We start from the raw sequence: 144,179 nt of genomic DNA, 5'->3' as shown, positions 1-144,179 counted from the left end.
TAAAATGCCCCAAGAATGTCTTGAAGGATTTTACTGAATTACAAAATATCACTGAATTTTAACTAAAGTTAAAAAATTTACTGAGTTCAAAATACCACTATGCTGATTTTGAAGAGGATAGGAAGAGATGGAAAAGAAAGATAACAAGAGAGAAAAGAGAGAAGAGTCTCCATCCCTATAAAATTTACTCTTTAAAGTTAAGGAAAAAAATTTTGTCTGTGAAATCCCTTTGTCTCAACTTTAGGAGAACAGAAATGCTTTGAAGTAAAGTAAAACAAACAAACAAACAAACAAACAAACAAAAAACTGAACTAGTCCTATCCTGCTCTATACCAAGAGATAACACAGCCTGTTCCTCACCTGGGAAGACTCTGAAATTTCAGCTTGGATAAGATCATTTCTGTCCCTTATCATTTCTGCCTCATTCTCTAGCTGTGGCCATTGTATTCCTTGAAACTTCTTTTCTAATCATTGGTAAAGAAAAGGGGTGTGAAGTTGTCAGTAGATGACTTCCGAAATGGAAATGAGAATAAGACATCCACATTCAAATCAGCTTGGTTTCACTAGCAATTTCCTTTCTGCCTCCTCCTAGATGCAAATCAGAGTCTGGAAACTGCTTGCACATTACGGCTCGTATAGAACCAAGCTATAATTTTCAGGCTAATGGAAGACGTATTGGCAAAAGTTGACATTAAGTGGAACTAATTGCACTGTAACTGCTAAATAACTAAGAAATAACTACTATGTAATTTATGGTGCAGTGTGGACTATTCAGTAACTTCAAAGCTGTTCATATTGCAAGGAGCTCAGTGATGTATGAGCTGCCAAACTTTCTACCATTCAGAGGGCCCAGAAGCTGAAGACTGTGTGGTACAAACATGCAAGGTGGCAGTTTATAAAGGTAACCTGGCCTACTTAAAGATAATGGCTTTATTCCAATGCGTAGCCGATGAGAATCATCCCTCTTAGAGTCTTCTTTGCAGGTCCATTGCAAGCTGAATTTCCAAACCTAGTGCACACTGAAAAAGGAATGCCTTTTGAGAAATGATTTTGCTGATGGATGGACATTTCCCCAGAGACAATATAAATTAAAGAAGAAAATAAGGGCAGGTAATGAGGCATAGAGGGCATTACTCTCATCTGGCTGACATAGCCCACATGTCTGATTGGGCTAAGAATTCCACTCCTTTCAAACCATCTTCTAAAACATAGCTCTAGTGAAGACTATTAATTCCCCATTAACTATTCTGTTAACCTTATAACTGGTCCATCGCTACTCATTTTTTATTGCTAATCCACTTGTGTGCCCAGTCCATTCTTGTATGATTAACTTTTTTCTTCTAAAACTAGAAATTGTACTCAGGCAACTACTCTGCTTGTATTCCTTATTGGTTACCCTGCTATCTAAAATAGTAATTTTACGTGAGTAATCAAATGGCTGTCCCTTCTTCAGAACAGATCAGTAGAGTATTATTTAGCAAGGAGATAGGATCTCATGGGCCTCTCTTCCATCACTGATTGACTACTGTTGGCAGATTCGGTCTTGGGCAGGCTCATTTGGATCATGACTATATTGGGCCGATAATGCAGTTTAAACTTAGTGGACCTCAAAAGAAAACAAAAACGTGAATATAGGAAGGAGACTTGCAGGAAGGAGAGAGGATAGAGAGAAGAGTGAGAGGAGTGCCTGAGAAAGGTTATCATAATTAGAATATATTATATTCATGTATGAAGTTGTCAAGGAAAACATTTAATAAAAGTTCATAAAAATAAAGTAAATAATATTATCAAGACTGTGATCCACATAATGTGAGATGTGTATTATGGTTTATCTTAGAAATGATAGTACTATGTCCATCCCTTAGAAATTCATACTTTAAGACTAGGAATTCCATAGTGAGAAAACTTGTCTAATTTTGTTTGTGAGTCTTCACTAAATTAGACTCCCAGGAACCCATCTGTGGATGTGTTCATGAGAGTGCTTTATGATGCTGATCTACTCCCAAACTGTCTTACCCTCTTCTTCTAGTCACTGCACTGGGTAGAACCCTGGATAAATTCCTGCCCTTAATTTATATCCTATCTCTTTAACAATTTTTTTTTCTCTGATGGCTTAATTTGTAGCCATTCTTTCCCTGTAACACATTGCCACTTCCTTCTTTAACAATTCCCTCTTTGGACCATTCAGAGTTGCATGTCCTTTGAGGAGTTCAGAGGAGTTATCTATGAATCTATGCACAATGTTGTTTAATTAATATTTATACTCCTGATTTAAGCCGTGAATTCACAATATTGGCTCTTTTGACACTTTGTTTTTGATACAATGTTATTTTGGATGTCTATACCCTGCATTGTCAGCTATTCAACAGCAACCCTGGCTTTCATTCACTAGATCTAAGCAATAGCATCATCCCTGCCACCAGCATAGTACCCCAAAGAAAATATCTCCAACTCTGACAAATGTATCCCATGAAGGGTAAAAACTCTCAGTGTGGCTGGATTAATTAATTTTGTCCTCCAACCTTATTTCCCAAATCATTTATTTGGAAGGGGTTTATTGGAGGAAATAAAGAGAAAAATAGAGAAGGCTGATTGTTTATATGGTAAGTAGTTGTTTGGGAAGGACATTGTATGATAATATCTGCTATATGTTTAGTGTGATTATCTTTGTAAATTAACTGCCTTAACTTGAAGGCCTTCTCTGGAAAAATAGAAATATTGGTATGGTGCTGGTTGAGCACAAATATATTTTGAGATGAATAAAAGCACATGTTCTAGAACAGCAGTTCTCAACCTGTGAGTCGAGATCCCTTTTGGGGTCACATATTGGATATCCTGCGTATCAGATATTTACATTTTGACTCATAGCAGTATCAATACAATTATGAAGTAGAAACAAAATGACTTTATGGTTGAAGGTCACCACAACATGAGGAACTATATTAAAGGGTTGCAGTGTTAGGAAGATTAAGAATCACTATTCTAGAAAGTCTTCAAAAGTTTTAGAGATCTCAGATGAAGAGCTGATAATTTGCTTTATTCAACATTTCTGAATATTACAATTTATCACTCTAAGTATTTTTTCTAACAAATAATATAACAATCAAAAGCTGAAATTAGACTTTACAGTTTTCATTTAACAATATACTCAAAACCTCCTGAAAGTAATTTTACTGATTTTCTTTCTTTTTATTGATACCACACTTTTATACTAATGGAATCATTTTAAGGTCATAGAATTATCGCGAGCACACCCCTCCTTTCTTACTCTAGTATAAACCTGAGCATTTTGGTTTTACAGTGTTCGTTGCTTCTAGTTGCTTTATTCCTTATTTTCATCATGAGTTTCCCACATTGAGCTGTCCCTCGCACATTTTCATCGTGATTTGCCTAGAACTCCCCTCATCACATTTATCCTTTATTACAATTAAAATAAAACCAACAAACAAACAATCCCCCCCCAAAAAAAATAGAACAGATTCAAAGATACACCCTATGTGCTCAAAGTAAAATGAGAACAAATAAAATCTGGATTTTTTTTTTCTATAAGAGAAAAAAAATAAGGCCATTATTACACTACGCATGTACACTTAATGACTCAGAAATTGTCCCTTACTTTTTTTTCTTTTAAAATTTCAGACTGTATTATCATAAAGACATAACACTGCTTAGGTAGACACCAGACAAAGGAAAGGTGAGTTAATATGCTGTGAATTGACTGAGCTGGAAGACTACTTAGGGTGAGAAATAATGTTAAAGTAGAAAATAAGAGAGATTAGCCGGGCGGTGGTGGCGCACGCCTTTAATCCCAGCACTCGGGAGGCAGAGCCAGGAGGATCGCTGTGAGTTCGAGGCCAGCCTGGGCTACAAAGTGAGCTCCAGGAAAGGCGCAAAACTACGCAGAGAAACCCTGTCTTGAAAAACCAAAAAAGAAAAAAAAAAAGAAAATAAGAGAGACATAAAAACATGTCAGTGGAATGAAAGAGAAGGATTGGGGAGATGGGCCCTCTCCACCCACTGATGTCTTCCTCCTGCTTGGTGACTATGCAGTGGGAAGTGCCTTCTTTATAGGAAGACAGGTCCAGCTTGCGTGTGGACAAGTGCTGCTGTTCTGGCGAAAGCGTTCAATCTTTGGTAAGAACTTTTAGTTTTATTGACATTTGTAACATCAAGTAAGTGTTGTTTTGAAAAACAGAGGATTTCCTTCACATACAAACCAACTGCCTGGGGAGAAGAGCCCAACTTGGAAGGATTATTTTTTCTTTGTTTGCCTATTCGCCTTGGTGGGAAGCAGGTTAGAAGAGTAAACTCACTCATTCAAAGTTAGACTTCTTTTTTTTCTTTCATTTTTCTTTTTTTTTCCTTTTATTTTATTTTACAATACCATTCAGTTCTACATATCAGCCACGGATTCCCTTGTTCTCCCCCTCCTGCCCCCCTTCCCCCAGCCCACTCCCCCATTCCCACCTCCTCCAGGGCAAAGCCTCCCCCGAGGACTGAGATCAACCTGGTAGACTTAGTCCAGGCAGGTCCAGTCCCCTCCTCCCAGACTGAGCCAAGTGTCCCTACATATGGCCCAGGTTTCAAACAGCCAACTCATGCAATGTGCACAGGACCCGGTACCACTGCCTAGATGCCTCCATTTTTTTTTGACAAAGAAGCCAAAAGTGTACAATGGAAAAAAGAAAGCATCTTCAACAAATGGTGCTGGCATAACTGGACATCAATGTGCAGAAGGCTACAAATAGATCCATATCTGTCACCGTGCACAAAACTTAAGTCCAAGTGGATCAAGAACCTCAACATAAATCCAGCTACTCTGAACCTGCTAGAAGAGAAAGTCTAAAGTAGTCTTGAACGCATTAGCATAGGAGATCACTTCCTAACTATAACACCAGTAGCACAGACACTGAGAGAAACAATCATTTTTCTTTATTAAGAAATTTTCTACTCACTCCACATACTATCCACAGATTCTCCCCTCCCCCTCCCCCCCAGACCTCTTTCCCAAGCCACCCCACACCCCCACATCCCCCAAACAGAGGTCTCCCATAGGGAGTAAGCACAGCCCAGCCTACTCAGCCTAGGCAAGTCCAAGCCCCTTCCCACTGCACCAAGGCTGTGCAAGGTGTCACACTAAAGGCACCGGGTTCCAGAAGCATGCCCATAGACCAGGGACAGATCTCGATCCCCCTGCCTGGGTGCCCCACAAACAGTTCAAGCCAAACAACTGTCTTCTGTATCCAGAGAGCCTAGTCCAGTCCCATGGGGGCTTCACAGCCACCAGTCCACAGTTCATGGACTTCCACTGAAGAAATGTCCTCCCATCATAATCTTAATGTCCCTCATTTGCAGTATCTCTCCTTTCTCTCATCAGTTGGATTCCCGGAGCTCAGCTTGGTGACTGGCCGTGGATCTCTGTATCTGCCTCCATCAGTCACTGGACAAAGGCTCTATGATGACAACTAGGTTATTTGCTAAACCGGTCACCAGAGCAGACCATTCCAGGCACCCTCTGGACCACTGCCAGCAGACCAAGGTGGGGTCAGCCTTGTGGATTCCTGAGAGCCTCCCAGGCACCCTGCTTCTTCCTATTCCCATGATGTCCTCATCTATCATGGTATTTTCCTCCCTGCTCTCCCACTCTGTCCCTGTTCCAGCTTGACCCTCCCATTTCCCTATGTTCTCATCTCCCACTCCTCACCCTCTGCCACCCCCCCCACCAGTCCACTCATGTAGATCTCATCCACTGAGAAGAGCCCAACTTGGAAGGAATTATTTTTCTTTGCTTGTTTGCCTTGGTAGGAAGCAGGTTAGAAGAGTCAACTCACTCATTCTAAGTTAGACTTCTGATTAAAAAAAAAATTCTTTTCTTGTAGAGCAAATTTTCTATCTACTGTTAGGATAATCTCATCCATGTTCAAAAACTACCATTTATTTGATAAAAATTAGAAAAAAAAAACATTCACAGACTTGTTTTCTTAGGTTCTAGGTCTATAAAAATAAGGGTAACCTGACATAATTTAGTATCTCTCAAATTTTAATGTTAGTGCAACCTAGGAATTTTGTGAAACTCTAATTCATTGGTTCCAATATGAGACACAAGGTTGCACATTTTTTCCTTCATTTTTCTCAATGAATAGGGTTTGTGCAGCGATGTTATCAAACCAATCAATGTATTCTGTAAATAAAAAGATACAAATAGAAGTGTTTATTTATATAATATATATATATATATATATAATATTTCCATATTTTAAAGTAGAACATTAAGAAAGATTAGAAGAATGTGATAGGATAAAAGTTGAGGGTCTGAAAATTAAGATCCCAGTCTCATAATCATAGGAAAATTTCTTCATTTAAGTCATTATTCAGATTCACAGAAAAGAAATGGCATTCACATCTCAAAAATTAAATAAATATATATAAATGTCTCATTCTTATTTTATTGTAACATTAAAAATAACTGTATGATAAAGATCCTATACTTATTTTATGTTGCTAATGGCATGTGTTGCAGGATGATACTGTATTAAACACAGCCTTTTACATTTTCCTTGTGTCTCTTTCAAAAGACATTTTTTTTTTTTTTTTTTTGGTTTTTCAAGACAGCGTTTCTCTGTGTAGCTTTGCACCATTCTTGGGACTTGCTTTGTAGACCAGGCTGGCCTCGAATTCACAGAGATCCACCTGCCTCTGCCTCCTAAGTGCTGGGATTAAAAGCATACACCACCACAGCCTGGCTTCAAAAGACATTTCTGCCTACCATTGAATGAGAAGCAACTTGAGCATCTGTATCCTCAAATACATCTACTTTCAGGAAAAACAGAATGATGAATATATTTTTGTGTCCGTTAGAATTATATTATGGGGTTACAATCCACTTATATTCCCCTTATCTAGAATGGCTGAACTTAGATTGAGTGAGTTCTCCCTTAGTACTCTTCATGAAGAAGGTGTTTATATTTATGAAAATTAAAAAATGAGGTATACCATGTAGTATAACAGGAGGATAAATATGTACAGAGTAGTTGATTTCTACTCAACATGGTCCCTTATTAAGTCTCTTTTCTGCTAGTATTAGAATTTTTAAATTTAACCTTGTTCTAGGATGCAATATATCAAATAGTGGTAGATTGACTCTATTGGAACACATTTGGTTCTCTGAATACTTTTTGTGAATAAAGTTTTATTGTAGGGCAACTATGTTCATTCACTTGTATATTACCTGTGAAAACTTTTATATGGAGTTGTTCTGCCCTTCTGTATGGGTTACAAAAGGTAACATTTTACTCTTTGGTCCATTGTTTGCTGAATACCACTCTACAGTGATAAATCTAATACAGCCTACTCTTTCGTCACTATATACTTCATCCCTTTAATTTTAAAACTATTCTATAAAAACTTCCTGAATGACCTCTATTAGCCACAAAGTATTGTGCATGCAGCAATCATCATGAGCCTGCTGTGACTACACCTGTATTACAAGGTAGATAAAAACAATGATTCTTATTAATATGAATTTCAGAATGCTGCAGCCTCACACTGGATATATAACTGATGTGGCTTTAATCAAAACAAAAGAAAACAAAACAAAAAACCTCTTGGATATAAATATCATTGTCCTCATTTTATGAACAAAGAAAATGCGAGTCAGAGGAGTTAAGGAAATTATCCATAGCCAGATAGCTAGGAAGAGTCAATGCTGTTTGAAGAGCACCACAAGAGAATTTTAGCTAGAAACTCACATTTATCACCCTGTTGATAGAGTGCTTTCATGCTTTGTTTCAGGGTTTTCCTTCTGGTGTCTCACTTCTTATCTTTCTTCCCTTGTCCCCTTTTCCATCTGTAGAAATGGCTCTATGGTTCTCACTGTCTTTCTGTTAGATTATTATTCTTTGAATTCACTTTGTTTTGCACATTTGGCTACTGGATACTAGTTCCATTGAACTAGACCATCTCACCCGTATCTCATTTATGTGCTGCGTTTAATGTTTCTCATGATCAATCCCTAGCCAGGCTTTGACCGTGTTTTTTCTACTCTTGAATTTTCCACTTGCATTTCTGAGTCAAATAATCTATATCCTCCCATCACCTGATCACCCAGAACTCAGAATATACAGGATGATATCATTCAATCTTCACTGGGACAAAAAACATGACTTTTTATTAAAATCATGATGAAGAACGCCATTGGAAGTGAAACAGGGAAACTTGGTTTTAGGTCCTTTCTGTAACTATGAGTGTTATTTTCTCATTTTTAAAATTTGGATAATTGTAGGTATCTTACAGATTAACTGTGCAATTAAATAGAGCAAAATTTTGTGACAGCACTTTGTGTAAATATAGATAAATGCACATATATGGGGTTGTGATATTAAAGCTAATTTTACTCTTAGGCATTATGTGAATGCATTTAAGTTGTCATATTAATACATTAATTCTGTAATGTGAGAATGAGAAAAATAAGAACAGAGGATTAGAGGATTAGAATAAAAAATAAAATACAAAATAGCACTTTGTTGGGAACTGGAAGGTCAAAATTTGGAGAAGTTAACAATCACAATGCTATAATATATCTACTCTATGGAAAACTCAAGACCTGAGAATGTAGACCACACTTGAGGACCTAGAAGTCCTTTGTCTAATCTAAAGATAAAGAAGCTAACTAGTTTCTCTTTCTTTTTTTTTTTTTTTTTTGGTTTTTCGAGACAGGGTTTCTCTGCGTAGCTTTGCGCCTTTCCTAGAGCTCACTTGGTAGCCCAGGCTGGCCTTGAACTCACAGAGATCCGCCTGGCTCTGCCTCCCGAGTGCTAGGATTAAAGGCATGCGCCACCACCGCCCGGCTAGTTTCTCTTTCTTAATGAATAGTTTGTCTATTATAAAATTCAGTGTGCTGTACACATAATGTTTTTGTTCTCTTTTTATTTATTAAAGTGTTATCAGGTTAAAAATGTAGGGATTGAATAAAATGAATTTCAGGAGTGATGAAATATTCTAAAGTCAATGATGGAGGTAGTTGCCTAAAGACAGTAGCTTTTAGTTTAGGGGAAGGATTAGGCAACTACCTCTATTTAGTAGATACTGCTGTCCTGACACATTGGCTGTACATGTCACCCGAGTGTATGCTGTGGTTCACCTATCTGAGCATGTTGGAAGATGCATTTTTTTTTCCTCTTCTCTGCAATTAAACATGCTATGTGACTCCCTCTGGTCAATGAATTATGGATGGGAATGCTTTGTGTGTCATAAATTTTATGGAATGAGATTTGATGTATGCTTGGGCATTCATGGATAAAAAAGAATAAAAGGAAAATCTATAGTTGTTTCATAAGGCTAGGTTTATTGGACACATAGTAAATCTGAGCTAAACAAGTGTGCAAAACTGTTGGCTTGTTTCTATTAATTATTTGGTACCTGGAATTATCTAGTCAGTACTTACTGATAAGTGCATGAATTTATAAATGAAGATAGAAGTTGTAAACTTTTGTTACAGAAGTGTTTGCAAAGAGGTTTGTAACACATCCTGAAAGGGGCCAATATGTAAGCATCTCTGGTAAGAGTCACAAAAGGGATTAAAAATAAGTAGTCTCCATTTTTTCTCCATGATGTACCAATAAAATAAGCCACTTTCTCCCAAAAGATGCAAGGCGTAGAGAAACATCAAGTCTCTCAAGTAAAGGCTGCAACACAGATACTGGACTCCAGGAGAATCAGTTCCTATTTTTTTTTAAAAAAAAAAAAAAAAAAAAAAAAAAAAAAACTAACTTGTCTATAATTTCTCAAGGACTTGAGTTCCTTTCAGGCATTATGAAAGTTTCCACCCTCTCCTCCCCTCCTTCCACTTCTCCTTTCACTTTCTCTCTTTCTATGTAGGTTTAAGTGGGATGATATATGGAGTTATGTTTAGTAAACTGAGAAGTGTTACATTAATAGTATTAATATTTTTCATTCTTTCAAATTAATCCAACATTTCCTGCCCTGTTCACCTTCCAGAATTGTACTGAATCCCATCTGGAAGATATTGGCAAAATTATTTCATAAATTTTAAATACCCATGCATCTCTAACCCATTCCTACTAGTTTATTATGTGTTCTTATTAATAATGCATGTATTTATTTGTTACTAGATTCTATAGCTTACTATATCTCTAACATTGAACTTGTAATTCCTCTGCTGAGAATTGTCTTCATTTCCTGAATCATGGTATGAAACATGGAGCCTGTATATTGAGGACTAAATGAGAAATAACCTGCAAATTTCTTCATAGGATCTGTAATTTTATCCTTCGTAAATTACTGATATTGATATTTTCTGGAATTTACCATCTTTTTTTTTTTTTTGAGGCAGCATCCTGGAAACATAACTAAACTCATCATTAGATGAAAATTATTTGATTAAGTGAGATACAACAGCACAATTAAATGTGGCAAAGACCACCATGGATGAACTCTCAAGGAACATTTTGTCAAAAGTGTGAAGTGCTGCTTCTTCACATCTGTTGAGTTATGTTTCCACCTATTCATTTGATTTGAAATTCAATGTCAGATCAGGCCTCTGTGTGTAGGATTCTTCTTCCCGCAGTTGTCAGGCATGCAATCAGTAGTAAATAAATGGTTTCTTTGGCCCACTGAAATGTTAGCATTGCTCACTGCTCAACAAAGTGTAAAAATAAGCATATCTATACAAGGAACAAGATGTCTCCATAAGTGGAACACAGGAAAGATGTTTATTGAGCCCCTAAACTCTCAATATAGTAGTTAATAGAGAGGACTAAAATCAGATAGCTTATACTTATGTCTTTTGAATTATTCTGTTTCTTTTTGATGTACAAAATTCTGGTTGGACTTCTTAGGAAATGTAATGATAAACAAAAGAAAAGGAATAACAGTGGACCGAGAAAATAAATTAAGCTGGGAAATTTCAAGGCTGATCTCTACGTGAGGTTGTTTCAGTTATGTGTCTGATATTTGGCAGCCACAGGTAGCATTAACAGAAGCTGGATTTCCTTGCAACAAAGGAAAATAAAACCAACACAATAAAATTGCAGACACCCCTCTTGCCACCAAATAAAAGAAATCAGGCTGACGAATCCAAAGCTCCTTTCGGGTTTAAAATCACTGGTTTGCTTTTTAATTTAAATCTGGACAAGGGTCAGGAAGAATGCTGCATTTTCATCTTCTTCTTTTGAAGTTTTCATGAGAAAACCTTGCAATTTTAAAGAATCAGGGGGAAAAGAACCCTACCACATGAAGAGAATTCATTACTTATAGAAATAAGCAGGGAAGTTTGAATAAAAACAAAAATAAGCTTGAAGCACTAACATTAGACAGGCAATGAAAGAATTCATATGAACATATTTATTAAATACTGTAAGTAATGAAAGTAATGGAATCTTTTATCAATTAAAGTGTTTATATTGAGTGACATGGAAAAAATGGAAGGATGTAGCATTTTTTGTGAGCAGCTGCTATGTGCCTGGAATAGCACTGCATTTCTCTGAGACCCATTTTTTTTAAAATAAACCTTCATTAAATTCTTACTTTTTTATGATTATTTGTTAAAGTTTTTGTAATCAATTTTTCCTTTTAGCTAACTAAACTGTTGATTTTTATATTTTAGTCTTTCTGTGGTATCATTGGCTAACTAAAATTAAACTGTTTAAAGTACATGGTCTTTTGATATGCAGACACATTGTGAGATGGTTACTATAAGGGAAATGACCAACATACCAGTAACCTCACATAGTCAGTATTTTCCTGTGATAACAGGTCTTGGTAGCTATTGTCTTAGAAAACTTCAAGTAAACATTACATTGTAAATAGATATTGCCATCACACTAGGATTAGGTCCTCAGAATATATTCATCTTAAAACATCAAGCTTATGTCTTTTGATCAACAACACCTCCTATGTCCTTCAGTTTTCTGATCTGTGTGTGGTCAGAGGGCAGCTTGGGAGGTTGTTCACTCTTTTCACCCTGCAAGTTTCAGAAATGGAACTCATGCTCCTGGTTTGGCAGCAACAGCATTTACCTGCTGATCCATCCTCCTGCTTTTAAATCCCTTCTGTGGCTAAAAAAAAAAAAAAAAAAAAAAAAAAAAAAAAAAAAAAAAAAAAAAACATGTGCTATTTCTCTTCTCGTATATGGCTTGTTTTACTTACATACTAATAAAGTTCTAACAGAGATAATAAAAACAATCTTAAAATTCAGTGGAACCACTAGAGATCCCAGATACCTAAAATAATCTAGAAAAATAATATTAAAGCCAGAACCATATTTCCTAATTTTGAATTATGTCATAAAGCTAGGCTATATGTCTTATATTTACTTTCTCCATTGCTGAGAAGAAAAACCCCAATAGGGATAACTGAAGAGAGCAAGACTAATTAAACATCGTGGTTCTGGAATAAAAAAAAAAATACATATAAGATAGCTGAACATGGCAGTCCTCAAGTAAATAAAGCATTTATCATCAATTTGTCTTCAATACAGAATATATATGAGGATGTAACCCAGTTCTGATACTTGAGGGTTAATTTGGTGACAAGAGAAAATGAACGAAAACTATACTCCCTCTTTATTTAGAGATTTCATTAGGATCCCTTTCATGTATTTTAGGAAGTTTCCACTGCACTAGATTCCATATCACCTTTCAAATGCCCCTCAATTCTAGATCTCTATTCCCAAATTTCCTTCCTCAACCCCTCTCTGTCCACTCTGCACCTGAATTCCAAAACAACCTAAACTTTTTCCAAGACAATAGGTTGCTCTCTGTAAACTGACAGCAAGACCCCATTGCTGAAGGCAACACCCACAAAACTCATTGAAACAGAGAAGTCGAGCTGGAACCTACATAGAATATTCAGGCTCAGATTCTAGTGCCTTTGGCACAGGAAAGTACTCTACAAGCTACCAAGGAGAAATGTAAATACCAATCCAGCCATAAAACCTTTGATCTACAATGCTCTCCTGTTGCAAACTATGCTAGGGCAATTGTGGCATAAAGTTTGTGGGAGTAACAATCACTGTCTGATTTGACTTAAAGTCCATTTCATAATAAGAAACTCATATGCAACAATGCTGTACTGCTGAGTGATCAAGATCCAGAGTAAATAGCCCAGAGAACTATGGTAAAAATCAAATGCTACTAATCTTAAAATAATAGTGATAAAATGACTGCTAAAGTTATTCTGCTATACTCATAGATCAGTGTCTTATTTAGCCATCATCAGAGATGCTTCCTTCTTCAGCAGATGGCAACAAACACAGATATCCACAGACAGACATTACAGAGAGAGAGAGAGAGAGAGAGAGAGAGAGAGAGAGAGAGAGAGAGAGAGAGAGAGAGAGAGAGAGAGAAAGGGGGCAGGGTGAGGAAAAGGGAGAGGGAGAGGGAGGGAGAGGAAGAGGGAGGGAGAGGGAGAAGGAGAGAGAGAGAGAGAGAGAGAGAGAGAGAGAGAGAGAGAGAGAGAGAGAGAGAGAGAGAGAGAGAGAGAGAGATTGGAACACAAAGCTCTAAATTTGATGTCTCCATTAAATCTCTCCCTCCCTGCAAACCCCAGGGAATCCCATGGAAAAGGAGAAGGAAAATGTGTAAAGGCTAAAGGGAAAGAAGGACTCCAGGAAAACAAAACCCTCTAAATTAACTGAGCAAAACTCATGTGGAGTCAGAGATAGTGAAGCAGCAAGTACAAGGCCTGCAACTGACTGTACCAGGCCCTCTGGGTGTATATTATGGCTTTCTGTTTCTTGTTTTTATGGGGCTTCTGAGTGTGTGAATGAGTGGGTTTCTGATTCTTGTTCCTTTTCTTGGGGCTCTTTTCCTTTAGATGATATGCCCTGTACAAATTCTATGTGGTAGTTTTTGTTTTATTCTATTCTATTGTATTTTGATATGTTGTGTTGTTATCTATTAAAAGCCTGCTCTTCTCTAATGAGAGATATAAAGGGGGTGGATTCTGATGGGAGGGGAAGTGGGGAGGAACTGGGAAGAATAAAGGGAAAAGAAATTTTTATCAGGACATATTGTATTAAAAGATCTATTTTCAATAAAAGGGAAAAAGCCTATACATAAGGGACAGTTTCTTTACTAAGTGGTGTTTGAGAATTTTAAAACACATATACAAAACAGAAAACAAATGAACTGTCTTCTCCCATGTCTTCAACAAAGAGCAAATAAAAATTTTTAAAGACTTGAACTTGAGAATTCAAGAAATTAAGAATTAAAACTGAAAATTTCCTGTACTAAAACAGGAAAAATATCTATAAAATTAGATATAGGGATGGACATGGAATAAAGTCAAAATAAATAAATAAATAGGATCACACCAAACTTTATGTTCTTTGCAGAAGAGGATACAATAGACAAAAAGAAAATCAACTTATATACAAAACCTCTAGTTTTTATACAATTCTAAAAATTATTAAATAAATCACAGTAGATAAAACCTGTTGTCTCAGCACTGGGGAGACTAAGGAAGGAGAATTGCAAGTTTGAGTCCAGCCTGGGCTACATAATGAGGCAGCCTCTCAAATAGACAAATCTAATGTCCTGATTGGACATGTTCCCCCAAGACATAAAAACGGTAAGTATATGCAAATTTTTTGAAGTGCCCTAATCCACTAGCAAAATGAGAATCAAAACTATAACAGAGTACCTTATCACTCCAATTGGGAAGGTTATCAGAGAACAAAGTATTGACAAGAATGTTTCAAACCTCAGAAATTTTAATGGGAATGTAAATTTCTTTAGCCATTATGAAATATATATATATATGCCAGCAAGTAAGCAAAGGTGCTTACTTATCATCAAGCCTGATGACACAAATTTGATTCCCTGAATTTTCAAGGTTGAAAATTCAACTAACTTTGGAAAGTTGTCCTCAATCCTCCACATGCAAGCCATGGCAGTGGTGCCTATAGCATAAACACACACTCATAAACACATATACAAATAAATAAATGCAAAAAATAATTGAAATAGCTGCCATATTACCCATGATTTCCATTAAAGTTATGTATGTAAATGAAATGAAATGGCTATTAAAGGCATACATATATTTTCATGTTTACTACCTCATTTAGAATAACCCAGGTATAGCTTCAACCTGTGTCTACCAATGAATGGATACATCAAGATAAACCCAACACACATACACACACACATGCATGCCCAGTGCAGTAATATTCAGCTTTTTAAACAAGGAAAACATTACCTCATTCAGGCTTAACTATGCCTCTACTTTAAGGAGAGGAAATATGACATTCAGAAAATATAAATGAATGTCATCTGATTTGGAGCTGACAAGATTTGAATCTTACTCAGGTTGCTGTACAAATTCAGGCAAGTTCCACAATTTCCATGCATTTCTAGTCTTATCTAATAGAAGATAAAAATCTCCCATAGGACTTTCTGCTAGCATATTATTAATACCTAGAGAATAAAAGTCATGCAAAACTGAATTTGAAATATTGTTTCCCAGACCTTGGAAGAAAACCATTCTTTTTGCAGCAGTATCCATTGGTGATAATGGAGTCTTTGAGAACCATACAGAAAAATAGTTCTAGATTGGAGACAGAAAATTAGCTGTTGTTCATTCTTCACTAGGTTATTGCCTGACTCCTTTAATCATTAGTTTTATGTTCCTTTAAACATGATGGCTGTAAAGGGACTACTCTGTGTTTTGGGTAGTGAAATGTGCCTATTCAGTACTCAATCATTCCTTGAGTAAAGCATTCAAATTCTGAACTTCCACTGTAAGATTCACAAAGCAAATTCTCTACCACTTAAGACTTCTCTGTTTATAATCATCTGCCTTTCCAAATTGCTAAAGAAATGATACGAGATGCCTTGAAAAAAATGGCATTTTGTTGACACACAGTGGACAGTAAAATGACATAATTATGTTGAACGTACATGAATATTTTAGAGTGATTCCTAGAGAATGTTAAATAAACCTCTTAAAATTCTGCAACTGCAGCAAGCTTCTAGTTCTCCCATTTCACTATGCTTTCTGCTTGGTGACTTTTTAAATTAAGTTTTTCACTAGAATCATGTGGGCCATTCCTTATATTTAGTCATTTATTCCACTTCTATCATTCTCCAAGGAATTCAATGTATTTATCCTCTTTGACACTCATGGATTATTTATTAAACATAAATTTTCAAGTTGTGACTTGTAAAGTTTACAAATTGGATATCCTATTCAGAGAGTTGAAAATTATTGCTTAAAACTGGATAGAAAGACATTGTTTTCTTTTCCAAACATTACTATTGGTATATTTCAAGTGACCACTAATAATACTCCAGAGACTATTCTGTAATTTCATCTCTTCTGTTATATTTCCTTTCATGTAGGAGAAAACTTTCAATAAAAATTAGATGACACAAACCTATGACCAGTCCAATTTGCACAAGAAAATCTTCTTGAATGAAAGATGGAATACATATATAAGCCTTAATTTTCAATGTTTTCCAATTTTGATAAGGCTGGAAGTTGAAGTCTTTCACTAACCCCAACTAAAATTTCAAATTTTGGCAATTGCCAAACCTAACATGAACTTGTCTGTGTCTTCATTCAATACATTCTCTTGTGTACTTCTTCCATTATCACCCTCAAGGGAATTATTAAAACTCCTGGACTTTGCACATGTGAGAGATGTTCTCAGGCAGTTTTTCCTGAAGTTCTTCTTCACTCACAATGTTTAACATCCTCTCCTAAACCCACATTTGTGTCACTTTCCCAGGTCAAAGTAAGAATGCATGGCCTCTCATCCAAAGACCTGGAGAACACCAGAGAAGATGAAGTTCATTTCTAAGTGTATCTGGTGTTTGCAACAGTATGGACAAAGTGTTTGCAACTCAGATGGATAAAGCTGCTTGGGGCATCCCACTTAATGCATAAAGCACATTTGACATGAAAGTCAAGTGCTCTTGTCATTCCTAACACAGTTTAAAACAGCCTTCATGACTCTTAATAGTATGTTTGCATGGTGGTAAATCTACCTCATATATTCTCTGCTGTTTATAAACTTCTTGTTTGCATACCAAAAACATAAGCTCAAGGGTTTAAATTAACTGAAGAAACTAGTTTTTGTAACTGGCCTCAAGTCCAGATCCCTGAAACACCATCAGTTGATTCTTTATTATATAGTACTGATTGGTTCAGAATGCTTAACTGAAATAAATTTTAAAAAGGTATTTTATAAGACAATATACATGCAAGAAACATACACAGGATTTCTGCAATAAACACGTGATAACATTAATGGTGGTTACAAAATTAATGTGCAGCAATACTATAAACAGATATAACAAAGTTGCCTGGATACAGCCCATGATGGTGTGCTGTTTTTATTTTCTGAGTTAGACTTTCGGTCCTTAATTTTTTGTTATTGTTATTTGTGTTTTCTGTAGATCTGTCATCCTAGTCTCTAGAGTTCTTCATTTCCATTAATCTTCCTGATCATATTCAAAATTTGTTTTAAGATAATGCCTTATTCAGGACTGAACGTAGCTCTCTATCTTTTCCTATGTAAGGGTTTTAGATTTCTTGTATTAGCTGTACCTCTGACTCAGTTTCCATTGTCACTGAAGAAAAGCAAAGTGGCCACAAGAAAAGACTGGCTACTTATAAAAGACCACATCTAGGCGACATGCATACTGTTCCCTTCACATTCCATTAACATAGTTTACATCTGTGTCCAACTCCATGTACATGAAAAAACACAGTAATAGGACATTGTTCTCAGAAGAGCCAGACATATTTAGTGAACAGCCTAAGGACCTCACTGCCCTAAGCAGCTGAAGAACACTGTGAAATTTCTTCATCTTGCATTCCCTTTTATTTCTTTTTCCTTTTTTTTTTTCTGGCTCAACATAGCTTGATAGGATACCCAGTTGAGAGGGTCACCAGACCATCCACTAAGTTAGAAAATAGCTTCATGCCTATAGAAGTAAATAATTATGCTGTGATAATACGAGTAGTGATTTAAATATTGGGTAACTGTTGGTGATTGTTCAGGTGAAGTTGAGTGAACCAGCTATGCACAGCTGTTTGTAACTGATAAGCAACAAGGTCATATTGGAGTTAGCTTCATATCCTGAGATGCTGTCTTCATTCTGGGGCAACCTCACACTGTGAGCTACCTTGTCCAGGATGTGATGTTACAAAGGTTGGGTTCTGCTCATGGATGTCACTGTTTATCTGTAGGACGAGTGAGCCAGGATCTTTGGACTTAGGGCAATTACTGGGGAATATATTACATGTAACTGTTGGAGTGCTTTAGTTCTCTTTATGGTCAGCTGACAATGGAGTTTGTCCAGAGGTCTTGGCTCTATTCTAGTGATTCACCTAGAAAAAGGGAGCACTGGGATTTGACAAATAAGAATCAAAGTTATATATTTTGTTATAAGGGCTAATCTAAATAATTAAGTTGATACAGATAGAAAACAATTGTAACCTGAATAAGTTTACAAATGGTGAGCATTGCTACAAGTTTTACAGTCATATGATGTTGGATATATAAAACAAAAATCCTATGAATCAGTGTCCTATTTTTCAGATTATATTATCAATTCCATGTACCTTATAGAGTTATAAATTAAGATAGTTAGGAGATAATAGTTAAATAAACTGTGCTTACACTAGAAACCATGGTTGTTTAAATAGTTACAATGATTTTGTGTTGTTAGCTGTTAAAAACCATGAAAGAAATTGTACGGAATGTATTATAAAATTTAACATGTTTCACATTAGTATATTCCCCCATTAAGAGTCAATAGAAACATGTGATTAGCCTTGAAAAATTCCTCACTCACTTTGGCAGAATTTATCTTGAACATATGGTTTTGTGATGATATCCATTGTTTTTAAATGCTCCAAATTCCATACATGCAACATAAAATTATGTTCTGTCTGATTTTTGGTAATATGAGACAGATTCTAGGAAAAGACATTCTAAGTCAAGATAAAGTTGGTTTTAACAACTGGAAATAGTTTAAATTGAAGCTTTCCTGGAAATATGATGAGTAGTTCATCCACCATATGAACATAGATGAGTTCATCCAAGCTTTTTTGTTTCCAAAGTGACTAGATTCAGTTTGTGAAGGAATCGAGGAAAATTGCAAAGTTTTATGCATAGCAGAGCTGAATTGGTCTAACACCATTTACATTGACAGTCTTGTCATGTGCCTTGGGAATTTAACTGTTGCCTTGGCCTTAGCACACTGAGATCATTATGTTCCTTGCTTCATTCAGTTGATGTAAGCATTCTATTCTACATACACAAAAAAGCTACAAAAATGGCAAAAGCTTAGTGAACTTGGTAACTATTTTTATTGGTGCTTATGTAACATACTTTGTGTGTCTATGTATTCTCATTATTTAGACTGTGAAAGACATGGAAATGAGAAATGTTGGGTCTTGTGCATTTCAGGAAGTGATATATGGTAAGCATCCTGTTGGTTTTGAATAATTGGGCTTATTAGGAAAAAAGCTAGCCAATGTAAAAAAATAAATAGGAAAGTATAGGTAAATAAATAGATTGATAAACATACATAGATGATATAGGTATAGATATAGATAGATAGATAGATGATAGATAGATAGATAGATAGATAGATGATAGATAGATAGATGATAGATAGATAGATAGATAGATAGATAGATAGATAGATAGATAGATACATGATAACTAGCACAATATGAAAGATTCATGTCCTCAATACATCCAAGAGAAAACCAACTGGGGAGGACCTGTTAAGACCTGTTAAGTTCTGACTCAAGTGAGGTTTAGGCAGAACAGAATGTTCCATTTACTGAGATAAAAGAGCAAATAGCAACAAACATGAATAGCATCATGATATTGGATATTCCCAATATCTAGTAGAAACCAATTCATGAAGGGGAAGCAGTCAGCTGGAGTTCTGGATTGTGCTTTCTCTCCTTGAATGAACTTCCCATGGAAGAACCACTAGCTTCTCTTTCCCACTGTGGGCACTTTTGTAACATCAGATAATCAATAGTAACATGTGATGGAGATAGTTTATTTTCTAGCTCGGGAATACCATATTTGTGCTCTTGTGCTGTTCTATATTTGTACCTCCTCCATGTCACAGAGTAGGGCCAGTCCATCCTCAAAGGGGCCTTGGAGGACACCTTCGAGACAAATGTTTCTGGATCTGAAATGAGGTAGGTAATAAACTGAATTGAGCCAGCTTTTCAGTAAACTCAAACAGCATATAATAATATCCCAATATAATGACCTTACAGGGATAATTCAGTACTATTATAAAATAACACCAACAATGAAAGTAACAGTAATGATCATTGTTATTGAGTAAATCCCATCACACTTTTGCCTTGATAAGGCAATATGTTTGTGTGCATATCTTATTAATTTTGTGTACACTATTTTATCTAATAGATATTATTTCAGAATACTTTATTGATAGGAAACCACAGTGCTTGATAGTGAACTTCATTCACAAGAGTTGTAAATTTGAGGCTTTTAAGCAATAAGATAATCATTTAGTGGTATATTGGCTCTGATATGTCAGCCTCCAGGAGAGTAATTCATCTTTACTAAATGTCCAATAAACATGAATTATTTTGGTGAATGGTGAGTGAAATGCTTGGCTAAATTTGTGTTTCTTTAGCTACTTATTTTTCCATTGGTTTTTGTTTGTTTGTTTCTTCATTTATTTTGAGATAGCTCCATGTTATGTAGGAACTATCTAGTCTAGGCTTTATTCAAAGTTGTGGCCAGTTGATATCCAGTTATGCCAGCACCATTTGTTGAAGATGCTTTATTTTTTCTGAAGCTGCTAGAAGAGAAAGTAGGAAGTTGTCTTGAATGCATTGGCATAGGAGATCACTTACTAAATATAACACCAGTAGCACAGACATTGAGAGAAACAATCAATCAATGGGACCTCTTGAAACTGAGAAGCTTTTGTAGAGCAAAGGATACAGCCTACAGAATGGGAAAAGGTCTTCACCAACCTCACATCTGAGAGAGGCCTGATATCCAGAATATATAAGGAACTCAAGAAATTAGACATCAAAACAACCAACAGTCCAATTAAGAAATGGGCTATAGAACTAAACAGAGAATTCTCAACAGAAGAAACTCAAATGGCTGAAAGACATTTAAGGAATTGCTCAACATCTCTAATCATCAAGGAAATGCAAATCAAAACAACTCTGAGATACTACTTTATGCCTGTTAGAATGGCTAAGATCAAAAACACTGAAGATACTTTATGCTGGAGAGGATGTGGAACTAGGGGAACTCTCCTCCACTGCTGGTGGGAATGCAAGCTTGTACAACCACTTTGGAAATCAATATGGCACTTTTTTAGAAAATTGTGAATCAATCTCTCCTAAGATCCAGCTATACCACTCTTGGGCATATACACAAGAAATGCTCAATCATACCATAAGAGCACTTGCTCAGCTATGTTCATTTCAGCATTGTTTGTAATAACCAGAACCTGGAAACAACCTAGATGCCCTTCAACTTAAGAATGGATAAATAAATTGTGGCACATATACACAATGGAATACTACACAGCAGAGAAAAACAATGACATCATGAGGTTTGCAGGCAAATGCATGGGTCTAGAAAAAAATCATCTTGAGTGAGGTAACCCAGACTCAGAGAGACAAAAATGGTATGTACTCACTCATAGGAGGATAGTAGAGGTGGAACAAGGATGACTGGACTGCTACTCACATCACCAGAGAGGCTACCTGAAAAACACGACCCCAAGAAAGACTCGAGTATCACCCAATGACAGAGAAATGACTGAGGTCTACATGAACAACCTGGACATTGATAGGAGTAATGAAGGGCGAGGGTTGAGGGAAAGAGAGCCTGTGGGAGCAGGAGATCCCAGCTGGATCAAGAACAGAGAGGGAGAACAAAGAATAGGAGACCATGGTAAATGAAGACCACATGAGAAAAGGAAGAAATAAAATGCTAGAGAGGCCCACAGAAATCCACAAAGATACCCCCACAATAGACTGCTGGCAATGGTCGAGAGACAGCCAGAACTGACCTACTCTGGTGATGGGATGGCCAAACACCTTAATAGTCATGCCAGAAACCTCATCCAAGGACTGAGAAATCTGGATGCAGAGATTCATGGCTAGGCCTCGGGTGGAGCTCCAGGAGTCTAATTAATGAGAAAGAGGAGGGTTTATGTGAGTGAGAATTGTTGAAACAAAGGTTGGATAAAGCACAGGGACAAATAGCCAAACGAATGGAAACACATGAACAATGAACTAAAGGCTGAGGGGCCCCCAACTGGATCAGGCCCTCTGAATAGGTGAGACAGTTGATTGGCTTGATCCGTTTGGGAGGCATCTAGGCAGTGGGACCGGGTCCTGTGCTCATTGCTTGAGTTGGCTGTTTGAAACCTAGGGCTTATGCAGGGATGCTTGGCTCAATCTGGGAGGAGGGGACTGGACCTGCCTAGACTGAGTCTACCAAGTTGATCTCAGTCCTTGGTGGATGCTGTGCCATGGAGGAGGTGGGGATGTGGGGTTGGCTGGGGGGAAGGGGAGAAGCCAGGATGGGAGAGAACAAGGGAATCCATGGCTGATATGTAGAACTGAATGGTATTGTAAAATAAAATAAAAGGAAAACAAAAACAAAAACAAAAACTGACACCAGGAAAAAAAAATTGTGGCCAGTTGCTGGTGCTAAAGTTATAGGCATACATCATCACATCTGACCACTGGAAACTTTGGAAAAAGATTACTTTAATTTTTTAAATTCTCTCTCTCTCTCTCTCTCTCTCTCTCTCTCTCTCTCTCTCTCTCTCTCTCTCTCTCTCTGTAAGTGTGTGTAGGGCTATTTACATGTTGGTGTAGGAACCTACAGAGGCTAGGGTATGCAATATCCTGAAGCTGGAATTATAGACAATGGGAGTTTCCTGATGGGTGCCGGGAATCAAACTTGGGTCCTCTACATGAGCAGAACACACTCTTAATTGCTCAGCTTTCTCTCCAGCCCCTTTGAATATAATTCAAATATTTATTTTTTACATCTATTTATCTATCTATCTATCTATCTATCTATCTATCTATCTATCTATCTATCTGTAATATGTATAATCATTTCTAATATCTCCTTGAAATTTCCCATGACTCTTTATTATCAAATCTAGCCAATCTTATAGTCTTGAGTGTTAGGATTTTATTGAGCCTGACAACAAAGCTGGTTACACAGTACTTTTCCAATATAACTTAAAGTTAGCCTCAGCTTCCAACTTGTTAAATGGATTTTAATTTAATCTGTACAAACTCAATATCTAAGCAAGAAGCCATAAGCTCACATTTAGTATCATTTGCATTATTTTGGTCATACACATAGAGCAACTGAGATATCAAGGCCTAGATAAACTTGAACAAAAACACATAATTAGTAAATACTGTGGCAGAGATTTAATCCCCTGGAATCTGACTTTAAAGTTCATAAACTGGACATTAGTTGACACTGTTTAGTTTGGGGAGGGAAATTGTACTGATACTGACTCTTACTGTTTAGTCAGGCAAAGTTCCTTGATGAGTTACATTAAAGGAAGAATCAATCATTTTTATCAACTCATTGTTGAAGATCATGAAAAGGCAATTATTTTTTAAGTATAGGAGTATTACTATCTTGCAATAATTTTGGTAGTGACTCTCAGTGGTTAGGGAGGGAAACTCTGAAAATAGGCAGACCAAATAAGAAGCCATGGAAGACATTCTCAAAAAAATCATCAGTAAGATGTGGTGGCCCAGTTAATGGGCAGGGCAGGAAAGTTAATGGACAACTAGGGGTCAGAATGGAATGATACTCACTGGATAGAACTGAAAAACTAGAGACAATGAAAAAAATACCTGAAGTCAAGATAACTGTTTCTTTGAGTTTTCTGAGCAGGTGTTTATTAACATGGGGATAATGTTGTGGTTATAAATGAGTGGTAATGATGTGAGTTAGATGTGGTTTTCTACAAATTGAGTTTATAGAGCTTTGCAAATGACCATATAGAGAAATCTATTAAATATTAGTCCATAATTTTCTCCATATATTAGAACAGGTTTGGGGATAGCATGATGGCTTAGTAGGTAAGATGCTTGGGTCAAAAATGGTGAGATCTGAGTTCAAATCCCTAGCATTTATGTAAAAATAATGGGCATAGAGATGCTTGTAATTACAGGGCTGGGAGACAGAGATAAGAGGATAGCAGGGACTTGCTGGCCAGCCAGTCTAACCAACCAGTTATCTCCAGCTTCAGTGAGAGACTTTGTCTCAAAAAATAAAGTGGAGAATTACTGAATAAGGCACTAAACATCACAATCTGACATCTCCATTTGCATGATTAATGCATGTATAACACACACACACACACAGACACACACACACACACACACACACACACACACAAGCAGATTTTTTTCTCTGTCCATTTCACATATTGGGCACGGTTACAACCAGGTAGAACACACAAGACTCTGAGTTTATTACTCATAAAGGTCCCTTTTATGTCCATTGCATGATTAATATGTATGACCAAACCTTTATGGACTCTGCATTCCACTAGAACTTAGACTGAATGAGCTCTATCAGATATGTCTATGACCACTACTCTAGGAAAGCAAGTATCTCAATCTTGTCTGTTGAAATTTGCACCTGAATATGAAGCAGTATTTCCTTTATAAATGCAGCTCACATTGACTTCCATATTTTGAGATCAGTGATGAAAGAACAAACATTTTTTAAATATTCTGTCTTTGTTTCCTATAACTAATGATAGTATCAATAGCACCTCAGAGTTAGAATCAAGATACATAGAAATATGGATACATTTGCATTACTGTCTAGAGTTCACATGGCCAATCTAGGGTAAAAATGCCTTCCAGATACTTCTAAATCATTATGTCTTTGAAATTCACTTTGCCTACTCTGAATCACCAGCTCTGCCCTAGAGTTAGTTTATCACACCAGAGTTTGTGACTGCTACTCTTACTATGCTTGATCATATGATTTTATATGGACATTTGATATTTGACTGTGTGACCTATGGAAGCAAGATCATTTCTCAGGTGTAAATGTAATACTATAGGATTTTACAATATTTCTAGTAGAAAGATGCTTAGTATCTATCTTTTGAAATTAGTGCTTTTACTCTTCTTAACATTTCTTTTATTGAAATACATGCAAGAAGAAAACACATTTTGTATTAATAATGTTCTCACAATCTCAGCATGTCATCAAAATAGCCTGCTAAATTCACATTGTATGAAGTAAAAACCCACTGTGATAGTTCGCAATGGGGATGGTGGATGCCTTTATATTTGATGAAATGATCTGAGTCTTCTTTGTCTTTATCTTTCTAACAGCCCAGCCTCTATAATCTTCCAGCTGCCACTTCACCTCTTGAACCTCCACGATCTGGCTCCCTTCCTGACATCACTTACATTTATGCTCCACTGAGACAGAAAGACACAAATCCAGTTACAGTAGAAAGCACAGATAGAGAGCCAGAGTGACATTTCAGTTGAATAGATTGTCACATGGCCTAGGACTTTGGTTAAGCATCTGCACAACTGCGCCTTGTGATGAATTCAAATATATTAAAGCTACATCAGCAAAAATGGATAATATTGCTTTCTGCATGACTGGAAAAATTCTATTGGGCAGAACCTTTCATGAAGTAGTGTTTGTTGAACAATTGATATCTTTAGTTTTTTACAGAGGAATATATTTATATCATGTGGAATTACCTAGTATCAATAAATATTGTCAGGTTGATCAGATAAAACTTATTAACTGTAATTATTACCTAGTGATAATGGGCCAGTTATAGGGTTTCTTGCATCAGAAACAGCTAAGATTTCAGTTTACTCTCTGTACTTGAAGTGCCCATTTCCCAAATGCTGTTCTCTTCTCTGGCAACATCCATCCCATCTTGTAATCATCCTCATTCTGTGGCTCTCACTCAAAGAATAAGTAAGTCCTTTACTATTGAGTGTCAGACACTTTTCCTCACTTCTTAATTGTGTAAAGATAGTTTATCACAAGGCAGTACATCTATGGAATTGACTGTCTCCAATTCTCCATTCAGTAGTTGTGAAATACATTCTATTCTGCTTTACACCTTTGTTTACACTTTGAGTGTTCTCCCAGAGGTAAGAGGCATAAGGAAGTATCCAAAATGGAACTAGCAACATTACTTAACCTTAATATACACTAAACCATGATTTAAAACAATTTTCTAAATAATGAGTGTAATGTTTAATTATAAACCATCTTATTTCTGCTCTAATTCTCTAGTGCCAGGCTTAAGATAGAACTGTTCAGGTCATGTGTACCTGTACATTATACAAATACACATATATTATATACCATGTGTCAAAATTATACTACAGTACATACAGCATATACTTAATATGCATGCATGCATATCCATCCTAAACCTAGAGTGGTGTATCAAATTATACACACATACACACACAGAGACCTAGATGAAACATTGGTTATATGATGAATATATATTGTATTCCTTTTCTATCACTATAACAAATTAGATTAACTTGTAAGGGAAAAAGTTTATTTCGGATACTAGTTTGGTTTTGCATGGCAAAGATGTGAAAAGGAAGAGAAAATAGTAAGAAATGATGTCCTAACAATCCTCTCTGGAGAATGACTCCAGTGATCTCACAATAGACCGTATCATTTGAATTTCTGTCATCTCTGAATAGTAACACATCACAGGGACCAGGCCATCAACCTATGGGAAATTCTTATCCAAACTATAGCTTATGCCATTTTCTGGTAGAATAACTATAACTTTAAGAAAATCTTACCATCATTTTACAAATATCACAGCTGCACTGAGGGACCAGAAGTATCTGGTTTAAAATGTTACATCATCTCAGCTAGTATCCAAATGTGTTGTCTAGATTCAAGACCCTAAGAATCACTTCACAGCTTTTGAAAACCTAGTTTAAATGCTTGTGAACATGGGAAATTAGATCTAAATTTCTTGAGCTTGTCTTTCTATGTCATTGTGGTTTGGAAACCCAGAGAACTTGGGCACAAGTTAGTATGGAAAAACTCAAAGACAGAAGTGAATCAATCATCAAGTGAATCAATCTTCATTAGTGAATGTGTGTAAATGTTCACAGAAGAATAAGATTTTATTTCAATAAGTGAGATTTGGAAAGATGAGTATAGAGAAACTCAGAGAAAGTAGCATGATATAAGATTCGAAGCTGAGGCTGCAACTTGAATTTTGTAGAATGAGCTTTAGATATTGGTATTGGGTTTGGTAGCTGCTGGGAACAATAATGATGGAAATTCTACCTACTGAACATCATTTATTAAGAATCCTTAGTGTTTTCTTCTATATACACATTTTCTCTAACATTTAACTATTTATTTATTTACATACTTGCTTTTGATACAGTGTCTTGATATGTAGTCCAGAGTTATATTTGAATGTGAAAGGTCCTGCACACTCACGTGTTTAAGCACTTGTTTACTGGCTCATAGCACTATCTGAGGACCTCTAGGACTTGTAGCTTAGCAAGTGAAGGAAGATTCCTGTAGTGTATCTCTAGTTCTGAGCTCTCTGCTTCCTGATCATGAGTATTCTTTGTCATGCATCCTGTTAAAATATATCCTTCCTACCTTCCACTTCTTCTGTCTTCTGCCCACCCATTTGTCACAATGATGAGAAAGGCATTTATAAACAATATTCATAAAGTAGCCTCAAATCTACCTTTGTATCTCAGGCTGGCCTCAAACTCCAAACCTTCTGCTTCAGCTTCTAGGTTTCACGAATGCACCACCATATTCAACTTCATTATCTCTGTGTTTTAAGTGAGTGATAAAACACAGCTGTAGTTGTTTTCACCTCCTGAGTGGGAAAGCCAATAACCAAGAACATCTTACTTTGAGAAAGTCATGGAAGTTCGTGGAAAGTGAGGTTTTGAAGTCAACCTTGAGCAATCAGAAATATCTGAGCATGAGACTATTAAAAGAGACAAGGCGGCAACCCCAAAGAAAATATGGAAACACAGAAATAATAAGGAACCAGAGTTTGGGGAGAGTGAAAATCTAATATTTAACTCTGAAATCTTGTTGTAAGGTGAACTGAAAGTTGAAAACTTTCTCAAAAATATTCTTCTGTATCTGTATGCATTTCCTTTTCCTTGTCTTGAAGTTTGGGCTCCAAGGAGGAATTTAAACAAGGTTTCCTATTACTGAATTGGATGAACATCTTATAAAACAGCTGTATCTTTATCAAAAGACAACATAATATTAATTTCTCACTGGTCCTGGGAGCTCATGTAAAATGTATGGGCTGGTTTTTAATTTTCTCTAGTGCAGGTGGCATGCTGTGGTGGGGGTAGGCGTGTGGATGGGAAGGAAGTCTCTAGCAGAATCAGTGAAGTCATGCAGACCCATACATGGAATGACCTTGCTTGCGTGCCAAACTTCAGGCGGAACAATAATGAGAAGGTAGCAGAACTAATCAATTTGGAACAGGGCCCATTCCCTCCATCACTGGGGTACTTAGAATGCAGGCAGTGTCCTAAGCTTTTCCTCAAGCTTGCCCTTTGAACACAAACACAATGCTTTCTCTTACATAACTCAACAGAAAAAATGAATATTTGGCAGCTAAAAAGAAACAGAATTAGTGTCCTTGTAAATTATTTTTTGTTTTGTTTTGTCTTCCTTAATCTTTTTCAGTTTTTCACTTCCTCAGGTTCCATGGAAGTTTCACCTCATCTTCCTGTCTCCTCACACCTAGCACCAGACCCTTGACAACCTAACAAATGATAAATATTTTATGTGTCTTCATAAATTTTTGTATGAATAATCTGTATGAGTAGTAAATTTCTCTGAATCTCATTCCTTCTTTTATAAAATGGGGGAAAAACTAGAACTTTTTTAATAGAAGGGAATGGGATCTTTGTCTGTATCTATCTATCTATTTATCATCTATCTGTGCATGTACAAAGACAATGCCTATATGTAATGTATGTATATATACATAAATTATTTATAACTATTCTGTAACTCTTCTTTCTAAGCATATATGCTTTCAGCATATAACTTTAGCATTCCTTTGCTAATCTTAATAAGATTCCCAATCATTCTGAGCCCTGATTTTTGCCTTTTGTAATAAGAAAAATTGTGTCTAACTCTAAAGTTTTGTATAGATTAAATGATGTAATATTGGGGATATAAATATTTAGTCACTTATTATTCATATCTATAATTTCTATAACTATTTAAAAAGTAAATATACTTCATGTGAATTTATCATATTAAACACTGAAAAAAATAATTCAATAATCCTAAATTAAGGCCTGGAGTCTGAAGATTTCTTTTAATTTATGCTTTTTCATTGCTTTTATAAAAGGATATATATTTTTACTCACATGAGTGCTTTTGTCATTGGCTACATGGACAGAAACCCAGGAGAACCTGTCTCTCTGGGATTGCTGGGACAGAAGGCTTAAAGGTTACTAATCTCTCATAGTCAGAGGGCAGCAAGTATCGGTCGATGGCACTGCTCTGTGATGCTCAGACTGCTACTGAGGAGAATACAATAGACCTGCAAAGAATATGAATTATATTTTAAATACAGAAGATTTCTCTGCTTAGGGACTTTTAAACACTGGTATTTCTAGATACAGACAATGTTTTGCATCAAAATAAAAGCACAAAACCTCTATCCATCACAAATATTCCAGTGCTAGCCTACACAGTGTCATACCATTGTATGAACAAAAGAGTGCTACAACAGATTTTTAGAACATAACATGCCCTTTTAAAAAGAAAATTCAGTGTTTGTAAGCTTTCACTAAGTCTTGTTCAGGATAGTCACATCTCAGTCATGCATAACAAATGACCATAATATGAGCTTTATGAATTTATGCTTTTTTATGGATTATTTTGTCCTAACTTTAGGGACAATAATAACATTTAAGTGATAGAAAGGGAGCTGTGAAGAAAGATGAGTTGGAGTATCCTTGCTACGCAAGGGTAAAAATTCAAGTGGAGCTGGAGAGATGATGGCTCAGTGGCTAAGAGCACTTGCTGCTCTCCCAGAGGTCCTGAGTTCAATTCCCAGCACCCACATGGTGGCTTACAAGTACTTATAATGGAATCTGATGTCCTCTTCTGTCATACAGACATACATGCAAGTAGAGTACTCATATACATAAACAAACAAACAAGCAAATCTTAAAAATAACGATTTATCCTATATTTAAAAAAAAAAAAGATTCAAGTTTGCTGTGTAGCATCCATATAAAAAGTATACAATGGTGCTTTACAGCTGTGATCCTAGCACTGAAGAAATGGAGATGGTAGATTCCTGAGCCTGAAAGCCAGCCAGGCAGGCCTAATCTGTGGGTACTGTTCCATTGAAAACAATGTCTCAGAATGAAAAAAAAAAAAAAAAAAAAAAAACCAAGATGGACATCTTCTGAGGAATAACTCATGATGAAGACCTCTTGCCTCTACACAAGCATGTACACCTCACAAGTAGAAAAATGCACACACACATGCACACATATAAGAAATATGCACACATGCATACAGAGAGGGGAAAGGCCCATTTAACTCTAATGGGCTTTTAGAATTATGTATCACCATAAAGAATCAAGCAAACAGAGAATTTCTATGAGGCTATTATATGCTGTATGCCAGAAAGATCATTTTCTTCCTTATTCCATGTGATCCCCAACAGAAGCCAAACTCAGTAAATACGTTTGATGGAGCATCTTGCCATGGTGATTTGGATACTTACAAGGGTTAATGATGATCTGACAGTGTGATATTTGCTGGCCAGACATAAATGCACAATATGCACAGGATGCATTTTCTAAGCAGGGGAGGTTCTGCTAATTAGAGGACTCTTTGTTTAGCTGAACAACTGTGATTATTTTGAATAAGTACTATTGGAAGAAGGAAGCAGTCCACAACTGAAAATTATGGTGTCTAATAGAGGAAATGAGAGTTTGAAATGCATAGAATAAAGCAATTGTAGAGACGAGTATGAAGTAAAAAAAAAAAAAAAAAAAAAAAAGTCTTTCCTCATTTCTCAAATAAGAGAAAATGAGATATTTGGCTGTAACTTTGGCATGCAGAAGTTAAAGGTAGGTAATTTCTTAAATCTGTGACCACCTTGAGATGTGTAACAAATTCCAGACCATCAAAGCCTATATAGCATTATTTCATATTGAAGTAAGTAATGAAATAAACAACTAAAAATATTCAATCAAAAAACAAAAGGAATGTTGTCTAAGTGCTCATTGGAGTTCTCATTTCTTCCTTAGTGAAATAAGATTCTGTAAAGCCCAATTATCTCCAATTCTGTTTTTACATTCATCATTTGTTCAGCTACTCTGGATAGTATTGAAATACTAGCAAGGCCATCCATCTCAGAGTCCAATCCATCATGGCAGTCAAGACACAAGAATCTTCTTATTTTAAAGGTCCTATGTTAGTATTTCTGATAGCCATTCCAATTCTTATCTTGACATATCAGTGTTTTGGTTCCTGAGACTCTTGCCAAAAGGACCTGTTAATACTCTGTGACATTATTTAGAAATGAGCTCTGTTCCCTCACCTTTCTACTGTATTTTTAAGCAATGTTGCCACAGAATAGCAAGCCTCATGAAATAAAATTTGGCATGGGAGATAATACTTAATATTTTGCCTGAAAATAAAGTCAGACAATTTAATCATTTTCATATTTCTTCATCTTAGCAAGCATTTTTTTCTATCTAAAAGAGATAAGTTTCCTGTATTATAAGCAAAGAGTAGAAACATTGCCTCTTTCATTTTGTTTCTTAGGTCTTGCAAGAAAGATAGTCAAGAAATCAAGTAATAGCAATCCACTTTCCAGAAAAATGAAATGTGACAGGGTGGTACAAGACAGTTTAAGACTATGACTTAGTCAGCAATAGAAAAGAGACACATCTAAGCACAGAACTAAGTGTCTAGCAATTTACAGCGAAGACAGTAGCATTGAGTGTTCAGAACATTACAAGCAATTTAGCCTAAATACGTCATAGGTCTGGTAAGAAGTATTGAATGATAAAATGAGAGCAATACTCAGCATCTGGCTCTTAATGTCTCTGGGAATCACTTTAAGATATTGGCCTCTACCTTCTGATCGATTAGCAAGCATTGAAAGGTTTCAACAATAGAAAACATACAATAGTGGGCATTTTCAGTTCACCTTGCCATAGTGAACTTTGGAAAGTATTCTGGATGACAATAAAAATAGAAGTGGTGAGAAAAGGAATGATGATGTATGTGCCCGGGTGATGACTTTGAAAATGTGGAGGCCCAGCAGTTTTGAGGTAAGATATTGTATGGACTTTTAATTTCCCTCAATATGTCCCATGTGTTGAAATGTTGATATCTTGATGACAGAAGTATTGACATGTGATTAGATCATGAAGTAATTGACTTCATCAATTGAGTAGTTCATTCATAAGTTCAATCTTAATGAGCTTTTAGGTCTGGAAGCTAATAGAAGGCAGTAGGATCCTGGGCACATGCCCTTGAAGATTTACATATTATTAGCCCCTTTGTTTTTTTTTTTTTATATCTGATTTATGACTGCTATGAAGTAAGCAGCTTTACTCAACTTGATATTTCACATAAACCCTCTAAAACCTCTGGATGTAAGGACCAAAATAAAGAGTCTCTCCTTTAAGTTTATTTGAACAGGGATTAGAAGATACAACTAGCAAAATGTATATAAAGGAAAAAGTATATTCTATATGTAATTTTGGTTATTTTATTTATTTTCTTCAATATGAGAATAGATTCCTGAATTGATTCTCTATTTATAAAAATGTGCTGCTTAAAATTATGCCATGATACTAGCCATAAAAAGAATATCTGTTGATACTTTAATACCAAGTATTATATATTTTCTTTGTCCTAGTAATCTAGTTACTTTAACCATTTCTTAATTTAAAAAAAAACAAAACATGCTGTTGCTGGAGGGCTTCTCTCCAGGTTCCCCAAGCCCCGCAGTCCCACAATCCACTTATAAAATAATCACTCAGACGCTTATATCACTTATAAACTGTATGGACGTGGCAGGCTTCTTGCTAACTGTTCTTTTATCTTAAATTAACCCATTTCTATAAATCTATACCTTGCCACGTGGCTGGTCGCTTACGAGAGTCTTTACATGCTGCTTCTCCTGGCAGTGGCTGCAGTGTCTCTCTGCCTCGGCCTTCTGCTTTTCAGAATTCTCCTCTCTCCTTGTCCCACCTACTTCCTGCCTGGCCACCGGCCAATCAGTGTTTTATTTATTGACCACTCAGAGCAATTTGACATACAGACCATCCCACAGCACCATGCAATTTTGAGTACCTAATCTGTACTAGGTGCATATCCAGATCTTGAAGATCTAACAGTGAAGTATTAAGGACATTGATCTCATGAGGCCTACAGTTGACTGGTACTAAAAACAAAATAAAGAATAAATAAAAAATATAGTCTTAGGTGGAACTAAGTACCATCATTCAAGAAGATAAGGTAGATAATGTTCACATTAGGAAATTCCATAAGGTTTTTAAGAGAGTTGACATGGAGATGAGACCTATGTTCTGAGAAGATTGCAAAATATCTGGGTGAAAGGTATTTTACCAGAGGGAGCATTGAAAGGAAAATACATTAAGTTTGATATCACCCCAATCATATTTATTTCGCACATAGAACTCTCTGCTACTTAAAACAGACCCCATTGGTGATAGTTTTACTTTATTATTTCATAAAGCAATTGTCAACTTCTGACATTGTCTATACTTCATTTTCATTTCCTTGATTGTTTATCTGTGGTCTGCCGCTGGATATAAGTTACAAAAGATTTCCTTTTTTGGGAGACATATGTCTAACACCTAGGTGAGTCCTTAGCAAACTTGATATTAAAAATGTATTGAAGCCAGGCGTTGGTGGTGCACGCCTTTAATCCCAGCACTTGGGAGGCAGAGCCAGGCGGATCTCTGTGAGTTCGAGGCCAGCCTGGGCAACCAAGTGAGCTCCAGGAAAGGCGCAAAACTACACAGAGAAACCCTGTCTCGAAAAACCAAAAAAAAAAAAAAAAAATGTATTGAGTCAATGCATGAAGGGTGAATAATAAACAATTAGCAAAAAAATCAGACCAGGAACAGAAAGATTGAGATAGAAACTGTGTGAGTGTGGGTACATGTGATTATTTCCATCACTTATCAAAATAACAGACTCTAGAACAATCCTAAAGACAAATTTCTTGTTGTATTTGTGAAAGGGTTTCTTTTTTTTTTTTTTAAAGATTTATTTATTTATTATGTATACAGTGTTCTGTCTGCACACACCCCTGCAGGCCAGAAGAGGGCACCAGATCTCACTACAGATGGTTGTGAGCCACCATGTGGTTGCTGGGAATTGAACTCAGGACTTTTGGAAGAACAAGCAATGCTCTTAACCTCTGAGCCATCTCTCCAGCCCCGTGAAAGGGTTTCTTGATTAGATTAATAAAGGTAGGAAAGCCTATCCTAACTGCCAGATGACATATAAACCGGAAAGCCAGCTGAGTATTAACCTTCAACACTCTCTGCTTCCTGACTCCATACACATTGTGTCCAGCTGGTCCAAACTTCTGCTACCCTGTTCTTGCCTTTGGTGGCTGTATGCTTGAACTGTGAGCCAAAATAAACTCTCCTTCCTTTAGTTGCTCTCAGCACGTGTTTGATCACAGCAACAAGAAAACTAGTACAGAAGTAAGGGATAATGTGAAATGGGAACAGGAACATAGATCCTGATTAGTTGTATAGACTACATTGTGTTCCAGCTCTTATTTTACATGTCTTCAACCTCCACTGGAGGTCTTGCAGAGAGCAGATGAAGATACTGGATTTACAATGTTTTAACAGATTATTGTGGAGATTGAACTGAGTGCATTCAGAGATCATAGGAGAAGAGATCTCTTCTAGGAAGTGAGATGTTCTTTCTCCTTCAAAGAGAGTTTATATTAGCTGTACAATCATGCATTATAGGGGATCTGCCAATTTCCTTTCTGCTGGCATAGCCAAAGGTAACAACAGCCTGGAGCCCAGTACAAAACTAATTTGTGGAAACATCTTTATGCCAAGGAAACATAAACATGCTTCAGAGATGCAGCCTTGATTAAAAATACATGGATACTCGGTGGATCTGAGCTGAAGACATACGGCCTTTTGATTGCTTGGCATTTTCAATTCTTACAGGATCATTATGGAGGCTGCATTATAGATGAGAAGACACATTTCACTCTCTTAAATATAGGGGCTTTATGTGCTTTTCTTTCCCCTCCTTATCTTCCATAATCCATCCCACACTCTGCCCAGAGATTGAACTCTTCAATTAAGTCCTGATCAACTGTACTTCCAATTTTATCATAGAGTTTCCACTGCCTTAGTTACTTTACAGTAGTAAGGGCTTTCTTTTACCCAGTGGTAAAGAAAGGCCCCTGTCACTTGCACTTCTTGTTGGAAAGGTCTCTTCAAAATCCCTTATCCTCGTGGGCCTTGGCTTTTACCCAAAAAAGTAAATTAGCTAAATTTTATGTGAAGCATCCTTACATATAATATGTATGTTTTTACTTAAGCCTTGCCAAAATGTTCTGCTGCCTTCCTAATGGTGGAAGTCGAAACAGCAGCACTGTGGTTGTGAATACTGACACAATCATTATTAAACACATATACTTCTATACATGTACATACATATACAGAGACAGAGATTCAAGTGAGGATCTATAACAAGTTACCTATGAAATACTGAGTCATTGTAGTGCATTTCATTGGTCCTTAATATCTTTTCTATGAGGGGAAAAATTATAGATCCTTCCTGTTGGATGGATATCATAATGTCATTTTACAAGGGTTAGCAGCACAGTAATCTTCTTTGAAGTTCTGGTAACTGTTATTACTTCAGTATTTCTGTATGTCCTTCATAACTATTATGTGGTTTATTTTTTAATTAATTCCTTAGAGAAAGTCATGATCAATTATAGATACATATGCATCAAATCAATTCTCTTTCTCTATGATTGCTCTCTCTATTCCACCTAACATAGCTCTCTGTTCTTGTTGAGCATATGTTTCTGCATTGTTCATTCAAAACTTAGAAATTAATACCAACAGGTTGAAAAAGATTGTATTGACTGAAATTACGGTTAAAAAATACATTGTGGCTCTCTGGTACATTCTGAAAATTTGTGTACTTCCAAAATTTTATACTTGAATCTTATTCTCCAATGCAGGGTTATTAACACATGCCACCTTTCAGATGAGATTAGTTCCTGAAGGTTCCACATTAATGGATTAATAGAATAATACTTGGATAAAGAAACCCAAGGATCTTGTTCTTTCCCTGTGCTGTATGGTCATACATCTAGATGATCTATGCTGTCATCAAGAAAGCAAAAAAGCCCTCACCTAATCCTGAGTTTGCTAACACCTTGAATCTGGACTTTCCAACCTTCACAGCTGTCAGCAATATATTTCTATTGTTTATAAGTTACCCATCTAGATATTTTGTTACAACAACCTTATTGAATTGAGACACTGTGAAACCTTATAGAACTTACATAACTTGCTTGAACTTCAAGTTATTTGTCTAAAAAGTGAGAATAATAGTGCTACTTACACTACTGGTGTAAGGTTTAAATGGATAGTATCTATAACACATTCAGAATAGAAACTGTAATAATGCACATGATCAATCATTGTTGTCATTATTATTATTATTATTCATTAATTTGCTTTCCCATTTCTTATACACACTTAGATGTGAGTTCTATATTTAAAATACTCCTTCATAAAGGGTATTGAGTTTCTAATCTATGCAGCATTCTTAGCATAAAAAATAGCTGTATTCTGTTGTGTATGGGTAAGTCAAGCTTATAGGGACAGCTGTGTTTGCTTGCCTTGAACTATCCAAGGATTAATGTTTGTCCATAATGTATTAATGTTGTCCCATGGAAAAATTTGGAAGGCTACTCACTCTGTCAGGTTAGAGAAGATTAGAGCCAACAACCTGAACTACTGTTGAGAAAAAGAATGGATTGTGTGATTATGGTGTTGATTAGGCTCAAATGACAAAAGTTAACTATTTGTATATCAAAAGGGCAGACAGGGTCTGTTATAAGTATGCTGAGTCAACCACCAACTTGGAGAAATATTTCTGCTAAACAATTAAAAAAGTAAAATATTTGTTCCAATAAAAGAATAATAAGAATGAGGATGCAGAAGATAATAATAATAATAATAATAATAATAATAATAATAAATCAAGAAGAAATGTATATGAAACATCACTCCTTTACATGCATAGTATTACATACTGATTTTCTACATCAATGAAAAAAAAATGATCACAAAGAAAATATTCCCAGAACTCATGTTATAATCCAGTCTTCTATAAGGCACATCACTTCATACAATTTATTTTTTGCTATCAATTAAATGTTATAGTTGTAGACTACCTATTTTGTTAATCACTATCTCTGGAGTAAGCTCCAAGCTTGAGCTTCTTTTAAAACTCTTTAGATGATTGCAGTATGTACTTGTCATGTTTTATGTTTAATATTCTGAAACCAACTTTGATAAGTGGGATTTTTAGTAATTATCACAGGTATAAGCTAAATGGGGCTATGAATGTAGTTCTGTGGTACAAGAGTTAACAACTATGTACAAAATTCTTGGTACAACCTACAATAATGAAATAGACAGATGGTAGGTAGATACACGATTCTTTTTTTTTTTTTTTTTTTTTTTTTTTTTTTTTTTTTTGGTTTTTCGAGACAGGGTTTCTCTGTGGAGCTTTGTGCTTTTCCTGGATCTCTCTCTCTTCTAATCTATTCTTTTGGAAGGTTAATATAGAAGAACTTTGAATTTCATGCTAGCCTTGTCAATATGTGAGATCCTTACACATAAACAAAATGTGAGATATTTACACATAAATAAAATACATATTCTTCTGGAATCCTGGCATGTGAACTTATCTGAAAATGAATCTTTACAGATTGAAAATTAAGATATAAATATTCTTTCTTGTGGATGTTAATATAATATACTTGGTTGAGGTGGGTTTGAAACACAACGACGAATGTCTTTCTAAGAAAATGGAGTGTACAAAAATGAAGAAAGAGCCAGAACATTCACACTACAGTAGATACAGATTTGAGAGACGTAGTTACAAGTCAGAAACAGCCAAACATTGATGGGAGATACCTGAAGTCCAGAAGAAGCAAAGGCAAATGATGCTGTAAATTTAATTAATCATATCAATGAGAACCAGCAGTCAGTTATCGGGGTAGAAACCTGAAAGATCTGAGAAGTAGGGGAGCAGCCACCAGTGACTTCCTACCTCTTCTGCTACTCTCAACAAAAGAGTCTGAGATCCTGTCTCAGCACTGTCCCTCTCTCTACAGTCTTCCAAACCTCTATGGTTCACTAGTGGCTAGCTCTCCCCCCCCCCCCCCCCCGATTACAGGAGAGCTTTGTTTGTCAAAACACAAACAAAATGTCACACAACAGACTAAACTCTCCAGGAAAACTTCAGACAGGTGTGGCACAGTCAGCAGGAGGGAGAACAACACATTTCTTCTGTGGCAGCCACAGTAAATGACATGTGCTTTGGGATGATCTAAACCCTGTGATATGTGTTGCTCTGATTGGTTGATAAATAAAATGTTGATTGACCAGTAGCCAGGCAGAAAGTAAAGGTTGGGCAAACAGACAAGGAGAATTATGAGAAGAGGAAGGCTGAATCAGGAGTCGCTAGCCAGACACAGAAAAAGTAGAACTGAGAGAAGGTACCAAGCCACTCAGCTAAACATAGATAAGAATTATGAGTTAATTTAAGTGTAGGAGCCAGTCAGTAATAAGCCTGAGCTAATGGCAGAGAAGTCATAATTAATATAAGCCTTTGTATGTTTACTTGGGTTAGACTGGGTGGGACACAGGAAAAAAATTCCAAATATAGACATGAAGTAGTTCAAACATGCAGACAAGTTCTTTCACTATGGCTGAGGTTGTACTTCCTCAAACCAGAGTGTCTTCTTGATTTCTCCACCATCATTATATAAATTCTGTAAAGTCTCTCTCTCATAGCTGCCCTCATGGGGAATGTCTATAAAACAATAACCTTTATAGAGTACTATTTATTTATTTGTTTATTACTTTATTTATTTATTTGCTCAGTTGCTTATTTATTCATTTAAGATTTAGAATGGAGGCATGGCTTAGAAGTTAAGAGCAATGGATGATTTTTCTGGAAGACTTCAGTTTAGTTCCAAGTTCCAAGCATCTACATGACAGCTCACAACAGTCCTTCACACCAGTTTCAGGGTTTCTGATGCCCATACACATGATGTCCAGCACACATGCATGCAAAATTCAAATGCACATAAAATATTTATTCATCAATTCAATATTTCTAAAGTTTAATTTTGTACATTCACTGTACATTGTAATTTATTAGAAAAGTATTTTCATACATGTATATACTAAATGCTGAGCATTTCCAGTCAACTGTAGTATTTTCTTCTATCACTTGTCTTTATTTCCCTAGACAAGTCATTCTTCTTTCATCTTATATATACAGGTATACTTTTATTTATCTCTGTGAAATTAAGGAGCAATGTTTTCTTAAAAAGCACATGATATGTATTTTTCTGAAACTAACTTAATTGCAATGGTGGCTTCCTACAGATCTCATATGATCCTCCCTGGGCAATGTGGATGCTCTTATTTCAGGATTCATGTACCCAGCCCAAGTCTATTTCTATTTTTATTCCTCTTTCTTTAAAAATATTCCCTCTGTAATAACTCCACTGAGATTTTCAAAGAGAAAAGCACAATCATTACAGTTGAGAAACTGCTCTTGAAACTTATTAGCTTGTGACTCATACCCCTGAAAGGAGCTAATACCTTAATTTCATATTTCTCTGCTCAAATGCAGACCAAGGCGTAAACTGGAATGAAACTTTACACTAATGGCTTCTTAATTATACCCATCTAAAAGCAATTACCTGAGTTTTAGCAGATACAAAGTTAGGGTTGATGGGACCAGCAGATGAGAAATGAGATGAAAGGTCATCTACAAAAAAAGACCAGTGGAGAGGAGATAAAACACAGCCAGGAAAAGAAAAAAAGCCAGGTAAGTGAAGGTTGATAATTTTCAAACAGTCATCCTCTGGTTTCTGAAACATTTGCCCCTTACACCCTATTAAAAATGAGGCTAAAGCAGAAATGATTCATTTCAAGACAGATGCTCACTAGATTCAAGACATGATTATCTGAATCAGAATTACTTTCTTGCCATGTTTTGAGTAAAATTTACCCCTGTAACTAGGACTCTTAGGCAGAAGATATTAAATAAGCACTCTTGGAACGTAACTAAAAGGAACATGTGTAGCCAGAACATAGTGCATGTGTGTGCACAGGAAGGAAGCGTTTTCACTGAGGTGTGCAATTTCTCTCTGACTGGGAGCTTCTGATAACATTTTATCATGCAAATTTTTATTCTTTTTACAGTATTTGCAATAAGCATATATTCACTCATAGGTAAGAGAGTCTAAAATAAAAGTGATCAATGAGCAATTCTAGTTGAAAATAATCACATTAAATGGACTTCTCCTAACTCCACTAAAAACTAGACTGGTGTACAGGTTTGATATCAGAAGCAGGTTTGAAATACTACTCAACAGTAGACAGTAAGTACATCAAGCTGAGATTCATGGGTCAGAGTACATTCCATAAATAATGGGCTTTATTTGGTTCAACGAGAGCATTAATCATTGTCTTAGTTGAAAGCCTTTCTAGAGTCCCTTGAACTCAATTTCTCCTCCTTCCATCTTCCCCCATACTTCCTTTATGTCTACTTCTTGTCCCTCCCTATCTTTTTCCCTCCATCCCTCCATTATCTGACACACCCCTGCCATAGACACACACACACACACACACACACACACACACACACACACACACACACAAACACATACATAGTCACACCCTACTTTCATAATTGAATTTTCATGTTAACCATTGTGATTTGCAGCCCAATGCTGTAGCTGGATCTTTATTCTCATTCTCTCTCTCTCTCTCTCTCTCTCTCTCTCTCTCTCTCTCTCTCTCTCTCCCTCTCTCCCTCCCTCCTCTCCTCTCTCTCTCTCCTCCTCTCCTCTCTCTCTCTCTCTCTCTCTCTCTCTCTCTCTCTCTCAATGAGTAAAGCCAACAAAATGGTGAAATGGTTTTATTGGTAACTTGGTGTAGTCTCAGTTGTCCATTTAATGAGATCTAGAATCCGCAGGGAGGCACATCATTTGGCATGCTGTGAAATACTATATGACTAGGTTAATTGAGGTGAGAAGATCTACCCACTATGTGTGACACCATTCCCTGGTTGGATCCTGCACTACATAAAAAGAAAAATAAGTTGAGCAAAAGCCTTCAACACTCTCTGCTTCTCATCTGTTCATGCAACATAACTGGCTACCTTCTTATGTTACTTATGTTTTGATGTCTTTACTATGATAGAATGGATCTTGTATGTGAGAGCCAAAAAACGAACCTTGTCTCCCAGAAGTTTCTGTCTTTGGATTAATTTATCATAGCACCAGGAAAATCAACTTAGACACTGAAGAGCTGTGATAATCTAACTTTGAATCTCCAGGGTCCCAGTAAAAGCATGGCATGTATCATGAACCTCTTTAATTTCAGTGCTCCTAAAGAGACATCTGAGGTAGAGACAGGAAAATCCTTGGGAATCTGCTGGCCACCTAGCATGACATACACAGCAGAAGAATATCAAAGAGATCCTGTCTCAAATAAAGTGCAAAGCAAGGAAAGAGGTTATCTTCGACTTCCACTTGAGCACCTCAGCATGCAAATAACTGCATTTCCACACACAAACATACACACATTAATGTACATTTACATACAGAACATATATATTATATACATGAATCGTATACACACAGCATATACATCATATACACATGCATCATACACATGACAAACACTCACATACACAAAGAGTAAAATCAATATGTATATAACTGAAGACATGAGAAAAAAAACACTGATACATCACCAAGTCCTCCAAAAATTTTCCACTTTTTCTCTAATGTTTTAATCACTTGAGCTATCTCTTAAGAATCTCTGATTTTGTTATAAAAAAGCCAATATCATTTCTTCCCCATGGCTAGGAACCAGTTATAGATTAAGCATCATGAATACAATACAAATGTGTGGTTATTGACATTCATTCATACCCTGTCATGTTGTAATGCTTCCATATGCAGAATCTGTAGGAAGAATTGGTTTCCAGTCAGATAATATTCCATGTAGTATTACAAAATTTAGCTTAATTTTCATTTTTGTGACAGAATTTAAGATGAGAAACTTTTTCTATCAATAAGCACAAAATAAAACAATGCTAACATATGTTACTTGTTTTGCATTCATTATTTCATGGGGGTTGCATTATAAGTGATAATTCATTTTAATTTTTGTATGAGTCCTTTGCAGCAAGTTCACCTCCTATTGTATAGAGGATGACACTGACACTCATTGAGATAAATATTTTCTGAAGATGGCACAGCTGTAGGTGTTAACAAGAACTACACAATCTTGATTAATCTCCTCTCAAAGCAGAAAAACATTAATGTCACATCTTTTCTTTCATTTCTGGATGTTAGTTTTGAATCTTCAGATATGTGTTCTCAATTTGGAATACTTACATTTAGTACAAGGACATTGAGGGAAGCGCTTGTAGATATAATTATAAACGGTTTTATTAAATAAGCAACACAGAACCAAATGCAGAGTTAAAAGCCCAAGAGGTCAGAGAACAGTAGCCAAAAGCTGAGACCACCTTCTTACCACATCGCTGCTGCCGCCGTCCTTCCCCCTGAGAAAGACACCTACTTCCTGTGTGTCTGTCTTTTTTATCGACATTCTGTTCTGCCTTCTCATTGGTTATAAACCCAACCACATGACCTCCTCATTACTACCTGTCTATCCAGACCTCCAGGTCTCCATGGTTGGTATTGAGATTAAAGGTGTGTGTCTCTAAACTGACTATGTCCTTGAACACAGAGATCTGCCTGTCCTGTGATAGGGATTAAGGGCGTGTGCTACCAGTGCCAGACTTCTGCTATCGCTTGCTATTAGCTCTCACCCCCAGGCAACTTTATTTATTAGCATACAAATAAAATAACATTTCAGCACAAATAAAATATCACCATAAGAGCTTTCAAGTAAAGGGAGCTAGAACATAGCAGTATAAGGAGTTAAAGGAGAATAATAGGACAGGAAGTATTAAATTGAGGTGAGACATGGGAAGACAGGATAGAGGAGGGACTCTGGGGATGGAGAAGTAACCCTATTTTATTGTTTATTCATTACTATTTGCCTTTTGTTTTCTCACAATGGGTAATGGGGAACTTTTTGTTCAATGTTCTACTTGATTTTCTTGTGTCTGTGGCTCAGGTAGAAAGCAAAGTTGGTGGATAATTGGCAGGTCAATGGTTCAACTCCACTCTTGATCTAACAAATTAATGCAATACCCAGTCCTGGCTCATAATACTTTACATAAAATAAATACTCTACAGATGATTTTGGAAACAATACAATAAAAAGGGATTACTTGACTCACAGAGCTTAAGAAAAATGTAGGGATATAATTTTGACAAGTTTTGATAAAACAACTTGATGCTGTATTCATGATGCATATTCTCCCTCTCTCTCTCCTGTTATTTACCTCTCTCTGTTTCAGATGGACAGTGGTGTCAAGATTAGGAATGGCTTCTCAGGTGGAAACTACATGTCCATCATCTTAGATCACATCAGCCAGGAACTGTGGTTATCAACAACAGTGAAGAACAATAAAAAGAACTATCCTTAACTTAGAAAGATTTTCTCATGATTCCAAATGGAAATTAATAGATATTTGCTGCCTGGGGATTTTTTTGTCCCTACTGAAATTCAGCAGGGAAAGAAGATAAGCTTCTTACCTGACACAGATGGAAGTCTTGAACCAGTGTGCTTTTTTTCATTGGCTATGATTAAGTGTCCATGAATTCATCCACGCCCAGTGCTCACAGGACTATGTCCAGCAACTAAAGGCAAGTAAGGCTAAGATAATGAGATGGCACAAAGCCATTGGTAGTAAATTTGAAGACTGCTTAGGTAGAGAAATGGGGAGGTGGAAGCTAAAGAGACATTCAAGTCACCCACTACATATTACAAAAACACAAAGACATTCTAAAAATTCCAGCTACTTATTCTGTTTTGGAGGTCACTGGCAGCCCCCTGACCAAAAACTGAAGAGTGGATGACCTCAAACCCTTTTGAATATAGGCAACATCAATTGGACTCAGTGGATTAAAAATATAAACAATTTGCTTTTCTTTCAACTTTGGTCAGAGATGCTTCTTTTTGCAATGGATAGCAACTAAACTAGAAACTCATAACTGGTCAGAGTAACTGTTTGTGCCCACCTATGGTTAAATTCTCTATATTAACCTCCTCCAAATCCAAGCCTAGGGGAACATCATAGCGAAAGGGACAGGAAGAATTCAAGAGAAAGCAGATGAGGAAAGCTGTGGATACAAACTTTTAGGTTCAGCATGTGGTTGGTTGCAAAGATCAACTCACACCAGTTGTGGTTGCCTATACAGGATCTGCAAAAAATTAAGGTTCTTTGTGGCCTCACCCTTGGCTGCATGCTATTGGCAGCTGATGTTTGCTTAAGAGGGTGAAGACATGGCTACCGGTAGGTTGCCTATGCCTCACTGGATAGCCCCTTATCCATGTTCAAATGGGAAGCACTAATTTAACTTAAGGGGTTGTTAATAAGAGAAAAAGAGTACATGAATTTGGAAAGAAACAGTGCAGGACACTAAGGGAAAGTAGAGGGGACTCATGGCATACAGATACATTGCATAAATGTATGAACTTCTGCATGAATAACTGAAAGTATTGTTAAAACAAACAAGTATCCATGAAGTTGGGAGGAAGTGTGTTTCGGAGGGTACAAGATGGGTTGCAAAGTTAGGAAGGTAGATATTATCAAATTTTATCTATCTATGGAATTTACAATTAATAAATAAAACATTTAATCTACTGACCTCTGCAGACATTGCATAGATGAAACAAATGATGTGGGTACTTTCCTGCTCTTTTTTCAAGTTACCTGGTTGCAGATTCATAGCTTTGTTTACACTATATAACTCAGATTCAAATTAAACTGACACTTGACTCACTCCCATTCCCTTTTCAAAATTCGGTGACTCATTAGATGGATTGAAATGGCTTTGAAAGATTCTCCACACCTCAAAAACACCCAACTGACCCTTTAAAGATAGGAAGCTCAATTTTAAAATGGATAGATTCTTGAATGTGTGTTGTAGTATACAAACCAACTATTAAGTACGGTCTTATGTATAATTCAGAAAGAGAGAAAGCAGAACACTTCTTCAGATTTATTTTTTGTTATTGTCCTGGTGGGAAGATTATTCCCCTCACCAATTGGTTTCATGTTTTTAAGTTTTCCTGATTGATGCTCTGGGTAAAACCTTCAAATGAACAAAATTTCAGCTAAAAGCTGTACTTACGCGATTCACTCAAACCACTAGCATCCAAAGGCTAGAAAGCAGTGGTTTCTAGGGTATAGAATAAAAGGATTTAGGAACACAATTAGGAACTTGTTCCAGCAATTAGAGCTGAGTTTAATTACCAACTAACCTCTCTATAGACCATTTGACAGTCGGTGCAAAGTGAGGGAAAGAGATCAGGAGGCTGCTAGCAGCAGCAATGGAAGAACGTGCCGACTATTTGCTTTTGCTCATGTCTCCAGGCCCAGTGTTGTTATCACAAGGAAATAGGGAGCAGAATTTTATTATTGAAAATGTCTTCCTTTTTAACTCTGCAAAAGGGTTTTACTTTTACATGCTTTGTATTCTACCCATCCAACATGCAGGCTGAATTTCTGGACTTACTCTGTATCTAATGCTTATGGTACCCATGGGTCCTTTCTCCATCTCAAGGGACATAACCTCTTACCAGAGCGATAGGCACCAAGCTGCTCAGACCCTATGGTATTAATGCATCCCATAGATTACTGATTTCTGGACTCCACCCAAGCCTCACAGATGTGTGCAACAGAGTTCTGAAGATGTTACTTCTCAGAGTCCCTGGTGTAGGTCTGAGGCTATGATCTCAATATGGAATTCTACAGGTTAAATAGAACAAAGGCCACTCTGGAATTGAGGACAGGTTTACAATTCCTGTGTGTGCACTGGAGTCATTTATTTTCTTCCTGTTAGCACTTCCCAAAATGGAGCCCTCAAAAAGATAAATAAGAGGCTATTGTTTCTATGCTGCAATTTTTCCCTTAAGAATCAGGACTCAGATCCATTTGCTGGGCATGTTACATGGATACAGCTCTATGCAGAGCTGTGCTAGCCCTATGCACTGAACCAATTACATAAGAGGCAGACCTGAGCCGAGTGGGGGAAAGTATGTGGTTAAGAATTAGAAGAATTGGCACCATGCCCTACTCTGTTATTTTCTAGCCATAAGCAAGTCTCGAATCACTCATTTTACCTCTCGACTTCTAAATGGAAAGCACAATTTCTTACCACCAAATTGCTTGAGTTCAGCAAGTACTGCTGAATACCTACCATGTTACAGACACTACATGAAATTCTAGAAGTATGAGAGAAATCAAGCAAAGCTTCTGACATCACAGAGTTTATATTGTAGTTAGGACAACAACTGATGAATCAGATATTGAGCAGAGTGATGAAGAAAATTAGAAGATGTGCTATGTGACAATCCAAAGCAAAAGCCTTCAAAGGTCTGTGAATTTCTAAACCAACGATGCCGATGCTGTACAGCAGGTATCCTGAGGCTAGGCAAGAAACACTTCACAGTGAAGAGAAAGCTTAGTGCATGAAATAGAAAAAAAGGGATGTTAAAAACCTAATAACCAATGTTAAAATACTTAAGAAAAGCTTATTATTATTTTTTACTATTTATTTATTTATTTATTATTTTTGACAATGTTTACATATAAGTAATGAAAAATGAACATATTAATTGCATACTGTCTTATCATTCATCTTCTCAAGAAACATAGCAAACAATCTTACAAAAATCTGTCTTTTTCCTTGTTTCCTTTTCATTTGCTTCTGTTTGGTTTTGGACACAGGGTATCCAAAACAGGGACACTATGTTTCCCAGAAGAACTTCAGCATTATGGTCTTAAGAGATCCTTAAGAGATGTGATACAATAGCATCACATCATCTCTGGTTTCATGGATGTTATAATCTTGAATTTTTATTCTTTAAAGGATTAAATATACAACCACAATTTACTCAAAGAGTAATATCTATCTATCTGTCTGTCTTCTGTCTACCATCATCCTATCTATCTAGTTTATCTTTACACAATGTTCCTTGCTCAATATTAATAATGCCTAGAACCCTAAGAATCCATGCATTTGTAGTATATAGGTGGATCTTTTTTTATGGGGGGATGCCAGCTCATAAATAATGGCAAAGATACTTATTATTAATTATGAAAGCTTTGCTTTAGCTTAGACTTTTTCCAAACTAGTTCTTATAATTTAATTAATTTTTAATCTGTGTTCTGCGTTGTGACTCGGTTACCTCTGATCTGTACTGTATGTCTAACTTCTTCAGAGTCTCACTAGCAGTGCAAGCAACTTCTAAAACTATAGACATTTCAAAGACCTCTGGTTCCCTGGACAATCACCCATTTCCTCTGCAATGTTGGGCTATTTATTTCTGATCTACAGTCCTAGAATATCTGACAAATTTTTCTGTGAAGCAGGCATTTTAAAGGACTGTATTACCTTGTCTTGACAAAGTTCGGTAATCATTTTCTTTTGTGTCCTACCTAACAAGTTTGGAGAGCATGCTGTTGACAGTAGAGGCAAGAGCAGTTTCTTACCCAGTGACTAACTTTTGCCACAAAGAAAGCAAACTCCCCATGATGGTTCTTCGAAGCCCATCATCTCTGAAGTAGATTGGTCTTGGAAGGAGCAGACATGTCTCACTGTCATGAAAAGACTTATGTTATTAAAACATTTTAAATGCCATATTCTGTAGGCCTTTGAAGTGTTTGAGGACCATCTACCTATTTAAAATATATCTGTTTGACCTTGAAAACATACCTAACATGATTAAGTTTGAATGTTATAGATGACTAACTACTGACTTCTCTTTCTTTATTATCCTAAGTAGCTTTCAAAGAGTAAAACTTTACCTTATACTTTTAAATGAGCTGCAGAAATATAATACCTTAAAAATGAGCAGATACATATATACAGTATAACAAAATAACCTTAAAATTGTATCAATATATAAAAATACATACTAATATAAAATATTTGAGACTAGTAGTTGTTTAAAAGTACACTCAAAAATTTACCCTTTCTACCATTCCCCCTTTTATCCTTCAGAAAAAGATCCCTGAATCTAATCTCCTTTGTTTAGCTTTCTCCCTGACAATGACCAATAACAACTTGTAACTTACCACCACCCACCCCCAAACACTGACAAACATCGATAACCCACAGACTGAAAACCATCCACCTTACCTCTTGGCAATGTAGGTGTCATGTTCTCTAGACTGGTTCCTATTGTCTAGGGGTCACATCATCTTTAGGGGACCCTGAAAAATTGGGATAATGATAAAGTTCTGAGAGAGCTAGCTGTATCGTTTTGTCCAGTCTGTGTGTAATGGGAAAACACAGGGATTATCTGAAGTTTTGGCTAGAATAGTCTTTGAGGCTGGACCATCTCAGCTAGCACCTTTGATGAACATATTCTGGATGTAGAATTTTGAAGAAACTGCAACAAAGGCAATCTAAGAGGCTGGATCATCTGGGCTACCTGTCTTTACTGGTGTCTGGTTCTTTTTTTTTTTTTCTGAAAACACATAATCTTTTAAAGGTAACATATATTTCTTTATTAACACAAGTAAGTAATGTGCAGTATGCACAAGTCAGTTAAAGATGAGCAGATAAAAAGCATCTTTGTTTTACAGTTCTGTTTGGACAGAATAACCAAACCTCTGTCCATGGCATATGAAAGGATGGCATGTAATAATAAGTCATAAGTATTCTGTAGCAAACAAGATTTATCATGTCTCATTTAGTCTCAGAGCTGTTCTCATGTGGAGAGATCAGCATACTTGTCACCTGTCCTACAGTCCTTTTTTTAAAAAAAATGTCTATAGCTAAGTTTTTCAAGAGATGTCCCTCAATTAAATCTGATCTTCATTAATTTTGAAGAAAATCATAACTTTTGCTGTCTGTAGAAAGAAACAAAGGCATAACATCTCTCCAAATGGAACATATTGCTTTTACTTTTATTTTGAAGTTAAGGTGTTATAGTTTAAATTTAAGCATAAGGTGTTATAGTTATAGTTTAAAACTATATCTATAGGTTGGTTTAATTTAGCAGTTTCCATAATCCAGTGTCTCTCAGCAGCTATTGTTTTTTGTACATGATCATTTAATTTTTTATTAAGAATATTTTTTCATTCATTTTACATACCAATCAAAGATCCTCCTCTTCCCTCCTCCTGTCCCCCCAGCTTCTCCCTCCAAACTCACCCCCACTCCCCGCCTCAAGAAGGCAAGGCCTCCCATGCGGAGGCACATCCAGTAGAGGTAAGTCCAAACCCCTCCCCCTATCTCAAGGCTGCCAGAGGTGTCCCGTATCGGTAGTGGATTCCAAAAAGTCTGCTCATGCACCAGGCATAGATTCTGATTCTACAGCCAGGGGGTCCCTGAAGTAGATCAAGCCACATAATTGTCTCTCCATGCAGAGGGCCTAGTCCAGTCCCATGCAGGCTCCACAGCCATTGATCCAACTTTCATGAGTTCCCACTAGTTTGGTTTCGTTGTCTCTGCAGGTTTCCCCATCATGATCCTGATGCACTTGCTCATAGAATCCCTCTTCTCTCTCTTTGACTAGACTCCTGGAGCTCTGGCTGGTGCCTGCCTGTGGATCTCTGCATCTACTTCGATCAGTCACTAGAGGAAAACTCTGTGATAACAGAGTATTCACCGGTCTGATCTCTGGGGTAAGTCAGTTCAGTTCAGACTTCCTCTCCACTATTTCTAGTAGTCCAAGGCGGGGTCATCTTTGGGGATTTCTGGCAACTACCCTAGCAATGGGTTTCTCTCTATCCCCATGATATCTCCCTCTATCATGATATCTCTTTCATTATTTTCCCACTCAGTCCCTGTTCCTGCTCGATCATCCCATTCCCTTATGTTCTCATCCTCTGTCCCTTACCCTCCACTGCCCACCCCTCTTCCCCAGTTTACTCATTCAGGTCTCATCTATTTTCTCTTCTCTTCCCAGGGTGATCTGTACGTCCCTCTTTGGGTTTTCCTTGTTAGCTATCTTCTCTGGAGTTGTGGATTGTTGTCTGGTTATCATTTGCTTTATATCTAGTATCCACTTATGAGTGGGTACATACCATGTTTGTCCTTCTGAGTCTGGGTTACCTCATTCCCGATAATATTTTTTAGTTCCATCCATTTGCCTGCAAATTTCATGATGTTATTGTTTTTCTCTGCTGAGTAATACTCCATTGTGTATATGTACCACATTTTCTTAAACCATTCTTCAGTTCAGAGTCATCTAGGTTGTTTCCAGGTTCTGGGTATTATGAATAATACTGCTATGAACATAGTTGAGCATGTGTCCCTGCTGTATGATTGAGCATTCCTTGGGTATATGCCCAAAAGTGGTACAGCTGGTTATTGAGGAAGGTTGATTCCCAATTTTCTGAGAAACCGCCACACTGATTTCCAAAGTGGCTGTACAAGTTTGTATTTCCACAAACAGTGGAGGAGTGTTCCTCTTTCTCTACATCTTCTCCAACATAAGCTGTCTTCAGTGTTTTTCATTTTAGCCATTCTAGCATGTTGGTTTAATTTAGCAGTTTTATAATCCAACGTCTCTCAGAAGCTATTGTTTTTTGTACATTAAATATATCAAAGTCAACAAAACACCACATGGGATATAGACACATTGTGCATTTCAGATATTAAATGACTTACTATTTTTATATTACTTTACTCTCTCTTTGAAGACTTTATTATTTTTAAACGATTTTTTATGACTGTCTATACTCATTTTTCTTTTTTGGTCTGGACCACTTTACAGCATTCTCTGCCCATGAGACAAATATTAAATGGTGACACCAGCTCCTGGCTCCACCCCCCTGAGTTCCCTGAGAGCCTAGCCTCATACCTGCTCCCTTACCAACTCAGCTCTGGGAAGCTGATGTGTGCATGAGGCTGACGGCATTTTTACCTAGCATACTGGCTGCTCAAGTGCTCTGGTGCAGAGCAGGGCCTTTTAAAAGAGCCCTGCCTCTGTATAGGAGCCAATGAGAGAGACTTATTTCTCTAGCCCTATGTGGGGATGAGGGGTAGATTGGGGGGAAGGGCTGGAGGGTGGGAGGAGGGAGGACGAGGGAATCTGTGGCTGATATGCGAAATTAAGTTAATTATAAAATAAAAATATTTTAAAAAAGAGATATTCAAGCCTCCACGTTGGACAACAGCAGTGAGAGGTCTTTTTAGTAAGGCAAATCTTTGCAGATTTTGTGTCAGAGATCCCTTTCAGAATCAAATTGAAGTCCAAGTGTTGGACTGTACCCTCATCTCCAATGCCCTTGAGGCATACACAGGGTTTTTCAGAGCCCACACACCAATAAAACCTCCTTTGGCTCCTAGTAAGACAATTTTCCTCCCTGTAGACTCTGGGTTTTGTTATGTTTTTATTTTCATGTCTTTGGAGATTTTGCCATCTGCCAAATAGCTGAGCCTATTTTACTGGTGTGTTGGTTCCTGTTAGCCTAGAACATGGATAGAGTACTGTGCAGGTTGGAAAGTTCCTCTTTTCTCTGACTCTATGCACTTGATCCAGGATTCTGAGTTCTTTACATTCTTTGGAGGCATACAACCAAAGGAGACACTTTAGGTTAAGTCAAAGGCATCAGCTTAAGCCAGGAGAAAGCAAGTAGCTTCAGACTTCTTCCCTTATTGAAATAGATTGTGCTAGAAAACTATCTAGCCCTTCCATGGAATTCCTATTTATTTGTTTTAATCCACTGTACACAGCATGTAACAATTATATTTAATTTAATTTATATATCATTTAATGACTTCAAAATAACCGATTAAATACCTGTCTTCCTTAGGAGGTATACAGGCAAATTAAATTATTTATTATCATTATCAATATCATTATCACATTTAATTAATATATGGATAATTCATAATCAGTGAAGGCAAATACTTGGGGAGCCAGGTCACGCATCTATTCTTCAACTGAATCATCAAAGTAAATCCATGAGTCTACTTTGTGTCCATTGTTATTCTTCGATCACAGATGAGAACAATGAGCCAGAAGCAAGGTAAATAGCCTACAGAGGTCACACATCTTCTGAATGGCACAACTTTCAGCTGGCTGATAATTGTTCTCTGTTCCTGACCACTGTCTGAACCACTGGGCAGCACTCCTGTTCCCTCTGTTAGATTGCATTTTTTAATTTAGCACAATAATCTTGGGGGATGGCAAGGTTTATTATGAATAAGTCATTTTATAATTGAGGAAATCATATCTTGAACAGTTAAATTATTTCAACAGAAATTTACTGAGTAATACATGGCAGGATCAGGATCCAAGCATCGAGATCTTCCCTTTGAAATCATAGATACACAGTCAGACAGATACATACACATATAGAGCCACTGAAAATTATGGAATGAAAACTTATGTGTTAAGGCACAAAAATTCAAAATGACTAAAAAATGACATGCTTACTGGAAAGCTGATGATTACTAAGAAGACCTGAGTTCTGGTCATGTCTCTGTTACTATCACTGCTTTATTGAGCAGTGAATATATGGCTATATTTTATCCCAGGATGTACAGGTCATGCACCCTGTACATAGATAAATTATCTTGTAGTAATAAAGGAATGACCTTGGGATATGCCAGCATATAGATATCTACTTTCTTGTTTTTCTTGGTTCTTTTCCTCCCTTTCTTTGTGTGTCATTTATGCCTGTATGTTTCTGAATGTGTGGGTAGGGAGGGTGTACTTATCTCTGTAGACACATGTGAAGAAAATAGGTTAATTTTATGGATCTTTATTTATTTCCACATTAGATTTGGAGACAGGGTCTCTCCATCAACTCTGGGCACATCCTTTAAATCAGGCTGTTTGACAACAAGTCTAAGCCCTTAGGAACCACTTGTCTTTACTCCTACTACCAGTCCTTAGATAACACTGTGTATGTGCAAACATGCCTGACTTACATGGATACTGGGATCTGAATTCAGGTCTTCATAACTGTGCAGCAAGCCCTCTACTGATGGAGGCATCTCTCTAGCCTAATTACCTCTTTTGGTGCTGTCTCATTGCTAACTATTTATCGAGGGTGTTTTGCTTTGCTTCTGCTTTTGTCCATTGCAGGAAGGTTTGTTTGCCCTAATTTCCATCCCAGTTGCACAACTATTTTCATATCAGTCCCATAGTAGAAAGAAGATATTTGCTAAAGGATGGTGGGTGGCAAATTGTTGGTTGAGGGATTTTATATAGGAATGACTTGAAAATTTTCTTGTTTTTAATTTGTTGTTTTTTTCTTTTGAATTGACTTGTAGTCTCTTCGTTGAATTTTCTGTTCTTTCAAGTCTTTTCTGGATGTGAAAATGCTTACTTTGACATTTGAAGTGATATTAAGGGAGATTATAAGGTTTTCTGTTTATATATCAGGGAACACATGGGTCAGATAAGTGAGTGTTCTAGTTACCCTTATGTTGTTGTGATAAAACATTCTGATGTAAGACAACTTTGGGAGAAAAAGAGTTTACTTGATGTTATATGTAACAATGCATCATCAAGGGAAAATAAGGCAGAAGCTTAGGCAAAAACCACAGAGGAACAAAACTTACAGACTCCTCAGGATCATGGCCATCTCCCCTTCTGACAAACCCTAAGACTGCTTGCACAGTAGTAGTACCAACCAATATAGGCTGGGCCCTCTGAAATCAAGTAGGAATCAAGAAACTGTTCCCATTACTCATGTCTGCAGGTCAGTCTGATTGAGGTAATATTTCAGTTGAGGTTTCCTCTTGGATCAGCCAGAATGCAGAGTAAAACTGTTCCCTGTCTTTTTTCTAAATATGGTTGTGCTGAATGCATCTCTTCTTCATCCCAGTCATAAGGATGTTATGTAACCAGATACTGATTTCTAAACTCTGATAAGAAGACCTTCCCCCCCACCAAGATCTGGCATGCTTATGTCTAGGCTCTTAGCTGACACTAGAACACAACTTGTGTCAAGTGGGAGACAAAAGCTTGTGCAGTAAGATTCCCTTCAGTATGCACTATTGTTAGCTTTCTATATAATAAGTGACCATGCCATTGCTTATCATTTTTGTCCACATAAAACAAACAAATGAGCAAATAAAAACCTGTTATCATGCAGTAGTTTAGATTTTTTTCATTCCATATTTCCTCTTTTACCTACAGGGCAGATTATTTTTTTAATGTACAAAGCGACTTAAATGATAGTTCTTGGATTGGCTGACCAGCTATCCTGACTTCCAAATTTCACTTTTCATTATCTATGTAAATATATTCAGGAGACTAATATGTATTTAGATGTGCTCTTTGTATAATCCCTCAGATAAATTTCAGGGATTTTCTTTCACCTATGCAAAGTCTAAAGGTAAACCCATATCCTAAGTCTCTTCTTCAGAAGATTTTATCCTTTTTTTTTTTCATATGGTGAGTAGGCTAGGAGGAGTAACATTAAAGAATAGATGCTGTTTTTTATTCTGGAAAAGCTTACATTATCCCTTCTCTTAGCAGTGCTTAGTAATGAGCATATATTTTTGCCAAGTAAAAATAAACATCACATCTCCTAAAACCATAGCATCCCTTAAGGTTCAAGTATAAATATGCATTTTGCCCTTGATAATTCTATGCATGGCATTTTCTTAATAGGTTTAGCATCTTTGAGGGAAGTAATGTGGTCATTTACTATTTTACATTCCTTTATCCCAAGCCATGTTAAGCAATAAGACTCATTGAGAGAGTTGAGATGATACAATTTTCACCTTACTCAGCCCTTACACCTAACAACCTTAACTTTTATCTAATTCATACTCTTCACAGAATGCTTGGCCCAAACATGATTCTTTTATCAAAGAGGGAATATTAAAAATATTAGCATGACAAGTCAAAGAAGCTTAGTGAACCATTCCAAATACTAGCACTCCTGATATTTGATTGAATAAGTATAATGGAATGCTTAAAGCAGATTGAGAGCCTCATTGCTGACAGTTGGATGTCAATTCCATTATCTATTAGTGATATAGTATAGCTGAAGTTTTCCTGTGTCCTGCCTGGTCCGTAGTTGCTCAGATCCAAGTAAACACACAGAGGCTTATATTAACTATAACTGCTCAGCCATTATCTTAGGTTTGTTACTGACTAGCTTTTACATTTAAATTAACCCATAATTCTTATTTATGTTTAGCCATGTGGTTTGATACCTTTTCACAGTTCTGCCTTGTCATCTTGCTTCCTCTGTGTCTGGCTGGCAACTCCAACTGAGCCCTTCTTCTTCCCAGAATTCTCCTCTCTGATTGTCCCAACTATACTTCCTGCCTGGCTACTGGCCAATCAGCATTTAATTTATCAACCAATCAGAGCAACACACATTCACAGTATCTAGAAAGACATTCCACAGCAATATGACTTTGTTGCTATTTAACCCATCTATAGCACACTCAGTCTTTTAATTGAGAATAACAATTGTACCTGCTTCAGTGGATAAGAGTATTATAGGAAAGAAGATACTTATTGAACTTAATATAAGCATAACGAGATGCTGAAAGTTTCTAGACATCATCTCATTTAACTTACAATAGCAAATGAAGCTATTTCTATCATTGTCTAGATCTTCCATATCTTGACATCTTGCCTCAGACAGGTGTCATAATGTTGCCTAAATGAAACAGCAACTTAGTAGTGAAATCAAAATCTGGTTTATGAATTCTTCCTGATTCTGAAGACTATGTCGTCTGATTCAGCTCTAGATATGTATCTCCCAAATTGGAAAACTATTTCTTGCTGTAAAAGAAAAGGGTTCAAATGATAGTATAAGCATGTAAAATTAGCCAATGGTTAAAGACTAAATGTAAGCAGCATTTGAAAAGGAAGCATTTATAAATAGCATTTAGTAACTCCTTTGCATATTCCCCCAGAGGACATGTTAAAAAGATGACAGCTTGCAGGCAACTTAAGGACAGTTTAGATGAAATGCACTGGGTCCTATGTGGGTTGGATGCATACTGAAAATTAAGTCCATGCTGGAAATGTTAATACATGCATGCACATGTTCTTCTTTGTAGTGTGTTCCTTGTTTATCTAGTTTTCCTCATGTTAGCACAACCACGAGCATAAGTCTCATAGGCACCTCCTGAGATCTGCCTTTCTCCCTTTGGCATTTTTTGTTTGCTCTCTATATCTTCCCACCCTAATTCTGCCTCCTGAATGTCATTTCATAGCTTGTGATGTCCAGAATCCAGGGTGCAATTATGCATAGCGAATAAAGAATGAGAAAGAACAATTTTGGGCTTTTGAGACCATGCATCATGTGGTAATCATAGCAATGCTAAAACCAATGACATAATATTACCCCAAACTGAAAGACATCTGAAGATTCTCTCTGGCCTGTTCAATAATGTACAACCATGTGTTCATGATGTTTGGTCTAGCCTCTTTATTACTGCCTGACCATAATGACTTTCCCCATCCTCTACTGTTAACTTGGCCTGTCCTTTTGTCCATATACAATTCAAATGAGATCTTATTTGCATTTCTTTTCAATTGTAATTCTGCAATGAAAGCAGTGGCCCTGGGATGTTGGTTTATCTTATACTCCATACTTAATGCTTTCTTACTACACTCAAGCATTAAATGCTTAGAGATAAAAGAAAGTCAGCTCAATATCTTTGGTGATTTTTTAAAAGATCAATGTTTCTGATAAAAATTGTTAAATACATTTTATATTTATATTTAAAACTGAAGATCCTACAACTGAGATATACCTAGCACATGCTTATGGCCAACCATGAAAACCCAGCAGAGACAAGAGTAATCCTCTGGTCCCTCTCACTTGAACACTTAGCCAATCAACAGGCTTCTATCATCATAGTACACTAGTTAATAATGTTTACCTGCCTATTGGATCTTTTTACTTGCTCCAGAGTACAGGTTATGAAAGGAAAAGGGCCCTGTGTTTTAAGAAGACCAATTTGCTCAAAACTCTAGTTGAATTCTTAGCTGTGTGATTTTGGACAAATTATTGAATCTCTCTGCAAATTGATCTCTATCCCTGAACTGTAAATAATAATGCCAATTTTACAAAGCACAAAAAAGAGAGAAGTTCAGCTGCTTATTTTTTAACTGGAAGAATTGTGGGTTTTCTCAAGAAAACAACATCCATTGAAAGACTTACCTGTCAAAGAAAGAAAGTAGAAGTGTCAATGAAGTCTTATTTTATTCTGGAGTTCAAGTGGGAAACATGGCCACACTCATGAATAGTAATTCCCTGTGTTTTTCAAATACCTTAACATGGGTTTGCCACTCAAGTAATGGTGTAGAAAGGAATAGGGAATGGAAGCGTTTTGGATAAAGAACATGGAGAGAATAGATGGGAATGCAGGCAGAGGTCTCCTCAGGAAGAAGACAAATTTCTGAGTCAGTATCTACAATAAGATGAAGATTAATACTACTGCTTTCATGGCGTGATGAAAGAATTGTGTTAGCTGAGGAGAAGTTCTTGCAATAGCCCAGAATGCTAGTTCTGCTGTTATAGATGTAAAACTATTTAAAATGTAAGTACATGTATATAATCATCAAATAAATACTGAAAAATCACCACCAGATAGGCAGCATCAAAGTGAAATTATGAAAATGCTATAACATAAGTGAGTGTGCTCAGATTTGTTACAAATATAAAAGCTGATTTCCATTTTAGTAGTAAATCTATCTATCTATATCTCTCTCTATATATATATGTATATGCATACAACTGTGTTTCTTTTACACACATATATACTAACAGTAAAGTCACAAAATTAGTTAACATTAAAGAAATATTCTCTCAACCCTTAATTATTCTCAAATTTATATATAATCTGTATATAGACTAACCAACTGTTGCTAGGAGAGGCCATTACATTTGCACTGATTAGATAAGAGTAATTTGCAATTAGCCCAGAGATTATTAACATTAAAAATGGGATCATCTAAATTTCCTGAGTGTTCTTGAAACTGCTGTTCTTTTTGGTAGTCTAAATTATCACATATCAGTATTGATATAGCTAATTTATTTGATTAAGAAATTTTTATTTTCCAACTTCTTTTTTTATATCAAAACTTCTGTGTGCAAATGATCACAAATTATTCCTGACATACCAAACTTATAATTAGGATTAAATTTTTCTACATGAACTCAGAAGGTCCCCAAATAAAAAATTATCAAAGAGAAAAATAGGTATTTTTTTGTTGAAAATATGTTGGTTTTTCCCCTTCATTTTTATTTTATTTTGTTTTGATGAATGTGTGCTTGTGTGTGCATGCACTTGTGTGTAAACATACATATGAATCCCATAGCTCAAAAGAGGGTGGATTTTCTAGGAATTATCAACTTTATATTTGAGACAAGTTCTCTCACTGAGACCTAGATCTCAGTGAATAGGCTTGTCTGAGTTACAGGTATGCACCTGTGTTCATTTTTCCAGCATGGGGTGACTATCTTGTTCTACCATGCTTGGCTTTAGGAGTCATGTTCTGTAGCTAAAACTGTTCCTCTGCTCCACCCATCTCCTACCATCACCACAGTTTTAAAAATAATATCTCCAGCCGGGCGGTGGTGGCGCACGCCTTTAATCCCAGCACTCGGGAGGCAGAGCCAGGTGGATCTCTGTGAGTTCGAGGCAGCCTGGCTACAAGTGAGTCCAGGAAAGGCGCAAAACTACACAGAGAAACCCTGTCTCGAAAAACAAACAAACAAACAAACAAAAAATCTCCAAATCTCCTTTAGAGTTTCCAGATATTTTCTTCCATGAAACTCATGGAACCATGACTGTTTATGTTGCATCAGAAACATTCATGGAATGGGTTATCAAGGCTGATTTACAGAGGGAAAGAATGTCTCTAATTTACAGTGGAGCCATTACCTCTAAGGAAAACCCTGTGGGCCATTGATGACTTGTTTCTTTCTAAGCAAACTGAAAGAATTCCCCCTCAAAGCAGTAATTTAATCATGAAATGGAAATAAGCAAAGTTTTTTTTTTTTTTTTTTTTTTTTTTTTTTTATGCAGAGACTTTCTTATGAAAATCACCTGAGATGAATTAGGAAGCAGATGATAAACTCAATGTCTAACAATCATTATTAGACCTTATCATATGAGTGCTGAATTTTTTTTTCTTTTGGCTCATTAAATTTATGTTCTTGCCTAAGCCACAGTTTCTAAGAAAGAGTAAGTTTTTCCTATCTAAAAATGTCCTTTATTCACCATATTTTCAGGAATTAAAATTAAAGTTAAGCATATGATAGAAAGCTACTTCATTCTCCTAAGCTTTCTGCAATATTGACTGGTCCATGAAGGATTTTTTTTCTAAAAGCCAATAAACATACTTTATGCAAGGAATGTGGAACATGTCTATGATAATGTATATAGGGGCTTGGTTAGTTATACATATGTTCAATTACATAACTATAGACCACAGTTATATTTGAAATAAATGCACACAGCTATGCATATAGAGATCATGTGCAGCCTGTAAGCCAGAATAAAGAATGAAATACACTAAACGTTTTAAACATGATGAAGTTTTGGTAATTTATTATTACTAATTTATATATATATATATATATATATGTATATATATAGCTTATATATATATATCAATGAATATTATATATTTTTGAGCATATGTTAATATGGGATTGTATTTGTTTAAACATAAAATGTCCCCTATAGGCTCACATGCTGTCCCTATCATAGAAGGAGTCATACATTATATGATTATATGCTAATGTTATGCTAGTTTATACACATATCTTACAATTAATATAGTAAATATTTGGCTTACTTATATTTTGTACATGAAATGTAGTATGTACTAACATATACAAATTGTAACATACATGTACAAGTTGAAATTTCCGAAGTTCTCTAAAATTCAAAATTTCTTAGTGCCATCATGACCAAGTAGAAAACTCCACACTTCAGGGATGCAGGAATGTCCTCTATTTCAGAGCAGATGTTGATTTATGCAGCTGGATGTGTTAGCTCAAATGGAAGCTAACAGTATGTAACCCTATTTATAGGAGCTCTGAAAATGTTTTGTGCACTCTACAGTCACTTAATGCACATGTCAGAACACCAATACATACATACACACACACACACACACACACACACACACACCAAAAAACAAACAAACAAACAAACAAAAAACAACTAGTTAAACATTTTAGAAGGAAAGAAAAAAAAAGGAAATAAAGAAAATTCGATGCTTGGCATTATATTATAGGTTACAGACACAACACAAGAATATAATAAATATTGAATTAAATGTTTTGCATAATGTGTACCTAAAACATAAATTTGATGTTTTAATTAAGGTTCCATACCTAAGACATTTTATTTTGTATATGGCAAATATTCTCAAATCAGAAACAAACAAAAACTATATAGTTTCAAACACTCTGGTCACAAGAATTTCATAAAAGGACACTGTAGTGTGTGTGTGTGTACTTGACCCAAGTTGGAGTCATCAGAGAAGAGGAAACCTCAATTGAGAAACTGCCTCTATAATACTGTGCTGTATGCAAGTCTGTAGGAAATTTTCATAATTACTGATTATTTTGTGGTATGGGTCAATGCGTTGTCAGTAGTGCCACCCCATGACTGATGGTGCCAGTGCTATAAGAAAGCAGGCTGTGCAGCTCATGAGGGGAAGGCCAGTAAGCAGCAGTCCTCCATGGCCTCTGTATCATCTCTTGTCCTTAGATTCCTGCCATCTGATTTCCTGCCCCGACTTCCTTGGATGATGGATAGTGATGTGGAAAAGTAAACCAAATAATCTTTATCCTTGCCAACTGTTTTTGGTTGTGTTGTCTTATTACTGCAATATGAACCCTGATTAAGAGACTCATTTTTACCTCAAGTTCATAAGCCAACACAAATCTTCACCACTTCTTATGATGGAGAGACTGCTGTCAGCTGTCATAAGCAGGCCCTCAAATTTTCAGGAAGTTTAAAATACAGTTATTAAATAGAATCATTCTTTTTTATATTTTATAATTAATTTAATTTTACATATCAGCCACCAATTTCCCTGCTCTCCTCCTCCCGCCCCTTCCCGCCCTCCCCCCAGCGCACCCCCCATTCCCATCTCCTCCAGAGCAAGGACTCCCCTGGGGATTCAGCTCAGCCTGGTAGATTCAGTCCAGGCAGGTCCAGTCCCCTCCTCCCTTCACCCAGGCTGAGCAAAGTGTCCCTGCATAGGCCCCAGGTTCCAAACAGCCAGCTCATGTTCTGAGGACAGGTCCTGGTCCCACTGTCTGAGTGCCTCCCAAACAGTTCAAGCTAATCGACTGTCTCACTTATCCAGAGGGCCTGATCCAGTTGGGGGCTCCTCAGTTATTGGTTCATAGTTCATGTGTTTCCACTAGTTTGTCTATCTGTCCATGTGCTTTTTCCAATCATGGTCTCAACAGTTCTTGCTCATACAATCCCTCCTCTTTCTCGCTGATTGGACTCCTGGAGCTCCACCTGGGGCCAGGCCATGTATCTCTGCATCTGCTTCCATCAGTCATTGGATGAGATTTCTAGCATGACAGTTAGGTAGGGTGTTTGGCCATACTATCACCAGAGTAGGTCAGTTCGGACTGTCTCTCGACCATTGCCAGTAGTCTATTGTGGAAGTATCTTTGTGGATTTCTGTGGACCTCTGTAGCACTTTGCTTCTTCCTATTCCCATGGGATCTTCATTTATCCTGGTCTCTTTTTCTTTGTTCTCTGTTTTTTGCTCTTGATCCAGCTGGGATCTCCCGCTCCCCTAAGCTCTATTTCCCTGGAAACTTGCCCTTCATTCCCTCAACCCCCCCCCCACGTCCAGTTTGCTCATGTATATATCATCCATTTCTCTGTCGTTGGGTGATCCCTATGTCTTTCTTAGGGTCCTGTTTTCTAGGTAGCCCCCATGGAGTTGTGAGTAGCAGTCTAATCATTCTTTGTTTTACATTTAGTATCCACCTATGAGTGAGGACATACCATGTTTGTCTTTCTGAGTCTGGGTTACCTCACTCAGGATGATTTTTTCTAGATCCGTCCATTTGCCTGCAAACTTCATGATGTCATTGTTTTTCTCTGGTGAGTAGTACTCCATAATGTATATGTACCACATGTTATTTATCCATTCTTCAGTTGAAGGGCATCTAGGTTGTTTCCAGGTTCTGGTTATTACAAACAATGCTGCTATGAACATAGCTGAGCATGTGCCCTTGTGGTATGATTGAGCATTTCTTGGGTATATGCCCGAGTGGTATAGCTGGGTCTTGGGGAACATTGATTCCCAATTTTCTAAGAAAGCACCATATTGATTTCCATAGTGGTTGTGCAAGCTTGCATTCCCACCAACAGTGGAAGAGAGTTCCCCTTTCTCCACATCCTCTGTAGCATAAGGTGTCTTCAGTGTTTTTGATCTTTGCCATTCTGACAGGTGTAAGGTGGTATCTTGGAGTCATTTTGATTTGCATTTCTCTGAAGAGTAGGGATGTTGAGCAATTCCTTAAATGTCTTTCAGCCATTTGAGCTTCCTCTGTTGAGAATTCTCTGTTTAGCTCTATAGCCCATTTCTTTATTGGACTGTTGGGCATTTTGATATCAAATTTCTTATTCTTGAATGGTTATAGAGCGAGATCCAGGAAAGGTGCAAAGCTACCAAAAAAAAAGTTATGTAAACTTACAACTAAATTGTTTGGTGTTTTATCAAAGTTAATAAATCTTTAAAACCCACCACTAATTATTATTTCTACATTTTGTCCATCATGTCTGTTCTCAACATTGCTTATTCCCAGTTCTTTTCTTTTGGTTTGGGTAGTACTTAACCACACACTAGGATGCCCTTGAATTCAGTTTTCTCTGCATCTTGTTGGCAGCTTGTGGTCAACCATTGTCTGAGTGTTTATGCCACAGACATTGGCCAGAGCTTAACCTTGTGCTTTTCTCTCTCTTTTTTTTCAATGCCAAAGGAATGAGATGCTAAGCATTTGCCATTAAGTCCCTTGAAGGGTCTTTTTCCTAAAGTACTTCACACTGATCTTGAGATCTAGTCACTAAATTGGGTAGCTGTGAAAAGAAATGGGATTTTGTATGTGTATGTGTGTGTGTGTGTATGTGTGTGTGTGTGTGTGTGTGTGTGTGTGTGTGTGTGTGTGAGAGAGAGAGAGAGAGAGAGAGAGAGAGAGAGAGAGAGAGAGAGAGAGAGAGAGAGAGAAATAGCCTACATAAACCTAGTTAAATTACACCCAATAAAGTGCAGACTGTGGAAGGGAGGAAGATTCCCGTGGAAACTGTCAGAGAATACAGATACACACATGCCTTTTGAATAATGAATTTAATTTTCAAGTTTCATGTAAAGCTCTGTCTTGCATTCCCTCTCCCAGGCTCTCCCTTAACCTTGTCCTATTTCCTCTCCCTCACTCTTTTACCTGAACTTCTTAAAAAGCTACAGTTCTAACCTGTTCACTCCCTCTGCATTATCCCACTAATCTGTCTCCACCCACATAATTAAGGCAATCACCTCCTTATGCCTTCTTTAAAGCAGCCTTAATCACCCCTGCTGTAGCTGGCACAGCGACCTTCAGCCTACAGGATCTGCTAAGAATCTCCAGGCCCTTCCCACACCGTCCCTTCCTCTCCTTTCCCTCCTCTGTCATGGCCAAGCCAGGTTTGCTGCTTAGAAACTACTTAACCCCCCCAGTACTCCCTCTCCACTGAGTTGTTTACCAGCTTTGGTCAGAAAATCAAACTTTTTTCTACCTATATTTTCCTCTAATTTTTCTCTAATTACCTTTCCAGTCCTTTTCTATGCTCCCAAGAGATAGAATTAATTTAACTAAAAAAAAAAAAAAAAAAAAAAAAAAAAAAAAAAAAAAAAAATCACTTGAGGAACTATGGAAGGTGCTGTGGGTGTTAACACATTAAAACAACCTGATTTCTTCAATTTCCTTTCTTTTTAAAAAAAATGAGAAGGAATGTGGATTTGTGCAGTTCGTAAAGAACAAACTAAGAATCACAGTCAAAGGGGAGTCAGGCCAGCTTCACAACTCTGAGATTGTTGAAAGGCAGCATAGAAAGATGCCTGGGTAGATGGAAGTTGGATTAGAGATTTTATAAAATTTCTCCTACTCTAAAATCATCTATGAATCTCCTAGTTGTAGCTAAAACAACAGCCAAGGGACCAATATTTTTGACTTGTATTCATCTCTCATTTCTCACCAACCCCCTGCCTTGTACAATTTATGGCATAATTTCACATCCCTGCTTGAAAACAAAGTAGGGCTTCTTCATTACCAGATCCCCACTGAATTTTGTTCATCTTCTTTGAAGCCAGTCTGCATTACATTCTTTCTTCATATGGAACAAAAGGGTAGGTTGTCCCCAGTGGTACAGTGAGGTGTTTCTCAAAAGTAAAGAAAATAAGACAAAATAAAATAAATTGTAAAAAAAGAAACCTTTAATCAACATTTCATAAACAGAGGATGAAATGGGAGAGGAAGTGATGGGACTTGTATCTGCAGAGATAACAGGTTTTTTTTTTTTCTTTCTTTCTTTTTTTCGTGTCTTTCATCCCTGACTCTTAAGCACCATGTGAAACAGTAGCAGTGTCCTCATTTTTCATCATCATCATCTTCTTCTTCTTCTTCTTTTTTTTTTTTTTGCATCTTTATTTTCAGGGAAGTTTGCAGGGTTGCTTTTTATTGACAATTCTTTATAAGCCTGAAATGGGAATATCAGAGGCTGGACCCCCTCTGGTTTCTCATGAAATGAATAGGAACTAGTACATTAGAAGCTCTTATACAGTTTCTGTTTGTCAGTGGGGAAAGACTAGGGATGGTGGTCATGACCCTCTCCCCTGCTACCCCAGTCTGAAATGGTGAAATACAAACTATACCATTGATAGCAAGTATCACATGGTAGAAATAATACTATTTTTTGTAGTCTTATGCTGTGGTTGATCTTGTTTCACAGTTATATGTGGAAGAAATTAAATATACACCTCTACCTATACAATCACTATGAGAAGGCATTAACATAGGGCACCTGAAGTAGGAGATGTCTGTAAAATACCCTTTTCTACTTCTTTCTATATGTGCACAGGATATTGTTGTGACACATTGAGTGGACTAAGCAATTTGTGTTGAGCAAACACATATATATAACCAAAACCTGCAGCTGAGGATCTGTTTCTGCATATTCCTAAATATAGCCAGTAAACTTGGCTAATGTAGCAAGAGTCAACCAACTAAGCTGTGTCCAAAAATCTGAACACAAAAAAAAATTATACAAAGGATTTGTATTTAATGACATTACACTTTAAACATAGTACTTAACAGCAATAAATGACTACTTAATAAAAGAAAGGAAGTTGGAAGTCTATTCCCATCCACTGTCTATATTTACAATCTAATATTCCAAGTTTCCTCAATATTTTACAGAACATAGGATTTTCTCTGAGGGTCCTGTGTCTAGAAGATACAGCTGCAAGTCTCTTGTGTGTTTTTTCAGGTATCTTCCTGCATTGAATACTTCCTTGAGCCTCTGTTACTCAGAAGTACTACTGCCTGCTCAAAACAGTAGAAAATAATCTCAATGATACAGCATAGCAAATGTTCTATCTGTACCAACTTTTGCAGGCAAGCTAAACTTTCTTTTTAATGAATCCTCTCTAAGAAAAAATAATGCACCTGCCAAGAATCTTATTGGATTGATAGAGAAGGTCATGGGAAATTATATCACACATCGTTTAACATTTAATAAAATTATGTGTATAAATCATACAAAACTGAGTAACATATGACAAATAAACAGTTATCTAGAACAATATTCATGATCCCACTGTGCTACAATAAAGACCGGAGAATATAACCTTCATGCAGGCTCACAAATCTGAAAGGATTTGGTGAGATCAACAGTTGGTACCATTTTGCAGTTATTCCCTTCCCTGTAAAAAAGCTCTTTCTGTTTAGATGTGGCACTCTTTTGATTCAGCATTAAGCACATATTGTAAGTCAGGAACTATTCTATAGACAGAGAACTTTCTGGAGGAAATCTTATGTTTTTGAATACAAAATAAATACTAAACAAAACTAATTGAAAGAGACTGAAACTCACTCAATCTCTGCTCCATCACTCTTGTCAGAAGTAATTTGTTCTCATTCCAGCAGAGTGCAGACCTATGTTGAAGATGAGTGTTTAAATCAATCTCACTTTTATTTTTGTTTTAAGATACTTTTCTAGCTTGTGTGGCCCAGAAAGATTATTTAACCTCTCTAAGTGTCAGTTTCCATTGTAATGGTAAAGCAATACCTAGCAATCTGAGAAGACTAGAAATAGTGCTCATAAATGAATATTCTAACAAATATTTCACTTTTTCTTGAAATGTATCTCCTAAAACATTTATTCTCTGCACTCAAGATGGGCAATTTCCTTTCCCTGTTCTTGGCAAGCACTGTTAATGTTATGACATTTTTTTCCTTTTCTTACCCATTCTGTTACTTGTTTTGGAATTTTTAGTGTATCTATCTAGGCAGCCAAGACTAATACATTAGAGGTAGTTTTTAACCAAATTTCTTCTGCGATCTTTCTTCTAACACTCTATAGAAATTCTTCCTTCATGGTTTTCTGTATTGTATTCATGCCTTAGCTTAATGACTTCAATAGTGGGCTTTTTGTTACCTCCGTGAGTGGTAAAGATCTGCCTTCATGATCTTCCCATTCCTTGTCAGGTTGGATACAATACTTGAAATGACAGATTCTCTTTCTCTGAACTAAATAACTATATAATTTAAGCAACAATAGAAAGTGTTTATTTAGAGTACATTGCCAGTAAAATGGTCTACAAGCACAGTTTTATTAATTTTTAACTAAAATTCCTTAGAGGAAGGATATATTATTATGTTTATTTTATGCCCCTTCCTTTGGTATCTTTTTGATATCCCAAATAGGCTCTTTTCTCTCATGCAGCAGAGTTTACAACTGAGTCTTAAAATTGTTACTTTGATCAAAATCATTAGCAAATGAGAGCCTGGACAGCAACTGAACTATGAGGTTGAAAAGCATGTCCTTCACAGTGGTATTCTGCTGTCATCGACTCTCTAAGCACATTTGCTTCTTTCCTTTTGAATGGTGATGGAAGGATAAGAATTGATCTCAAGGACAAGGAAGGAAATCTGGAAATATGAGAGGGTAGGGGACAATAGGGGAGACAGGTCACAGAGAACAAAGAGAAGGAGGGGTTTATGTGAAATAAAGAAAAAGGAGATTGAAAAAAGACACTTTGACTAATTGAAGTATGTGTACCTGTCTGCTTTGCTCAAACTAATACAAATTCATTCCTTAACATAAGAATGCTAATAATGACTTTATTAATTAAATCAAACTTAAGTACAGTATTTAGAATGGAATTTCTGCTACTCTGTCTTGATATGTTTTCTTACTACTTGGGAACAAAGATAAGATGCTATAGTGATTTTTTTTCCCTCTAAGTATCAGACTAAACAAGATGACTTTTTTGTGTATTTGTTTATGCAACTTCTCAGAAATCCCTAAAGGGTTGTTTGAATATCCCATTCCACAATTGATAAAAGCAGAGGAAAAAGAAAGGATCATTCATGAAACATCTACAGCTGCAACTGGATTTATGCTGTCTTGCCCGAGGCCCAAGGCTATTTGTTTTTACCCATGCATGATGGTTTTCTTTGATATCCATCCCTACTGTTGCCATTTATGATTATGCATGACTCATTTCTTTGTTATTTTGCTTGCACAGTAAGAGAAGAATTTGCAGAATATATTCTATCTGTAAGCACATTGTAAGTACTTAATTTTGTTATGCATAGATGAAGGAATACCTTGAATGGAATACCTTGAATGTACCAATTGATGTTGTCCCAACAGATGACAATGGACCTTGGTTTGATAGTAGGGAATGAATTGTCTATTTCTCAGAATTGTCTATTTTTTGTCTGTACAAATGAACACTGTCCCTTACTGCCTAATTTTTAATGCAAGTTTGAGCAGTTTTCACTTATTATTTTAGGACTTTTGGTGTCTTTCTATGCCTCTGCACTGTTCAGAATTGGAAGGACAATGCAATAGGAAATAATTAAAGGAGTGGAGAAGGCAACTTGGGATAAGAACTGAAAGTAATTCAGCCTGGAGTCAAAAAAGATGAGTGGCTGACTTAACAGTCTTCAAGTGCCTAAGAGGACAGCACAAGAAGAAGGTGACTAAGTTCACATCAGAAAAGAACACAGTTTAGATTACAGCTTTGAAGACTTAGAGGGGAATTAATGAATAACTGCTGAGCCATATGTCCTCAGGCACAAAGGCAAGCTGTATGGAGGAGGCTGCTCTTTTTCCCTTCCTAAGTTGTATCAGTAAGTGAATAGACATTCTTTCATCTTGTAATAGAATCAAGGAGTGGTATGTGTTTCTGCATGTGTCAGACACTATGACTTACTGAGGTAGGCTTTTATCTTGCTATTTATTACAGGAAGAATTATATACATTTTTAAATGTGAAAAAGTTTAGACTTAGAAATAAAGGCTAATTTTCCTCCAACTCAGACTTCTAAAAATGGCAGAGTAGTGACTAAAAGCCACTTCTTTCTGGATGTAAGTAACAACAATGAAAGTAGTGGTAATAATAAAACAGTCATAAATGACTTCCTACTTGGAAGACAAATTTTGCTAAAGCCTTGGTGTATCTTATATTTGAAATTTTCCATACTTGTTTCACAAGGAAGCTTTAAAACCCCCAATTTTAGAGCAAAAAAGTACTTCAGGATGGTAGTGTCCTATCCAAAGAAATATACTTAGTAAGATGTAAAGTGAGGTTTCAAACTCAGATCCACCTTCCTCTCCCGACTCTATTCTTCAGTATACACAAAGTCACAGACATCCAAACTTCTATGTTCAGGGAGTTTAGTCCTCAATACATTCTAATTAGTGCCTGTCTTATAATAGAAAAATAAACAATGTCTGACTACAGTAAGGAGAGACTTCTTAATGGAATAGATATTACAAGGGGATCACAGAAAACATCATGGTAGAAGAGACATTTTCAAACAGGATTTTAGTATGTAAGAAGTTTTCTCTGAGACATAGGGAGGGAGACAACAAAAAAAAGAATTAAGTAGAAAGAAAATCATGTAGAATTTATGAGACAAAACATATGAGCTTGATGGAATATACACTGTTGAGATTGAACATGCCAGGGATTTTGAGGATAGAGTGTAGAAAGATTCATAGTGTTTGATATGAATGAGAGAGAGAGGAAGAAGTGTAACAAGTTTTCCCGCCTTGCCCACAGCCAGGCAAATCTTTGTCACCTGCCAGTCCCACAGCTGCTCAGACCCAACCAGGCAAAAACAGAGACTTATATTGCTTACAAACTGTATGGCCGTGGCAGGCTTCTTGCTAACTGTTCTTATAGATTAAATTAATCCATTTCCATAAATCTATACCTTGCCACATGGCTCATGGCTTTCCAGCATCTTCACATGCTGCTTGTCATGGCAGGGGCTGGCAGTGACTCCTTCTGCCTTCCTGTTCTTTCTTTTCTCCTCTCTGTTAGTCCTGCCTATACTTCCTGCCTAGCCACTGGCCAATCAGTGTTTTATTTATTGACCAATCAGAGAAATTTGACATACAGACCATTCCACAGCAAAGAAGTTCAATTTTGTTCAGAGAAAAGAAGTAAATTTGTATTTCCTTGTTGCTTTTGTTTCCAGGACAATGTGGCTGAGCTTTGGCCAGTGGCACATGGGAGAAAGATTTTGTCCTCCTCGAGATATTTTTATTATTCTTCCATCCACAGCCTTTCTTGCCATACTATGTCAATAAAAGGGAAGGTACTTGAGATAATGGAATCCTTTGGTACTAGAGCTTAAATAACTGTGCTTACAGATGAGCAGCCAGCTTCATGGAAGCATCAATCAGTAAGAGATTTTATGTGAGAGGTATAGCTAGACACATCTGTGTATTTAGGAGTACTAACTTTTGGATTTTATCATTTAAATAGTATTTTTTCACAAGGTGTATTTGCTTCAATATTTATTGGCATTATTAAGTGTCTTTTGCATTTGGTTAAGCATGTCTGAATACTATACGAATTATATCTTCATGTCATTTCCTAAAGTCTCATAATACAAACAGTCCTTCAAACACTCTGAAAAATTATGGAATAAAGAACCTAGCAAATCTTTTGACTTGATTTCCAAGCACATTTTACTGTAGAATCAATAGTCGTATGAGCTGTCTCTTCCCATGGTGTTATTGCTTCATTTACAAACATTTTCATGGAAGATCTTGGCTTCTGTGTCAAATGATCTACCATTCTCTTCCTCCTTCTCTTCTGCTCTCTTCCTGTTCTCTAAGTCTTCTTTTTATATTTACCTTCTCCTACCCTTTAGCCCCCTCTTCTTGATTCTGTACTTCCTCCTACTACTTGTGGATAAGATATCAAGAGAAGTAGAGAATATTTCTCAGACTTCAGTTTTATACCATGTATTCAACTTCATTTCACCTTGGATACAGAGTTCTTACACTGCTGTTATTAAGGTAATTGTCTTCCTTTATTATTTTTTATGACTTTCTTGAACCTAGTATAGCAGGAGTCTATTCAAGTGAAGATGGCCTTGTTCTCCTTGTACCTAGAATACATCATTAGTTTTTGTTTGTGTGCTGAGACAGTCTCACCATATAGTCCTCCCTGGCTTGAAACTCAAAATGTAGACCAGGCTGGCCTCAACCTCAGGGAAATTTCCCTACCTCTAACTTCAGAATTCTAAGGTTAGAGATGTATGCTGCTCAACTGAATGTATTGCTATTTTTTAATTATGCATGAGATATCTACCCCAGAGAGACCTAAAGGGATAGGTAAATTTTCAGCATTCAAGTACCAATGAATGTATGTTTAGTAGATGGGAGAATACATTTCTATCAAATATCAACCTTAAGGAAAATGGGGGAGCAAGAGAGTTGTCTCACTGGTTATGAGTATTTGTGACTCTGGCAGAGGAATATGGCTCAGTTGCCAGCACACACATGGTGGTTCAAAACCATCTGTAACTAACTCTGATTCTTTAGGATATGATACCTTCTGCCTCTGCAGGTATCAGACATTCAGAGGTAAACATGCAGATGCATAGGCAAGACACTTATACACATAAATGTAAATAAATTTTAAAATTTTTAATAAAAATACCAACTAGAGCATGACATGTTTTTTTTTTTTATCACAAAGGGGTATTTGAAGTCTGAATAAGTCAAATAAATTCCCTCAAAGTCTTTAGAATACCTGATTAATAATCTCAATCTAGATCTGTTATATCTTTCCCTCCTATACAGCTCTTAACATACATTATATGATCATAGTGGTATAATTATTCATGCCTCCCCTTACTCAGAACCCACACCAGATATAAATTTCCTTACTTGATTCATATAGAGTTCCCTGGAATTGTAGTAGAAATCAAATGGAAAATTATTTTATTAGTATCATCTTTATTATTAATAGTGTGAGATATTAACTCAATACATATTTTCGGCTTTGAAATAGGGCAATTTTACTTTTAAAAATATGTCCAATAATAACTAAAGAAAATTTGAGAATTCTCACTTACTTCAGAGTTATACTTATGTAGAAGGTAATATTATATTTATTCTTTTAATATATACAGCATTTTGATATACAGTAATCCCCACTGTGGAGAAGATTCACACATCGTTGGAAGCTGGACTATATAATGATAATAGCTTACATTTGCAAAGGTCTGTTACATATATTAGACCTCAGAGTCTCAGGTTCACTGATGAAACACACAGAACAATGGACAACAGTCTTATCCCTTTTTCTGTAGATGAGAAAATCAGTCATTTAGAAATATAATGATTTTTTCCCAGATTACAAAGCCAATAAGAGTTTGTCCCAAAACCTTCAGTAAAGTCTCTTCTAAGCCTCATGTTTGATGTAATGAGGGCCGTGGATAGAGACCATCCTTTGTATATAATAGGTCTGGGATCAGCTTCTCTGTCTCTAGCTGGACACCTTTCTGCCCTAGAGATAAGTCACTTCATCCCCCTTGCTTGTGTTCACTTACCTGGAAAACCTGAAAAAGGTTTCCTGTATTCCATGTGACATTGCACACCAAATTGGCACACTGGAAGTTCTCCCCACACACCCATTCTCTTGAAATGGTATTGCTCTAGGATTGTCAGTGTTTGAAAAAGTTCTGCTTTCAGTTTTAAGAGAAAATGAACTTTAGTCTCTCTAGCTATTGCCTTGATTAAGATCACAATCTTCATTCTCTTGCTGCCTGTGATGAAAGAGATGTGCTTATGTAAGTGGTACTTTTAAGAACAAATGGGAAGGTTGTAACCCTATTTCCCACATTTTTTAGTGTTTATCTTATTAGACATACAATGCTCTATCAAAGACTATAATGTATCTAGTGAGGTATTAAATAAGATATTTAGCCCAGAATTCTAGGGAACACATGATCAACTACAAGGAAAGATACATCTGCCATTCAAGTTATGTACTAATGAGAAAGAGACCAGGTGCACAGCGTGTGGAAATACACCACCTCTGTTTTTAGAAGTACCAGACATCAATTGTCAAGAAACTATATCATGTGATGTCTCCTTAATTTTTTTTCTGGAAGCACTTTCTCTCCATGTCACCAGTCTCTTATTCCAAAAGCAATATGGAAACCTCAACATTCGAACCACTGATAAATAAGCCCCCATCTCTGGAAGCTTCAGAGATAGATAAATCTGTCCACCCAAGGACATTTCCCAAGTGGGACAGACTGTTTCTAAGCCTTACCAGATTGCAGCTGGCACCAGCCACGTTGATTTTTTCCATCTCCTTATAATCATAATGGGATCTCAGCAATAAAGATGGATTTGTTAATTTCTATCCACTTCTCACTTTCTCTTTTAATCACTGTTGAGCATGAATTAATTTCAGCTTAAAGAGATTCTGTCATTGGCTAGGGCACATTAAGGTCAAAAAACAGGAGTCTCTGAAAATATTCATCAGCTGTTTGCACTGTTTTCAAGAAAAAAAACCTTTAATTGTTGATGTTATTTATACTTTGTCCATGAAAAGCTGGAGTCAAGAGAACACACACACACACACACACACACACACACACACAGAGAGAGAGAGAGAGAGAGAGAGAGAGAGAGAGAGAGAGAGTAGAACATCCAACTACACAACTTTTATATACTGTAATTTATTTTCTCCATTGCATTTTATGATACAGACTCCAGTTAATAACAAGCTAGATAACATATATTCATTTATAGGCTAAGAAATAGAAACAAATTTTATGTCAGTCAGCTTGTTTAAAGCACAGTTCTGGTACAAATCTGCTTGTGCGGATGAGATAAAATATCTAACATATGATTCCTTTGCCTTTCAAATGTCACTGGTTCTGCCCATATCTTGTAGAGTAATTGTGTAGAATTGATGCAAGAAAGATTGGAAAGGAATGTGTATTGGTCTGGAAGTCTCAAGTATCCCAAAATATGGAACTGTTGTGAGCAATATTTCCTTTATAAGTCAGTCATGGAAGAGTTTATTGTGAAATAAAGACAGTGGGGAAACTTGTAGCACTACTAAGGAATGCCACCTTCTACATACTTGACAGAGAAAAATTAGTAACACACTTTATGGATACCTTCCTGAGTTACTTTTAAATAGGAAAATATTTTCCTTAGGACTTTATTGGAGTCAAGTTTATTGCTTCTGAGATCAAGGAAAACTCTTATTTTTTTTTCTCCTTAATCATGTGTGATCTGGAGATGCTGATCATATCTATGACCCTTAGGTTTCTGAAGTGTATATTGATGAGGATCAATTAATGTAATATATGTAATCACAAATTCAAGATAAAGAGAAATACTAAGATTTATGTGTATAGTTATGCTTTCTTTGGGCTTCCAGCTCCAAATAATGACATAGAGACTTCGTGTTAATTATGAAAGTTTGGCCTTAGCCAAACTTAGACTTGTTCCTAAGTAACTCTTACAACTTAAATTAACTAGTTTATATGTATGTCATGCCACATGGCTCCTTAGCCCCCTCAATACAGTATGTCTCACTTCCTCCTTGTCTGGCTGGTGAATCTTCTGCCTCTCATATTCTTCTGCTGAGTTCCTCTCTCTCCATAGAAGTCCTATCTATCTTTCCTTAATAGCTCTAGCCAATCAGCTCTTTATTAAACCAATCAGATGGTGCTTTGGCAGAGAAACATCTTCAAGTTGTACAAAAAGATTATCCCACAAAAGATGTGCTGCATAATATCCAAATAACTAAACAAAATGATAAAAATATTAACAGTAATGGCAAGTACCAGTCAACATTCTATGTGTTACCAACTTTTCTAAGTACTTTTCACATAATATTCCAAGTGTAACTGAAAATCATAAGAACTAACATGTGATTTTATACATGGAAATATTTTTTTCCTTTTATTTATTTTACAATACCGTTCAGTTCTACATATCAGCCACGTATTTCCTTGTTTTCCCCCTCCTGCCTCCCTCCCATTCCCCCCAGCCCATCCCCCATCCCCATGTCCTCCAGGGCAAAGCCTCCCCCAGGGACTGAGATCGATCTTGTAGACACAGTCCAGGCAGGTCCAGTCCCCTTCTCCCAGACTGAGCCAAGTGTTCCTGCATAAGCCCAAGGTATCAAACAGCCAACTCATGCAATGAGCACAGGATCCAGTACCACTGCCTAGATCCCTCCCAAACAGATCAAGCCAATCAACTGTCTCACCTATTCAGAGGGCCTGATCATGTTGGGGGGCCCTTAGCCATTGGTTCATAGTTCATGTGTTTCCATTCGTTTGGCTATTTGTCCCTGTGTTTTATCCAACCTTAGTTTCAACAATTCTCACTCACATAAACCCTCTTCTTTCTTGCTAATTAGACTCCGGGAGCTCCAGCCGGGTCCTAGCAATGAATCTCTGCATCCAGATTCCTCAGTCCTTGGATGGGGTTTCTGGCATGACTATTAAGGTGTTTGGTCATCCCATCACCAGAGTAGCTCAGTTTCGGCTTTCTCTCGACCATTGCCAGCAGTCTATTGTGGGGGTATCTTTGTAGATTTCTGTGGGCCTCTCTAGCACTTTGTTTCTTCCTTTTCTCATGTGGTCCTCATTTATTGTTGTCTTTTATCTGTTCTTTATCTAGCTGGGATCTCGTGCTTCCACAGGCTCTCTTTCCCTCGACCCTTGCCCTTCATTACTCCCACGCATGTCCAGGTTGTTTGGGTAGATCTCAGTCATTTCTCCATCACTGGGTGATCCCCATGTCTTTCTTTGGGTCCTGTATTCCAGGTAGCCTCCCTGGTGATGTGAGTAGCAGTCAATCATCCTTGTTCCACATCTAGTATCCTGCTATGAGTGAGTACATACCATATTTGTATTTCTGAGTCTGGGTTACCTCACTCAGGATGATTTTTTTAGGTCCATCCATTTGCCTGCAAACCTCATGATGTCATTGTTTTTCTCTGCTGAGTAGTATTCCATTGTGTATATGTGCCACATTTTATTTATCCATTCTTCAGTTGAAGGGCATCTAGGTTGTTTGCAGGTTTGGGCTATTACAAACCAAACAGCTTGGTATTGGCATAAAAACCGACATGTGGACCAATGGAATCGAATTGAAGACCCTGACATTAATCCGCACACCTATGAACATATAATTTTTGACAAAGAATCCAAAAGTGTACAATGGAAAAAAGAAAGCATCTTCAACAAATGGTGCTGGCATAACTGGCTATCAACATGTAGAAGGCTGCAAAAAGATCCATATCTGTCACCGTGCACAAAACTTAAGTCCAAGTGGATCAAGGACCTCAACATAAATCCAGCTACTCTGAGCCTGCTAGAAGAGAAATTAGGAAGTAGTCTTGGGTTCTGGTATTCTGGGCTAATCCAAGGCCCTGGACCTAGGCCTATGTGGTAGTTGAACTGATCAGACCTGACCCCTCGGCCAACCCTCCTCAGGCAAGGGGCAGAGCCAGCTCTCCCATACAAATGCAATCAGGTCCAGCTCTCCCATACCTGAGGTGAGAGATGGAACCATCTCTCCAGAATGCAGAAACCAGCTCTCCTGTTAGAGTTAGGGGCCTGTTCTCTTGCTGCAGTGTCCAGTGAGGGATAGGACTAGCATTCCAAGGGCTAGTGAATGGCAAGGTCTGCTTAGTCTTGCCCTTGGATTTAATCATGAGTGGTTCTTATGGGCCCCTGTAGTATCACAAGTCACAGACATCAAAACAAACCCCAGCTGCAGCTGTATCACGAACCCAGAAATGGCTCTTGACAGCAGCTCAGGCCTAGACATCACCATGGCCCTTCTGGTAATTCAGGTCACCCAGATCAGTGTGGCCCAGGGGCAGCATGGCTCTGGTATACCAACATAGTCTCAGGTCGCTGACCAGAACCTAGGCATCCACACAGCCATTGGTGGTAACAGGAGCCATGGACATCAACTCAGACCCTGGCTGCTATAGGGATACTGATCCAAACATGATCTTGGTAGCAGCTTGGGCCTGATGACACCATTGTTCTAGGTAGCAACACAGGCCACTCAGATCAGCATGGCTCTGGTGGCAGCATGGCCCTCAGGAACCAACATGGCCCCAGGTGCCTTGGCATGTCTCTTGCTGGTAAGAGGAGCCAAAGAGGTAATTACAGATCCTTGCTGCAGCAGGGCCACCAACCCAGACATGACCTTCAGTTCCAGCTTACATGCAGATGTCACCATGGCCCAGGTAGCAGCACAGGGCATCCAGATCGGCATAGCCCCGGTGGCAACAGGACCATGGAACACCAATTCGGCCATTAATGGAAGCTCAGACCAGGGAAACTGCATGGTTTTTGGTTTCAATATGGTTCATGGATGTTAAGACAGACCCTGGCTGTGGTAGTACCACAGACTCAGACCTAGCCCTCAGCAGCAGCCCAGGCCCAGAGGTCACTATGGTCCCAGGTAGCGCAATAAGTTTTTTATAGCAAAAGACACTGGAAACTTTCATGCTCTGGTTGTAGAAACAATAGAATATTTTAGAATCTCCATGCTGATTTTTAATAACTGCAATTGGGAAACTTCATGACTGCATCCTCATGTCTACATTTGGAGGCAGATATGTCTACTACTCATACTCTGTACTCAGGGAAATTTTGCTTGGGGGAGTTGACTGATTGGTAGAAGAACATGTAAGAGAAGCATTGAAGGTAGATTTTGGAACAAGATCTGCACATAATATTATTTAGTGATTTTATTACAGCCCTTTTAACAACAACAACAACAAAAAGAGAGGGAGATTATTTTACCGTAGTTATGTGTGTGTGGTGTGTGTGTGTGTGATATTTGTGTGGGCATGGGCACACACACTTACACACTCATACACATTCATGCTTGTATGCACACATACAATATGTGCACATAAGGAGGCCAGAGTCAATTTCTGGTGACTTACTTGATTACATTGTACTTTATTTTTGAGACAGGGCCTGTCACTGAACCAGGAATTTGCTGATATGGCTAGGCTAGATATGTGTCCAGGCTAGGAATATCAAAGGATCTCATTTTCTCCCTTTTCTTTATTGGATTATATATATAATAACTATTTTTTTTTTTTGTTTGTTTGATTGGTTAGTTTTTATTTATTTATTTTTTAATTGGTGCCTGTGATTTTAATTCAGGTCTTCATGTGTCCATGACACATTCAGTACTGCTGAGTTACCACCCTAGCCCTACAATAGTTGTTCTTAGGTGCTGTCTTAGGATTTTTATTTCTGTGAAGTGACCCCAAGACCACACTAACTCTTATAAAGGAAAAAACTTAATTGGGTGGCTTGCTACAGTTTGAGAGGGTCAGTCCATTATCATCATAGTAAGGAGAATGGTGACATGCAGGCAGATGTGGAGCTGGAGGAATAGCTGAGAGGCCTACATCTTGCAGGCAACAGGAAGATAACTGTCACATTGAGGGAAGCTTGAGCAAAAGAGACCTCAAAGCCTGCCCCCACAGTGACACATTCTCCAAAAGGTCACACCTGTGGTGGTATTGTGTTCCCCAAAATATTGTGTACTCTAATAAATTTATCTGGGGTCAGAGAACAGACAGCCACAAGATACAAAGGCTAGAAAATGGTGGCACTCACACCTTTAATCCTAGCATTCCAGAGATAGAAATCCCTCTGGATCTCTGTGAGTTCAAGGCCACATTGGAAACAGCCAAGCATGGTGACACACGCCTTTAATCCCAGAAAGCCAGCCTTTAATCCCAGGGAGTGGTGGTAGAAAGCAGAAAGATATATAAGGCCTGAGGACCAGAAACTAGAAGCATTTGGCAAGTTAAGCTTTTGGCTGGTTAAGCATTCAGGCTTTTGAGCAGTAATTCAGCTGAGACCCATTCCGGATGAGGACTCAGAGACCTCCAGTCTGAGGAGACAAGACCAGATGAGGATCAGGCGAGGTGAGATAGCTGTGGCTTGTTCTGTCTCTCTGTATCTACCAGCATGGACCCCAATAACTGACCTCGGGTTTGATTTTATTAATAAGAACTTTTAAGATTTCTGCTACACACACCCCCTAATAGTGCCACCCCAGGTGATCATGAATAAATTTTACTTTTTGAAATTGTATCTGTTTTTCTTTCCTCGGTTTTAGTTCCTTTTTAACTACCATGCATATCCTATGTTTGAAGATCTGGAATAAGCAGTGTCAAACTAATTGTTAATGACAATTCCCATGCAGAAGTATCAAGTATTGGCATCATCTAACTCAACAACCTATGAATATAGATATGAACATTTGGAAATCCTTCTTCAGTTCTGGAAGGAAAGCAAAGGTGATGAAATTGAAGTTAAGTATTTTGAAAATGTTGTTCAACCAGCTTCTGGTTACTTTCACAGTGATTTGTCTTATATTTTCACTTGTGGTGCTATTATTGAACCAAAGTCCACAAAAAAAGCCATTAGTGCTTCTAATGGCTGTTCTAGCAATTGTACTTGGCTCAACCCAATCAGTCTCAGATTCGACTTCAGCTATTAAGGAAAACTTTGGGCGATGGCCATGTATTTCATTTATTCATATGGCAAGTGCTGGAGAACAGGGTTTAGGGGTTAAAATGTGTCCACAGCCATTATCTTACCACAGTTTATGCTTATAACAACCTCATTAGTTTCTCCATAATATTTCTACTTTGCCAATGATGAATTGAAATTGTTGTCATAGATAATCTATTGAAAATTATTAAGTGTGCTAAATTACTCCAGAGGCTCCTGTTGAAGGAGAACAAGGATGAGTGGATCAAAATGCCTTGTCCTGTTGTCAGTCAGAGCAATCGTTCTTCAGGTTTCATACAGTATTTATTGAGGGTTCTCTAGTTTCAGATGACATATAGAGATCTCATATATGTAGTTATGGTGATACATTTTTGACAAAGACAGAAATGTAGGCCTTTTTCTCTAAAGATGGATCAGATATGTGATTTAATCACTACTTAATTGTATTTCTGAAAATTTGTATTGTATAAGTCAGAGTAATCTGGAATCACAGAACTTGTGTTGTGAATCTCTATCTCTCTGTCTCTCTGTCTCTCTCTGTCTCTCTCTCTGTCTCTCTCTCTGTCTCTCTCTCTCTCTCTCTCTATATATATATATATATATATATATATATATATATATATATATATATATAAATTTACATGAATTTATTGGAATGACTAACAGGCTACAGCCCAACAACAGGTAGCTGTAAATGAAAAGTCTAAAAACCTAAAGTTGTTCTGTCCCGGAATCAGAAAGAATTAAGCTCCAATGCCAGTGAAGGAATGGATGTGGTGATTAGGTCAGGTCAAGCAGGCCAAGGATGAATCACCCCCTTGCTTTTTTTATTGTTTCTCCAGCAGAAGTAGTCCAGAAAAATGTGTGCCTCCAAGCCTCAACATCTGGATTAAAAATATGTGACATCCAGTCTCAAGATCCAGATCAAAGGTGTGATGTCTTCTTGCCTCAAGGTCTAGATCCCAAGTGTGCCCTCCATTTCTGGATTATAATTCATTCCAGAAATAGTCAAGCTGACAATCTTGAATGGCCATCACAACTATGAAGGAGATGATTGAGTTTAAACAGATAATGTCCTGTATAGTAAGTGTGGTGGGGAATCTTCAGTGAGTTTCAATATTTGTGATGTGCTTTAAATCTTAAGACAATTTGAAAGCCAATCCATTGAGAAATAAGCTCACACTGAAGGAGACATCCTAGATAATTCTCAGAAATATCTGAATGTGTTTAAATCTCCATTTTAGCCTTGTAATAGAGGGTTTATAAACAAAACTTTATTTCCCATAGTTACTGGAGGCTTGAAAGTTTTAGGTCAAGTTATTGGATGACCGGAAATTTTTTTCTTTTTTTCTTCTCTTGGACATTAAATTCCAACTGCAGTTTCCCCTTTCTCGACACTTCCCAGTCCTCCCTGCCACCTCCCCTCCCCTAAATCCACCTCTCCTCTGTATCTCTTTAAAAAAGAGTGAGAGAGCTGGCTAGTGATAAGAGTGATATCAGCCAAATACAGCATAGAATAACAAGTCACAACTGTCTTGAGTATTATTCCTCAGTTGCTAGTCTTGTTTTCTTGTGTTCTGATATTGGGTCTCTCACTGGCAGATGCTTACTGATTTGTCTAGTTTGGAATGCCAGTGAGTCTCAGAAATATGTGAGGTCCTGTCTAGTTAGGAGACTAAGAGCATGTACTACCACACCTATGTCCTTCACATTGGCTCTGAGGATTGAACTCATGTCCCTACTCTCGCCTAAAAAGAAAGGCCCAATTCCCACTGGGAGGACTGGTTCCTCATGAAGGGGGTGCTTCTTAATTTTCTCACTCCTTCATCATTACCTTAAAAGGTGAAACTTCATTATGGAAATTCTTCTAGAACACTAATCTTTATATCATAGCAGATGGCACAAATGTGATAGTGATCCTTTCCCTAAAATATTATTTTATATTTTGATAGTGAATCTACAGGTTTAGTTAGTCCATCAAAATATTTCAAATAATACATTATTGAGGTATAAAAAAACTCACAAAAGCAGAATGATTCAATCTATCATGTTAAAGACTTTTTAAAAAATAATTCTGTATTAGGAAGTAGAATGTATCATATAAACACATCCTTCTACTGCTGAATTCTGTATTTATAATGCACTTTTGTAAGAAACAACTGTAATATTGATGTTTGTTTTGTCTTTGGTTTCACTGTGCTGCTTGTGTTTCATAAATAAGTTGATTTGTTGGGACAGAAGCACAAACAATGCTTCAAGACTATGCCTAGACCTATGCTTGAGTAATGATGTAATGAAAGTAATTGAAATCTTCATGGGTGGTCCTCAAAAATATTGTTTACTCTTTAAATGGGGGCATGTATTCCATAAGTTTGCACTGGAGGATGAGGCAAGGCATTGAACTATTTTTGTCTAAGAAGAAAGAGAAATAACTTGTATACAGACAGTCTTCAATTTCTGATTACGTGACTCTGGTTTTACAGTGGTGTAAACACAACACACATTCAGTAGAAAGTATTCTTTGAATGTTGAGGTTTTCCCAGGCCATCAGTAAGTGGAGCCATTTTCTGTCATCATGATGTCCAGCAGCAATGAACCACAGCTTCCACTTAGCTAGATATCTGAGCACAAGGACAGAACCTATTCACTGTGGCATATTTTATTGTTAAACTTTGTTTTTCTGTAGATGATTGACAGGCAATCTGAACATGTTATATAAGTTAATTATGCCATTTCAACTTCTGATGGGTTTATTGAGATGGAAATTCATCATAAACTTAGGAAGATCTATGCTTTAAGTAGTTGGTTGCTATGGAGAGGATGCATGGCACTAGAGCTAATGGTCTGAGGCAGAGACCAGAGAAAGAACCCCATATTCTGAGAGAAGTACAAGATAGTCTGAATCAAGATAGTGGCAATTGGAATGGAGAAAGGACCAGATTCTGGAGACATTTTGATGCAATAATGAGCTCTTGTTATTGGTAATGATGATTACAGTTTTACAGCACAGAAGTTGGACCCTTGTGCCAAATACTTCTAGAGTCTGTAGACTTCATGCCCGAAATGAGTAAAGGGGCATTTTCGTCAAGCTCATTGCCTTGTATAGTTGTCCTTATTGGATACTTGTTGACTTGATTTGATTACTTTATATTGAGTACAGCCCAATTAAGCCAAGCCATATCTTCACATAGAATCATGTTATGCAGAAAACATATGCACACATAAAACATTAAAAATATTATTATTTCATCTTTACAACTCAGGATGAAAGACATGTTTATGAAGTGGTTGGTAAGAATGGCAGTAGATAGGATGGGTGAATAGTAAGAAAACTACTAGAGAGAGTTTCTTTCCTTCCACTGTTCTAAGGTCTGAGAACTGCAGGGAGTTAGAGAAATCACCAAAGGGAGACTCTGCTCCCTCTTCACAGATATGAATGAGTAAATGGCAATTCTCCTTCATTAAAATTCTATGGAGATAAAGAATGAAAATTTGTAGATAATTAGCCGATTTCTCTATTTGCAGAAAGTCGGTTGAGCATAAATAAAGAATGGCTCTGCTATCCATGCATGGGGCCATCAACTACAAATGGAAAAATCTGCTCATCACCATTACAGAGGATTTTTCATGTCATTTGCTTTGAAGCATTAGCAAAAAGGAATGCATAGTTAGCCAAAAGGTGGCTGCTTCTCTGTTCACTGACCCTGAATTTGCTTCAGTCACAGCTCTGTGAGAAATGAGGCTATTGCTTCCAGTGGTGGAGACACAGTGATAAGAGAGCAGAGACCTGACCATGATCTTCCTAACAATGGATCTTATTAGTAGTTCTCGGGACCAATGCAACCCAAGAATAAAAGTCAGTGGCTTGCTAATTTCAACCTAATCTCACCTTTGCAAATTGCCACAGATTTTTCCTGTCTTAATATGACCCATATAGCATGATCACATCATACAATGGAGAGGCTTTGCTAATCTTGTGAGAGTCCACAAACTTTGACTCTTACTTTTAATCTTTTTAAAGTCCGAAATAACACTAAAGTATACTGGGATTCTCCTTAGTCATTAGCCATAAACATTAAAATGACCAATTTGGCCAGAAGCAAAGTATGATATACTTGTTAGTATTAACCATTATTTTAGTCACATTCTTTAAATGTGCCAATACAGATTTATTCTAATTTATTGTTATTATTATTAATATTGTCTGATCAAACATGGAAGACAGTGCACGTACCTTGCCATTTTTTAATCCCGTAATTTAATTTTTGACTCTTTTAGGACATGGAGCAAAGTCAGGCTGTAAATCCCAGGATTTCAAGGACTTTCTCATGTATCCTTTGTTTCATGCTTTCTCAGAAGCTCAAACACAGGCTGGATTAAGTATGACTTTTATAACTGAGGTATGTGTGTAGTGTCCTGCAGTTCTTGATCATACTGTTGCATGGTAAAACAACAGGTACTACTGTTTGATAGCAATGGCAACTTTCTTCTCTGATAACTTTGTACATTTGACTACATGTCTTAACTGACACACTGCATGGACTATGTGTTTCTTTTCTATTGTGTGATTTTAAGCCCCATTGATCAGAAAGTTGGAGAAATCCTAATTTTGTTATTGCTTTTCCTCAATAAATATGTCGTTAATATTTATCTGTAATGTTTTTCTTGTTGTCTAAAATAAGAGTTGGCATGGATTTAAAAAACAAGATATTTCTACGGAAAAATTATGATGTATCACTTAAGACAAAGACAAAGGAATGCCTCTCAAATACTATAGACAGTTCTGGGAACCAAGTCCTAGTTCAGTGTAATATTTAAAATAAAATTGTTCCAGAGAGAGAGAATGGTTTCAAAGTCTTTTATCTTTATTTTTCATGGAGAGTTCAGAGGTAAGCAGAAGATAGGTTTCAGTCAGTCTTCCAAATTCCAATTTAAATAATGAACTTTCTGGTGGTCAGTGCCACGGAGAATGTACTAGACACATGCCATAGTGCAATTTCATCTATACAGTGGACAATATATACCAGGTGAAGATGCTGAGAACTGATTGAGATAACAAGAGAAAATCTTTTCATCTATGGCTGAGGCACAAAAGGCACTTTATAAAGCTCATTACTTAATTTCAATATTTTTATTTGTTAACCAGTCTTTGCCTCCTTTTTATTGTTTCTTCCTTTCTGCTATTTCTCTATTTTATTCTTTTATTTCTTAAATCTTAGTCAGAAAATATCAAGTAATTTGATAGTTAAATACAGAGAGGGGCTAAAGAGATGTCTCCCTTAGGAGCCCTTTTTGCTCTTGCTGAGGACTTGGGTTCTGTTCCTTGTACTCACATATGTGGTTTACAACTGTAAATAACTCCAGATCCAGTGGATCTGATGTCCTCTTATAATCTCCATGGGCACTGCATGGATACATGCAGACAAAATACTCAAACATGTAAAATAAAATATATTTAAAAGTTTTTAAAGATATAATGAGGCATGTGCTAAGGTGTTTAAAAATTTACTCGGTTATAACTAGATTTCCCCACCCTCACAGTGCACTCATAGGCAACACATAATGTGTCCAGAACTTGAGCAAATTCACTATAATATTATTTAGTTTCTACCACTTATTGTTTGAATTTGTTATTTAATACATTTCTAAAGTAAATGTGTTTGTATACTCAAGCTCATCCAGGTGTGTGGTATATTCTAGTTTGCTCTCTCCCTTTAGGTGGGAAACTATTTTCTTCCCCATTGTACAATCATATTGGCTTATTCATCTTTTCCTAAATAATCCTATCATAGGAAAGTGTTTTAAAATTATTTGGTTTTTCCTATTGTGTGGTTTTACCTATACTTAATGAAAATGAAAATTCTGAACTGTTATTTATTGCTGCCTCTTATCTTTCACCTCCTTCATTCATTGTATTGAAGACTAATAACATGCTTCCTTTGGATTAACATATGCTTTCCATTCATTGTTTTACACAATTAAGTTATATATGTGTGTACAGATGTATGTGCATGTATGTACTTGTCAATTATGTGCTGAAATTCTTACTCTCACAGTTATAAAATTCTGGAGTGGGCCTTTGGAAAGTAAGTAGGCTGGAAGAGAGGAGCTTTTGATTAATGGAATTCATGCCGTTATTAAAAAAAAAAAAGCAGAGAAAGAACCTGCAACTTTTCCTCACTTTGAAGACCCTCCAACTTCCTTTCTGTAAGGCACAAAGCTGGCTCTCAGAAGATGCTGAATCTGTAGATTTCTTGATCTTGGACTGTCAACTCTCAGAATGTGAGAAATAAGTTATCATTGCTTATAAGTTCTCAGTTTTTGGTCTTGTGTTATAGCTTACCTTGTAATATAGTGTTAAAAATATATAATTTTAGATTGAAAGATAAACTACTCATAGTATATACTATGATAATTTAAAATTTTGTTTTCTGGGAACTCATAGCCCCATATTCCTGATTGATTTTCATATTTCTCATATTATCCATGAAAAGATCTGATACAAAATAAGTGTTGCAATAAAAGTTTCATAGTCAATATATTAGTGATTAATATATTAGTTATACACAATTAGTTAATTAATATATTAGTTATACAGAAATAAGTTTAGTAAGTTGTACACCTGAATGATTCATTTACAATAAAATGGCTAATAGCACAACATAGTAATCTCTCACAAAAAAAGCTTTTCAGTTGCGATCAGAGGATTAACTTCCACAAATCTTGCACTTATCCCTCACTTTGTAGTGCACAATTCATTGGTGGTTAACAAAAGTACTTTTGGTGCGCTGTGAACTGAAATTAAAACCACTTCTAGTTTTTTCGCTGTTCAGCATTTTGATATAAATGATGAAAACATTGAGATTTTTCCAAGGTTCATTTATTAATCTTCTGTACCAAGAAAACAATGGACCATTTCCAACACTGGATGTTAATAAATTGAAAATGAGTACCTACCTAACTATTATTGATGAATCTGCTTCATTTCTCGCTTAATATTTCTGGAATCAACTTCTAGGATAAATAGCAAGCTAGAAGCTACTTCCATGAGATCTGGGTAATCAGAAGAATCAGAATAATTACAAAGATTCTAATTGAAGAAAGGAAGAGAGAAAAACATTTAGAATTTACAAAGATAGAACCATGAGAATTGTGGAAGAAGAAAAGTTAGTCAAGGAAAAGGAGCCAAGGTCAGCATAAAAAATTTGACAGTGCAGCTACCAGAGACAAATGTGGGTGAAATCTCAAGACAGAGGCATCGGTAAGAACTTTCAGAACAGGATTGCAGTAGCACAGGAGACAATCCTAAGAAGTGAGAAATGGAATTACATAAAATTTAAACCCTTCTGCTGTGAAAGGAAACAATCACCAGAAAAAATGACAAGCTAAAGAATGATTAATACATGGCCAACATTACATAAGATAAGAGATTCATATTCAGAACACACACACACACACACACACACACACACACACACACACACACAATTGCAAAAGTTAAACAGCAAAATAAGTAATCTGAGCAGAAAATGGGCTAATGATTAAACACTGTCGAAAAACATAAATTCAATGAACAATGAATAATACAAAAAGGGTTCAACATCCTTAGCTGTCAGAGAAATGTAAATGAATACTGCTTAGAGATTCCATTTCACCCAATCAGAACAATTGACAAAGATATGAAGAAATGGGTAGTCTTTCTTATACACTACTAGTGAGTATGTAAACAGATACAATAACTCTCAAAGTTCTTAGGGAGGTATCTCAAAAAACTAAAAATAGTACAACTATGTGACCTGAGTATACAACCAACCGTTGATATATCCAGGAAGGATACTATGTGTGCATAACCATGTTTATAGCTGCAATATTCACACTAACTGATAAATGTGACTAGCCTGTATGACTACCAATGGTTGAGTGGATCAAAATTTAGTACGTATACAAAATTGAATTTTATTCACCCATGGAGAAAAATGAAATCATGACATTTGCAGAAAAATGGGTACATCTGGAGATAATTATAGTAATTCAGTCAGGCATAAAGGAAAGATACTTCAAATTTTTTTTCTCAAGTAGAATTTAGATATAAGTCCCCCCTACTCATTTCTCAGGACTTATTCAATTACTTTAAAGTTAATCAACTGAGCAATTGTCCCAGGAGTAATAACTAATTATAATGATGGGCAGAACTGCAACACCCTTGCACCTATATATACAAACACATTATATGTGCATATATACATACACAAAATACATAAAATTTAAAAACGTAAATGAATAAATACATATAAATATAGGTTGAGTTATAAATTGATATATGAGTACATATTTAAATATTTCTCTTAAATTTATGTTACTTTATATTTTCACATTCAAAAATTACTCTGATAGGAATCCCATACATTTAGTAAGGCAGCTCTCTTATACACACACACACACACACACACACATACACACACACAGAGATGAGAGAGAGGGGGGAGAGGGAGAGGGAGAGGGAGAGGGAGAGAGAGAGAGAGAGAGAGAGAGAGAGAGAGAGAGAGAGAGAGAGAGAGAGAGAGAGAGGATAAAAATGGAGAGAATATCATGAAAATAAGAGGTCTCTTAGGGAATACTTAGGTAATAATTAAGGAAGGAGGAAGAAAGAGAAAAGGATTATGGGATATATGTTGCAGGGAAAACCAGTAGCCGACATTTATTTTGAGAAAGGAAAAGGATCAGCCAGAAGGGCGATGGAACATGGGGAAGGGTTGGTGATACAACTGGAGTCCTGAAGTGAAAAAACTCTCATAGTTATGTCTACAACCCAAGAGCTGGGGACAAAAGACTCTTCACAAGCTGACTGTGTTATCTAAGATCACTTACAGTTTTCAGCCATCAATCTTTACTTTAAATATGAATATTTTTGTTGTTGCATTTACACTGATGTGTTCAAAGTAACTTTTTAAATCATATTTAGATATGGTTTTCTGTAGTTCAATGCTATTACCCATTTGCTTCTTGAAATAATTGCAGAGTTATCTTTCCTTGCATATGTTTTAATTACCTAGGGCAGTTTGTTTGTTTGTTCATTTCGGTGTTTTCACAAAACCTAGTGTTTTGAAGAAGCTTCCAAGCACCTGTGGGTTTTTTTTTTTTAAATCTAACCCATATTGCAGTTAGTGTTCATAGAGTTGGTTTTCCTAAGGAAAGGTCTGATATGAAATTTATTACATACCTAAGTACCCTGTAATAGAGATTCTGTGAAATATGTTTTTCTACCTGAAGACAGTTTACTTTCCTTGAGAACTAAATTGTCTGTCTGTGCTTAGCATGAAACAAAATTCCACAAATACAATAAATGAATGAATGAAAACCTGGAAGATGGATCTCCAATTAAAAGTGCTTGTTGCTAAGTGTGTGCTCTATCCCTGGAGTCCGCATAGAGGAAACAAATGACAACTGGAAGTTGTCCTCAGAACTCCACACATGTGCATGTGCGCGTGTGCAAACACACACACACACACACACACACACACACACACACACTGAATAAATGTTAAAACATAAATGAACAAATACATACAAATATAAACAGGTGCAAATTGAAACATAGGTATGTAATTAAATATCTTAAATTTTTGTGTTACTTCATAATATTTTCACATTGAAATTTCTTCCATTGAAAGTAACATTACACACTTAGCAAGGCAGGTAGTATTATGACTTTGTACATCTTCAAATATTATAACTGGAGACTGAAAATGGTTCCCCAAAGTTAAGATTGTGTTCAGTGCCACAGCTAAAATTTGGATTAAGATTTCTCCGTCATGACTCTGGTGGCTTTTTTTCTTTACTGCTCAATTCTCAGTTTCATTGATTCATAGTTGAAACCCAAGTTTTCCCTGCTTCCCTTTGCCAGGTTTCCTTTCCTCTCCATCTCTTCAGAGGCATGGTGAGCTACTTCTGAGCCTTCTCCCAACACAGCATCCTAACATGCTGAGTAATGAGTCACTGCTGAGCCTCCTCGTCAGCCAGTTGGCACACTTTCAAATGATCCACTGAATGGTAAATGCACAGATAACACTGGGATAAAATGAGTTCCTCTTATTGATTTTCCAAACCAATATGGCACGGGTGCTCCCTCTTTGTGCCATCTCCTCCTTCTGCCCAGATGCGTTCTGTGCCCGTCCATCATTTTAATTAGACATTACACCTGGCACAAATGCTGAGTTGATTAACCTTAAAGGAACTGAATAGAATCTCTGATAGTTAACGTGGGGCCCCTGACATATTATAACTCATGTTAACATGTGCTGTTGCACAAACTCACAGCTTCTTTAGCCCACTTTCCAAAGCTATGATACAGGGTAATAGCATCTATGGAGAGCACGTTGCGAAGCATGCTCCCATAATAATGTTGTGGAATGTAAGATTTAAAAGATGGATTGGTATGGACTCTGCAGATACTACTTTTTAATGTTTATATAAATGCACCTTCTGTGTCGTTGGGGCTATGAGGTTTGGCGCTTGTGGCAGAAGTAGCAAAGGAAGAGATGGCGCATGAGGTTTTATCCCTTATAACTATTAACTTTGACCAGTCTCTTCAGTTTTCTGGTCTCAAACTCCTCAAATGAGAAACAGGGATAGAAGGGAGTGTGGCAGCTTCCTTTCACTGCTCCAGGGTCCAGGATGACTGGACATCAATGTACATCTCAGCTATGGTTTGGCATTTGTCTCACAGATCCAATTTTGGTTTTGAACCACTGATAAATGGGACCCTATATTCCTTGACAGCAGGGGCTGAGGTAAGTTAATGGTCTTTATGATGCTGAGAACAGTAACACATACACAATAGGGCTGAAGCATCAGAGACACTCAGCAGAAGCAAAGAGAAAAAGAAAGCATGCTCTTGTCTGAGTAGTAGTTTTTTTTTTTTTGTCTCTTAAATATTATTGATTTACTAGGAAAATATCTAATTTGCCTTTGGTCAACTTCTGAAATTATAGTTAGGAAAGTATACTGAGGAAGAGAAAAACAAACAAACAAAAACAAAAAGCTCTTATGTCTGCAAGGCAACTATCCCTTTAGTTGGACCAGTGTAGCAAAACTAGATTTGGGTGGTAGGATTTATGTGACATCAGTCAAGTTACAGTCACTTCTAAGCCTTATATTTCTTTTTATTGAGTTATAAGCAAAGAATATATAAATATATCATTCATATAATATATTATGTGTCTGGAGTCTTGCACACTCATTATTAAGTAAACAGTAATTAATAGTCATTTGACACACCATAGCAACAGACAAAGAAGGAAAGAGATAGAGAAGCTTCTGAGTGAAAGCAACTGATTCTATAAATGAATAGAAGTTATGAAAAGGTTAAGTTTTCTGGCTTTGCCTTAAAATGTAGAAATAAGTTAGGCTCTCCAGAAATTCTTCGAAATGAAAATTTGTGTTCTGTTACACTGATCTTATTTTTTATATTCTTGTGTGGAAATCAAAGGCAAGGCCCAGAAGATAGGCCTACAAGCACCTCGTTTTATCTCCCGAAACTTAAAGACTTCAAAGGTGGCCTACTTAAACAAAATCCCTGACCTCTAATCTTTGTCCATTTCTGTAAAAAGGCTGACCTTTCTCTGGCTTATGGCTCATGGCAAACAGAAACATCCAGACCCACAGAAACACTTCCAAGTCTGGTGCTTACAATGTACTGAGCTAATGGGTTTCATCTTTGAGGCAAACAGAACCTAGGATCTCTTAAAGAGAAATCTTACCACTCCTGCTCAATAAATGGCTACATTTCTTCAAATGACATAATACCTACTCACAACCTCAGCTCCAGAGTCACATTTTCAGGATGCCTTCCTTGGCATCATCTCTTACCATCCTCTTAAAGTATCATCCATAGAATGCTGCCCTCCTCAGTGACTGTATCTGACATTAGCATCCCTGCTTTGTGTGTTTGTTAGTCCTTGCATAATCCCTTTGAAGCATAAGGTCAGTCATAGGAAGGTTGAAACAATTTATTTTAGAATCATTAAATTATGAGTAAATTAACCATAAAAGATTATTATCCACTTGAAATACTTTCAATTAAAGGAGAGCTGAGTTCATGAACGGACTCTTCTCTCAGTTGTAGTCTAGGCAAGTAATGTAGGCTATGAACTACAGCTTAGCCTGTCAACAATTAGCATACAAAGCCAGACAAGCCAGGCGGTGGTGGCACATGCCTTTAATCCCAGCACTCAGGAGGCAGAGGCAGGCAGATCTCTGTGAGTTCGAGGCCAGCCTTATTTACAAAGTGAGTTCCAGGGAAGGCACAAAGCTACACAAAGAAACCCTGTCTCAAAAAAAACAAAACAAAAAAAAAAAAAAAAAAGTCAAACTAGACTAATTAGTAAGTGACTGTCAGTTAGCCCTGAACATACCTTTCTCCATGAAATAGAACATTCACCTTTCTTGTCATCTGAGGTGCTAAGAGGTTTCAAGTTAAGAGACTGAAGAAAAGATAAACCCATTTACTACACCTGCTTAATGGAACCAGCAGCATTGGTTTTCTATTGCTGCAGCTGAATCCAGTCCTGAGTCTCTCCCTTGCTTAGAAACAGTCCAGAGTCTCTTTTATGCTTAGAAGTAGTCCAGGTAGCCCCATCCACAGAAACACTGGCCTGTGCCTGCCAGACATTCCTCTCCAAAGCACTGAATCCCAGCTCTGTGGAAATCTTTTGCCACAATCCTCGAATCTAATGATGGTAATATTGCTCTTTCTCTTTCTCCATTTGTCCTCTTGGAGGACACCACTAACTTCCATTTGCCCGTTCTTCTCCACTTTCCATTATTCAAAATATGATTAACCATTTTTGTATCAAGCAATGTTCTTTTTAAGTGACCACTGGGGATTTGTTTTTTACTACACCATGACTGAATATAGCAATTTGTAGAAATGTAATATATTTGAACTATAATAGTCATAAGGAATTGGGCACAGGGTTCATCTGTAGGTTTTATGCATTAATTCTGACTTATTGATTATTATTATTGTCTTGCCTTATTTTGGTAAAAATATACATAACATGAATTTGATGTTGCATATGGAACACAAAGGTATACAATTCCTACTAATAAGTGGTTTGATATCCCTGTGTAACAGTGGCCACAATATATCTCAAGATACTTTTAACTGTGATGAGCAAAAACAGCTATCCCAGAAGACGTCTGCTTCCCATTTGCCCTCACCTTTGGCAACTACTGTTCTCCTCCCTTTATCTATATGTTTGTTAGTCCCAGTATATAATGTAAGTGTAAAACACAATATCTCATTTTACATCAATTAGGAGAATGCTTCTAAGTCATATCTATTGTTATAAATGCCCTAGAATATAATCCATTTTTATAATTTATTCTATTAATTGACATTACAAAATACCAGTTTTCATGATGACATTCTCAAACATAATTTGTGTCTGTTTATCCCTCTCTTCTCCTCTGTCCTACCATTCCTCAATTTTTACCAGTCTATACCCTGTGGCCTTAATTCCATTCTCATTATCTCATAAGTTCTATTGCCCTTCATGCTTTCTTTCAATATTTTTTTTTTTTTTTGGTTTTTCGAGACAGGGTTTCTCTGTGTAGCTTTGCGCCTTTCCTGGGACTCACTTGGTAGCCCAGGCTGGCCTCGAACTCACAGAGATCCACCTGGCTCTGCCTCCCGAGTGCTGGGATTAAAGGCGTGCACCACCACTGCCTGGCCTCTTTCAATATTTTTTAAAGGTGGATGGTTTTCTTACATGTAGTTATTTATTTTTATTTATTTATTTTTCATTGATATGGATGAACATTTTGCTGTTTCTCATTTATAGTTATTATAAACAATAATTTTATGACCATGGGCTTACAAATACCTATAAAATTCATGTTTTCAATTACTTGAGTATATGACTTGTCATTGTGATGCTGTGACAGAAGTATCATTTTCATAAAAGGAATTCCCTTCTATCAGACACTTTCATAGACTTTGTGGCTTATATATGAAAATGACCCTAGTTGAATGTTTCAGCTCCACAAAACCTTGATTCAGCATAGAAATGAAACAGATGCTGGTTGTGTATCTCTTACATCTGCCAGTGACAAAGTACCAAAACCTGTTTATTTTCAACCATAGCAAATACTCATCTCTACTTATTCTAGAAGCTGAGATGACCAGATAAAGGCACAGAAAGATCCAGTATCAAGCAAGGATACATTCTCTCAGGCTACAATACTCTTATTGTTTTCACATGTTAGAAAGGACAAAAGCCTCCCTGGAGAGTGGTAGTCTCTATTATAAGAGATGTACTTATTCTTGATGTAGTCCCCTCCCCCAAACCTTACCTATTAATATCAGAATGTGTTCATATGTGAGAGTAGGTTCTACATGTGACTCTAAAATAAAGAACATAAACATTTAGTACATGATGTGCCTAGACCATAAATCACTAAAGCATGTGGCATCACAGAGCTTTGTTATTTAACTGACTCAGACTGTGCTCAACACAATCTTAGCTCTTACCAGGAAAGCACAAGAGTTGCAAGCTCTCTGAATCCTGACAACACTTACAGATTTCTGATCTTTTACATAATAGTAATTCTAATATAAAGGTATTATCTGGCTGTGGTTTTGTTGGTAGCAGTATTATTAATGTGCAAGCACCTTGAAAAGAACAAGTGTCCCACATTAGGCTACACATGGTTGTTGTCTGGGTGGCAATGGAAAGACTGAATAGATGGAGAAGGGTGGGTTAATTAATGGTATTCTCTCTCTAATTCTGATACTGCCAGCACTATTATGCTCTGTTGAATGACATAAGCCCTCCCACTTTTTTCTTTTAGTTTGGCTTTGTGTTACTGAGAAAAGCTAGACTTAGAAAAAGTTCTTAGTAAATTTGGAAAGAGAGTATAAGAAAATAGCAGAAAAACCTGAGACAAAAACTATTCCCTTGCAGTACAAATTACTAAGTTTTATTCTAAGTTATTTATTTGGTTACTATCAGTTTTGTCTGATAAGTTTATATCCACAAATGAATAAGTTTCTGTGGAGGTGCTAGAACCAAACTTAATTAGCCACGGGCTTTTGCTACCACCCTTTTCCCAGCCCTAGACACCATTCACTATAAGATAATATGAGATAGATAAGTTTTCACTGCTAAGTATGTCTAGGATAAATCATTACATAGCACACAGGAAATGCCCCATGCTGCATTGATCATCAGCAGTCTAGAAATAAAATATCTCAATATAGCATGGTACTATTCCCCATCCAGAATCTGTGTGTCAGGTACTGTGCTACTAGATCTGAGTCTTGTGAACAGGATTAATGATGTAAATCCATGTTTTCTAAAGGCTTTAGAAAATTTTTTTTAAAAGGAGACTGTGTACAGGGAAAAGTGTTGAAAGTCTTCCTGGATGATGTTTTTTTTGAATAAACAGACTTACAGGAAGCTAGGAAACAGATAATATCCGTGATATGAAATGATGTGATGAAAGGAAAAAGTGGAGAAGAGAAGTCAGAGAGGATTTTAGAACAAGGGAGAAATTGGAAAAACATGAGGCAACTAAGCGCTAATTATTGGAAAGAGCCAAACAGTGGAACTTAATTGATAGATTGTATTATGTGCACTAGAGATCTCTGTTATCATCCAAGCTGACAATATCCAAGCCTGCATATCAATATATATGCATGCTTGCCTTGAGATTTTTGTTTACCCCTTTTAATATCAAAGAAGTGAACAGCTTGATTTATACTTTTATGTGATCCAGTGTAGAAGACGGAGGTATCACAACACAGAGTAGGAGATATCCTTAACTTGTCTCAGTGGAAGCAGACATACACCACCAAAGAGAAGAAAAGAAAAAGAAAAAAAAAGAAAGAATTCCCTGGGGAAATCTCTCTCTCTCTCTCTCTCTCTCTCTCTCTCTCTCTCTCTCTCTCTCTCTCTCTCTCTCTCTCTCACACACACACACACACACACACACACACACATACATGCACAAACACACATTTAACAAATTTGTAGATTGTTGCAGGTTATCATGTAGGTACCAGTAACAATAATATTACGTTTTCCAGGTTGAGGTGACAATACACACCTTTCAATTTATTTTTTTCTGTTACTCAATGAAAGAACAAGGGCTTCACTTACTCCTATTCAGAATGAAGTACATGTAGTTCATGTATTTTGTTTATTTATTTTTGAGCATGTATTTTTGCTTTTTAGAGTTTTTTAAGTTACATGGATATTAAACTCATTTTCATTGAATGTTCTTAAAATTCAGTTAAACAGTGAAGATCAGGCCAAAGGCGAGACTTGATTTTACTGTTCCATGGATGGATGTCACATCTGCCTTCTCATGTATTCATCACAGGGATTAGGTTACAGAGTTCTGCTACCTCTAGTCCTTTCAGGGATATAAATATTTTCTGTATGCAATACATACTACCAATAGAAATGGTTCTAAACCTTCCTAATACTGGGATCCCTTAATACAGTTTCTCAGGTTGTGGTGACCCCAATTCATAAAATTTGTTTCCTTGCTACTTCATAACTGTAATCTTGCTACTGTTATGGACCGTAACGTAAATCTCTGTTTTCTGATGGTCTTAAGCAACCCATATGAAAGGGTTGTTTGATTCCCCAAAGGGTCATAATCCACAGGTTGAGGACCTCTGATCTGTATTTTGTTAGTAATTATATACAACTTTCCTAGTGCTAAATGAGTCCCCTAGTTCTGGGGAATGGCCAACATCTGATAGCTACATACCATCAGTGCTCAATGTCTGTTGACTGTAACAGTAGCATACAATTATATTATGACTGGATAGATGGATGGAATGATAGAAGATGAAAGGAGTGAATTTTGGAAAAATGAGGACCTATAATCCATGTTCCTGTGTCTTTAGTTTATAGAAAACACTAATCAGGTACAGACTGATTTAGACACTACTCAGCTTTCCATGCCTTTTCTGAGCTTCATCTCCCATTACCTTTCCTCAAAGCTCTGCTTGGTCATTAACTCAGGCTGTAATGGAAATAATATATATATATTTTTTTTTTTGGTTTTTTGAGACAGAGTTTCTCTGTGTAGCTTTGTGCCTTTCCTGGAACTCACTCTGTAGCCCAGGCTGGTCTCAAACTCATGGAGATCCACCTGGCTCTGGCTCTGCCTCCTAATTGCTGGGTTTAAAGGCATGTGCCACCACAGCCCAGCCAGAAATAAGAATTTTTAATATGTTTTATCAGCTTGAATTTCTCCCAGATCCAGTGTATTGAATTTCCATTAGTGGTTCGCTGTGGTTCAGGGTCAAACTGTTCTGTTTATTAGTTGGTCATATGACATTGCTGAAAGAAACTAATGACTACTTTATAGAATTGGAAGACAGAAGAGATCCTTTTACTGGGTTCTATCACAGTCAATAAATAGGACAGGAGGTGTCATGGTAGTTTAGCTATTCTAAGAAATGTCAGGTTGAAAGTCCCTTGTATGATATGAACAAAAATTGCTAAAGTCCTAATGTAACAAAATTGTTGATCAAACTATTCCTAAAGTCAACCCTACATTTCATGCATTAGTTTACACAATAAAAGAGACATTGCCTAAATTTTTCAGCAAACTCAGTTGGAAATGTTCATTTCATAACTGGTACAGGAAGGTGGTGGCTTTCCTTTCCTGCAAACATTCTTTCAGGGTACCTTTAAATTTTTTTTTCTGGAAATATATTTCTTTTCATTTTGGAAAACATTATTTTCTATATCTTTGTGAATTTGGTTTCACCTCTCCCACAGCAGGTGCAAATAAGATCACTTTTCAAAGTCTAATGTCTATACTATATGTGTGAAAATTGTCTTGGATTTTTTGCTACCAGACAGACACTGAAAACTAGAAGAATGCTTGAGGCCCTCTGTATGCTCTTAGTTTAGACTCTACACAAGGAATGTGTTCTCAAGATAAGTACAGCACTGGAAGAGGAATAATTGGGCTTTAGTGAAATCATTTCAATATCTAGCTCAAATTATATCTATAGGCGTAAACCATTACTAAAATTCTCAGCAAAGAGAACTTGTAAGTTCTTTTTTCTTTTTCTTTTTTCAAGTTGGCATGAATAAGTTCTTTTCCTGTCTCTATCTCCTTTTCCTTTTTTGCTTACATTTGACTTAGCTTTTTATTTTTTCGTTATTGACATCTATTCATTTTATAAGATGCTAGGTCTCCTTATGATCATTTTAAATATGTATAGTATGCACTTTGCTCATATTTATTACCTTTTTCTTGTTTTTCTCTTTTCTTCTCCCATAGGTCCCTTTCCTCTTGCCAAATAGTCTCTTGTCTACTTTCTTTACTTGAAAAAATTCTAGATTTAGTATAAGGGAGAAAATGTGTTGCAGTTATCTGTGTAGTGATATTTTACTTGTGCTTTAACAAATAAAGTTTGCCTGGAGATCAGAGAAAATAGCAAGCCATTTTAAGTAAACAAAGAAGTTAGGCAGTGGTATCATATGCCCTTAATTCTATCATTTAGTAGACAGGCTACACTAGGGAACAGAGCCAAGGGTGGTGATATTCCTTTAATCCCAGTACCAACCATAGAGGCCTGGAGGTCTTACAGACAGACAGAAAGTGACAGAGCTGTGTTGAAGAGGAAGTGAGGTAGCTGGGCTAAGATAGCTAGTGAGAGGGCCAAGCAGCAAGGCAATAAAGACATGGGTAGACAGGAAGTAACTCTCATTTGGAAACTACAGAGTTGGTGAGGTAAGATTGGCTGGTGGCTTTCCCTGTTTCCCTGATCTAAGGCTTTCACCCCTATGTTTGCAACATGCTTTTTATTTAATAAGACTATTTAGAAATTCATCCACATATTAGTCTTCCTGAAACCAGCTTATTTCTCTTAAAACAAGATCTACAGTTCCATAGATGTTTTTCGACAGATGCCATACTTTCTAATTTCACTCTTCAGGACATTGGGGATGTTTAAAAAGCTTGATACAGGAGAAAGTGAATTAATATATATCATTGTCAATTATCTTGTACTGCGTTTCTCTTCTCACCTTGTAATGCAGCTCAGCTCAGCTGTGGCTGTACAAATATGTCTTTTAGACATTTCCTGACCTTACATCTGGACAAAACTCTTTTACATTGTTATTCTTTATAAACAGAGTTATTACTCTTGAAACATTTGGCAGATGAATGAATGGCTTTCTTATCTGTAAAACTTAACAATAATGTCATTATTGTACAAATTGCCTCTTATTCTAAACATCTGTAATCCCATTTGAGATGAAGAAAGGTCAAATCTTCCTCATGTGTCCATCTTCAGTCCCTGCTACCACTGTCTGAGAGTAAGACTACTAATGTAGACATGAGCCTAGGTTTACCTAGGTATTATCTTCTTTTTTTTCTAAAGTAAATGACCTGGTGAGGAATCTAGACTCTGTTCACTGACAAATCACACTGCATTGGTGGTTCATAACCAGAAAAAGTACAAACCTCACTGTGGAGAGTTAATCATAATGAAATTAGCTTTCTGCATCCTCACCTAGATCAAATCAAATATCTGTTTTATGGGTCTATGAACAGATACAATCATTCTTGCAACTCAATGAGAACCTCAGAGACAGTGAATGCTGGCTGCCAGAGCATGAGGGAGCTGGTATATTTTTAATGTGTCACTGGGGAGAAAAAGAGATAATAAATAAGTAAATAAGGTCCACATAAATGAATTGCAGTGGTTTGGTGTAACTTAATCAATTTGTGACTCAGTGTAAGACAGAATTCAGTAGTCTATGCCAATGAGTAGACAGAAATAAATAATTCCAGATGGAAAAATTATCAGATACATGAAATCTGATCAAATACTCAGCCAAAAATTTTGTAGAAGTAAATTTTCTGTTACCATATTCTTTGTCATATATATTTATACATGAATGCATAATTTTGCAATTTTTATCCTTATATGCTTTTTAAGTGAGACCCTTACTTTGGCTTTAATTCAACCTGAAGGAAATACAGAAGACATTCCTGAGTAATCAATCATCTGTGCTGGGGAATGAGAAGGATGGAAATTAGGAAGAATGGCAATGTAAAGAGGGAAGTGGATAACTGAGGAACTCCTGAAGAAAAGAGACAAATTCAGATATGGGCAGTGTTAGTAATGACACTGTCTAGAACCGTATGTTTTACACAGTGGTTGATGTCTAGAAGTTCAGCCTAGCCAGCCTATTTCTTCCCCAGTGAATACGTTCTGTAATCTCTATTTTATAACAGATGACCCAGGCAAAATCTTAGGGTTCCAGTGTGTTAGACATTTTTTGTCTAACATGGGTTCTGCTTTAGAGATGTAGTCCTCAGTAATATGTTGCTAAGAGATGAAGATATTGTTACCAGTAGAATTTTGTACATAGTAACTAGATCATTGGAGGTGCTTTCTTGGGTATAGGTTAATGCATTTGTTATGAATGATAATGTAGTTCCATGAGAGTATATTGGTGCAAAAACAAAAACGAACCAGTTTCCTGTTTTATTATGTGATCCTCTTCACAAGTTCTTCTACTATGCTATCAAGATGGACCTCAGCAAAAGATTAGCTTAGGGAGTAGTCTGACCTTGAGTCTTTATTTCATCAAACTGTAAGTTAATAAACTTTTCTTATATACTCCTCTGTTTCATGTATTTCATGTATAGCACCATAAAATGCACTAATAGACATAATATTCATACTAACATTTGCATCAATTGTAGTAACCATAATGATAATAACAAAAAAATCATCAATTAAGTATTTATCAAACCATATCAAAGCTGCTATTTCCCTTTCATACTTATGACTGTACCATTTTGAAATTAATATTTGCATTTTATAGATAAGAGGGAAAATGTAGCTAATTAGTATGGCCAGGGCTACAGAGCTACATCTGTGGAAATGCTAGTCTAATATTGCCAACTCTTTTGTTACATTAGAGATTCTTTGCTAAACCCATTTGAGCATTAGAAAAGACAGTAGGCAAACACACTGAAGAGTGTGTCTTCCACAGTCCTGTTTTTCTACACATTGCTTCCCTTCAGTTCATATCAGAGAAATGCAATTCAACTACACTTTTACAAATATAAATTAGTTTCTTAGCTGTGATGTCTTAGCTTCCCCTTTAGTTTATTTTCTGCTGTTATGGCAGTCTTTTCAAAATGTCTATTTAATCATTTCTAACCACTGCTTAAAAATATCCAGTAGCTTCAAATTAATTTTCTATAGCTTAATAGTTTATTTTCCTAGCAAACATTTAGAATCATTGATTACTTCCTAAATTAACCATGATGTTTCTCACTTCCTTGAATTTAGAAACTTGATCTTTCTCTTCTCTACTAGGAAAAATATCTAAACCTAAATTTTGTGCTAGAAAATTCTATTCATGTACTCATTCATTAAGCCAGCTATGTATTTGGATTTTCCCTTATTCCTGCAGGCATCAACATAATGTTATTTGTGCAACAATCATGTATCAGCGACCACAGTTCTTAGTAGGGAGATGACAACAAAGCAGAGTGACAGTCTGTGATATTGTAGGACAGCCCTCCAGCAGACCTTAATTAATAGTATCCAGGCACTTCAATCTCTCTAGTTCTGTAACTTTTGAGAATCATAAAATTAATGATTGCATTTTATCATATAGCAGACTTTTTTTTTTTGGAAATATATTTCACCAACTCCAGACCCTTTAGCAATTCAAAGGACAAGATCATAGCTGATTGACTAATTGAGGCTCTTCACTCTCAAGAACAGGGAATCATATGTACTACTACTACTACTACTACTACTACACACACACACACACACACACACACACACACACACACACACACACATTGAGATTTTTAATATATTGCAGGGGATTGTGAAACTGATTTCATCTACTTAGTTCCTCAATGGGAAACTCATAGTCAAATGTCCATGTATTCCATTGAACATCCTGAGTTCAAGTCCTGGGTTGTGCTTGTACTACTTGCGTAATCTTTACTCAATATTGAGATAAGATGTCCTTCAAAATTTCATTTACCCAACAAGGAGCAATCATACATCTTCCTAATTATACCAGTATAATTCATTCAAAGTAACATGTTTCTCACCATAACACCTGACACAATATACATGAAATAAATAGTATCTAATATCATCAAAGAAATAAAGAAATTGGTGTATTGTTCTCAGACAGATTTTAAAACAGCAGCTTCTAAATATCAACTATGTGGGTATAGAAGAACAAAATCCAGAATTTAAGTTTTCACACAAAATAGATGTTTTTCCTCTTCATTTTTTCTGGCTTTGTATATCTACATCTCAAGGCTGAGAGCTTTTAGTATACATAAGAGTCCTCCTCACACCCCTCCTCTCTCTGGCCCCATCCTCTTTTCTGTAACCCAGTTTTAAAAGGCTCATCTTAAATGCCATGAGACAGTCAGAGGAGTGATGGAAGTAGGTCTCATTAGCAGAGCAGTCCAATTATGTCCAGCTTTCCCACACCTTAAAAGAGACAGAGCCCATTTCATGGGCTATACAGAGATACAGGGGTTCTCAGGGTTACAACGGAGGTATTTATGTTCAGGGTCATTGGAAGAGGCTTTAAATGGGAAATATCAAAAGAGTGAAGGTCTGTAGCAGCTTTCCCTTCACACTATCCTGCTAAATGATGACTTCGTGTAATTAAAATGAACAAAGTATGTGTCGACGTTACATCTTCGCAATCACAGCACTTTCTCTCTCCCTTTGTTTAACTGCTTTGTTCATCTGAAACTGGTGTTAGAAAAATAACAGAAATAGAAGTTGAATGTATTCCTGCAGGGCTGTATTTTTAGTAGCTCATCACTTTGTAGAAGTGGCTTAGAGGTTGCAGAGTCTAATTATGAACCTAAGAAGTTGGGATTGAAGAGAAGAGGGACATTGGAGTTGGAGCTGTTGAGAATAAAGCAGGGCAGGTTTGAGTGGGTGAAATGGTTTCCTGCAAAACTCCAGCCAGAACTCCCCCTGGGCTGCCTGCTGAGCAGGAGAATAAAGAACATTAGAAAGCAGGGTGAGTCCTTAGCTTAAATGTCACCAGCAGAAGATTTTGATGTGCAAAATTTCTAAATGGTTTTAACAGGAAAGTATAATCTCCTCTAAGTTATCCACCAAGTCAATAATCGGTGGTAAAGTGCTTGTAGATTTAGGAAAATCAAAGCACAAGACCACCAGACACAATAAGTAGACTGACTAATAGAGCAGACAGCAGAACAGGAACTAAGACTGTGATACAGGAAAGGTATTAGGGGTGAACTTTTTATAACGTTACTGATGATCAAGAAGAATTAAATGACACTTGAATGCTAATTATTAATGCTATTGATTTACCAGTGCACACATGTTTATAGCATTTTCATAGCTGCCAAGTTATTTCTTATTTAGAGTATCCTATGCCTCAAAGATGATACAAGAAACATATTCTGGCAGGTGGATGTGTCATTTATCATGTTAGACATTTGTATAAAGGTAAACTGAGGTATTTAGATTGTGATATGCTGGGTCACAGGAATATTACAAATTAAGAACTGGGACAGAACTAAAGTAGGTCAGGTAGAAGAGAGGTAAGAAAAAACGAGTTAAGTGTATTGATCTAAGTCTAAGTGGATAGAAATAGGCACTGGGAAATGTGCGAGGGATGCAGGAAAATGGACCAAATTGCAACTGGATAAAAAGATGAAGAGTTCCAAGTATTGAATTGCTGAGCAGGGCTTTGCTCAGAGCAGCCACTAAAATTTGATTAATTCAGCAAATATGTGTTATTTTAAATACTAAATGACAAATATGTTTCACTTAAAGACAATACCAATATGTCCAGTGCCCTGTAGTTTATTTTAAAGTAAATAAATGGCTTCCTAAGATAAATCATATTTAGACTTCCAGACTATTACTTTTTGTTCAGCCTACTATAAGAATGAATGAATGATACCCAAACTGAATGGACAACAAGGGATAATATATTACTTTTACTGTTGCTTTCTAGGTGTATCTCTTAAGTATTGTTGTATATTAAGTCACTCTAAAGAAACTAATAGTGTTTAGTGACCAATTTCCATTTAATATTGGTCATTAATCCTACAGATGATTTGAGTGGCTGTGTGGGTCCTTGACAGCCTGGCTATTTTGATTGGTTTGTTCATGTATATGTAGTAAGCCTGTGGCTTGGCAAGAGAGGGCAGGTCTAAGGAGCCACAGAGATGTCTGACACTAAATACCATTAAATTGGCTGATCCTTTAGTATCCTTTAACCTGGGTGGAGACATCCAGGTGATTCACATGACAATGACAAAAGACTAACAGATTGACAGTATGAATAGTTGGTTTCTTGGTGTTTAGGCTCAGATTGCTACAAAATCAATTCCTATTTTTCACTGTTATGAACATAGTTTAAAGTGGGGAATAAAAATAGGCTCTGTCACTTGATGGAAAATGCTGCCAAATCATCTGACATATAGGTATGGAGGAAGAAGTGATTGCTGTCTTTTTGATAACCATCTACTACACCTGGGTGGAACTTCTTGACTCTGAAGTGCTGGTAAACATCATTCTGGCAAAGCATCTGAAGGTAGCACAAACAAAAAGTTAGGCTGAGCTAAAATGAAGCATCAACCATGTTATAAAATAGGCAAATATGTATTTACATATGTATTCAAATGTAGAGTATGTGATTAAGTCTCACTGAGACAGAATAGGAAAGGTTATGTGCACAGCATTAACAGACCAATAGATTAAATTTGTTTTCCTAACTCTGCCAACCACTGATTCATATGTATATTCTCTAATTCTAACTTTTTTAGTCTGAAACATTAGTCACATAAGAACTTGGTATAGACTTGTCAGAGAGAATTATGTAAATTAATGTCAATGTATATTTCAGCATAGAGATTTGGCCAGAGTGTAAGTGGTCTATATGTATTAGTTATTGTTATTATTCTTAAATGTGATTTCATTAAAATACAAGAATGGAGTTCTTATGGGAAAGATGCATTTTACCATGGTGAGTTTTTTGTCATATTAGTGATTTTTGTATTTATCATGTAGCACACAAAACTTTTCTAGAGTTTTCTAAGCTAAGTCTTATCAATGTCCAGGATCTTCACAGAACATAAAGCAATGAGGCCTGTGATCACTCTTCATTATAGGATGGTCTACAATGACAGTTTCTCATACTATTAAGGAGATTTAGGGGAGAATCAGGATATATGCAAAGCACTTTAGACACTTGAAATCAGAGTTTCTCTTATTAAATAAAAAACACAGAGCCAATGCAAAGAAAGCCAAGAGATCAGAGCTAAGAGCCTTACCTGCCTGCTGCAGCTAGCCAAGAGACCTCTCCGAAAAGAGAGCTACTTCCTGTGTGTTTGTCTTTATATAGTCTTTCTGTTCTGCCTTCTCAGTGGTTGTAAACCCAAACACATGACTGCCTCGTCATTGCCTGTATGTACAGCCCTCCGGGTCTTCTATGGTATTGAGATTAAAGGCGTGTGTTTCCAATGCTGGCTGTATCCTTGACCACACAGAGATCTACCTAGCTATTCTACCAAGTGCTGGGATTAATGGTGTGCGCCACGAACACCCAGCCCTGCTGTGGCTTGCTATTAACTCTGACCCCCAAGCAACTTTATTTATTAACATACAAATAAAATCACATTTCAGTACAAATAGAATACCACCACAGGATATCTCGAGTGGTTCAGATGTAATGTCATCATTTTTTTTAAAATTTTTATCATCTATTTTACATACTGACTACAGTTTCACTTTGCTCTTCTCCTCCCATTCCAACCCCCTGTCTCCCATCTACCCCTTTCCCCATCCACTCCTCCTCCTTCTCAGTTTAGAAAGCAGCAGGCATCACAAGGGCTTGAACAAAGCATGGCATGTCAAGTTGAGGCAGGGCCAACCTCCTTGATATCATGTAACTCATGATTCCAAGATGAACACATATTCTGAAAAAGTAAATAATTGCCAGCTTTGCTATTTAAATAAACACAGCTCAATTATTCACGAGAACAGAATCAGAGACTTTGTAATGTTAACTTGTTAAAGCAACCAGCTAACCATATCTAAGACAGGAACAGATTCTTAAAAACAGCCTTAATTTTGATTTTGTAAGCAAAAACAAGAAAAAAATAGAGTTCAAGATATTCATCTAATTCACTGGGCCTTCTTCTCCTAGTATCCTCCATCCTCTCTGACTCCTATAGTCTTTCCAATCCCTCTTCCTTGAGATTCTTCTCTTTCAGAGGGGAGAAATCTGACAAACTGTGTGTCTCTGCACCTGCTCCCATCTGCTACTGGAGGAAGCCTCTCTGATGATACCTAGACAAGGCACTGATATATGAGTATAGCACATAGCAGAATATCACTAGGAACCATTTATTTTTTTTATTTATTTATTTATTTATTTATTTATTTATTTATTTATTTATTTATTTATTCATTTATTCATTTGGTCAGTCATGTTTGGTTCCAGCCTAGGTTACTGGGTTATCCAGTCTCTGGTTCTTAGCCATCCAGGCAGTGTTGGGTGTGGGCTCTCTTTCATGGAGTGGGCCTCAAGTTACAATCACAATTGATTGGCCACTACCATAAGTTCTGAGTCATCATTGTTGCACCAAATCTTTCAGTCAGAACAGATTATAGGTGGAACTTTTTGTGGCTGGGTTGGTGTCCAGGATTCTCTTTCAATACCCTGAAGAGTGCCTTCTCAAAACAAAGAGACCAGAACATAGGGATGAAGCTACCAAACCTGTACTTGGTTGATTTATCTATGTTCAATGAGCTGTGGACTCACAGAGATTGAAATAGCAAGGACAGGGCCTGCATGTGTGTTGTGTTTGTGGGACTCCTAACAGTGGGAGTGGGTATGTCTCTGACTCCATTGCCTCCTGAGGATCCTTTCCTCCTATTGATTTGCCTTGTTCAGTTTCAATATGAGCTCTTGCCATGTCTTATTGTGTCTTGTTTTGACCTATGAGACTGTTGTTTCTTGGAGGGCTGCTCTTTTCTGAGGAAGAAACAGAGTGTTGGTGGATTTGGGGAAGAGGGAAAGCTGCAGGGAGCTAAGAGGAGTAGGGGGAGGGGAAACTATAAATGGGATGTATTTTATGAGATGCAAATCTATTTTCAATGAAAAAAGAGATTCATGTTTATTTTTCTTATTATTGTGGAGTTATTTTAAAGATTAAGAACCTGTTCTTTATTTATGAATTGTTTATTTTCAATGTGAATTTTTTTTACTTGATTTCTTAAGTTATTATACAAAGTTACAGGTTTTGTTTTGACATTTTCATACATGAATGTTACTATTATTTTGTGTTTATTTGTCGTCTTCATCTACTGTTGTCCCCACCCCTCCACTTATTGATTCCCTCCCTTCCTCTAGTCCTCCACTTTTGACTTCATGTTATGAATATACTATTATGTATCTTATTCCTTTGCCTTTGTATGCTTCCTTCGCTCCCATAGTTCTTTTTTATGTATGCATGTGTATACACATATTTAAGGCTAGAATTTGCATAGGGCAGAGAAGGTGAGCTATTTGTCTTCCTAGCTCTTGCTTATTTCACTTAACATAATCTCTAGCCTCATCAAATTTTTTGTAAAAGTCATGATTTTATTTTTCTTTGTAGTCACTCTTGGGTTTATAAATGAAGGATTCTAAGTCAGCATGCCTCAGAGAAACTTACACATATCTATCTATTTTCATAGCAACCAAGTCAAGGTGTTAATCTTCATATCCATGTACAGATGAATGGATACACAATATTCAATGTACCCATAAAGAGCTTTTATTAATGCTTCTGTGTTACCATCTGTAGCTGGAAGTTTTCATGTATCCTGAACCTTTTATTTTTAATAACTTTTGAAATGTTTTCCTCTCTTTGTGATACACAGGGATGATTACAGAAAACCACAGCTTATCAAATTGCAGAGATGTGGAGCCCAGTAGCAATTGATACATCTAAAATACAACTGCTGTGCCTATCACCATGGATCACTGTGGAAGACAGGGTTGAAAGATTGTAAGAACCAGAGCATCAGGGAGTTCACTATTATACTGTATCTTCTAGAAATGTCACAAGTTACACCTGTGAAGCCTCACCATCCTGACTGCCTAAACTTGAATTCTATAGGACCACACCAACAGACATGCTTACAAAGAAGGTGGAAATCCACAAGTCCTCAACCCTAGACAAAGAACAACAGGTGCCAGGTGCAGTGGCACCTGCCTTTTATCCCAGTACTTGGGATGCAGAGGTAGGCAGATCTCTGAGTATGGGGCTACACTTGGCTACAGACAGAATTCAGAACAGCCAAACCTACACAGAGAAACACTGTCTTGATAAACCACCCCCCTCAAAAAAAAAAAAAAGAAAAGAGAAGAAAAAGGGGGAAGAAAACTATAGGCAACTACTGTATGTTGAGAAAGGGAGAGCATATCAATTAAATTTTTACAGATATATGTTTGTATGTATGTGTGAATGTTTGCTCATACATTCCAAAGTGTACATGTATTAGGTATTTCAGGTCATACATTAGAAGTATGTGCTTTTTGAGTCTATCTCTAACTTACCAGATTTACCCATTTTAGGTAACAAATAACCTTAACCAGACTTATCTTCATACATCTTTATTGGTAGAGGTGAGGTGGTTGAATGGTTTTATTTTCTCTTTTTTAGTGTATATTCTGTTCTCTTATACAAGTTTTCTGTAGTTCTTAATTCTCCCCTTTTTGGGAAAACACATAAAAATGAAGACACTAGGTGACCTACACTGACCAACCCCAAGTCAAGTATTCTAATTTCTCAAAATTGCAGATTGTGGGATTTGGCATGAACAAGGATTTCTTCCTGATACAGTACTTTTGAATTATACTGCCTACTAGACTACAGTATACTAGACTACAGTATATTTATTTTACCAAGATTCTCAGATAGTTACCATTTGTGATAAAGTGTGGGAGGCACTATTGGACACTGCAGAAGTAACATGTAGAAAGGTCTAAATGAGCTATTACATGTGTGTGCACAATCCTGTCGTCACAAGTGTATAGCCATTCTTTATGCATTGTCTATCATTATAATAATAACATTGAAATGAGAAAATAGAATATATTAATATTTCAAATAACTTACTGCTTTTCAATTGCAGGGAATCTTTTTATTGTAGCAGAGAAAATGTGTTGACTCAACATTTAATGGACAGCTTTTGTCTCCCAAAAGCCAAAGGAAATGAAATCCCAAAAGAGGAACATGAAAAGGAAGAGTGTTAAAGCTTGTAACATGAATCTTAAAAAGTCTTATTAATAAAAACAAACCCAGAGCCAGGTATTGAGGTGAATGCTGAAAGATCAGAGAGACAGAATAGGCCACAGCTAACCTCACCTTGCCAACTTCTCAGCAGATCCTGTTCCCTCAAACTGGAAACCTCTAAGTCCTCATCTGGAATGAACCTCAGATGAACTGCTGCTAAAAGCCTAAATGCTTAACCAGACTCTAGTTCCTGGTTTTTATGTCTTATATACCTTTCTGCTTCCTGCCATCACTTCCTGGGATTAAAGGTGTGTGTCACTATGCCTGGGTGTTTTCAGTGTGACTTTGAACTGAATGGTAGGATTAAGTGTGTGTGTGTGTGTGTGTGTGTGTGTGTGTGTGTGTGTGTGTGTGCCACCATTTTCTGGCCTCTATGTCTGTCTAGTGGCTGTTCTGTTCTCTAACCCCAGATAAGTTTATTAAGGTGCACAATGTATCGGGCAACACAATATCACCACAAAAGCTAACAGAAGAGAAGAAAGGAAGAGAAAGAGAGGAGAAATCGGAGAAAGAAGAGAAGAATGTAAGAGGAAAAGCCAAAGTAAAGAATTCCAGATCAGAAGAAACATAAATGTGATGGATATTTGATGAACAAAAAGAACAATGGGAATGTGAAATGAAGGATGTAAGGCTTTCCTATAAGTAAAGTTTCAATATGACACTGAAACTGTTAACTGTCTGTTGAACTATTATGTCCATGTCTGCAAGAGAATGATTTATGATCCTTCTAAGGTGTCTGAGGTTTAGGATTCCACACATGATTTTGGCTCTCATAGAACACTCAACTGAATTTTCAGTCCTGAAGCAAAGGGTTTGGCCTCTTCTCATTGCTACAACAGAGAGAAATCACATGAGTTCTTTATTATGTAATTGAACTGTCTGCATTTTAAACATAGACTATATAACCAAAAAAAATGTAATATTCTTCTGTAGAAAATACAGTTAAGTTTAAGAATAAAACTACTTAGAAATTATCTAAATTAAGGGAAAAAACAAAGAAATGTTATGTTCTTACTTATCTAATTGTTGTAGGTAAAAAAAAAGACTTTCTTCCTTAAAGTTTGAGCTGTGGAGTTAGGGACAAGTTGACAAAGTCAATTCAATGTCATTAGTAAAGCACACTCTAAGGATAAGAGTTCATCTGCAAATTAATATGCATTTTGAGAAAAGAAGCATTATATCCAAAATTCTAGGAAAACAAGTTGAAACAATCAAAACACCTTTTGATTTTCTGCAGATTTCTAAGAAGTGTTGTTGTGCAGTAGCAATTATAAGGTGTTCACTGCTAAAGGACACTGAACATGTACCTGTTCCTTAGCAGCATTTATCATGAGTACCTTTTAATTTCTTACTTGGTACTAAGCCCAAGGAGAGCTTACTTTGAGAAATCTGATATAACTTTAGGGAAGCTACTTATCTTTTAGTGTCATTTTCTCCCTTCTGTACAAATGAGAGAGTTGGGTTAGAAATTACTGATGTTCTTCCTAGGTATAAAAATGGTACAGTTAAATAAAGTTTGAAAAATATCATTAATTGTATTTGAGATAATAGTGAGTAAGTGCATGATACAGAACAAGATAATAAGTCTGCCAGTTTGTGTGGTACAGAAGATCAATGCCACAGAACATCAAAAACACTGGGTTGCAGTGGGCTCAAGCTGTTAGATAAGGGGCATCTAAGCAAAGGAGGGGCAGAAGGAGGAGTATGTCAAGAAAAGCTTTTTGTACCAAGATATACTTCATATCCAGAGACAGAACTGTATTTGATCCAACTAGGAAAGGAAACATGTTTAGAGTACATAATCATAAGAGTATGGAAAAGGTAGCATATGAATTTGGGTTCAGTTAAGAGCTAGAATGTGTATCACCATCAGAGTGCTTATATTATTCTCTATATACCTGTTCTATCCTCTATTTTACAAACTTAGTTTTGCTAACTTGCAGGAAACATAGCTGGCAGTTGGAAAATTGTTACTTTTTACTTTTAGTTGTGGTTTCCATTGCAGCAATGAAACACCATGACCAAAGCAAGTTGAGGAAAATGGGTTTGTTTGGCTTACTTTTTTTGAGTGCATGGGTGTTATTTTATTCTAAATTACTGTTATTTTCATTTCAAATTACATTTTAATGATGTTTTTATTATTAAAAAATTTTCTATTCATTTTTCACACCAACCAAAGATCCCTCCCCCTCCCTCCTCTCATCCCCTAGCCTTTCCCCCATGCCACCCTCCATTCCCACCACTTACAGGGCAAGGCCTCCTATGGGGAGTCAGCAGAGCCTGATACACTCAGCTGAAGCTGGTCCAAGCACCTTCCTTTGCAAAATGGTTGTGTAAGGTATCCCACCATAGGCATTGTGCTCCAAAAAGCCCGCTCATGCCCTAGGGATGGGTCCTGATCCCACTACCAGGGGGCCCCTTAAGCAGCTCAAACTACATAACTGTCTAACCTACGCAGAAGGCCTAATCCAGTCCCATGGAGGCTCCACAACTATTGGTCCACAGTTTATGAGTTCCCACTAGTTATGTTTGATTGTCTCTGTATGTTTCCCCATCATGGTCTTGATGCCCTTTGCACATAGAATCCCTCTTTTCTCTCTTTGACTGGATTTCTGGAGCTTGGCCTTATGCTTGGCTGTGGGTCTCTGCATCTGCTTCTAACAGTTACTGAATGAAGGTTCTATGATGACAGTTAGGGTAATCACCAATCTGATTCCTGGGGTATGCTAGTTCAGGCAACCTCTCCTCTATTGCTAGTAGTCTAAGGTGGGGTCACCCTTGTGGATTACTGGGAATTTCCCTAGCACCCAGTTTCTCCCTATCCCTATAATGTCTTCCTCTATAATGGTATCTCTTTCATTGCTCTTCCACTCTGTCCCTGCTCCAGATCAACCATTGAATTCCCTTATGTTCTCATCCCTCATCCTTTACCCTCCATTGTCCCCCCTCATCCTAAGACTACTCATTGGAGATCTCATCCATTTCCTCTTCCCAGGGTGATCCACGAGTCCCTCCTGAGGTTCTTCTCTCTGGAGTTGTGGGTTGTAGTCTAGTTATTTTTTGCCTTTCATCTAGTATCTGCTTATGAGTGAGTATATAGCATGTTTGTCCTTCTGAGTCTGGGTTACCTCACTCAGGATGATATTTTCTAGTTCCATCCATTTGCCTGAAAATTTTATGATGTCACTGTTTTTTTTTTAACTGCTAAGTAGTATTCCATTGTGTATATGTGCCATATTATCTTTATCTATTCTTTGGTTGAAGGGCATCGAGGTAGTTTCCAGGTTCTGGCTATTAAGAACAATGCTGCTATGAACATAGGTGAGCATGTGTCCTTGTGGTAAGATTGAGCATTCCTTGGGTATATGCCCAAGAGTGGTATTGCTGGGTCCTGAGGTAGATTGATTTCCAATTTTCTGAGACACTGCCATACTGATTTACAAAGTGGCTGTACAAGTTTGCACTCCCACCAATATGGAGGAGTGTTTCCCTTGCTCCACAACCTCTTCAACAAAATCTGTCTTCAGTGTTTTTGATCATAGCATTCTGACAGGTGTAAGATGGTATCTCAATGACATTTTCAATTGCGCTTCCCTGATGACTAAGGATGTTGAGCAGTTCTTTAAATGTCTTTTAGCATTTGAGATTCTTCTGTTGAGAATTCTGTTTACCTGTGTAGCCCATATTTCAATTGGATTGTTTGTATTTTGATGTCTAGTTTCTTATATATTTTGGAGATCAGTCCTCTGTCAGATGTAGGATTGGTGAAGATCTTTTCCCATTCTGTACACTGTTGTTTTGTCTTCTTATGTGTCTTTTGCCTTACAAAAAATTCTCAGTTTCAGGAGATCCTACTTATTAATTGTTGCTCTCAGTGTCTGTGCTACTGGTGTTATATTTAAGAAGTGGTCTCCTGTGCCAATTCATTCAAAACTACTTCCTACTGCAAAGGAAAAAGGCCAAGTAACATACAAAGGCAGACCCATCAGAATAACACCTGACTTCTCAATGGAGACTCTGAAACCCAGATGGTCCTGGACAGAGGTTATGCAGACACTAAGAGATCATGGATACCAACTCAGACTGCTATATCCAGCAAAACTCTCAATCACCATCAATGGAGTAAACAAAATGTTCCATGATAAAACTAGATTTAAACAATACCTATCCACAAATCCATTCCTACAGAACACAGTAAAGGAAAAATTTCAAACTAAGGAAGCTAGATGTACCCATGAAAACACAGGCAATAGATAATCCCATACCAACAAATACCAAGGAAGGGAAACAACACTAACTAGAAAAAAATAGCAGGAATTCACAATCACTGGTCATTAATATCCATTAATATCAATGGTTTCAATTTGCCTATAAAAAAGACAGAGGCTAAAAGAATAGATATAAAAACAGAATCCATCCTTTTGCTGTATACACACCTCAACTTCAGAAACAGACACTACGTCAGAGTAAATGACTGGTAAAAGACTTTTCAAACAAATGGACTCAAGAAGCAAGCTGATATAGCTATCCTACTATCTAACAAAATAGACTCCAAACTAAAATCAACTGAAAGAGATCAGGAAGGACATTACATACTCATCACAGGAAAAATCCACCAAGATGAAGTCTCAATTCTGAACATTTATGCCCCAAATACAAGGGCACCCGCCCTTTGTAAAAAGAAACATAACTAAAGCTTAAACTGCACATCAAACCCCACATACCAGTAGTAGGAGACTTCAACACACCACTCTCACCAATGGACAAGTCTGCCAGGTAGAAACTCAACAGAGCAATAAGGGAACTAACAGTTGTTATGACTGAAATGGACTTAAAAGGCATCTACAGAAAATTCCACCCTAACACAAAAGAATATACATTTTTTTCCTCAGCAACCCATGGAACCTTCTTTAAAAATGACTATGTACTCAGTCACAAAGCAAATCTCAACAGGTATAAAAAAATGGAATAATCTCCTGTATTCTGTAGGACCACCATTACCTAAAGTTAGATTTCAACAACAACAACAAAAACTACAGGAAACCTACAATCTCATGGAAACTGAATAATGCTCAACTGAATCAACACTGAGTCAAGGTAGAAATAAGGAAAGAAATTAAAGACGTTTTAGAATTCAATGAAAAGCAATGTACAACATACCCAAACTTATGTGACACTATGAAAGCATTGCTGAAAGGAACTAACAACACTAAATGCTCACATAAGGAACTTGGAGAAATCTCATACTAGTGATTTAGCAGCAAAACTAACATCTCTAGAAGAAAAAGAAGCAAACTCTTCCAGGAGGAATAGACACCAGGAAATAATCAAATCAAGGGCTGAAATCAATAAAATTGAAACAAAGCAAACGATACAAAGAATCAATGAAACAAAGAGTTGGTTGTTTCAGAAAATCAACACAATAGACAAGCCCTCAGCCAAACTAATCAAATGTCAGAGAGAGAACATCCAAACTAACAAAATCAGAAACAAAAAGGGAGATATAACAACAGATGAGGAAATCCAGAGAATTACCAGGTCATACTTCAAAAACCTGTACTATAAAAAAATGGACCACATACTAAAGTTAAATCAAGACCAGATTAACAAGAAAAACTATTAACTATCTAATCTTCAACTTCCTCAGAGACCTGAGAAGGAAATAATATTAACTAAGTAAGGAGGAAGTGCAAACAAGTGACTTCCAAAAAAAATTGAGTTATGACAGAAATGGCCAGCTTCTTGGACAGTCACCCGAGGTTTCTCTGCAATGTTGGGACATCATCTTCAATATACAGTTTAGCATATCTGACATACTCACCCCTGAAGCAAGATTTTCTAAAGAGCTTTTCTACCTTGTCTTGGAAAGGATCGGCAGTCCTTTGTTTTGTGTCCTGCTTGTCCATTTTGGAGAGATACTGTCAGCAGTCAATGCAAGGGCACTTTCTAGCCAAGTGGCTAACTTTTGCCACAATGAAAGTTAACCCCATGTGGAGTTTATTCAAAGTCCATCATTACTGAAGGAGATTGGTGCTGCCAGGAGCAGACATGTCTCATAGTCATAAAAAAATTCTATGTTATTAAAACATCTTAAATGCCATATTCTGTAAATCTCTGAAGGGTTTGAAGATGACCTATCTATCTAAGATAACATCTTGAAAACATACCTAATATGATGACAAGTTCATTTGTAATAACAACTATTTACATTTCTTTATAGTAGGTAATAATAACTTTCAAGGAGTAGCAATTTGTATTACATTGTTAAAAGTACTGTATAGGTACAATACTTTGAACAAGATTAGAAATATATGTACAGTATTTTCTAACAAAATTAATATCAAATTTGCATCAATATACAAAATTTTTATATAATATGCAAAAATCCAATCCAGTGCAAAATATTTAAAATGAGTAGTTGCCTTCTAAAAGTAGATTCAATAATCTAGCTCTTTATTTTATCATATCTATAAGAATCAATCTTAAATTTGTAGCAATATACATAATTTATATACAATATACAAACATCCATTCCATTTTAAAATAGTTAGAATCAGTAGTTGCTTTTAAAAGTAGATTCAATATTATAACTTTGTATTTATATTTTATCTATATCCTTTTTTCCAGAGGAGATTAAATAATCTGCCCTTTATTCTATCATTTCTTTATCTTATTTTTTCAGAGTGAATTCAATAATATACCTTTTAGAAGACCCTGACGTTAATACACACACCTATGAACACCTGATTTTGGACAAAGAAGCCAAAACTGTACAATGGAAAAAAGAAAGTATCTTCAACAAATGGTGCTGGCATAACTGGATGTCAACATGTAGAAAATTGCAAATAAATCCATATCTTTCTCCATGCACAAAACTCAAGTCCAAATGGATCAAAGACCTCAACATAAAACCAGTTATACTAAAGTTGGCTTACACTTTCCTATCACTGTTAATCATTGAAGGAAGTCAGGACAAGTACTCAAGCAGAGCCAGAATCTGAAATTAGGAGCTAATGTAGATGCCATAGGGTGGTATTGCTGAATGGCTTGTTCCCCCTGGCTTGCTCAGCCTGCTTTCTTTTAAAACCCAGGACCACTAGCTCTTTGACAGTAGCACCCCTAAATCACAGGCTCTTTGACAGTAGCCTTAACCCCTAAATCACTAATTAAGAAAATGTCCTACAGGCTTACCCAGAGACAGACCTAGAGCCAGGCATTTTCCCAACTTGGGCTCCCTCCTCTGATGATCCTAGCTTGTGTAAAGTTGCCATAAAACTAGCCAAAACATTAGTGTGAAAACTTAAATATCTTTTATTTATAGGTAAGATTCCCCTGAGGATATCCCTGATCTCAGAAAAGGCTGTTGATCAGATTATCTGACAGTATTGCAACATGGGTTTTATATGAAAACTGTGGCTGAGTTTTTAGAAAGAACTTCATGATACAGCATTGAGGTGGATAATATTCCAAGAGATATAAGTAGAACTTCATATCTCATCTCCAAAGAAGCCAACTCTACTTTATTCTCTCCATTGCAAATGAATGAAACACTAACTATAGTCCAAGTTCAGAGGATCGTGCAGATCCTTCGGTCTGTGGAAAAACTGTGGCCATTTTTAACCTGTCACAAGTAAGTTCCACAGCTTCCTTAGACTGTCAATATTTAGGGCATGAAAATAGAGTATCCAGTCTGGAATGTGTACTTTATTAAAGTACATTCAGAAAAGGAGAACAATATACCTATTTATTATGAGCTTTAAGGAGATTATCTAAGGGGCCCATAGCCTGCTATTGAGCCATTATGTATAGATTTCCCAAGTTGTACTGAGTGTAACAGAGTCAAAATTATAAGAAAGGAAAAGTCAATGTAACCTTGATGGGTCAAAAATAACAGAAGTGAAGTTTGCCCCAAACCAGCAGACAGAGTAAAATCTTGCTCATGGGGAGATAAGATGTGTCTTCCTCCATTGATTATAATTAAAAGAGAAAAGAAAGAAACATGAAGAGGACCTGTATTCCCTCTCATACATGCTGCAGTGATGTATCAAAGAGATGGGAACTGACACCTTCCATCTCTAGGACACACAGAGTAGAAATACAGTTAATAAGACAGCATGTTCAGTCATGTGCAAGGCCTTGTCCCCCACCAGAGGAGACAGATGAAAACTGACAACTGTCCTCTCATTCACTTCAAGCCTCATTCCTCCTCACTTCTACCACTGGTAGAAGACACCTTTGGGTATGAAAGACTTGAAGTTTTATCTATGGGCTCTTTGGGTGACATGTTTTGTCTTACAATCTAGCTAAAGATTTTTTGCATGTTCATTTACAGCCTCTTACCAAGAAAAGTCTAGGGAAGTCATTGTGTGAAGGAGGTCAACCTCTTTGTTCAGATGCAGGCAAAGCACAGCAATCTGGCATGCTCTGAACTTTTCATTTGAGGGAGGCAATGTTGTAATATTGCTTCCTAATTAATGGACAGTCCATTCCATGACCTCCAGTCAATGGGAAACCACAATCATTCATACATACATACATACATACATACATACATACATGAATGACACACTTTCTTCTTTTCATCTAAAAAAATAATTGATTTTCAGATTCTTGACATATCTGACTTTCCCACATCACTAATCTTACATTTTGTGATCCCCAGTTATCAACCCAAAGTACTTCAAGAACAGAATATTAGATCTGTCTGAAATGAGTACTAAGTGAGTAGCACATACAAAACACACACACACACACACACACACACACACACACACACACACACACAGACAGATGATTTATCATCTCAGATATTAGTTATATATCTTTTGATGATTTTTTTTTGGGGGGGGGGTTCGAGACAGGGTTTCTCTGTGTAGCTTTGCACCTTTCCTGGGACTCACTTGGTAGCCCAGGCTGGCCTCGAACTCACAGAGATCCGCCTGGCTCTGCCTCCCGAGTGCTGGGATTAAAGGCGTGCGCCACCGCCGCCGCCGCCCCCACCACCACCCGGCTTCTTTGATGATTTTATACAGGATTTGACCATATGTTCCTCAAAATACCCCTTATCTCCCTCCAAATATGCACTCATCTTTTTACATGCCTGGACATTGTGTCCTACTTTATAAATATAAGAACCTGTGGTTTGCAATTTATTCTGTTCATATACTTCTGGGTGTGAGACCATAAGTTGGATTGACACACCAGGGGGCCATATCCTTAAAGAAAACAGGCTCTTCCTCTGCCAGAAGCCATCACTTATTCATAGCCACCAGTTAGAGGTGGGACTCATGCTTCATTCTCATTCTGTGTTAGAATATTGACTAGCTTGATGACTGTGCAGGCAACCATACTGCTGTGAGTTCCGGAATGAAAAAAATAAGTCTTGTCAGAATAAGCAGACACAATTCTCCAGTTCTTACTTACCACCAACCACTGGCTTTTACAATCTTTTAATCCACTCTTCTGTGATGGGCTCTGAACCTTGGGGAGGTTCTCAGGCATTCATTCTCTGTACCTTAACCAATTATGAGTTTCTACAATAGTTGTCAGACACTTCACAGAGAAATTTCTCTGATGAAGTCTGTGAGTTTCACTAAACTACACACACACACACACACACACACACACACACACACACACACAAATTTGCTGAGACATAAAAATGTAGAGATCAAAATGATACTATGTTGTAGTGGTATTTGCTCCACCCCTGACCTTGGAATATAGGGCCTGAAGGAGGCAGGGCTTCTTGCCCTTGTATGTGACCTCTTCAACCTATGTGAGTGTATTTAATGAATAATAGGTATTTATTAAGGAGGCAGAGACAGGCAGATCTCTGTAAATTTGAGGTTATCCTGGTCTACAGAGTGAGTTCCAGGACAGGTAGGACTGTTACACAGAGAAACCCTGACTCTAAAAATGAATATATACATATATAAATTGAGGAAATACACTCACAAAGAATAGAGAACCAAATAAACATCTGAAGTCATCCTCTGTTCTGACCTGGAGCAAATCCACCTGGCCGTCAGATCATGCCAGGAAGCAGGAAAAGGAGGGCACATGACCCCTCTCTCCTCTCCTTTTAAGAGGTCATGTATGAAGGCAAGAGGCACTGCCTCATTCAGGCTGTATAGCCCAAGGTCATGGGTGGAGCAAATACCACAACACTATGTCCATTTATTTATCATGCAAAGATACCACAGAGATATCACAAGTAAATGCCTTTTTGTGTTAGATGGGACAACCCTTAAGACATGGTTTCAGGGCTGGAGAGAGCCCAGGGTCTAAGAGCATGTACTGTTCTTGCAGAGGACCCAGGTTCAGTTGCTAGCACTCATGTCAGAGAGCTCATCACTGCCTAATTCATGGGCATCTGATGATTCTGCCTCTATAAGCATTTCCCTACACTCATGTGCAAATACCATAAATTGATATGTACACATATTTTAAAATTAAATCAAATCTTAAAAAAATAAGGATTTTGAATGAGTTTTTAGGTAGATGGTCATAAATATCCTTTTTGTAACTCATTGTCAAACAATTGAGTATCACATAAACAAATTCTAGGGCAAGCATGTATTTAAATGCTCTGTGGCCATTAAATGATGTTGTGGAAGAATATTTAATGACATGGAAAATTACACAGATAATTTTATCTGTTTAGCAACCAGCTTCAAGTTGTATGCATCTTATGTGCAATGACATTCTATTATCTTTATAACTTTAGGTATAATTTTCTTATTGGAGAGCAATCATAAATTAAAGAAATTTTGGGGCTCAGGTGATGGGTCAGTCAATAAAGTACTTGATCTTTAAGCATGAGGACTTGAATTCAACTCCCAGAACCCATGTAGAAAAGCATGGTGTGGATGAGCATGCTTGTAGTTTCAGCACTTGAGTAGTGAAGACAGACAGATTTGAAGGGCTCACTGGCCAGCCAGCCTAGTTAAATTTCCAAGTTTATACTAGTGATAATTCTTACCTATACATAACAAAGAGGACAGCACCTGAAGAATGACGTCCAAGGCTGGCCTCTGGTATCCATCTGTGGCCCTATTTCAGTTGCGGAAAGTCACCTTTGAGGACATATCTTATCATGTGACTAAACTTTGCATCAGAATTAAATAGTCCTCTCAAAAAAGATAGGCAGGTGAGGCCAGTGTCCCTGGGTATGTTCTGTAGACAAAGGGCTGCCATTGAGGATGACAGTTACAAGGGACCACTGCTCACGAATACAGGTTGATAAAGGCAAGTCACAAAATTTAATCAGAATAATTCTAATGCTCACAAGAGCATAGATTTCCCTTGGCTCAAAATTTAAAAGCCTTAGGAATTTACAGAAAACGTGCAATGTCACTCAACTTCCAAGACATATGGCATGGTATTTAGAACAAGTTATTTATAAGGCAAAAGTCATTCATTAAAAATCAGTGCCCTAAGTGAGAAAAGGTTAAAACTTCGAATGTATGTGTCATATACATTTCTTTACAAATCACACAATCCAATCATATATGTAATAAAGGTGAGCTTTATTCAAAATATTCTCACAGATGTTTGTTTAGTGCTTAACTTCACATACAAAGACCATAAAAGTCAACTTTAAATGCAAACTAAAATTGGTTTAGAACTGAAATGCAGTGTCTGTCTCTGTTTTCCAAATCACCATTGCTAACAGAGAGCATAAAGGTGACTCATCTCCATGTACAGACATTTGCAGACTCAGGGAGAGATATACTGTTGTTCATTTTCTTTTTCTATTATGTGTTGCTTGTAGTTAAGGCGACCCTTATGCAGAAAGCCTATAGCTCAGTTGCTTGTTTTACTTCGAAGGTGTCCAGGCATGATGTGATGATATTATGAAATGTCAGTTGCAGTGCTGACTTGAGTGCCTCATCATGTGTGAGGGAGAGAGCATGGAGCACTTGAAAACAAAGCACAGCAAACCCCTTAAGCTTTAAGCACTTAGTTTCTTCTGAGACTTGTGAATATTTGGGGGTGTTCCTGCATTAATTAATGACTGTGTTAAACTTAGAAATCCCCATCTACTAAGTTGCTAAACATTGTCATGAAGAATTTTACGCACTCCAATGACCATTCACTGTGACTCTCATATCTAAATACATTGTTTTCTACCCCTTGCCTTTTACCCTGTCCATCAACCTCCAGGCAGCCCATCACTTTTTTTTCCCCTTGGGAAGTCCTTGTTAATTCTGATTTCCCAAGATTCATAATCTAAATATCTTCTAGGAATTAACATATTCCAACATCTCATAATTGTGTGTATCACAAGAGTAGTTGTCTGGCATTGTGTTGAGTGTTCATAAACACTATTTCACTTAATTCTATGACTGTCTTAGGATGTAGATATTAGATGCTCTGTGCATTTTCTGTGTGAATTCACTCTGTGTACACAGCATGCACTTAAGTATGTAGTTTTACAAGCTTTTGCAAAAGTCTGAGATGACAAACAGAATGTTTGGTGTTTTCTCTTATAATGTTCTGCATACTCTCTTTGGACAGAGTCTCTCACTGAATGGGACACCCACTATTTTTGTTGTGCTTGCTAACCAGTGAGCTTCCAGGATCAGCATGTCTTTCTATCATATAATATTAGAAATAAATACAAATGCAGCCACTCCTGGATTTCTTTTTAAATTATTTATTCATTTACTTATTTTTACAGAAATTGGATTTTTCTTTCATACAATACATTTCAACCACAGTTTTCCCTTCATCCACTCCTCTTAGCTCTACCTCATCTCCACTCTCCCCTAGATCCATTCCCTCTCTGTTTCTTCTTCAGAAAAGAGCAGTCCTCCAAGAGATGATAGCAAAACAGGACAAAACAAGATACAAGAAGATAAGGCAAAAGCCTTCATATAGAGGTTGTACAAGACCCAAATGACACTCCATTCTACCATAAGGTCACTTTCTCAAAAGTGTTTGAACACAAGACACTTGGTGTTTAAGGAAGAAAGACTTTTGTTTTTTTCAAAATAAGCATGTACACCAATTGTTGCTGAAAGTTTTCCTGTGCCCCACCCTATCCACAGCTGCTCAGACCCAAATAAACATATATAGGCTTATATTAATTATTAACTGGATGGCCTATGGTTCAAGCTTCTGTTAGCTAGCTCTTATATCTTAAATTCAGCCCATTTCTGTTAATCTATATGTCACCATATATATATATGTGTGTGTGTGTGTGTGTGTGTGTGTGTGTGTGTGTGTGTGTGTGTGGTATTGTGTTCCCCAAAATATTGTGCACCCTAATAAACTTATCTGGGGTCAGAGACAGAACAGCCACTAGATACAAAGGCTGGGGAATGGTGGCACTCACACATTTAATCCTAGCACTCCAGAGGTAGAAATCCCTCTTGATCTCTGTGAGTTCAAGGCCACATTGGAAATGGCCAGGCATGGTGACTCACGCCTTTAATCCCAGAAATCGAGCCTTTAATCCCAGGGAGTGGTGGTAGAAAGCAGAAAGGTATATAAGGTGTGAGGACCAGAAACTAGAAGCATTTGGCTGGTTAAGCTTTTAGGTTTTGAGCAGCACAGTTCAGCTGAGAGTCATTGGGATGAGGACACAGAAGTTTCCAGTCTGAGGATCCGTCGAGGTGAAGGTAGCTGTGGTTTGTTCTGTCTCTCTGATCTTCCAGTAGTCACCACAATAACTGGCCTCAGGTTTGATTTTATTAATAAGACTCTCTAAGATTCCTGCTATACGTTCCATGGCTTAACGGTTTGCTGGTATGTTGTTCCTTTGGTGGTAGCTGGTGTCTGCTTTGCCTCTCCTTTCTCTTCCTGTCTATCTGTTTGGATTTTCCACCTGTCTCTAAGCTGCCTTGTTATGGGCCAAACGGCTTTATTTATCAACCAATCAGAGTAATATATTTTCCCAGCATACAAAAAGACATTCTCCCATCAGCATGCAAAGACATTCTCCCATCAGCATGCAAAGTCTTATTACAGTTAGAATTAGCATTGGAATTTTATATAAATTTGTCTTTATTGCTCTGACTTCCAGTCCAGCCCTCAATTATTCCTGTTCACAACATTCTATGTGAAAATCCAGGTGGACTCTTTTTTTTTTTTTTTTTTTTTTTTTTGAGACAGTGTTTCTCTGTGTAGTTTTGATGCCTGTCCTTGATCTCTCTCTGTAGACCAGGCTGGCCTCAAACTCACAGGGATCCACCTGGCTCTGCCTCCTGAGTGCTGGGATTAAAGGCATGTGCCACCACCTGGCTTCAGGTGGTCCCTTAGACTGTGTTTCTCTAACGAAATGATTTTGGTCCAAATATACCCAACAAGGAATCATATCATGTTTCAATTTTTCTGTTACACAGAGTAGCATCTGTCTTCCAATAACCAGAAGTCAGGTCTTCATGCTCTACAACATTGGATAAAAGTGGTATTATTTACCATATGTTTTATCTGAGGGCTTCTTGTTGGGGAAGAAGAGCAAAAAGCAATGGCTATACCACAAATCACAATAATACCCTTCTTGTTCATCTGCCAGTAGTCCCACCTCTGATATACATTTAAATACCCACAAATATCCTGGTTGTTCCTCACAGCTGGTACTCTTTTTGCAGTAAGTTACAGGGCAGTAGAAGCATATATAGGCATGTGGCAGTCCTCATTCTGGAGCTTCCTTGTTTCAGTATTGACTAAGGGTGAGTGTTTGGGTGGGAGCTATGGTGATATTTTATTTGTACTGAAATGAGATTTTATTTGTATGTTAATAAATAAAGTTGCCTCAGGGTCAGAGCTAATACCAAGCCATAGCAGAAGCTGGGCAGTGGTGGTGCACACCTTTAATCCTGATCACATGACAGGCAGATCTCTGTGTATTCAAGGATACAGCCAACATGGAGACACACGGCTTTAATATCAATACCAACCATAGAGACCTAGAGGTCCGTATAGATAGGCAATGAGGAGGAGGTCATGTGGTTGGGTTTACAACAAATAAGAAGTCAGAAAAGAAAGTCAATAAAAAGACTGACACACAGGAAGTAGGCCTCTTTCTAAGGGAAAGGACGGCAACAGCAGGAAGGGTAAGAAAGGGTTTTAAGTCTCAGCTCTTAGCTACTGCTCTGACCTCTTGGGCTTTTAACTCTGCATTTGGCTCTGTGTTTCTTATTTAATAAGACTGTTACATCTACAGGGAGCTCCACCTCAATCCCTGTCACCCTGGCATCCATATACCCAAAGAGTCCAGAATGTTCTGGCAGAAGATCCACTGTAACTCCCCTCTCCCATTTCTTTCCCCAAACCTGCCCCTTCAAAGCCTTCCAAACACAGATTCTCCCCAAAAGAGGCTCAAGACCACTCTCACAGGATATTTAAGCTGCATCCCAGAAAACAGACATGTGGTTTTCCTTCACCCATTTAACTGGGGCTCCTTCTAATTCAGTCTGATTTCGATTGATGCATGGGCAGAGAGGCTTACCAGGGTGCAAAAAAAAAAAAAAAAAAAAAAAAAAAAAAATCAGTGAGATAATTTGTAGGACCAATATGTCCCAAACATCCTATTTGCCCTCCTTGCCTTCATATACTTTATGTAAGAATGATGCAACTAATGAACTCTTCAAATGATCCCAGAATCTGAGGTAATAAAAGTAGCTCACTAAATAGTAAATCTGAGAAATATGTATTCAGGAGCCCTGGAAAACTAAAGAAAAAGATGGCTAGTAACTAGGAAAAATAAAACTAATCTAGCCTACTGAAAGACCTTTTTGAATAAGAACCTTTTAACTATGCTTATTCTCATTCTTGATTTTTATTTGTTTGAGAATGATTTGTTTGTTTTATACAGGGCAGTATTGGGTAAAAATGTTGTGGTCATACTGGCTCAGTCAAGAAACCACTGGCTCATGGAATCATTCTCTTACGTATAATCTTAAGTACACCACCCATTTTTAAACATAACTTGCCATGGGACCCTATACTAAATAGAGGTAAGTTTCTGAAGATAGCAAATTTAAGAACCAATACGTGTAAGATATGGGAATAGGACATTCATACCAGGACTCAAAGGTAAAGGAGAACTAAGTTACTAGAGTCTACTGAGAATTGTTTTTCAATCAATATTTATCTCGTTGTCATTAAAAGATTTTGGCAAGACTAAAAAGAACTTCCTATGGATTCAGTATGTGTCCCCATGAATAGATGAGTAAATTTGGGTTCTGAAATGATGCTTAAGTGACCATTGTTGAGCTTCTTAGAGATGACATTAAAAAGAGAAATCCAATATGATATTTAATAAAAGAAAATGAGAACTGTAACATTTGTGAGGAAAGGTAATTTATGCTACTTTGAGTGTTGAGGTAATGATGCTTCAAACATTTTTCCTATGAGTGACATTCAATAATTAGTATGGTAGGCCCAAAAGACAAGATGTATTTGTGATAATTTTTCAATTCAGTTTTTACAATATTTGTGGTACAATTGATAGGATAGCACAAAGAACATTCATGTAATCATCTTCTGGTTTGGGTAATTTTAATATCTTAAAATAATTTCACTGAATTTAGCTTTACTCTATTAAGATATAATAAATGTAATATCACTTCATTTGCCCTCATTTTTAGTGTGATTTTCAAAACTGTAATTTTGTAAAACAGCAGCTACTATTGTCAAACTAACAAAGTAAAATTTAAAATTCTAATTGCCAGCACATACCACAGCTGCACAAAAGTGGTACATCCACTGCATTCATGATACGGCATATCACACCAAGGGGAATATCTGGGTCTAATTGATCATCCTTAAGTGTTTCTGAAATACCTTAATTTGGACAATCAGGAATTAATATCTAAGGAAAAAATACTCTTACCTGCTAAATACGTCAGGCTTTTACCTTCCCTAGAGGATTTTGTAGAAAGGCTAAAAGAAGCATAATCCTGTTTCTTAACCTATCCTTGAAAAAATAATAGTCTGTTGCATTTCAAGAGTGGCAAATTTTGTTTAGAACAAAATATGTAATATGGTAAATTTTAATGAAAACATGTGACTGCAACCCCAATCAAGCAACAATTCATTTCTAATACCTCCTAAAATTGCATTCATGTCCTTACGATGTCACTTAATGCATAGTAAACAATGAGTTTGTATCACCATAGGAGAATTTGTCTGCTTTTCAACTACATTGATAGATACTCCATAAAGAATGCATTGTTTGGCATCTAGCATATTTTATAACTCACTACAATTTTACTGAAGTACATCCATTGTCTGTTCTGTTTGATTGCTTCATAACATTCCATCATAAGAATATATTACAAACTAAAATTCTGGATGATATGTATTTTGAATTGTTATGGATCTTTTGCCCTGACAAATGGGAATGCTCATACAAAAACATCTGTAAATGTGCATTTTCATCTACATTGTTAAATGCTGATGAGTGAATATGCAAGTGTGTGTTTACTTACAGAGAAAATCAAGTTTCTATGTGGTTAAAGTTTCTTACATTCCTATCTAACACAGACTGTCACTCTAGTGATTTATTTTTTACCATTTTTTTTTTGATAATGTGTCATTTTTAGTTTCGCTAATTCTACAGAATATTAAGTGGAGTAGAGTTGTTGAAAAATAATCACTTATTGTTAGGTGACTAAGTCTCATTCCCACTTTTTTTGGTTTTCTTTATCTTTTACTATTGAGCTTCAGGAATTCTTTTCATACCTTAGATATAAGTCTTTAAAAGTCAGATTATATAAGTCATTTTTTAATGGAATGAAATTTAATGGATTTTTAAATTATCACTTTTAATTTTCAAGCATATTTAGGTTACCCAATGTCATGAAGATATTCTTTTATTGTTGTACAAGGTTTGTAGTTTTAGCTTAATTATTTAGGTGTGTAATTTATTTGAATGTAACATTTGTATAATGTAAGCTAATAGTCAAGGGGTATTTACTTAACAGAGACAGTGCTTTTTCAAATAAGATCTTTCTGGAAAAAAATACATGACCATATGTATGCAGGTTTATTCTCAATCTGCTCTTCTGCTTTTTCAATTTATTTATTCCTGAAGGAAATAATTTCCATTACTATATATTTAGAATGAATCTAAAGATGATTTATTGTAAGTTCTCTGGGTTTATTATTTAAGACTGTATGCAGTATCTATATAAGAACTGTATCATTGTAGCAAGTAGCTACAATGAAAAGATCCCAAAAAATGTAGCTTTGTACTGAATTAAGGTACTACTAGGGAGAACTGAACATCTAGAGAACTGAACATTCACACACTCACATATGCATAAACACATATTTTAAAATTTTCTATCCATATATTTTTAGTTTTTAAAACTGTATTCTTTGAGGATCATGTATGCAAATAAATATGATAATTTACCTTCCCCCCATTCAGCATAAGAAACCTACCAGGGGCCACATCTTTCAAGAATAATGATTCTTCCTACCCCCGGAAATATCCAATACTAAGATCTCTTTAGTAAGGAAATGGGCCTGGAGATCACCTCTCGTACTGATTTCTGGTATTTTTGTTGCCTAGCTTTTGAGTAAATAATGACAGCAACTATGAGCTTATGAATAGAACAGCCATGTCATGTCCAGAGGACAGTAGTTCACAACATGCCTCTCTGTTCTCCAGCAGCTCTCACACTCTTTCTGCCTCCTCTTCTACTGTTCTCCCTGATCATCAGGTACTTAATAAAGACTTTCCATTTAGTGATGGGCACTCAGTACCTTCTCCACACTTTGACTGCATCTCGGCATTGACTTTTGTCTCCTGCCGAATGCAGCCAAAATGTATAGTCTTCAGTCATAGAGTTTTACCAAGAACATATCTGCAATGTTTATGACATTTCTTATCTATTTGCTTATTCTACAGAGGTTTTGTGTTTATACTTTTATTATATTTATCTAAGAACTTTTATTTTGATGTCAACCATAAATGATATTTCTAAATTCACTTGTACATTTATTTGTTGCTAATATTTAGAAAGACATTCTTTAGGGTAGTGATCCTGTATCCTGTGCCTTTGTCTAACATATAATATCTTTTGACTTTTTAAATTATTTTCAATACTTTTAGTGTGTTGACATATTTTGTGAATGAAAATATACTTTCTTCCTAGATTCTATGCTTTTTTTATTTCTTCATCTCATAGATTCTCCAATGTAAATTTAAATAGAAATGCTTTGATACATACTGACACTTGTTCTCAACCTCAGAAACTTCAATATTTCTCCACTAAGCATGATGGTAACTCTTTGCCTTCCATATATACTCATTTTTTAAAATGAGAAGATTTATTTTTAGTTTCTGCCTATTTCTACTATTATGTTAATTGTTATTATCAAATGTTGCCAAATATTTTATCATGAACTCAATGCAGGAAGATGATGCTATCTCTGGTTTTGTGTTTTGTATATCTTTTTGTTTGAATACTGAACTAAGTTTACTTTTTCAGAATAATTCACTTGGTCACAATATATTTTATGATATGAGCATGACATTGTTTTACATATGTGTGCATAAAAATACATTATATACATGTATGAAATCTCATACAACAAAAAAGTCAATACAGAGGTAACTAAGCGTGGACCTGAATGGACAATCCAACAATCACTGTACCTACTACCTGCCTCCATTATTTCTGCTTCATACTCTTGCTTGAGTTCCTGCCCTGACTTCTCTCAGTGGTGAACTGTAACCTGGAAATGTAGGCCAAATACTTCCCTCCTCTGAGATGTTCTTGATTCGCATTTTATCACAGCAAAAGAAAAAAATTAGAGCAGTTCTCTTTCACCTACAATCACTGATTAATTAATGAACCCATATGTGCCTGCCTTTTATTCTTGCCATATATTTAATGATAATTTTCTCATATAAATAAAATGAAAAAGAAATATTTATCAAAGAAAAGAGAAATAATTTTGTTTTTAAGGCTAGTGCTAGTTTTGAGGTATTGATGCATTTTTCAAGCTAACTAGCTTCATGTTATCTATGACACCCTGTCTAAAATCTTGTTTATTTCTTAAGGGCTTGTACTGAGGTTTTCTGTGTAATTCATCAACAGAAGAATTGTGTTTTCTGGCTAGTTTTTGCACTTAGTCTAACTAGAGATTTTTTTTATTTTACTGCTCATTTCAGAGACTGAACTTTAGGTTTTATTGATTTGTAGTTTGACTGCCTTCAGTTTTATTGACTTCCCTTTTTATATGTAATATTTATTGTCCAGTAGTAACAGGCAGCACAATTTATTTCTCTACACTATTAATACAGAGTTAGATCATTTCTGTTAATATGTTTTTTTCTACCATTCAGTTTAAGATTTTTGTTTCCCTCATGATTGTTTATTTGTATATTGTTATTTAGATAGGAGCTTCCTAGTTTAAAATTATTGACATTTTTGCAGTTATTTTATTGTTTCTTTACTTTCTTTTTATTTATTCTATGTGTCTTTTACATCATGTATCTTTATCCCATTCATGTCCCCATTCACTTGCAGCCCCTGCAACCCAACCCACAACCCCGCAAATTTTTAAGTGAAAAAGCGGAATAAAAAAAATTTTTTTAATTCTTGTCATGAAAGCTGAATGTGACACAGTGAGTCATGCAGTAAACCCCTGTGTCCATACATCTTTATTTGCAAGTGTTCATTGAAAAGAGTCATTGGTCTGGTTCAAGCCCTCTGGTTTCTACTACACCATTGATTCTGGACCCCTACTGAGACTCTTCTTGAATATCTTGTTGTTGTTTTGTGTTGTGGGGATTCTACAGCTTAGTCTAACTAGACTGTGGGTCAGGTCCCTTCACATTCTGCAGCAGATCATAGATGGGTTGAATTTGGGGCAGGCCAACTCTTAACCCTGGGCCTGGGCCTGGGCAACTCTGGGGTTGGTCGCTGGCCTGTTCTCACATCTCCCCACTGCCAGGTTGAGCTCTCCAGCCTTTATGCCAGCTAATTCACTTCTTATAGCAGTGAGAGGATTGGGGCTGTTTCTCCTGATTTCACAATCTGAGGGGTGGCTCTCCCACACTGACACCATTAGGGCCAGCTCTATTGTATTGCCGAGGCAAGGTAAGAAATTGTGATCATGTGACTGCTGTCTACATTTACCCATCTGTCCTGTGGCAGTATAAGCAGGGGAGAGATGCTCCCTGCCCCCCATCAATGTCTGAGGGATGAAGGAGAGCTGTCGCTGTGGTCATAAGAGTAGGAGAGATGTTCCTTACCTGCACCAGCTGCAACGCTTGGATGAGTAGGCCCTGAACCTAGCCTGAGCAGCACAATAGATTTAAGCCTGTTGGTACAGGTATGGGTGATCCAACCCGGAAGTTGTGAACATGGGAGAGCTGTCACCATTACTTATCCATCTTGTGGCTAAGTGGACATGGAAAAGATATCCTCCCTCTCCTGCCCATCAGTGCCTGAGCAGGTGGGAGAACTGGCCCTGAAGTCATAAGAGTGAGAGAGTTGTCCCTGCCCTCAACCATCAGTAACACTTGGGAGAGTAGGCCCTGTATCTTCCATGGGTGACACAATAGAGCCAACCTTACTGGAGGCGGTGTGGGTGAGCCAGCCCTGAAGTAGTGAGCACAGAATTAGCACTATACCTCATCTACCTTACTAGGAAGAGGTGCCCTTCCCCCTACCTTCAATGCTGAGAAAGATGGAAGAGAAAGCCCTATAGTCATAATAGCAGGAGAGTTGCCTCTGTCCCCCACCAGCTGCAACACTCAGGAGAGCAGGACTTGCACCTCATCAGGTCAGCACAATAGAGCCAATCCTGTTGGTGGAGTTGTGGGTGAGCCAGCCCAGAAGTTGTGAGCATGGGAGAACTGTCCCTATTTTATTGTTTTTGGTGAATGATTAGAGTCTATCATGATCAGGAAGCTATTTTGCATTGTTCATGCCTTTGACATTCCCAGGTGCTCTCTGTGGCTGAACACTGTGTCTGTTATAGTGACTGTTCCAGGCACACATGAGGAAATTATATGCCTGCCCCCTTGTTGGGTTAGCATTGCCTTGATGTCTTTTGTGTCCTAGTGGTTCATAAAGTGTAGTCTCCTTTAAAGTACTCATTTGTTTTCATGTATTCTTGCCAAATACAAATAAAATATTTAAGTATAAAAATCTAAGTAAGTTTATTTTTTTTTGCTTACACACATATGCAACTTCTCTTCATCCATATACAAGTGTCCTTAGATGCATTCACATGCAATAAGCTTGATCTGTGACTGATGGCCTGATATATTGAAGAAATCTACTTTTCCTGTGAAGATTTCTGACTTGAATTTAATTTTTTATGCTAAAATAAGCGAATACATTAACATATTCTTATGATTTCTATTCATTTTCTTTTTTCTTTCTCTTCATATCTGTCTCTTGTTCCATAATTGTTTAAAAATGAATTAGTGTATCTGTATATTAACTATATAATATGTATTTTCTGCTTTATCCTTTTTTAACCATCTTTAATGTATTTTTATGTATTTATGTGTAGTAAATACTGTTTAACAATTTTAAAGTATACTCTTAGTGGTATCAAGTACACTAATATTGTTTGCAATCATCACATTATCACATACTGAACATGTTTTTTAAACTGTGTTGTGTTGTGTTGTGTGTGTGTGTGTGTGTGTGTGTATGTGGTATGCATGCTTTCATATATGCATATCTCTGGATGCACATGTTTATGGATATTCACATGCACATGTTTGTGGGTACGTGTGGAGGCAAGAAGTAGACATTTAGCATCATAATCAACAACCTTATTCATTGATACAGAATCTCTCATTGGATCTCAGAGTTGAATTCAGGTAGTCTATCAGGAACAACTTGCTCTGGGGATACTTTGTTGACTTCTATTTTCTGGGTTGACTGGCCTCCATGCCTGCACAATATTTACCTGGGTTCTTAGCATTCTAACTATGGTCAGAATTGTATGATAAATACTTTACCCACTGACTCATCTTCACAGAACCATAACTTTTCTCTACTGAAAACAAAAATTATTCATTTTAAATTCTAACTCTAAGGCCTTTGAAGCTAATATGCATTTCTAAACTTTCCTTTCATCCTTCATTTTATATATATATATATATATGTGTGTGTGTGTGTGTGTGTGTGTCTAATGTTACATAATGCATCTTCACATAACACAGTATAAATGTGTTTAAGTTACATATGACATCATACATATTTTGATGACTTCATAAGAGAATAATCCATGAATGATCATGTCAATTCCTTTCCTATTATTGTCATACTTCCACTTTAGTCTACTGACTTCAAAAAAGAATATAATTAAAGTATTTTACCCTCTTATGGGAGAAAAATGCCCCTAGCAGAAACCACAGGTTAACAAACAAAAAGCTCAGTGCCAGAAACTATTTACAGCTTTTGGAATTTTTGGTTAATAGGGTCCAATAGAACTCTCAAAACATTATAGGTTATTGCTAGTGCTCTTGGTTAACATCCAGAACTTGAGAGCTAGACCCTATTGCTGAAGATACTACATATTTCAGTTATAGAGCTTGGAGAGATCAAGTTGGTACTCACCTGAAAACTATAGCCCTACTGCCTAGCTTTCATAGTACTGGAAGGTGTTTTGAAAGATAGTAGAGGAGAAAAGAAATTCTTAATCTTTTACAGCTTTTAAAGCCTTCAATCTATGATAATGACAAGTCTGATAAGACATGCCCACTGAAGCAATAGTGGTATGAATATCATCAATGTAGACAATTATTGAAGTAACTTAATTTGATTGAATTTAAGTCCTACTCTACCAAAATGAAATCTGTATCTAGTACTCTTCTCATGGCCTAGAACATGTGATTATATAGACCATAGGCCATAGGAGAAAACTTGTTTTTGCCATTCCTTTAAATGGACATTGTATTAAACCAACTGTTAGTGGCTTATCATTATACCTGTAGGTTAACTTATCTCTCAGGCCTCATTGGACATGCTTCTGTTTGCAGTACATGATAAGAGACCCACAGATGGCTGAGGATCAAAAACAAGAGACTACAACATGAAAACTACATCTCCCTTTTCCCAAGGCCCAGGGAGTACTGTGAAAGAGGGAGTGGAAAGATTATAAGAGCGAGAGGTGGTGAATGACTAAACAAACAAACAAACAAACAAACAAAAAATCTCTGAAGAGCAAGAGAACTGTACATGTGCAAGTTTAACCCACACAAATCTAAGCATGGGTCAGGAACAGAGTGTGAAGTCCCACTCCTAGCAGCAGAGCTATTTGGATTTGACAAGTTTCTGAGAAGGGAAAGTCAGTCTTCTTTAAGGATTGGACCCTGGGTCCCAGTAGATGGCAGAACATCAGAGGATAGATATGCAGCAAAAATTGAACTTGATGAGGTTAAACTAAGAAAAAAAGGCACAGCATTTGAAGCAGACAGAAGAGTGCTGACTCTAGGAGGAGTTTGAGAGTGAATATGATCAATTATTTTCTACATAGTTCTCAAAGAACCAAAAAGGACAAATATTTTTACATTGACAATTTTAGTCTTGTTTTGTTTTTGTCCTGAGATCCAGATTTCCACATAACTTCGTATTCCTTAACTTGAAGAATTTCAGTACTCCTTCTACTGTACATGTACAACAAAATTCTTTGTGTTTTTCCAGCCATGTCTTTGTCTTCATATTTTTAAATATAGTTTCATTTTGTGTGGGATCCTAGGTTGACAGTGTTTTTTTATTTCTTTTGTTTTCCTCTTAGCACTTTAAAGATGCCATTTCATTATCTCTTAGCTTCCCTTTTGTATGATGATATGTCAGCTTTTATTATTATTATTGTTACATTTTATGTAATATCTCATTTTCCTCTTGCTTTCAGGGAGTTTTTGTTTGAGAGATAAATCCTTCCCGGTTTCTGTTTTCTTTTGTTGACTTTCAGATATCTTGGAAATGTTATTCTTTCTCCAGTCTCTCTCTCTCTCTCTCTCTCTCTCTCTCTCTCTCTCTCTCTCTCTCTCTCTCTCTCTCTCTCTCTCTGTTGTTAGCTGGACATTTAATCCTATATAAGAAGTTGTGTCAAAACCAAGAAGTAGAACCTAACTTGGTTGCTTTTACTATTTATGCCTGTGTTTGCTATTTCTGGTCTACTTCACTCTATTGTGTGGAAGTGTGTTTTGTCACTTCATTTTCCTTCTGTCTAGAACGTGTCTTTAGTGTTTCTTTTAGATCAGGTAAGGTGATGGGAAAATACTCTCAGCTTTCTTTATTTGAAAACCTTTCCATTTTCAAAGATGTTTTCAATGAGTACTGAATCCTTCCTGTATATATCTGTGTCTGTTTCTCTCTTTTTCTGTCTCTCTGTCTCTCTCTCTCTGTCACTGTCTTTGTCTCTGTCTTTGCCTATCTGTCTGTCTGTCTATCTCTCTCTCTCTTTTGTTTGTTTGTGTGTGTGTGTGTGTGTGTGTGTGTCTCCAAAAACTGTTCTGTTGTGGTTGGCTTAGTGATTTTCACACAAGACCTTTGGATACTCTTGAATTTGCATTCTCGATGTACCAGGTTTCCTCTGCTCTGATTCATTTTAATAATTTTCAGCTATGACTTCAGAATTTTGATTAATAAGATATTCTATATCGTCATCCTTGTGATTAGCTCTTTAGTTCCCTCACCCTGTCACTTCACTCAGTGGTTTTTCTAAAATTATGAGCATCTACTATTGTTTTAAGAAAAAATTAAGTACCTTTTCTGCACCTTTCTCATCTCATACTTGAAGACTTGTACATTGACCATTACATGTGTCCACAGGCTACCTTATCACGTTTGATTTATTCATATTCTTTCTCTCTGTGCTCTGATTTGACTATGTTCTTTCCTAAAATTCTTGCTGAAGTTTAGTTCTTACCTGCAGTAGAAAGGGCACCTGGGGAGATAATTAGGTCATGGGGTCTTCTTCCCATGAATGTTGATCTCATGAGAGACTGGAAGGGAGCTATTAAGCTCTTTTCTCTCCTGCTTTTTGTCATGCAAATACACAGAATTTTGTCCCTTCAGAAGATTCTGAAATAAGGAAACATCTTGAAGCAAATATCAGCACTCAGCAGAAACAGGCCCTCTTAGTTTTTCTGACCATGAGAGATGAATGTCTGTTGTTTGTATAATACCCTGCCTCCGGTGTTTTCTTTCAACAGTATGAGCAGTTTAAAACACAATGCTGATGTTTGGATAGTATCTAGTGTTAGAATTACAGCACTTTACTGCAGTTTCCTACTCAAACGTAACATTATTAATTCCACGCATGGGCTTGCTCCTTTGATAGTATAGCTATCATCCTTAGAATCCGTACTTGCTACTTTTTATATTTTCCATTTCCCTCACTATTATTTCTACATTATCCTTTAATTCCTCCAGCAACACTGAGTGGATTTATACAGTGTCTGTTTCGAAATGCTTATCTTCTAATTCAATCATTTCATTCACTTCTGAATTTATTTCTATTTACTGATCTTCCCTTGGTTTATACCACATTTTCTTGCTATTAAGATGGTAATAACTTTTCATGAGATGCCATACACCTGCCAACTTTACGTCAGAAAGTGCTCTATTTTCATAGCATTCCTTTTTTGTTTTTTTTTCCTAAGAAGGCAACAGCAATACAAAAGTAGTTTAAGTTTGCAACAAAATTGAGAAGGCAGCACATATATTTTTTACATGTCCTATGTCCTCACATATACATGCTTAGCCTCTTCAGTTGTCAATGGCTCCCTCAACCAATGACCTGCATTAACACAACAGCATCACTCAAAGTTCAAGATTCATATAGGGTTCACTTTCAATGCTGAACATCTCATGGGTCTAGATATTCATTCAGGTTTAATTCTGTACCTTATAAAGCCTGTTGGCTAATTACCTTCATCCCCCTTCTCTCACCACTTTTGGCAACAATGGATCCTTTTACTATATCCACAGTTTTACTATTTTTACAATATCAAAGAGTGTGCCCCTTTTTTGTACTGCTATCTTTCACTTAGCTACATGCTTTTTTACCTCCTTGTGCATTGATACCTTGTTTTAGATGGTGTAATACTCTATTGTCTGCGTACAACACGATGTACCATTGTTATTTCCAGGTTTTGACAATTATGTGTAGTAATATTTTGAAAAAATTATATACCTGCTCTCCCAAAATTTAAGTTACTGAGGCAATAAACTGAACCTCTGAACATTTTTATTGTCAGAATTTTGAGTTTGGGGATAGATTTTCTTTTGCTCTCAATCTATTCTCCCACCTAGGTTTTTATCTGCATTATCATCATCCATTATTAGTTCGTGCATTAGATAAACATTCTTCCTTCCGGGCAATCAGAATCTGATGTTTCCCCTATGCTTTATAAGTTCTAGGAAAGATTTGTTTCCAGCCCTGCCACCAAGATCAACTTAATGTTCTTTATTAGCATATATTTATTATATACAATAATGTTTTGGAGATCCTAGTGAGGAAAAAGGTCAAGGATACCATAAAAGGTGGAGGAAGGGCATGGCTGTAGGAGCTGTGGTGTGGAACGCTGATATCTAAGTGTGCATGGCCTTTGTTCTCTTGAACTCACATAAATTTAGATTATCTGAAGAAGAAAAGTAATGATTGAGTCCATCAACATCATTTATTTTCCCAAATTTGTACTCTCTGAATACGTGTATTATTATTCAGCTAAAGTCAAGAAAAACATATGCATCTATCTCTATTGTCTTTCCTCCTTCTACCATATATTTCTTAATAGGAGCTGTTCTGTGAATTCCAGTGATTTCATTCTTTCTCTGTTCTAATGAACAAACAAGTAGTCTGCACTCTTTGTTATCCACGCCTTCCTATTGTGGCCATTTGAGGGGGACAGAAGACATCAGGATGAACAAATACACTCCTTTGTCTAACATCCTCCTCTGTTCTCCTCAAGTCTAATATTAGAACGCCACTATTTGATGCATTTTTCTTGTTTTCTAGTGTTTGCAATGGGGAGATAAGTTCAGTCTCAGGTATGCACATGGGTCAGAAAATATGCTTTCCTATTTGCATTAATCATTTGTTTGTTTTCTCCCACTCTTCTCAAGAGGATAGTTTGTTCTCACCATTGTAATAGGCTTAAAAGTTAAAATATTGATGTTTTTGCATGACTCTCTTAAAAGGAGTTACCCACTTTTGGTGTGAACATTTAATGCAGCATAGATCTCACTGCATCTCAATAAGCTTAGTTTTTCTTTGTATAAAGTTCTAATGGCTTAAAAATACCCCCTTATGGTTTGTTAAAAATCTCCCTTCCTCTAATTCCATTTAATATCTTTTTCTTTCCCTGCATTCATGATCCAAGGTTGCTTTACACTTGGATAAATTATCATTTTACTGTAACAAGTACTTTCTAATAAACACAAAGAACAATATCTAATTTTGTGTAACACCCTTTTATTAACATAATTTTACATCTGTTGTCTTAGTGGAGAAGGTATAATTTGTACCATTATTGAATATTAATAAACTGAAATCTTGGAATTACAGGCTGACATGTTGAGAAAGCGATGCCAAATGTTGAGCCTCTCATAACTGCATCCATGTTAGTAAGATGTGTGTTTGGTATGTTATGGACAAAAGAAATGAAGGATTATAATTGTTTTATAGTCAGGAATAAACATTGATTTACTTACCATCAGGTCAACATTGATATTTGTAGGTTTAGCCCAATTATGCATGGGAACATAGCAGAAATCAGAGCTCAGATAGGCAGAGGTAGCTCTAGTCAGGCAGAAACAAAATATACTCACAAATAGAAGCTGAAAGCTAAATGCCATCAACTACTACTTGTAAGTTTGTTTTCTTGTAAATCAATGAATGAATAAACAAACAAATAAATAAATAAATAAATAAATGTCTAATGATTCAGAAAATTTTTAGGAATATGGATTTGGTGAAGGAACTCAAGACTCTAATAGAATCACCCATCAGCTGTGATTGTGAGTAAAGTTTTACTGAAACTATTGCTTGTTTATTTTTGACAGGCATATAGAAATTAATGGAGAAGGGAATTCCAGAGACTAACATAGGAAAGGTAGCAGCAAGTGAAAAACTGTCTGCATGCCTGAATGAATGAGCTTCATTCAGCCAGGGGGGCATGCTCAGAAAAGCCAGAGACCTTATATGAAGCCTAAGGAAGCAATTACTATGTTAATGACCCATAACACGTCACTGTTGACCCCTATTTCCCCCTTTTCTTCCTTCTTCCCCTCTGATAGACAGGCCACATGGGAGAGCTGTCTCACCTTTACACTCTCTGTCCTCTCCCTAAACAAGCTCTCTCCATTTCTGCAACTTTCCATGCGTCTCTATACCACTCACTGTAAGGCGATAGGAGAACCTGCTAAGTTCAGCATTTCTAGACTCATATCTCTACATGTGACAATATATTATCTAAGTCTTTATAATACCAGATATCGATCCATGTCATATATAAAAAATATTCTTTGCTTATATTATCTAAAATGCTTACTTTTCTGTCTTGTGCAGAAAGAAAAATATTAAATACTTGGAATAGATGGTAGGAATCATCTGGAGGTGAAATCTTGATGGCCAAACCAAGGACAACAGCACACAGAGATTATGAAAAACGTTCTACAAATGAATTGAATGGGTTGTGGCATATGTGTGCATAGGTTACTAGTTTCCACAAGTAAAAATTTGTCATTATTCATGGAAGACTCACTCACAAGGAGAAACTAAAGAGAGTGTGGTAGAGGGTGAGATACAGTTAGATACACTGCAGTGGTAAAGCCTTTACATGGATGACCTAAGAAGTTTCCTTGAAAAGGGCTGGGGTCAGATTTCAGCCAATAGGAGAAGAATAACCATTTATTATGATTATGATTGTTTTTTGTTGTTGTTATTTGGCTCTCTGAGTAATTCAGTCACCTCTGTAACAACAAATGTAGAGTGGCAAGTGAATAAACAAACCACTGCTTTAACATATTTATCCATTTAGAGAACATTCAGGAAAAGAACTCTCAGAGAAAGGGTTTAACATTTGAACTCACATGAAATGTTTGGCTTAGAAAAACACATTTTCAGATAAATGAGGTTAAGGATATTGAATACTGAAGGTCAGAAACTGGTAAGGAGTAAAGTACTAGCAAATACACTCACTATTGTTGCCTATAGGTGGATAAGGGTCTAAGCTCATCTCTAGGCATTAATCTTTAACATTCTGCAAGGACAGATGGACACCAAACCTTCCAAAGTTTATGTTATGCAGTTAGGAGTGGTGCTAGAGGGCTTTTGTTTAACTTAGTTCAAACAAACTGCCATCTCTTAACATGATCACTATGCCAAAGTGGCATATTTTGTAGTGATAGTCTGCACTACACTGATAGTTCTTGTGCTACACTGAATAAACAATCATTATAATGATCACAAAGAGGAAATGCTTTGTGGCATATAGCTGACTTTGGGATTGTTTGAGTGGTAGAAACTCCTATGGGTTTACATCTGAGTTTGATGGGGCCTTGGAGTATAGGTTTATGGGTTGTATTGAGAGATTCTTTCAAAAATAATAATAAAATTAGACCCAAGTGTTTGACAGTCAATTATCAACACAGAATGTATTTGATGTCATGAATGAGATATGGATCTAGTCTGATATTTTTTTCTCCCAAATGGAAAATTTGATCATTATCATTTATTGAATAAGTCATTTCACTTTAACACATTGTTTATATTAATTTTATATTCCAAATCTCAGAAGATGATAGTGTTTTATTTCATCATCAGTTTTTCTCTTGATCTGACTGCCTGTATTCTCACAGAGAAATATACCATTTATCTATGGCAACTTTGAAAAAATTTGATATTCAAGACAGGTGATTCTTCTCTGTTCTTTTAAAACTGACAAACTCAATATTATAAAATATTCCAGATCAATTATAGCATACTTTTATTAATTTTCTACATAAATTGCTTTGAAATTAATAATTTCAACAATATATGTATTAAGAACTAAGAAAGAATTTCAAGTTTTAAAATAACATATTTCTGTCTATGTAGATTAGTGGCATAGTGCTAGGGTAACATGTACTAGTCCCCAGAATAAATCTGTATTGTTGCAGTGGTTATAATTAACAACAGTGATACCTTTTAATTTAAATAAAGATTTTTTTCTGAATTTGTCTTCCTTATCTGTCAATATTATTTTATAGGTACTGTTTTCTGTTATATTGATTGTTATATATTTCTATGTTTCTTTCATGACTTTATTGTATCACTACTTCAATTATATTTTCTCTCTATAACATTTATTCATAGGCATGATTGATTTTTCAAATAGCTTATTATAGTTTGTCATTTATTTTAAATGAATTTATGAACAGGTATAAATTAGATAATAAGATTATTTCTGGAACACATTCAAGAAATTAAATGAAGATCTGCCAATGTACCACAATTCTGTTTTCTTTTTTCCCTTTTTCTTTTATTTCCTTTATTTAACTTTTTTTAAAAGTTTACATACCAACCCCTGTTCTCTCTCCCTCCCCTTCTCCCACTCTCACCCTCCCCTCCACCCTATCCCCATCCCCTCTTCATAGGGCATAAGGCTTCCCTTGGGTAGTCAACAAAGGCTGGCATACAAGGTAGGGCAGGACCAAGTCCCTCTTGCCCTGCATCATGGCTGAGTAAGGCTTTGCACCATAAGGAAGGGACTCTATAAAGCCAGCTTGTATATCTAGGATAAATCCTGGTCTCATTGCCAGGGGACCCACAAACACATCAAGCAACGCTATTGTCACCTACATTCAAAAGGCCTAGTGTAGCCCTAGTGTAGCCCATGTAGGCTCCCCAGCTGTCAGTCCAGAGTCCGTGAACTACCAATAGTTCGGATCAATTATCTCTGTGTTTTTCCCATCATAATTCCGATGCCCTTGCTCTTATAATTCCTTCTCCCTCTCTTAAACTGTACTCCAGGAACTAGAGCAACAATTAATAAATGGGACTTCCTGGAACTGAGAAGATTCTATAAGGCAAAAGATACTGTCAATAAGACAAAAATGGCAGCCTACAGAGTTCTGATCTCCAAAATATATAAATAACTCAAGAAACTAAACATCAAAATACCAAATAATCCAATTAAAATATGGGGTGTAGATCTAAACAGAGAATTCTCAAGAGAAGAATCTCAAATGGCCAAAAGACATTTTAGGAAGTGTTCAACATTCTTAGCCATCAGAGAAATGCAAATCAAAATGACTCTGAGATACTATTTTATGCCTGTTAGAATGGCTAAGATCAAAAACACCAATGAGCCGGGCTATGGTGGTGCACGCCTTTAATTCCAGCACTCAGGAGGCAGAGGCAGGCAGATCTTTGTGAGTTTGAGGCCAGCCTGGGCTACCAAGTGAGTTCCAGGAAAGATGCAAAGCTACACAGAGAAACCCTGTCTTGAAAAACCAAAAAAAAAAAAAAACAAAAACAAAAAAACAAAAACAAAAACAAAAAAACAAACACCAATGACAGCTTATGTTGGAGAGGAAAGTGAGAAAGGGGAACATTCATCCACTGCTGGTGGGAATGTAATCTTGTACAGCCATTCTGGAAATCAGTATGTTGGTATCTCAGAAAATTGGGAATCAACCTACCTCAAGACCCAGCAATACCACTCTTGGGCATATACCTCAGATATGCTCAACTACACCACCAGGACATAAGCTCAACTAAGCAGCATTATTCAGCCAAAACCCAGAAAGAACCTAGATGTCCCTCAACTGAAGAATGGATAAAGAAAATGTGGTACGTTTACACAATGGAGTATTACGCACTGGTAAAAATCAATGACATCATGAAATTTGTAGACAAATGGATAGAACTAAAAAAATTATCCAGAGTGAGGTAACCCAGACACAGAAAGCAAATAGGGTATGTATTCATTCATAAGTGTATATTAGTCGTAAAACAAAGAATAACCAGGCTACAATCCACAACCCCAGAGAAGTTAAGTAAGGAAGAGGGCCCTAAGAGAGACATGCATGAATTTCCCAAGGAAGGGTAAAGGGTTAAAATCTCCAGGATAAGCTGAGAGGTGGGAGTAGAGGAGAGGGCATGGGAGGTAGGAACATGAGGGTTTGAGAGGGCCAAGTTGGGGGAGAGAAGGTGAAGGAGAACAATGAAAGACATATCATGATAGAGTGAACCATTAAGGGGTTAGGGAGAAACATGAAACTAAGGAAATCCCCAGGAACTCACAAGGATGTCCCCAGCTAAGACTCATAGCAATGGTTGACAGAGTGCTTGAACTAGCCTTCCACTATACTCAGATTGGTGTCTACCCTAATTGTCATCATAGAACCTTCATCCAGTGACTGATGGAGGCAGATTCAGAGACCCACAGCCAAGCACAATTCTACTTTTTTAGCCTTTTGTGATAACAGTTGCTTCTTCATACTATTGTTTTTGAAACAGAGTTCAATCACATCATTTTCTGTCTTTGATCATTAATGCTATCAAAGAGATATGAACTTGGAGGTTCTTAATAGTGATTGGCTTTACAAGAGATCCAACAGTAATGGAGAAGCTGAGCTTGAAACTGTACAAAGGCATCCATAATCTACTCACAGTACCCTTCCCTGCAAAGTCCTCAGCTTCTCATTAGGTGTATCTGTCTCCTTTGAAGCTCCCAGCATTTTTCAACTAGATACTGGATTTGGAGCTCTCTTTGAGAGTATGCCAATGTTATTTTTTATTGATGTAACAATGACAATCTTAAATATGCTTGTTAAAGTTGTGTTCCCCCTTAGAGAGGGAAAGTAAAGAATCTAGGGGTTGCAAGATATGGAGCATTACAGACTCACATAACCTAAGGAGACCAGAAGCATCACTTGTGACCAGGAATATCGAAATATCTGTCACTCACACATTGTTTTATGATGTAGAGGTAAGTTAGTTCATGTTAATATGCAAAAATGTTTCTGGTAACAACCTGTCAAGAGCAGAGAGGTATTTATGAAAAGAGAGACATGGGAAGAAAAAAACACTGGTGAAGAACTGAGAAATTTGTCAAGAGAACAAAAGCATTCTGTACTATGATCCTAAGAGAGGTAATCAGAATCTCTCTCTTCCTAGCAATTCATATTAAAGGTAATCACACTTTATATTTAACAGATGAGACAGATCATAAAATCAGACTCTGTTCTTTTTGGTGGGCATAAGGATATCATATGTGGTGGAGGGCTTCTGATGATCCATGAAAATATGCACATATTTTTAAAATCATCCAGGAGAAATAATTCAGCCAGTAAGTGTAAGGACCTGAATATATTCAACCCTAAAACTCACATGAAAAAGCCAGGCCCAGTGATATGTACTTGTATCCCTAACATTGGAGAGGTTGAGAGAGGTGACCCTTGGGGATTAATTGGCTGCCAAGACTAGCCTAATCACAACAGCCTAAGATCAATGAGACCCCAGTTTAAAAACAAACAAACACACACACAAACAAAAAAATCAGAAAAAGCAAATTAGAGTTTTCTGGGGGACAAATACCTGAGGTTATCCTCCCATCACCACATAAGCATGCACACATATACATGCTCAATTTCACATAAGTGTACTTCTGCACACATAAAACACATATCTATGCACACATGTATGTGTACACAAAGATGAATGCAATGGTGTTTAAGAGATTGGTATTTACAAACTATATCATATATGCATAATGATGAAAATCTCAGGTATTCCACATAGAAGATGCAGTGGTTTTAAGTTTAAACACATTGATGATAAATGTGAGAGGCTAAGAAAATATGAAAGTCTCTTCCTTTATTAATATTTTCAACAAACATTCTCTTTTCCATTGGTTCTTCAACTCACCACGTGCTATTCCTTTTTAGAGGATATCAAGAGATATATAAATACAATCTTCTCAGTCCATATAGTATTGCCTGTATGTATATAATTTCAGTCCTGACCTACTTGGGAACTCTTCCCTGAGGAAGACTATTTCTTCCATTCAGCATTTCTCAGTGTCCTGTAGTTTTTTTGTCCAGGGTAGAGGGCCCATGTGTTTTCCCTCTTACATGTTATCAAGTCATATATATATATAATGGATATATAGATTGATGATATAAAGATATATAGAGATAGATAGATAGATAGATAGATAGATAGATAGATAGATAGATAGATAGTGCAGGTTG

The sequence above is a fragment of the Peromyscus leucopus genome, chromosome 2, assembly GCF_004664715.2.
Source record: "Peromyscus leucopus breed LL Stock chromosome 2, UCI_PerLeu_2.1, whole genome shotgun sequence".
NCBI classification, from domain to species: Eukaryota; Metazoa; Chordata; class Mammalia; order Rodentia; family Cricetidae; genus Peromyscus; species Peromyscus leucopus.
This window is presented reverse-complemented; position numbering follows the sequence as displayed.